The sequence below is a fragment of the Trachypithecus francoisi genome, unplaced genomic scaffold (assembly GCF_009764315.1).
Source record: "Trachypithecus francoisi isolate TF-2019V2 unplaced genomic scaffold, Tfra_2.0 Lachesis_group18, whole genome shotgun sequence".
In the NCBI taxonomy this organism is placed as follows: domain Eukaryota; kingdom Metazoa; phylum Chordata; class Mammalia; order Primates; family Cercopithecidae; genus Trachypithecus; species Trachypithecus francoisi.
In genome coordinates, this window is record NW_022681463.1 from 65903396 (window position 1) to 66047574 (window position 144179).

General features: G+C 43.1%; 1 protein-coding gene and 1 pseudogene across 1 annotated transcript; one reads left to right on the top strand and one right to left on the bottom strand.

Annotated features, from left to right (window-relative positions):
* Positions 1-889: 889 nt before the first annotated feature.
* Positions 890-63519, bottom strand: FAM124A (family with sequence similarity 124 member A). Its single transcript, XM_033177658.1, has 4 exons — positions 63254-63519; positions 54440-54471; positions 33271-34004; positions 890-4705 (listed from the first exon to the last, which is right to left on the bottom strand). The coding sequence occupies exons 1-4, from the start codon at positions 63319-63321 to the stop codon at positions 3902-3904; spliced, it is 1638 nt and encodes a 545-aa protein (XP_033033549.1). The 5' UTR covers positions 63322-63519; the 3' UTR covers positions 890-3901.
* A 62323-nt stretch (positions 63520-125842) lies between these two features.
* LOC117063367 lies at positions 125843-127051 on the top strand (annotated as a pseudogene).
* The last annotated feature ends 17128 nt before the right edge of the window (positions 127052-144179 follow it).

Below are 144179 nucleotides of genomic sequence, written 5' to 3' on the forward strand. Positions count from 1 at the left end.
GTTAGAGTTTAGGTGTTTGAGACCAGCCTGGGCAACACAGTGAGACTCTGTCTCTACAAAAAATAAAAAATGAGTGGGACATAGTTGTGCATCTGTAGTCCCAGCTACTCAGAAGGCTGAGGTGGGAGGATCACTTGAGCCTGGGAGGTTGAGGCTGCAGTGAGCCATGATTGTGCCACCGCACTAAGCCTGGGAGATAGTGATATCCTGTCTTAAAAAAAAAAAAAAAGGAAAAGAAAATAGGGAGATGGGAAGATACCTGCATTTCTCCTGATTTATTTGTGGCCAGGAGCTCATTCCAAGTAAACATGTGGTCTCACCTGGGAACGCACTGGGTGGTGCAGTCTAATACACTCTGCTGTGACTGTCCGCCTGCCCTCAGACCCAGGGGCTCAAGGAGCAGCCAGTACTAAAACCCATTTATTCAAGCACACGTCAACCCTCCCATGTCACAAAAGTCTCTGCAGTGGCTTCACCCACTGCTTCCACCAGTTCCTCTTATGCTCCTTTTAACTAGTTGATGTGACCCAAGGTGGATTTCTGTAGGACTTGCCAGGTCAGTTGGGGACAGACAGACAGATTTGCTCTTTAAAGCAGACACTAGGTGGTGGTTAGTGTAGGCCAAAGTGGGACTCTGAGCAGTTATTTAGGGGTGAGGGGATCTTACTTGGAAAAGAGGCAAATGAGGGATGGGATATAACTCAACCAGAGCACTTACCAACATGCCCCCTTCCCTGGCAATGCTGGAGGAAGTGCATGGCCAAGGAAACAAGAGACAGGGTTCTGTTAAGTGACAAAAAACCAGGGCTACAATCCAGACTTCTTATACTACAGAGCCTAATACATACAGAGAGGGGTAATTTAGGAGACAACCTCAGTATCTTTCAATTTGAACACATTTATTGAGCACCTATAATGTGCCAGCATCTTTTACAAGGATAATACTTCAAACGAGTCAGGATCCTCCAGAGAGTATTGGGAGCCCTTCTGGATGAGGAAGATGCTACTGGAATGGCCAGAAATGGAAGGGAAGGCTTTGGTAAATGTGTTCCTGTGATTCCCTCTCCGTGGAGGGACTGCCATTTCCATGCAGTCTGCAGTAGGTGTCCTCTCCCTGCTCACCTGATGCTGCGGGAACATTTTGCATTTCTTGCTTTCAAATGCTGTCTATGATGTCCTTTGGGGTCACTCAGTTTGGTAGATTGGACTGTGATGAGGGCAGGTCATTGGGAAAGGGTGGGGCCAGAGTTGCACTCTAAGGCAGTCCTAGGTGAGCATGTGGGCATACCGAAATAAGGACACTGATTAGGGAGAAGGAGCTAGCCCTCAGCCGTTAGCCCTTTTTTTTTCTTTTTTTTCTTTTTTTTTTTTTTTGCCTCACTGACTTTTGCTACTGATGAACTTGCTTCCCTGTTCATTGGAGGCAGTATCATCACCTCTGAATTATTTTTCTCCTTCTCCCTAATGTTGTTTGCAGGTTGCTTTTCATCATCAGCTATTGACTGAATCACATTTCTGGGCAGGAGGTGGAGTGCTGGTGGCTTTCCAGGAATCAGCTCTGCAGAAAGAAGCTCCTTCCTGTTCTGAGCCCTGTGGTTCTGTAGTCATTGGTCTGACCTGAGTAGCCCATTTTCTTGGCATGACACACCACAGCAGCAGTGGGCGGGAGACTTAGAATTTTTGTTGTTGACTGGAGCTGGGAATGTTGAATCAACCTCAGGCAACAGACTGGCTCAAGGGATAATAAGCTATGACCCTTGGGCCAAATCTGGCTCACCAGCTGTTCTTATAAATAAAGGTTTATTGGCTGGGAACAGTGGCTCATGCCTGTAATTCCAGTACTTTGGGAGGCCAAGGTGGGCGGATCACGAAGTCAGGAGTTTGAGACCAGCCTGGTCAACATGGTGAAACTCCATCTCTACTAAAAATACAAAAAATTAGCAGGGCATGGTGGTGTGCACCTGTACTCGCAGCTACTTGGGAGGCTGAGGCAGGAGAAATGCTTGAACTCAGTAGGCAGAGGTTGCAGTGAGCTGAGATTGTGCCATTGCACTCCAGCATGGGCAACAGAGCAAGACCCCGTCTCAAAATAAATAAATAAATAATAAAACTTTATTGGAACTCAGTCACTCCCATTCACTAACATATTACCCATGGCTGCTTTCAAACTACAGTGGCAGAGTTGAGTAGCTGCAACAGAGACCATATGACTGGCAAAGCCTAAAATACTTATTACCTAGCCCTTTTCAGAAAAAGTTTGCTTACCCCTTGTCCTGAATTAGTAGACTATATATTTTTAAAAATTTGAATTAAAGCACAATATTACAATTCTGAGTGTTGGAGAATCCAGAATGCTTGGGGCAAGACCTAAGGCTCTCATTACAAGGATGGCAAAGACTTGAAGCTTCAGCTGAAGGCTGATGGTTGGTAACTGCTGCCTGGAGGGTTGTGTTGGAAAGGACTCTGAGGCTGTGTCTGGGCTGGCGTGGGCATTTCCAGAGAGATGAACACTGTGCCATTATTAATTCAAGGAGCACCAGCCTGGGAATTGAGCTAGGCAAACCCATGCTCTTCTTCCTCAAAGGTAAAATAATATCCAGGGACAGCTTGGCACTGCCCCCGATGCCAGCCTTTGGCGTTGCTGAGGTTGGAGCTGTAAACAAACATACCCTTACTGGGGTGAGAGGGAGGCGAGATTCAAATGCCATCCACGCTGTGACAGTAGCAGATAACAGGCAGGAAAAGCCAAGGTCGTTGGGCTCCAGCTCCAGTGTTAATTAAAGCTCCCATGCAGTCATGTGAGGCTGGCAGTGCACTGGTGTTTGTTCAGGAGAGCGTTTCATGGACAGTTTCCCGTTTGGGGGAGAACAGTATTATGAATCTGTGCAATCAAAATGCTGGCTAAAATGTTCCGAATCACTGAAAAATGAGAAACATAGGATGTGTGACCCAGCATGGTCACTGCAGAAAGCAGTAGACGGTGCGGCTCCTGTCATTTGAATATAGCCCTTAGACTGTGGTTTTTGAAAGTTGAAGAATCTTAAGCCTACCTGCCCATGATGTCTAATGGCCTGTAATTCTGCAATCCCAACAAATGCTCTTCCTCAGTGATCCAAATAAATTCAGGTAGTGGAGTGGTCTTCTGAAGCCCCTCGCCCATTCCAGTGAAATGTGCTGTTGAAAAGGTGTATGCAAATCTACTTTCTGGAACTCACATATCTTAAATGCACCAAGAGTCTGTTACTCATGCTAAATCTTTATAAAACACATTAGCAACTTTTGTATAAATCCAGAGTTTTAGGCGCTGCACGGCTTCAAGGTGAGGAATTACCTGTAGTCAGATATATGTTTACTTCTCAAGCTGACTTTTTCCACTATAAGCAGTGCTTAAACATCCCTAGGGCCACTGTTCTCTGGTAAAGCAAATATATATGGAGAATCCAGTAAGGTGTGCGTTACATTATTAGGCAGTAATCCCTCATACAAGTCACTTAGTATCTCTCCCACATTCAATGTTTTGGCCTTAATTGATTTTCCTTCATACCATGGAAAAATTGCCAAATTGGTTCTGGCTGACTAGGTTTTCTTTTCATTTCAAATAATGATATAAGCCATTTAAATTGTATAAACCCTCTAAACCATATCTCAAATGCTGAATATTCAAAAAATATATTTTATGACAAGTTTGTTGAGAATTTATTTGCATAAAAATGCCAGTATTTTTCTGCTGTGTCCCTAGAGATATACCACCCCCCAGATAAAAGTGGGTGGTAGGCAAATGTGCTACAGCTCCTGGGAAATGGATCATGAAGAATGCGGTGTGCTCAGCGGCCAGAGGGGCAGTGTGGCCTGAGTCTGTGTGTCTGAGTTTGTGTGTTTGGAGAGCAAGAGCAGAGGGCATTCAGATGTAGAATTCCTCCATGTCATTATCCCCGGGACCAGCCAACCCTGGGGGTGGTGGCACGTCTCCGTCAGTCTGCTTGACTTTGGGGGTATTGCATGGTAGCTGTGGGGAGTCTGTGAGGGTGGGAGTGCTGGGAGCTGGGGGAGCAGCACCAGCTGTCGCTGAGGAGCTGGAAGACCTTTTGGTGAAGAAAGGGAGGGAAGCCCAGGAGGTCTCTGTGGTCACCCTGCTGACAGCGGGCAGTGGTCCCTCCCTGGAATCCTTGTGAGCCACCCAGTGGCTGCTGCATCTTTCGGAGGGGAGGGGTGTCTCCACTGTGCTGCAGAACCTACTGGGTGCAGAATATGCAGAGACCACAGACAGGTCCGAGGAGGAGAGCCGCAGGCCTGTGTCCACATCTGTCTCCTGGGCCCCCTCTAGGTCATCGATGGAGAGGAGGTAGCCATGTCTCCACTCTGATGCCCTGTGCCCTGGGGCACCTGTGTTTGAAAACCACTGTGGTTCAGCTGAGGAGGCCAGGGAGGGGCCTCCCGTGGGCAAACAAAACAAGGACTTGCTTCTCTGGAAAGACCAGGGAGGGTTGGGGGTGCTGTTGGCTCGTCCAGCAAATTCCTGCTGGTGCCCAGGAGGCAGGCCTGTCCGGATGGGCCCCGGGTGAGGACTGTTGAGCGGGGATTGCTGGCTGCTGCCAGGTGTATGGCTTGGTACAGCAGTGCTCGGCAAAGGAGTGGAATGACGTTTCTTCTCGGAGGAATGATGCACTCTGCCAGGTTTAGGAAACTTCTTATGCACCCTCTGTGCCTGTGGGGGGAAGGCAGATCACATTAGTGCAGGATGGGAATTGTTAAATCCATCAGGAAACACAGTTACCAGTCATTGGAAGCTCCTGGCAATGTCATGGCAATAAAGCATTACCAGCATTACCAGCTCTGCAATCTCTAGAGCAAAGACAGAGGTAGCAGAGCTTTGAGGAGCACCAGACAGACTTTTCAGTCTAAGGAACCATCTCCGAGGCTAGGAGGAGATTCAGCTCCTTATCACAATACAGAATACTTTTTAAAGCACACATGCCCATTGCGCTCAACAATTTGGCAAAAAGAACACGGGCCTGGCTGAGCAGGATAACAGAGATAAGAATGATCACAAAATGCAAAAAGAATGCTTGCAGGGTTTGTTTCCTTCCAACCAAAGAATCACAATGTGCCCACCTGATTGAGAGACACTGTTTGGAAATGTTCCTGACGAGAGGACAGAAGTGATCAGGATGGGCTATGCACAGACCATTTCAGACCAGATCCACATGGGATGTGATTCTAGCACATGCATGATAGCCAGGACACAATCTTAGGGTGGGGTGGTCCATGGTTCCAGACAGTAAATCCTCCATGAGTGAGGGGCTATTGGGGTTAGCATTTATCTACTTGTTGCTGTAACTACTGATTTCTCTATATACGACGCCTTTCAGGAACCGTGTACACGAAAGGGAGCTGCCACCTGCTGACTGATCCTGCAGATCCTGCAGGGGTTGGATGAGAAGCTTTGCCCTGTCATATCCTAGCCTGTCCTTCTGGTCCAGCAGCCCTACCCAGCCCTCACTGCAGCTCACCAGTAACCCGTTTCTGTTGCGCAGAACCGGAGACCTCTCTTCCAATGCGCGTTTGCACCAGGGTCTACTTCTCTCAGATTCTCTCTCTGGTCTGTGTCCAGGCCTACAGGCCAGAACCCAAGGCCAGCCTTACTATCCATCCAAGGTTTCAATTAAATAATGGGTTTCAGGACAGTCGGTCTGGCTTGACTTAGTATATATTAATAGTATCTGATTTACAAATCCCTGAAATAAGAAAAGAGTTCTAACTGGGGTTTACTACAAGGGCTCTCTCCTGGCATCCAGCAGGAATGAAGAGTTACCCCTTTGGGATGGAGTAAGGAGCAGCCCCAAAAGGCCTGAGAGGTGTCACAGCTGGGTGGCAGATGGGGAAACAAACCAATTTTCTTAATCATTTGAATTGGCTGAATAAAAGAGAAAATAAGTCATGAGGCTAGGGAAAGAAGTCCTTGGGTACAGAGATTGTTTCCGGGGTAGGGGGAACAATGTTGAGTAATTCAAACGTCTATCTTATTTTTTCCAAAAGCCAATTCCGTTGGGTGCCCTGATATCATTTTCTTTCTTGGTAAGTATGCATCACCTTGTAACTTCTGTCTTCAAAGTCTTATTTGAGAACATGCACTTGGTGAAAAATTTTGCAGTCTGAATCTGCCTGAAAAAGGAAGCCTTTGTGGTTATTGCTTTATGAGGAGCAAAAGGTCAAGGTTCCCATGCAAGGAATGCCAGGGGATGTCTAAATCTTCCCACTGTCAGGGAATAGGGGACTGTTCAATTTGGCTTAAAATCAGGCACAACTGATGGAGGATGAACATTGTGTAGTTTTGCAGAGATTTTCATGACTGTGCTTGTTTAACAGAAATCTATCTGTACTCTCTTATTTTTACCACATGATGAAGGTAGGAATCCAGACAAACCTTACATTCTGCTGCTTTGAAGAGAGATGGTACCCGGTCTTTTTCACTGGAGGGTGCCCACGTGCACAGTGGAGCTGCCTGCTGGGTGGGCGGAATTTGAGGCTGGCACGGCACTGTGAATAACGGCAGGAATCCTGGGCGGCAGCAGGAGGCAGGTGGCTGAGGAGCCTCCACATCCCTCCTGAGGCCTGGAGCTAATGTGCATGCAGGGTTTGCTGGGCAGATCTGGTAGTATTCCCTGGCTCTGTCCAGTGGCAGAGGGGTCAGTTTCTAAAAGTGGGGTCTTGTTGGATTTAAAGAGAACTTGCACCTGTGAAGGTTGGCGCTCCTTTAAGTGCGGTTCCCCTGGTGGTGGTTCCATCTCTGGCCTCTCTTGTGTGCTTGTCTGCTGACCAGAAACACTAGAGGCTGAAAGGGAGTTACTTTAGATGTTTCCAGAGACTCCTCCTCAGTGGACCTTTTTAGAGTGAAACAGGAACCTGAATCCTCCTCACATGGAAGCCTCCCCCTACCTTTCAGCTCTTAGGGGCTGCCCTCCTGAACTGCTCCAAGCCACAGCAGCGATGTACTGGTTCCTTTCTTTCTCTTCGAAGCAGTACAGGCTAGCTGCCTCCCTGGAATCCAGAAGCTCCCTTCTTTCTATTTAAGGAACTTTAAGGAACAGAACAGCGTCACATAAATTAATGTGCTGAAGGCAACCAGCCCGGGAAATTTACTTATGTCCCTAAAGTCACCAAAAGATTGGAATTCAGAAACTGATCCAAAAGTTTTTCGTGCACCTTTGAGTGCAGTTTGCAGTTGGGGAAGCAAAGGGGTCTGCAGTGGACCACTGAGCCAAAGCATCCTTTTCAAGGATCTGGGTGTCAAGAGGCTCATTCCCTGGCACATGGATAGAATCCTTTCTCTCTCCCTCTCTCTCTTTTTTTTTTTTGAGACGAAGTCTCGCTCTGTCACCCAGGCTGGAGTGCAGTGGCGCAATCTCAGCTCACTGCAACCTCTGCCTCTTGGGTTCAAGTGATTCTCCTGCCTCAGCCTCCTGAGTAGCTGGGACTACAGGTGCCCGCCAGCATGCTCGTCTAAGTTTTTGTGTTTTTGCGGTTTTTTTTTTTTTTTTTTTTTTTTTTGAGACGGAGTCTTGCTCTGTCGCCCAGGCTGGAGTGCAGTGGCCAGATCTCAGCTCACTGCAAGCTCCGCCTCCCGGGTTCACGCTATTCTCCTGCCTCAGCCTCTGGAGTAGCTGGGACTACAGGCGCCTGCCACCTCGCCCGGCTAGTTTTTTTTGTATTTTTTAGTAGAGACAGGGTTTCGCTGTGTTAGCCAGGATGGTCTCGATTTCCTGACCTCGTGATCCGCCCATCTCGGCCTCCCAAAGTGCTGGGATTACAGGCTTGAGCCACCGCGTCCGGCCAGTTTTTGTGTTTTTAGTAGAAACCGGGTTTCACCGTGTTAGCCAGGATGGTCTCGATCTCCTGATCTCATGATCTGCCTGCCTCGGCCTCCCAAAGTGCTGGGATTACAGGTGTGAGCCACCATGCCTGGCCAATTCTTTCTCTTTAATTGTTTACGTTTTTAGATTTAGTACAAGTGCAGATTTCTAATGTGCAAATACTGCATAGTGATGAGGTCTGGGCTTTTAGTGTACCCATTACCCAAATAGTGAACAGCGCACACAATAGGTAATTTTCAGCCCTCACCCCTGCTCACCCTCCCACCCTCCCACCTTGTGGAGGCTCCAGTATCTCTTATTCTACTCTGTATGTCCATGTGTACCCATTGTTTAGGTCTCACTTCTAAATGAGAACATGTGGTATTTGACTTTCTGTTTCTGAGTTATTTCACTTAAGATAATGACCTCTGTTCTAACTATATGGCTGTAAAAGATGTGATTTCATTCCTTTTTATAGTTAAGGAGTATTCCATGCTATATATACCACTTTTTTTTTTTTCCAGTCATCCACTGATGGATACTTAGGTTGATTCCATATCTTTCCTACTGTGGATAGTGCTGTGATAAACATATGAGTGCAGTTATCTTTTTGATAAGAATCTTTTCTTCTTAAATCACTAGTAAAGGTGATTCTGCCCCTCCCCCAGGAACCCTGGCAGAGTCTCATGATTTGTTCACGGTCAGGGACTTTACCCTCAGCCTCGCACCTCCTCTCTCCCAGTAAGATCATTTTCTCTTGTTTTTTCCCTTGGCAGAAACATGAGCAGTGTGACAATGTCTGCTGTGTAATGAGCCCACGATGGTCATTTTAACACAGGGACTAACACAAATTTGGGGCTGTCTCAAGAAAATTGGGCAATGGGTTCACATTGAGAAATCAGAGTCTTGCTCTAAAGAAAAACACCGTGTTTTGCTTTTCCTTTCCTTCTCCTTTGGGTGGTTTTCATATACTCACTAAGGATGCTGGCCATGGGCAAAGCCTGTGTTGTCTTTTTGGAATGGTCAGTACAGGAAGATGATTTGGATGAAAAGGGCAAAGTTCACTCTAAGAATGGACAAAGCCTGCACATGTTTTGTAAAATCAGTGATGTTTTAGGCAGAAAGTTTGAAAGTTGTCAAAGAGATGCTGAGCTAGACAGGATGGCGGTTGAGCAAACGCTTGCTGGACTGTCATCTGTCTACCTTCCTTTTCCTGTCACCATTATGGAAATAGAAGGCTTTCTGGAAAATCATCAGTTATAGCAACATACCAACTCCATTCTCTGCATAGAATGGCAGGTAGTATAATTTAGGGTAAAGTGAAAGTACGTATTCCCTGAAATCAGTAAAATGGCAGCAAAGTGATACTTAGCACCCCCAAAGGCTTCCTGCAAAGAGTTACTTAGCCTCCCTAACTTCACCCCGCACACCTCTTGAGTGATCTTTCTGAAAGCCAAACCTGAACAAGCCCCTTGGCAAAACCCACTCCTTGGCAAATTCTACAAGACCCAGCCTACCCCTTCAGCCTTATGTCTTTCTAGAATCCTAACCTATGTGCTCCAGCAGTTTACAACTACCATGCTACCAAACACCTCATGCTCTATATCTCCACGACTTTACATGGTGCTCCCAGTGTCTGTGCACTTAGAGAACACCTGCCATCTTCAGAGACAAAATTCAAGGTGCTGCTGTGAAGCCTCATTTGGCCACTTGCCCTCATTTGGTGAATAACATGCATTCATTTCTCTTTTGGCATATTCCTAGCAGTGGAAATACTGGGCCACAGAGCATGTTTGCAGCTTTAGTAGATACTGTTAGTTTTCCAAATTGGTTGCATCGATATAGAATTCTACCAGGAATGTATAAGTATTAAGTTGCTCCACATCCTCACCAGCATTTGGCATTGTAATTCTTTTTAATTTTAGCCATTCTGATGGGTAATGGCATTTCATCATGTTGTTAATTTGCATTTCCCTGATGAGTGATGATATTGAGCATCTTATGAGATGTTTATGGGCTATTTAGGCATTCTGTTTTGAGACATGCCTGCTCTTTATGCATATTCTGGATTTAACACCTTTCTTAGACATATGCATTGCAAAAAAATATCAGCCAGTTTATGGCTTACCTTTTTGTTCTCTTATTGGTGTCTTTTCATGAACAGAAGTTCTTTTTAAAGTCATTTATCTTTTTTCCTTTAAGGCTGGTACTTATTGTGCTCTGGTTTATTTCTTTATTTCTTTAGAGATAGGGCCTCCTTCTATTACCGAGGCTGGAGTGCAATGGCACAATCATAGCTTACTGCAGCCTCAAACTCCTGGGCTCATGTGATCCTCCTGCCGCAGCTGCCTGAGTAGCTAGAGCTAAAGGCATGTGATACTATGCTCAGCCAAATTTTTTTTTTTTTTTTTTTTTCTGGTAGATACAGAGTCTGGCTATGTTTCCCAGACTGGTGTTGAATTCCTGGCCTCAGGTGATCCTCCTGCCTTGGCCTCCCAAAGCACTGGGATTTCAGGCATGAGCCAACATGCCTGGCCCCTTGCTCTATTTTAAAAACTTTTTGCTACTGCATCCAGTAGCCATTGTGAACCAGGATTCCTGAGTACTGTGGATGACCACAAGTAGGAGAGAAAATAAGCCACTCTTGATTAAGCCACAATTCTTTAGGTCCCTGTCATTCTCAGTTGAACCTGAGCTTACAAATTACCTCAACAAATAAAAGACATTGATATATCTAGAGGAACTGGGTTAATTGTTATATCTTCACTTAGTTCTGTGAGGCTTTTAGAAACTGGGTTGCTTGATGTCTGACCCTGCAATTATGTATTTAAACAAATGTTCAGTTTTGTACATAGCAAGCACTCAATATATTCTTGAATGAATAAATACAAAAACACATGGGAGATATAAATACCTATCTTCTAAAATAACTTAAGGTAATTTCAAGGTACTTATACATGTGTAAGCATATACCTATATATCATAAGTCATAAATACCAATAAATATTATTTGATTTTAACAGAAAAAAGTTATGAGGACTCTGATATTTTCGGGAAAAGCAGTAGCCACATCTAATGATAAAGAGCAACTTTTCAAATTAAAAAATCTGAGTAGTTGCCTCAGGAACCAGCTTTGTTTAATACTGGTTGAGTATACCTAATCCAAAATCCGAAATCCAAAATGCTTCAAAATCTGAAGACTTTTGAGTGCTGACATGATGCTCAAAGGAATGCTCACGGAAGCATTTTGGATTTTGGATTTCCAATGCTCAAGTGATAAGTATAATGTAAATACTCCAAAATCCAAAAAAATCTGAAATCTTAATCACTTCTGATCCCAAGCATTTCAGAGAAGGGACACTCAACCTGTGTCAGCAGCGACTCTTGGGAAAATGTGGCAAAGATCACAGGAGATACTATAGATACTAGTAATAAACAGAAAAGGGCGGGGCACCTAGAAGTTCTAGGAAACAATCTGGATATTGATCTGATGTATATTAAAAAGCTATTCACTTAAGGAGGAACAACAGAGAAAATCAAAGTTACAGCTGAGGACCCGGAGCTGGTATCAACAAATCTAATGATAGAATCTGTAAAACTTGAAAGAATATCATGCCTGGGTGCAAGCTTTCTCTTTGTATAAGTTCTGCATCTTTCCCCAAATAATTTATTTTTGGTGTAATTTGTGAATTACCCTGCCCATTGGCTGTAAAACACAGGAGTAGACAGAACTGATTTTTATATTAACAAAGGATCAGCAGAGTTTCTTTAAGTATCATTGATTTTAAGAAATTTCAAGAGAGAAATATCCTGTGATATAGTTCAATGACCAGGAGGAGTTGACAGAAATGATTAACAATAACTTAGGTTAAAAATCCCATTCTTACTTTATTTGAACAACAAGAGATAGAGTATTTTGTTTTTGAATTATCCAGATAATTTGTTCAATTCTCCAATTTAATTTTCTATTGCACTAAGGGTATAATGCTAGCTTGTGGGACTGAAGTTTAGCTAATTACTGCATTCTAGCCCAAAAGATTCAAGTTAAAAAAAAAAAAAAATTATGCCAACACAGTGTTACATGCCTGTAGTCCTAGCTATTCAGGAGGCTGAGGTGGAAGGATCGCTTAAGTTCAGGAGTTTGAGACCAGCCTGGGCAACACAGCAAGCCCCTGTCTCATTAAAAGAAAAATTACATGCATACATATCTATTTGGGAGCCTGCCTGGAATCTTGGAGATTCAGTTTAATCCCAGTTTTCTCTAGCTCAGCACAATTGACATTTTTGGCTAGATAGCTCCTTGTTGGGAGAGCTGTCCTGTGAGGATGTTTAACGGCATCCCTGACCTCTATCCACTAGATACCAATAGCACCCTCGCTACCTCCCAGTTGTGACAATCAAAACTGCCTCGGGATACTGCCAAATGTCCCCTGGTAGAGGAGAGATGCCAAGTGCCCCCAGGTGAGAGTTGCTGCTAAGCTTTTGTATTATGAAAATATAATGCCCTTGCATAAACCTGGGGGTCTAAGTTCTGCGGGAATGCCTCCCTATCATTTTTTGAATTAAATTTTTATTTTTATAAACTGATATGTAAACAGAGTTTTAAAAACAAAGTATACATTCGTTCTACAAAGCTTATAATGGGGGAAAAAAAGAGGTTTACCCTTATCCAGGTCTTATTTCTTAGAGCAGTGCTGTCTATAGAACTCTGTGCAATGATGTAAATGTTCAATATCTGTGCTGTCTGATTTGGCAGCCACTAGCCTGCCAGTTCTCCCCAGAGGGGACTCCCTCAGCCTCCTGCCTGGGCAGCTGTTAGGAACCTGGCAATCCCAGAAGTGCAATACAGAATTGCACTTCTTCCTCCTGGGCCCAGTATGGCACCCCCACCCTTGACTGTGCTTGGTGTCCTGTGGTCTAGGTCCCTGGTCCATCTTTCCAGAGTGTAAGCTTTGACCTTAAGGGGAAGAGGTAGCTGATCTGGGTGTTCAACTGGTGTGTGTGTGTGTGTGTGTGTCTGTGTGTGTGTATAAAGCTTTATTTACAAAAATAGGTGCTGGGCCAGATTTGGCCTGTGGTCTTTAATTTGTTGACTCCTGTCAATTGCTTTCTGTACAAACTTCTAAACCAATTTTCCCACTCTTTCATCTAGGCACAGACACTGTCTATTTCCCATTTAGCCCGGTCATCTCCTTCCTGCTGCTTTCTTAGGGCCCAGGCCTGCAGCATCAAGTTTTGGCCATTCAGTGGCTCTGAATGATAAAGACAAGAGACAATCAGGGCAGGAGGGAAATGTGGTTTGGGGACTCTTGATTTGGTAGGGAGCAGAGGGGAGGTGTGCCCCCAAAGCCAACCTACTGACCTCATGTGCCCCCAACTTCCTTGTAAGAAGGTAGGGGGAAAAGGATATTCTGGTTTTGCTGAACTGGGCCACCCAGCCTGCTTTGAAGAGGGAAGTGGCTGGTCTCACAGCTGGAGCTTCTCTGAACTTTAAGTGTGAGATACTTACCACTGTTTTTGCTTTTTGGCCTGGACTCCAATCACTAATTCAGAGAAAAGTGAGCCCCCGCTACTTGACATAATAAAAATGGATTACGAAAACTCAAAAGCAGTGCTACTGCAAGGCTGAGCTAGCTGACCATGTCAGAAAAGGATCCACGCCTAAACTGTGGTAACACCAGTGAGTCAGGTCTCCTCAACACTCTCAAAACCTTCCACTGGACTTGGTGAGGTTATATTACTGCCCAGACTGCAGGTGGGCATCACAGTCCCCACCTAACCATCCTCCACTCTGGCCACCCACACCATCATTAGAATCAGTGAATACACGTATTTGCCAGGAAAGATACTGGCAGCATCCTCAAGACTGAGATTGTCATGAAATCATGCCAAGAGGAACAGAAATGAGAGCAGAATTTATTGTATTATGTGGGTCAGTACTTTGCAATCCTGGTTGCACATAAGAATCACCCAGGAAGCTTTAAACAACAACAACAACAACAACAACAACAACAAGAACAACAAAAAACGCTCCAGAGCAACAGAAACAGAATCTCGGGGGTGGGTCCCAGGCATCAGTTGAAAGGCTCCCCAGGTGATTTGAATGAATGTGCAGCCAGACAAGGGCCAACTTTCTGATTTTCCCTTCTGCCTAGCTGACTTTACTTCTCTTGTTCTGGGGCCCTTATCTACTTTTATGGCTACTGAAATTATTTCATTCTGAATGACCTCACATTTTCATGACTATATACTCTTCCAAACTTAAAAATGCCCTTTGTTACTCTCTGTGAACTAAACTCTTGCAGCCTCCCAAATCCAAAAATCTGTGATTGTGGAAAGCTGTAAAAATGGAGACCTAGAAAAACCGTGCCCTGTCTAATGTGCAGTGAGAAAGCTAGTGGGAGAAGCGGCCCAGCACACAGGAGCGTTCTGTCCCCTTCTGTCTTACCCCTACTATCTTAATTCCTTTAGCATTCACATTTCCCCCTCTTTGTATGCAATTATCTTGGCTAAAGTAGGCTGAACTTGTCCTTTCAATTAACCTCTGTCTGGAAAATGATATGGATAATGGAAATTCCAGAGAATGAATTTCCACTGCCACATTTCCCTCTCAATAAATTTTTATTTTGTTCTTATCTGCAGATCTGTTTAAATAACAAAACTTGCTTTTTAGCCTTGAATCCTCATCAGTTCCACCCATCTCTATGGCTTACATAAGTTTGCTTTTGCAGTATTATCTGTTAGCTCACTTAAAACAGAGAACTATTGGATATATTTGTAATGCTTATGCCAAAAACACAGGCTGCCTACATCAGAAGAGATCAACTAACCACCCACAGGACAAAGACTCAGGCTGAACAAAGGGCCCATCCAGCCTTCCTCAGAATACATGGACGTCATGGCCATTGTAGATTTTAAAGAGTAACTATAGATCTAATCTTTTCCATAAATCTGCCTAAGGGGGGAAAATGTTGATTGCTGAAATTAGCCTTGTACTAACAATGCCTCTTCTCAGCAAATAGAATTTAGGACACCTCAAAGTTTTGTGGGTTAGTAAGATTCATGCCAAGAATAAGTCAAAAACTCACTGTGACTATTCTATTATCTGCAAAGCAGCAGTCCTTAGGTGCTCTCCTGGCCAGAATTCTGTGTGGGCTTTCTTGAGTGGTAAAAAGCAAGTAAGAACATTATAGATTTTAAAAAATTCCTATCTTTGAAGTGCATAGTATTTAAGACACAAATGCAGAAACAAAAGGACCTAAAGACAGGACAACTTGACAGATGTTCAAAGAATATGTCAAGTAACTAAGCATCTTCTCCAGAGACAAGATGGGAAGAAAGTACATTGTAAGTAATGAGTTATCTAAAGTTTGCATTTTCAGATATGGCAGCAACCTTGCATGTAGTCAGTGGGCTATTGCCTGAAGAAGTACCAGCCTCTTAACCTGCTGGGGACCCTTAAGGCTAGAGGATGATCTGGGTCTGGGGTCTCTGATTCAGGCTGGGCCCACCCTGGAGTTGCAAAGGGCCTTCAAAGAGACAGGCCAGAACCCCACGTCCACAGGATCTGGAAGAACCCAGAGTAAACAGGACGTCTCCAGGAGCACTGTGGGTGAGAAGTGGCCCCCAGAACTGTCTCACTGATTCTAAACTCACCCAGGACAGTATTTGGGTCCTGGGATCCTGGCTGTACCTGAAGTAGTCCTGGCTGGGATTAAACTAACCCTCCACAAGATACCTAGGGTGGGTGTTTATATAATCAGATAAAATTCTGGAATATCAAGGTAGGTTTTCTGATCTGCTTTTGGGTACAGAAAAAAAAGTCAAAACAATACTTTTAAAAATTAACATTCAATTAATTAAAGTTACCAATTTCAAACTCAATTTTCCCTTAAATTGATTGAGTTCAACTCACAAATCTTATTCTATTAATAAGTCTAGCAAATGTTAACAATTAACAATTATTTTTAAAAGGGCTATGTAGCTTAATTTCCTTTAACATCTTAAACTTCATTTATACATTTAATGTTTTGATTTTCTTTTTAAGTAGTTCAGTGGTCTCATTAATAAATAAAATCTTTAAAGTACTTAAGTGACTCTTGTAAATCTAACCAATTCAACATACAGACATGGTGACAATTAGATCCTCTTAGCTGTTCCAATGTTACAAATTTACTAAAGCTTTGCTCTCATATCCCTTAACTTAAAAGTACAAATCTAAATCAATTCTCAACTACATTTTAAATTGGTATCACAAGGTTGACCTCTTGTCTTAATAGGTCAAATTCTCTGAAACACAACAAATTCTTAAAATACCAAACATGACCAAATTGTTTCTCAGCTACCACAAACTATGTTAATATAATGTATTTTTACTGTATTATTTCTATTCTAAAGTTTTCTGGGATTAAGTGTCCATTAAGGAGGTAATTATATCATTTCCAACAGTTTGGTGTTGCTTTTCTAGCTGACTGAGGTTGCACACAGACAGCAATTCTGGCCAGGGGGTGTCCCAACAAGGAGGGACACACAGCAGCCTCTTTTGCGGTTTCTGTAACAGGGATTCAGAACTGAACAGGGCTGCGCACATGGCCCATCTCTCTGCACTTTACTCAGATTGTGGCTAACTTCCATCATGGCTTCATTGGCTCTGCATGTCTTTGTTTCTCCTAAGATACTTACATCTTTCTCAGTTGGATTCTGCATCTCTCTTGAGGCTTTGCTGCCTCTGTAGCCCTCTGATAACTTGATGTTCCTGAGTTAATGGAGGAGAGGAGCTAGTTGAACCTGGAAGCCCCAGCTGTTTAAAATGTCCCACTTGAGTGTGATACTAAAGGAGCAACCCCAAACCAGCCAGGGCAACTGAAGAGAGAGGCAGGTTTAGGTAAGAAAGCTGCTAAAGGTGCTCGTAACTTGGCGATCAACACCATTAGACTTAAGCGGATCTTGGAAAGCAATTTCCTTTATTGACATTCTGGGCCCTACAACATGGTGTCGACCATGCACAGGCCTCCTCCTGAGGTCCCAGTTGCACCTGTTTATGCTACAGGACCCTGATCCTGCCACCGAGGTGACTGAGCCGGGGTAACTTACCACTAACAACACTGCAAGTTTATAGCAACTGTAAACTATGACCTAATGAAAAGCAACTAAAAGACTGAGCTGAGCCAACTGGATTCCCCCTCTTCTTAATAGTGTGGGTTGGGTTTTGACTTTCACCCATTTCCTCTAGTGAAAAGGAGATAAAAGACCTTTTTATTTATTTTTATTTTTTATTTTAAAAAATATGACATTAAGAGAAGGTTATAAAATTATTTCTTCACTCAATAATGACCAAGTTCTGGAAACTTCCTCCTTGGTCCTGTTATTTCTTCAGCCGTTCTCATTGCTCCTTTCCATTGCCCTTTCAAAGGAAAGATGTCAGAACTGAATTTGTCCCCTAAGACTGTTTTATTCTTTTGTTTGTCAAGGACAGAAACCCAACTCACACTATTAAGAAAAGAGATTTAATGAACTGGGGAGACGTCCACAACTGCAGGAATGCAGCTGGACGACAGGATAAGTGGAGCTAAGGGTTCAGATGCAACAAGTCCTGTTCTTTCTCTTCTTTGGCCTTCTCTCTGCAGGTCAGTACCCTTCCTCTCACTCAAGGCAGGATGGCTTTCTCTCCCTGATGGAAAACACAGCTGCTGACCATTCCCCAAACTTTACATGGAAAAGCCAACTTTCTTTCCCAATTCCAATCCCCAATGCCTCGTGACATCTGGTGCACAGATAGTCTTGACACACTGACTACGGCTAGGGAGGCGGGACTGGGTTATTCTGACATGGCACTTCTGTGTGAATAGGGTAGGAGGCTCTCAGTAAAAGAGTACTGAAAAGGAACACTTCAGTTGGCCACAATCTGGAGCTGACCGGTGCTGAATATTAGGAGAGGGGCAGCTGAACCCTTACACTCAGATCGTTGCTTAGGTGGTTCAGGAGTAGCTGTTTCTCTTAAAACAGCTAGATTACATTTCTCATTTACATTGTTTGAAATGAATCAGAAAAGGAGAACGCTTTTAGAAAAAAATCTTATTTACATGAAAACTAAGTGACAAGAAATCTATAAAACCAAATTCCTTGGAAATTTATAGGAAATGAGCAGACAGCCATAGCCTAAAGATTTAGGTCTGACTTCAACCCAGCAGTTCTAGGCATTTTCTTTGCTTCTCAATTTCAGGAAGTTATTCTTCTCTTTTGAGGTCCAGAAAAATCTATTTGCAATTTCCTACAAGTATTTCAGATAAACAATTAGATACTAGGATCAAACTAAAATGACACACATTTAAAACATTTCAAAATCCTATATATTTTGTATAATATATATTATGTAAACACAAGGGAATATATTTGAAAACAAATGTGGTCATTTCTTCCACAGGAGGTTTATCTACATGCTTCCAGAAGTTTTTGGTTTGGATTACTAGTGGATCTTAGCATGTGTGAGGACAATAATGGCTTAATTCAAGTAACTAAAAATCCTTATGCTTTGGAGGTTTAGTGAACAGTGATTTGAGAAACAGAATCAGCCTCCTATTACAAGTTTTAAAAAGCAGGTTGAACCCATTTCCCCCATCAACTTTCCTTATACACTACATAATTTTTATTACAGCTATTGTTTATTATCTGCCTGCCCCTGCTAGAATATAATTTCACTAGGGCAGGGACTTCTGTCTGTGTTGTTTACTGATGATTCTGAGCTCACAGGGCCTGGCACAGAGCAGGCACTCTATAAACTGGCTGAATGGACAACTGGTTAAATTTAGGCATGACATAAATTCCTCCTGACGTAAAGATTACAGGTCTGTGTTGATGCCAATAACTGCCACAAGGATTAACTATAGTAGCAGATGCTGTGGCAGGACTTTTCTTTTTCCCGAGAGTCACTATGAGGGCAGCGGTGCATGGTAGAAGCCCATGGGCTCTGTGTGAGCAGAGGCCAAGGAACGTGGCTATGCAGGAAGCAGGCCCCCCTTCTCAAGTAGGTGGCCTTGTCTTTCAGGATGATAGTACTCAAGCTTTCCTGCCCTTGCCACTTCCATTCTGACTTACAGACATTTTTACAATTGCTATAAACTTGCAGTGTTGTTACTGGTAAGTCATCAGTCTCCATGGCTCATAATGGGCCCCATCACCTTCTAAAATCTAGTTGTCAAGTTCTGCCATAAACAAACACCTGCAGATGCATCCTCAGAGCATTACTGAGTCCCTGCTAACTGAACCGGCTTTGGGGTTGGACAGGTAGATTCCTGGTCACTAATGCACATTAAAAGTACAATTTTATTTTACAAAGGTGGTTTCAAAGAAAAAAACAAAAAAGGAAAAGAGTACAACTTAGATACCTACTTTAGGAGGACAGAGACGCTGTGTTTGTCTTATGTTTTACCTAGCAGATGACAGTTTTATATATTCTAAATAAAAATCTGGCAATGTTTATTCAGTGGCCTCCACTGGTGAAAGGCCCCCAAAACTATCCCCTAAAAATGGCTGAATATACGTGCACTTTTCTCCAATGTTTATCATAAAACTTTCAAACATCCAAAAGTGTTAAAGAACAACACCCCTATACTCACCACTTAGATGAAGTTGTCTTATTTTAAAAATCTACATATGCACATATATTATCTATATATGTAAACATATATGTATGAGTATATATGTAATATAATCTGTATAGTTTTTTGGTGAGCCACTTGAAAGTAATTTGTGGCATCTTCTAGAATAATTTATATAAATCCCACAAATGTGACTGAGATGGGCACATATTCCCATCGACCAATCAAGCATCTTGAATTCCTATCTCAGTCAGGAAGGTGATATATTTTGTGGTCTGAAAAGAGGCCCTTGCTGTTGGGAAGGCCCTGGGCAGCCATCAAATTCAGCTAATGGTGGAGCCACCTCTGTGTATTTCAATCCTTAGTGTTTTATGGGCTCTGATGATGGTGGTGGCGGTGGTGGTGATAATGGTAATAACAGCAGCTAATTCTTAATAGTCCTTACCGTGTGCCAGGATTTACCATGCTAAATTCTTTCCCTATATTTTGTTCATTTCATCCCATAACCATGTGGCCTTGACTGTGTTGACTTAGGCACATAAGAACCACCCAGAAGTCCCTTTCCTACCACATTGTATAGGGTTGGGTGTGAGGTGGAAATGCAGAAGTGGCCATTTCTTCATGCTCTGAAGGTTAGAGTAGGGCTGTCCCCAGTCAGCTGGCTCAGTGCTCCCAGGCCTGCAGCTCCCCAGCTCTCACTAGATCTCCATTTTCAGCTTCACCTGGCCCTGGGCAGGTGTGTTTTAGGACCATGGCAAAGGGTACCAGCTGCTCCTCAGGTCACCATGTCACAGAATTTGAGGTGGTGAGAGACAGATGTGGGTTCCAGCACATCCCAGATCTCCCTGACTTCCCCCCAGACTTCTTTCCCATCTGGTGGCCAAGCCAACCTGGGAAGATCTGAGCCCCAACACCAGGAGTCTCCTTCTCCACCAGCTCCCCTGACTGTGTGCCATCCTTAGGCTAGATCACTCGTAAGCCTCTGAGTGAGCCCTGACTGGTACAGTCATCTTATGAGGTGCTTACTCATAATACCCCCATTTTACAGATAAAGAAATAGAGGCACAGAGAAGAAAAGTAACTTGCCCAGGGTTGTAGAGCTAGCATTTGGAAGAGATAGGATACAAACGCAAACCCTGGCTTAGAGACCAGTCTTCGGATCATTGTTTTACTAATGCACAAAACAGGAAAAATGATTCTTAGTATCAAGGCTTGAAGATGATACATACACAATGTCTGAACCATGACAGGTGCAAATATACGCTTAATAAATGTGATGGACATCTCAGTTACTCTGATTTGGTTATATGAGTGTATCAGATGGCCACAAGTACTGTGAAAATATGTACAGCTATTATGAATCCATAAAATGCATAAACCAAAATTTCAAATAAATAAATGGAAGCCACTGCTGTGGAAGATAAACAGTGTATGCAATTTTTGTTTTTCGTTTTTAAGAGACAGGGTCATGCTATGTTGTCCAGGCTGGAGTACAGTGGCTATTCACAGACGTGATCATAGAGCACTGCAGCCTGGAACGCTGGGGTGCGAGTGATCTTCCTGCCTCAGCCTCCCAAGTTACTGGGACTACAGGCATATGCCACTACATCTGGCAGGTGTATGCAACTTTGAAGCTGTCTTAAGTTTCAGTTAAGAGATACCTCAAAGCACAGGCCACTGAGGAAGGACTGATGCAGAGGGGCTGACATACAGGCAGGGCTTGAGTTTCTGAGGATGTAGAAGGTGAAAGGTCAGGTTTTGAGGAATCCTATAGGATAATGGAAACATGGACAACTGGCAGGGAGAGGGGGTGCCTTGGGGGTCAACCCAAGTGGCTGCTTTCATCCAGTGACTATAAGGTTTTATTTAAAGCCAATTCTTATTTATTTCCTTTTCCAAAGTTGGACAAATAGCAATTGTGGGCATTAAAACCATTCCAGAGCGAGCAAGACAGCACCACTGGCCTAGAGTACTAATGGGTATAGCTACTAAAGGCATCAGTCACCCTTGACTTTGTTCTTGGCCACCTGAAAAACATTTATGCGCCTTCAAAAAGTCATAATGGAAGGCCATTTACTGTTATTTTGAATGATTCTCCTAAAAGGACCTAATGAGATTCAGCACCCAGAAAAGTTTGTTTTCAGATCTGGATTTTCATTTTAATCAACTAATGAAAATTTCATTGTTCTTTCTGATTTGGCTTCCAGGAAGCTGAGCACTTAATCCTCAGTTCCTTTCTCTGCGCTTGCTATATTTGCTTTCTAATCTCGTAGGACAACTATCCTGCTATGTGTATATTTACTGACATTTTGTAAGATGGCAGTATATAATTTATAAATACCAAATACAGACACTAAGAAGTACTGAAGAAATAAAAACTCAAACTAAACAGGATTATAGGAGATTCCCAAGAAGCACACTGAAGGGCCACCATTGACTGGCTTCCTTCTCAAAGGGGATTGGAGGGCTTTGTGTGCCTAGGCGGGGTGCTGTGCTTGTTTCAGCCAGGTTTCCCACCTACTTACAAAGCCCTGAGTCTGAAGCTCATGTAGCTTCACTCGGCCAAGTGAGGGTCCCCCTGAGAGGCATGTGGGGCTCATCTCTTGTTGATCCCATCACTCTCCAGCCAGGGCTGTGCAATGCTCTTGTCCCTGGAAGGGTGAGGATCAGGGGAGAAGAGGCATCTTCAGGGATGTGGTGAGGTCCAGGGGAACAGAAAGGTTGGCAAAGGGACCAACGACCATTCAGGCCCTTTTTCCATCCCATGCTGGGGAATGCACAGAGAGCAGGCTCTCTGCCTGGCCAAGAGTAACCCAGTCTCTTGGGGCAGGGCTGGCATTATGGCAGGCAGGCCAGCGTGGGCTTTTCAGGAGCAGATGGACGGAGCCCCTGTGGGCTGGGCCTGGAGGTCTTCACTCCTTACCACCTCCCTTTGGGGCCAGCGTGTCTCCTTCCCACCCTTGGTCCGAACACCACAGGAGATGTCAGAGTGAGAGGCCCCCTAGTGGGAAAGGCTGTGGCTCCCCACCAAGGACTCGCAGCCTTCCAACTACACTGACCCAGCAGGGGCTACAGTGGGCCCAGGAGCCCTCTGCCTGACCCTGTGGCTTGGATGGGTGCTTGCAGACGTCTGAGGCCAGTTGATGCTGGTCACGTGACACTAACTTTTTAAAGCTTACTGAGAGCCTGCTGTGGGCAGGTGCTGAGCTAGTTGCCTGGGTAAATAGTAACTGGATTCTCACACATGTCCGCTTCCAGACCACCTTGGGAAGAAAGTGACTTCTTTGAGATAACAAAAATCCAAACTAGTAGAACCTAGATTCTTTGGTAGCAAAGCAGGGATTCCCTTCACATAAAGTCCCAGGGCCCAGGGGCTCAATCTCTCAGCATGAAGCCAAGAACCAGGAGGAAAGTTCCTTAAAGTGAACGTAATGTTTGACCTTCCGTTTGAATGGGAAAGAGGTTGGCAGCAGAAAAGAGACAACTAACCCAAAGGTCTGAAACCCATTTAGGAAAAGGTTCTTCTCCTACATTTTGGGGGATAAGTGAGGAAGAAAAAGAAAAAAAAAATTAAAGAATTTAAAGAAAAATATTGACATGTAGCTCACATGACAAAAATGATGTGGATGAAAATGTACCAAAATGCTCTGTGATGGTGGTTGTATTATCATGAGTGATTTTTAAAAATACTGTGCAACTTCCAAAACTTTTTTTGGGTAATTTGGTTTTATTACTTTCTAATAAAATTATAATTAAAAGTATGAAAACATCAAAAGAAGGATAAATAGAAGCTAACAAAAAAATAACTACTAACATGGGGGAAAATTCAGTGGAGATTAAAGTAGGTTTTTGATCTGGTGTTTGAAGAACAGGCCAACCTGACGAAGCTGGCAGGTCACAGGACAGATAGGATTTGGTCTCTGCTTTGTGAGATCTAGAGCCTGGACTTCTAACTGCTGCCTCCCAGCAGGCATTGGCCATGCCTTCCTGTTTTCCTGGCCCAGGAGGGTGTCCCTCCAAAGCCACACCCCACTTCCCTGTGCCATGGCTCTCATGAGCCATGCCACAGAACAATCGGAACCAGCTGTGAACTTGGGGCACAGGGACCCTCTGGTTCATCTTTGTCCCCCTGCAGTACTGTACTTGGCTGAAAGGAGCTGTTCAAAGAGTTTGCTGACCTGAGCAGCTCCTGGAAGTGCTGGACTGGCCATTTTTTGTGTGGTTTACTCACAGGCACAGAGCAGTTGGCTTGCAGTCTTGTGTCCCCGGAGAGGGGCCCTGCCTGCTGGGCACCACTTGCTACATGAAGAAGCAGCAGCACTTTCTCCAGATCTCCTATCAAACCTCCCTTAGGAAACGGAACCCTGAACACATCAAACTAAATAAGCTAAGTGAGAAAGGAAGGCCAAAAGGGAAAGCTGTTCCAAACTGAGGGTAGAAAACATTGCTTCAGACTCCTCATTTCCTTCCTCCACCTCAAAGATCTGCCTGTAATCATAGTTTGCTTTTTTCCTACAAGAAAATTACTCTTCCTCTCAGGGCTGAAAAGGCAATGATGTCACTTATACCTGCCGCAGGAATATCAAACCCAGACAGTGCTCTGAGAAATGATTTTCTGGGGTGACTTCCAAGCACTCTGGGTAGCCGACACAGATAAAATGGCCCTGTGCAGGCAATGCAGTTGGCTGAAATAGCGATTTCCTTCAAAGTCTCGGCCTAGGGGCAAGCCCATGGTGGGCATATTAGTATCACTTCCCAGGTCCGGGGACCCTCTGCGCTAGCCCGGTGCCCCATAGACTGCTGTTCGCAGATGTCTTCCTGCCCCCACATGTGGATCTCCTGCCCCTCAGGTCACTGCACCCCTGCCCAGAAAATACCAGAGCCCAGGCGGGAGTAATAAGGCAAGCTAATGCTTACTGAGTAGCTGCTGTGTATCAGACATCAGGTGCTAATGGGATAAAATCAGTTTGAGGAAGGTTTGTTCACTCTCCAGACACCTCTTGAGACTTGTATTCTTGATGGTCTTACTGAGCCTGTTATTAATGAAAACTACAAATATTTCAAAAAGTGGCCGTGTCTTAGGTGGCGGTAATCAAACCTGAAGCAGCAGCTGGGCTATCCTGCCCTAGAGTACGCTGTGCCTGGCAAATGTCTAGGAGGGCGCTACTGGCCAGTTTCTGGAGCCGGTCAGAGAGGCAGAACTTCAGCCTCAGCCCACATCTGCTGGACCAGACCTTCTGCAGGTGGAGTCCAAAAGTCTGTCTGACAAGCCTTCCAGGCTTTTATGCCTTCTAAAGTTGGAGATGATGCCAGCACTGGAAATGCCAGGTCTCTACTGGGTCCATGAGTCAGCTGTGCCTCCATCCACTCCAGTCCTACCACTTACCATCTGTAGTACTGGGAAGCAGGCAGTTTCCTGACCTAAGTATCAGTGTGTGCATCTGCAAAATGGAGATAAGGCTGGTAGAAATGCTGAGGGTTAAGTAAGATATTAGATCACACTTAGCTCAAAGTGTGGAACCTATTAAGCGTGCAATTAACATCAGTTATCATATTATTATTTCTAGGGTAAAGGCTTTCCTGCATGAGCTCATTCCCAGGCAAGACCAGTTGGGGAGAGTCTGTCACCACTTCTGGCAGCAAGAAGCAGAGGTGTCATGCCAGGAGGGGGGACCATGGCAGTGTGTGTCTCTGGCCTTCCCAGGGACACTGGCTGAGCCCTCCCCTGGGAGAAGGGGGGCTCTCTCATAGCCACATGGCTGGCCTGGGGATGGAGGACTCCATCAGCACAGCCACCATTTTTTGTGTGTGGAAGGGAAGCTGGCCCACAGGCCTCAGGCTTGGCATGAGGGGCAGGGACAGGGCCCAGGATGGCTACCTCATAGCCTGCTTTACTCTCTGTCCCTGCTTTCAGTGGCTGGAGGTTCCTGCTCACAGCCAGCCAGCAGACACCATGGCCCCAGGAGCCCTCCTCCCAGACACTTCCTTACACAGCTTCCTCCTGTGTCCTATTGCGGGGTCCTCCTCACTCTGCACACACCCAGGAACTGCCTCTGAACCGCCCCCTCTGCTGAGGCTCTCCACTGCTCCCTCAGCCTCCTGCACACACCCCCACCAGTCCAAGGTCGCCATCTCCACCACCTTTCCTTCTTTTATTCATTCCACAAACACTGGGTGTCTAACACATGCCAGACACTGTTAGAGGCGCTAGGGTGACAGCAGTGGGCAAACAAGACCAAGTCCCTGCCCTCAAGCTGCTTGTCCCTGGTGGGGAGGTGACCAAGCCTGTGATGTGGGCAGTTGCCATGCACTGGCAGCTGACAGGGCTACGGGGAGGAACACAGCGAGGTGAGGGGGACGGGCTGGGGCACCTGTGCCTGAGAATGAGAGAGGGGCAACTGCGTTTCACAGCGGGAAGACCGACCATTCTTCCCACAGATCTCAGTGAGCCTCCAGGGAGGGGAGACCTGCGGGGGTGAAGCAGCCAGTGTGTGTTTATCTGGGGAGGGGATCAGGAGATGGGCGCAGGAGAGGTAAGCATGGGAGGTAACCTGCGTTCTGAAGGACCCCAAGTGACACAGGGTCACAGGGAGATGAAAGGAGAGGCAGGAAGTCAGCGGGAGGCAAAGGCAGGAGGCCCTGGGAAGGACTGGGCTTTACTCTGTGGATGCACAGCCGCTGGAGGGGGCTGAGTCACATGATCTGATTTGCATTGTAAAAGGATCCCTCGGCCTTCCAGTGGAGAAGTGCTGTGGGAGCCCAGGGCAGAAACAAGAGGAAATGCTAGTGGCATTTAGAGGTGGTGGCAGCAGAAGTGGAGGAAGTGGCTGGGTTCTGCAAGCGTCCTGAAGTAGAGCAAGTGGTCTCCTGAGAAAGGACTCAGGGATGACTCCGCTGGTTTGGGCGTTGGAACTGGAGCATGGTTTGTCTGTTCCTGAGTTAGTTTCTTACCAGACGTCTCTGGCCCAGGGAATATGTAGCTCGGAACCCTGACGGCTGCCCCGGCCCCGTCCTGCCCAGGCCATTGTGCCTTCTGCTCCCTGGGGCTCCCCAGTCTCCCCGGAACAACATCTGCCCCAGCTCGGCTCAGGCATAGGTTCTTCTGAGTAGCCTCTCATAGCATCTTGCTACCCTGGCCGCACGAACCCATCTACTCTTTATGTGGTAACAGCTGCCATTCCCGGGTCATGGGTGCTGACCGAGGGCACACCAGAAGCATTCTTCCCGCAGGTCTCAGTGACCCTGCTAGGGAAGAATTACCATCCTGCGCTTTCAGATTTGGAAACGAAGGTTCCCAACACAGTGGAACATGCCCCTAGCTGCTCCACAGGAGTACAGGAGTTGAGATTCTGAAGCCTATGCCATGTGCTGCCCTAGATGAGTTTTGAAGCCACAGCACTGGAATGCTTTGCTAGCTTTCTTGGTTTGCATGTCTGCTATCTCCATTGCTCTGAAAGGTGAAGCCTGGCGTAAGGGGCTGCCCAATAACCCAGACATTAGAGTCTAAAGAGGGTTTGGGGACCCATGAGAGATCCCAGATGGCCCTCACTCCTCTATCCCCAACTCACACTCATTCATTTTTTGATAATGTAATAACTGAGACAGATAAGATACAAATATACAAGATAGTTGTTATGGGTTGAACTGTGTCCCCTCAAAATTCATATATTGAAGTCCCATCTCCTAGTAACCTCAGAATATGACCTTATTTGGAAATAATGAGTTGTTGGAGATGGAATGAGCTTAATTTGGATGATATTATGCTGGAGAAAGGTGAGCTCCTAATCCAATAGAACTGGTGTCCTTACATAAAGGGAGAATTTGGAGATGACACACACAGAGGGAATGCCATGTGAACGTGAAAACAGAGGCCAAGCTGGTGCTTCCACACACCAAGGAAGGCCAAGAAGGCCAGTGCAACAGCAGGCTGGGGAGAGGCATGGAACAGATTCTTTCTCATAGCCTTTGGAGGAACCAACCATGCTGATGCCTTGGTTTTGGACTTCTAGCCTCCAGAACTCTGAAACAATACATTTATGTTGTTTAAACCACCCAGTTTGTGGTACTATGTTAAAACCAAGAGAGTAACTTAGAAAAGTGATTAAGTGTGTGAGAAGAAAAACCAAACAGAGTGCTGAGGGTTGGGGAAAGGGAACTACTCCAGGTGAGGAAGGCAGAGAAGGCCCCTCTGAAACTTGGACAACGGGAAGGAAATCATGGAGGAGATCATTCCAGGGAGAGAGAATGGCAGGTTTAAAGGTCCTGAGGCAGAAATGAGTTTGTTGCATCTGAGGAACAGAAAACAGGCCAATGTAGAAGAAGGAGCGTGAGCAAGAAGGAAGGGAAATGAGAGATAAATAAAGCCAGAGAGGTAAGCGGCGACCAGCTGTTGGAAAGCCATAGGCCTTGGTGAAGATCTAAAGGGATTGCAAGGGCCATGGGAAGCCCTTGGAAACTCTGAATCTTGAAAGAGACATGATGCGATGCATCTTTTATGACGACGCACATAAGCACATGCACACAAATGGTCTAGATCTGGAGTGTGCAGGATGAAGACAAAACAAGGCCCATCTCAGGGTCAGCTCCACTTTTTCCATCCACTGTCACTTTCTGCACCTCCTAGTGCAGAAAACCATGTGCTTCACCTCACAAAGAGCAGGCTCTTCTCTGCTTCCCTGAAAAACAAGTTTCTGCCTTGTGCAGTCTTGCTGGGAATGTAAAATGACACAGCTGCTATGGAAAACAGTGTCGTGGTTCCTTTCCTCAAAAAATTACACACAATTACCGTACAATCCAGCAATTCTACTTCTGGGTATACACACAAAAGAACTGAAAGCAGGGTGTTGAAGAGGTATTTATACACCCACATTCATAGCAGTGTTATTCACAATAGCCAAAAGATGGAGGCAACTCAGGTGTCCATCCTGAATGGACATGCAAAATCTATCATATTCCTGCAGTGGCATATTATTCAGCTTTAAAGGGAAGGGAGTTCTGACACATTCTACAACATGGATGAACCTTAAGGACATTATGCCAAGTGAAATAAGCCAATAACAGAAAGACAAATACTATACAATCCCACTTACATGAGGTACTTACAGCAGTCAAACTCACAGAAACAGATAGCAGAATGGAGGTTGCCAGAGCCTCGGGGAGGAGGGATGGGAAGTGGTCAGCGGGTACAGACTTTCAGTTTGGCAGGATGAAAAAGTTATAGAGATGGATGGTGGTGATGGTTGCGCAAGAATGTGAATGTATAAAGCCACTGAACTGTATGCTTAAACTGGCCAAAATGGTAAATTTTATGTGTATTTTACCACAATTAACAATTAAAAAATAATTCTCTAGAGCCCACATCAGTCCCTCATCACATCCTCAGTGGCATCTGTCTCTCTGTCCTCACAAAACCAGTGTCCCCAGTATTCCAGGAATGATGGCCCAGTCAATCTCCTTGTTGCATGAAGAAGATAAGCAATACCAGCTGGTGTGGATGAGATCTGAAAAGCTCTCTGGTGACGACAGTCCCAGGCCTCTGCCTGGCAACTTATTTCAACTGGTAATAATTCTCTATGTCAGGTTTTCCTGCCTTTTAAGCCTTATTAAAAACCTTTAGTTGAAGCTCTTTTCTCTTTCTACCTTCTAAGGACCCAAGGGATAGTGGTGAGCATCTTTTACAGAAGAACTTTTCCATAGACTTGGAGACCATTGTTAAATTATCTTGTCACTCTGAAGACATGGAACTACCTGCTCTCACCATTTTCCAGCCTAAAAGTACAGCCACAATCTCATTGTGGAATGGAGCTTTGGGTCCTCGGACTGTGCTTCTGTCTGTGTATTTTAGGGGAACCCAAGTCACTTCTTAAGGAGAACTCTGGCCCTGCTCACAGCACTCCCATAGCAGGCCTCCAAAAGAGGCAGGCGGCCTTCCATTCAGGCCTGTGTTCCTACCAGGCTGCTTGGAGCTCCCGGAGAAAGGAACAGTGCACAACCCCGCATGGCCGAGTTGCAGGACGCATGAGCCTGTCCTTTACCCATCACATAGAGAACAGGCTCCAGGAACCTGGCTGGGAATAAAAAAGGCAAACTCACTGACACTAGCTACTGGAAGCCTGGCTGAGAGAAACAAATGGTGGGAGAGTATCTGAAGGTGCATTCTTCCCTCTGAGATTAAGCAAAGCCACCAGGAGGTGTGAGTGGGGGCTACTCTGTTTGCCCAGCCTCCCCCTGTACAGCAGCTTTTCTGAACTACATCTGGCTGGGCATACCTGGCCTCACTGCAGGCATCAGGTAAGAAAGCCTTGTGAGTCCCCTGCTGTGTTATTCGAGAAGTGTGGCTGAGCACAGGCTGTTGACACCACTGAGCATGTGAGATGCTGGGGGATCTCTGCTTCCAGGACTCTGAATTGGGACTACTTGTGCATCTAAAGCATGGTTGATTTTTTCCTTCGTGAACTCTGAATCATATCATTGATGATTTTTCATTTTGCTTTTGCTGCTACAAGAACTCAAAGTCAACTTTGGGGCTTATTTCTGGAAGAGTGCTGGCGGATAGAACTTTCTGCGATAAGGAAAATTTTGCAACAGTGCTATCCAGTACAGTAGCCACTAGCCACGTGTCTAGTGCCAATGAGGAATGAAATTTTAATTTTAATTTTAATGGTGACATTAACTATGTAGTAGTGGCTATCATTGAACAGTATAGCTCTAGAAAGTATATAGGAAATGACATGCATTTTGGATGTCACACTTGGTTTATCTAATTTTTCTATCAATATTTGCCTTCTACTTGAAATCCCTTTGTATATAATTGTTATCACTAATCTTTCATGGTATATATCTTTGCCAGCCATCTTAAACATAGTTTTTTAAATGTGAGATCCACTTACAAATATTATAAAAAGGATAACATAGCCATATGCCCAAGTTTTTTGGACTAGAAATTTCTTCTCCCTCCCCCTTTCATGTAATATAGAGTAATTAAGATGTTCATTTAAGTGGAGGGAGTCCCAGGGTGGGGGAGGAAGAATCTTTTCTTTGGTTTCTGTCTCTGTTCTTTTTTTTCATCTGTGCTGCTTATACAAATGTTAAATTTGTGAAAATTAACAAACGTGAAATTTGTGAGCTGTATATTTACAATGCAAACTTTTTGGTATATACATAATAATATTCTTCAATGGAAAGTAAACAAAAACATATAAGGAGAACCTACTATGTTCAAAGTGGAATGTCAGTTTAGTTCTATGGGGGATCCGGAAAGATTCATAAAGCAGTCCTTGACTCCACAAAGCCATAGTTTAGTATCATCAGGCATCAGTGCAAATTTCTACAAAATTCTTCCAGGGGGCACCAGGAAGAACTGGGAGCATGTTTGCTGACAGTGAAGTGAAAATAACCAATGGGAAGACTCTTTCATGCCCCCTCTGCTTTTTCCAGAGGAATCTTCAGCCATACCTGATGCTAGTAACTCCCCATCTACCTCCCTGCCCTTCCCCTATGAATCAGGCAATACCAAGAATGAGGGGAAGATACGTTTCAGGAGGAGGACAGCTTTCTTTGCATTTTATCTGATCTCAGTAAAAAAATTTCCAAATTCTTACAAGGGGCTGAGTTGATCCCAGAAAAAAAAAAAAAAAATCTCAACTTTTCTTCTCTGGAGGAATTAAAATGGGAGGAGGAAGTCCCTGAAATATGGAACGTTAAGTCAGTGGTGTAGGATGAGGAAATAAATGCAATCTTTCTGAACAAAAAACTATATTTTAAGAAAGCAACTAAAAACTACCCAATCGAGATTTTCTTCAATACATAGCTCCATTCAACTAAACAAAAAAATTTATCTTAAACATTACAGTTCAAAATGGCATTCAGGGAAGATACATTGCTAAAGAGAATGTGGATAGAAAGGTTCACTCTCAACTGTTCCTCCCGCCAAGACGTAACTACCTTAATTTTGCTGAAGACTGAAATATAAATTTTTACTTTGGAAAGTAACTGACAGAGATGGGCAGGTGTGGATCTCATGCTAGCTATCTGCACTGATGCAGATGAACAGGAACCTGCTTGACATTACCAAGAATCTTGGGGGAGGAGGTTATGCGTCCTTTCTGGCCACATTAATTTAATTCCTCAACATATTACTATTTGAACAAGGGCCTGCATTCCGGAGTCACAAGATACAAATCTTTTTTCTATTCTTTCATACTCTGCTGCTCTAACTTCAAAAGCCTGCACCTATATGGATTTTATAGCCATTTAAATGTGTGGATCTTCTTTGAAATATTCTTTCCATGCTTCCTTTGAGTAGAGTCCAGGCCAAGCTTTCATACTGCATTCTCTTATTTATCTTATTAGAAGGATCAGGAGAAAAAAGTTCTCTAATTACTGCCAAAAGGAAGAAGTCACTTCAGAAACAGTCACGTTCTTTTTGGTCTTTTAGTACAAACAATATCCTTTGCATTTCATTAACTTTTACTCGGTGCAACTGCATTATATTTTGCATAAAGATTTGGCATTCTTCACACACAGAAGACAATTTTTCTCACATTTCAAAAGGGATTATAGAGTAGATGCTAGCATATTGAATAATAAAACATTACTTAGTTCCTTAACTGCATAGTTCAAAAGGAAGACTGAAAATTATCTAGTTCCTATAAATAGTAAGAATCTCAAGGTGACCTTTCTGATGAGAAATGAGGCCTGGCTGTAGTCTGAACCAGTTGTCTGACATGTGCCAAATTCTGACTTCATTTCATGATATGTGGATTATAGTTCTGGTGCCTAAAGCCAAAACCAACAAAAACGATGAAACTTTACCTGAGATTCAAGTAACCACAATCCCTGCCTCTTAAGGCAACGTCCCCCAATTCACTATCAACTTTCCCTTTTCGGGTAGCCAAGCGTGAAAATTGAGACGTCAGAGGTGGAGGCTTTTCAGAAAAATAAAGCCCTATACTCCTGGAACTAATTTGCTTGTTAAATCAAGAAAGCCTGGGTCTGGAAAGCATTTATCAGGTAGGACCAGATGTAGGATGTTCTGTAATATACACGCTGAATTTTGAATTGAGTATAACTAATTATCTCTAATGAGTCAACCACTGGAAGGATGAGAGGAGAAAGGGGGCTGGTAATGAAGCTAAAGAGTTCACCGCGGAAGGACTAGGGCAGCCTACTTAAAATGAATTCGCTCATCCCTTCCAAGCTTAGTGAAACCAGAAGCTCCCAAGGCATCGCTTCCTCCTTAAAATGTTTAACGGGACATCCTTTTCCAAGTGATCACAGGATTTCAACAACCTGCTGCCCAGCAGTAGAAGGTGCAATAGTAGAAGATGGAGGAGGCACCCGAAGGAAGAGAACAGCTATCTCCTCTATGAACATCAATATATATTTTTAAATTTCCAGATAGATGGGCTTTCCTGAAGTTTCTTTGTGGGAGGGAAGAATCCAGTGGTAAAAACTTCTGAGTACATGGGCATAGATTCAGGAATCTTTAATGGCAAACTCCGCAGCTAATAAGCTCATTTGAAATCCCCAGGAGTCATGGGTGTTTAGTGGATGCCCAACAGGGGAGGACAGAAGGGGAATCTGGAAGAATTGGGAACACGTTTGCTGACAGTGAAATGAAAAGAACCAACGGGAAGAGTCTTTCATGCCCCCTCTTTTGTTGGGATCCAGTATGGCCACTTTGACTTCGACTAGGAGCTGGGCAGAGGGTCACTGATCTCTCCTTCCTTGACCATTGCTCTGTGACTGGTACTATAGGGTTTGAGGCAGAGCTAACTGTTTCTCGGGTCCCCTAAACAGACAGACAGATGTCCCCCCAGTACCTGTAGGAGGATCTTGTTCCCATCGTGGTCCTCCGTCTGCCAGCGCCCCTCGCTGATGGGGCTGCAAGGGTTGGGCAGGAGGGGCACGAGCTCGCCGATGTCCCTCACTCGGAACTCCAGCACGGACGAGTCAGTGGGCACCGGGCTCTGGTCACAGGGCAGTCTTTTCAGGGAGAACTGGATGTCCACATCCAGATTGGAGAAAATAGGGAAGATGCAGAAGTCCGCTTTCTTCTGGCTAGGGCTCCTCCGGAGAATCAGCTCGTAGAACCTGAGGCTGTCGGCGTAGTTGTCGTGGCGACAGTAGACAGTGAAGCGCACGATTTCCTTGCCGTAGTGCACTGGCCGGATGGCCCACAGCGGCGTCCCAGGGGCCAGCGTGAAGAAGTCCTGGCTGCAGGGCAGGTAGGGCAGGAACCGGCCGTGCACTCGCTCCGTATGGTGGTGGCGCCAGGGCGGCTGCTGCAGTGTGCGGTGCAGCTGCAGGATCTGCTCTTCGCCGTACTCCTCCTGCAGGAACAGCACCACCGCCAGCGCCGGCTGAGCGCCCTTGGGGGGCTTCCGCCGCCGCCTGCATGCCCGCCTCTCGGACACCCGGAACAGCGGGAGGTCCGGGTGGATCCATGCCAGGACCTTGTCGATGGCCTCCTGCAGGGGCTGGGACTCCCCTGGGTCTGCGATTATATGGATGCTGACCAGGAAAGGGTCCTGCGCCTCTTCAACGGAAAGCTCACCTGGGGGCACGCAAAAAATGAATGGATGAATGAATACAATTATGATTATTTCATTAAAGTGTCCAGTGATGACGTGTACAGGCTTGGCAGGAAGAGAAGTCAAATTCTAACTGAACTGACTCCATAACCTATGATGTTCTGATCCCAAGTTTACCTACAAAAACTACTATGTCAGCACCCTAGCAGCCAAAGAGGAAAGGGCTGTTGCTACGTGAATAGTTTCCAAGCTGGACAGGGTGAGGAGAACGTTGGTCCTGTATTTCATCAGGTTGATCGGTATAGGGAACATTTGACTTTATATTTATGTATCAGACAAATGGAAAGTTAAGTCTGGTGACTTGGAAGGAACAACAGGCCCATTAGAAAAGATGCCATAGCATCTTGTGGACACCATTTAGTATTTCCTGAAATAACTGCAGGCCTTGCCCCATACATGTTCCCTACACAAACGCACTCCTCTGGTTTGCTTATTTCATTTGTTTATTTTGTTAACACACACACGGGCTCCTTCCTACCTGCCTCACAGGGAGTGAGGCACAAGGCAAACGATGGAGGACAAGAGAGACCTGTGCTTGACCCCTAGGGCTTACTCTATAGACACGTCATGCCCTGGCTGGTGATGAGTCCTGCCCACAGTGTCCCCTATTGTGCACAGTGTCATGTTGCTGCTGGAAACACAGGGAAGGATGACCCTTGGAGCCAAGCGCGGTGTTTGCTTGCTGTTGGAGCTTCCTGGGGCGGAGGTTAGGGCGGAAGGAAAGCAGGGTGAGACCATGATTGCCCATGAAAGGATACCTTTTGTGCCCCTTGCTGGGCCACATCCACCCAGAAGCCCACACATCTTGAATGGGTTGGTTACCCTGTGATCTCTGGCAAAACACCCGAAAGTATTGAATTCCAAGCATGAAGTTGACTGTTTAACTTGGCAACACTTTCCCATGGGGTGACAGTTTTTTTGGCCAGACTTGGCATATTTCTAAATCATATAACTATACCTGATAAAAGGCTTGTTCTTTTAAAAGATGGTTCTATTTGCATTTATATAAGTTTTAGGTCTCATTTAAGGGAATTGAGACATCTTTAGGCCAATTGTGATTTAGGGGGCTAGATTCACCCAGAATCTAGATCTGCCTTTACAACACACATGCCTCACAGTATCCACTAGGGGTATCAGGCATAGAGTGATCATGTAGTCAATTGTGTTCTACCAATGTGGTGTGCTTTTCAGAATCATAACCTTGATCAAGTCACAGGATGAAAATTTTTTTGTGGTAGGTAGACATTCCAAGTGGGCTTACAAGTTCATTTCACCATGTGCAGCTGCAATAACATGGTTTTAATTTAATCGGATCAAAACCTGTCTGAATTTTCATCCCGACTCTATTAAGTGTCTCACTTGAAAACAGTCCAGCTTGTGGTCTTCTCTCTCATTCATGCATTCATTTGCACATCTGTTAAGCAATCAGTTTGTACCAGGCACTGGGGACACAAAGAAGCTGGCACTAATTATCCATGCCCAAGCACTATCGGAGTACATTTACACATATTCTGGCATGATATGCTCCCTGAGAATTGTGCAGTGCACAACATGCACAACCATAGGCAGCAGCCCTCTGAAGACCCATAAGCCCATAAGATGAGAACTTTGTGATTAAGTTGGGAAACACAAACATCAAAAATTAAATTTAAATCTGATAATTAAAATTAATTTTAATTAAAAATTAAATTAAATCTGATGAATTAAAATTAAATCTGATATATGCCTAAAAGGAATACAATGGAATAGTAACTTGGGGTGGGGGCTAGATTCTAAAGTCACTGTGAAGAAAAGGTTATCTATAGACATCATTAACACTGAAAGTCTCCCAAATTTCCAATAAAGCACTAACTTGTAACAAGACAAGATGGCCAGACAGACGTTTCTTTAGTTGAACACCACATAAAATAACCATTTTGCTGCAGGGTCATGTATAAGAGAATAGTCTGTTTCTTTAAACACTAAACCCTTACTCATCAAACCCTGCCCTTCACTCTACAAGAGGCTTTTGGCAACCTGAGAGGCTTCTGGAACTTAAGGATGACTAAGGTAAGAGCAGAGTCAAGTTTCAGCTCTCCACAATCATGGAGTAGAATGGCAAGTGGAATCCTTTCAATTGTCTTCCCTCTCTTTCCTTCCTGCTGGCTGAGCATGTATTCCCAAATTTGTATGAGTTAAATATGAGCATAAAGCAATTCCAACTTACTACACATGACAAAGGAAGGAGGGCTCTACAGAAGGCTTCCTGGAAGAGGTACCATATGAACTGGGTCTTGAAGGATAAAGGCAGAGAGCACATCCTCTTGCTCATGATGTCTTCAGATGCTGAGGCGATTCGGAAGTGTTTATGAAGGTATAGAACTGTGCAAAAAACAAGCACATTTGGAAGGGGGCCATGGGTAATTCTGAGACATGGCAACAGATGCAGCTGGAAAAATGGATTAGAATCAAGCTGTATGGGGCCTCAGCTCAATTCAGTAGTTGATAAGGGGCAAAGGAAGGTTTAATGAAGGGGTGTTGGGATCAAATTGGGGGAAAGTTGGCTATAGGCAAAATAAGGAGTTAGAAGACTCGTGAAGAGTCCAGACAAGAGATGACAAGGACTTGGCAGTGTAGGAGATTACACTAGTGGCCTCAGTTCCTTATCCTACTGTGTATCCTTACTTTCTGCCATGTGACTGCGTAGTTCCTCCCACTAAATGGGTGGCGTATTTCCCCACCCTTTGATTTAGGATGAGACTATATGCCTAGCTTTGGCCAGGAGAAAAAGACAGCAGTGGCATGTGTTTTGGCTTGCCTCCCTGTGCTCCCAACATTTCCATGAGAAGAACATGCTTGGGTAAGCCCACCGGTCCTGGTAAGGGGATGAGACACATGGAACAGACGCACTCTAGCTGAGCCCGCCCTAGATCAGCCAACCTTCACACCCAAAGACACAGGGCAAGAGCCACTCAGGTGAACATGGTCTAGATCAGCTGACCCAAGACAAATGGGAAATAATAATGACTGTTGTTTCAAGCCACTGAGACTGGAGGTGGCTGTTACCCAGCAGTACTTACAGATCCAGGGCAGACAGTCAAGTGGGTGAATAGAAGAGGCATGGATTCACAGGCTATAAGGATGCAAATGGCAGGCCAGGGAGTCCACAGGCCTGGTGCGTGGGGTGTAGGAAAAGTTGGAGAGGAGAATACCTTAATGTTTCCAGCTTGAACAAGTGATCTGATGTGGTTTAGCTGAAATAGGAAATAGAGGAAGAAGGGCAGATTTGTGGGAAAAGACAGAAAGTTGCACCTTGGCCACTTGGCTTGAGACATCCAAATGACTTCGAGGAGAGATGTCCTTTGGCAACTGGAATTTTGTGTTGTGTAGATGAAGGGCTGAATTTAAGGATGGGCCAGTTACTTTCAGATCATATTCTCATTTTTATGCAGTTATCTGATAAGTGTGTGCCCCCATGTAGACTTGAATCATGAAAATTCATCATGATGGCTAGGAAAACAATCAGAATTCAGAGATGATTCTGGCCCTTTTCTCTGCTTGCCCTTTCTGCCTGCCTGGTTTATTTCCATTTGGTTGAACATTCATGACGCTATCGGCAGAAGTACAGTTGACGCAAAAGTAGTAATGCTGCAATGAAATTTCCTGCCAGTCACTAACTCCAGTAAAATTAGGAGAAAACACCACTTCATCTAAATGGATTTCACTTTTCTCTGGGGCCTTGAACTCCCACAGTGGAGACATGCGACTTTGCTAAACATCAGTGAATGCTCCATGTAGATGGAAAAGGACAGAAAGACTTTGAACAATCTGGGGATCAAGAATTTTACCTGAAAAAAGTACAGATGATTTCAATGACAGGGGGAAAACACCATGCAAAGTAAAGGAACATCTGGGAAAAGAAGCTGCCAGGGCCACCACGCAGTCCCTTCAAGGTCCTGATCCCACCCCCAGGTGTGCATGTGGCCAGGTACACAGGGTGACATGTTAGCTAACATGGGTGCTGTCTCCATGTTCTACATGTATGAACTCGTTTAATCCTTACAACTACTATAGAAAGGGGAGGTGCTATGATTGTCCCCATTTTAGAGAACAGGAAATTGAGGCACAGGAGGTGGAGTAGTCTGCCAAGGTCACACAGAGTATGAGCACTAACTCCAGCTTCCGAGTTCCGTGTGCACCATCAGCCCAGGCTCTGCAGAGAAGTGTGCTCGCCTCTCCACTGTATCCATTTCATAGCAGAGTGGCCAGCTGCCATTCTCCATCCATGTGTGGCCACAGTGGCTCCCGTCTGGCCCCTCTGCACAGCTCTCCCACCTCATTCTCATTGGCTTCAATCCCCGCCAGCAGCCAACAGCTCCATTTCTTGGACACCCACTTACGTTTCTTTCCTCTGGCCCCAGGACTTGGAGGAAGAGTAAGCTAGAAACTGCCCTCCCTGTTGGCACATGCCCAGGTCTTCACATCTCAGCAGTGCCCTCAAGGGCAACCCAAACAGGCCAGCACCACAGGTGGGTGCACAAGTGAAAGGAATGCACAACAGTGACCCAAGAAAGCCTAAAGCATGGCGTGAGCGGCTTGGGTGTGGAGAGGCCCAGGAGAAGGTGGCTTCTGAAACTCCCCAGTGGAGTTGTCAGGGCGCTCAGCCCTGTGCCATCTCTATCAGTTACACAAAGGTTTCCCTGAGAGCAGTAACAAAGACCACGCTGAAGTCTGCATGGATGAGTGAATGTTTACAGCTCCGCAGTAGGGCGAAATGCCCGGCCTCAGAGCAGGGGGGTGAGCTGAAAGGCATGCCACCAAGTACCAGCTCGCCTGGCAGTTTGGGACGCAGCCAAGAGCAGGCGAGCCAGGATGATGAAGACCCAACCCCCAGAGGCCCCTCTGCACTGCATGAACCAGGGACATGTAAGTGGCTAAGACTCTGCCCCAGAGGAGCTAAGGAGAATGAGCAGCGGCATTAGCATGCTCCGGCCATCACTAGCATGTACCCGCTGCACGTGACCTGAAAACACACAGCAAAGAACACAGAACGCAGCTTCAAGCTGTCATCAAGTGTTAGAGTTACACACCCCCCAGAGAAATGTGCCTCTGTGGAGCTGGATAGGAAACCAAGTATTTGAGGGGAAGGACAGAAAATGTGAATAATTAATTGCCACGAAAAGTCTCTATGCCTCCCTGGAGAAGCACAGACGACATGACTGTGGGATGGGCTCTGACTTTATCATATCTATTACACGTCTTCTCAAAGGACCTAGCAAGCACCTGTTGAATTAGGGTAAAACACAGACCAGAACCAAACAGAGCAGTGGCACAGACTGCCCCAAGGCTGGTGAGAGGATGGGAGCTGCTAGCACACCATTAACAAGGCTTTCAAATTAGTTTGTGTTTTCCTAAGGAGAAGGGAGATTCTTTTTCATTTGATTATAGACAATCAGGCTTTCCTTCGATAACATAAAATGAAAACAGTGTTAAAGAAAGCAGTGCACAAGCTCAGGCCTTCTATGATGCAGAAAGTGTACTATTAGCCTGGGCATTTGTTATATATATATTTTCCAACATTTTACCTCTCCTGTGTATCCTGTTTTTGGCCATTTAAATTTAACGGAAAATTAATTTAGACAATAGCAACCATTTATTATGCTCTTATTATTTGCCAGACATTGTCCTACAAGCTTTATGTATACTATCTAATTTAATCTTTAAAGCAACACTATGATAGATGAACCACTAACCAACCCGCTCAAGACCATTTGGCTTGGATCTGTGCTCCTCACCAGTACGTTCTCTCACCTCTCAAGGGCACAATCCTTGTGATACGGGAGATGGAAAGAAATTATTTAGGCATATAGTGAGTGTAAAAGAGCCCTTGGCAGAATTTTGCTTTTAACAAAAAAGCAGCCCCCAAATCATTTCTTTTCTAACAAAGAGCAGCCTGAAAATTCGAGCTGTAGACATAGATAAGCAAGCTGGAAGCTTGCACGGATGAATGCCAGCAGCTGCGCCAATAGAAAAGGGCTACCTGAAGGCCAGGTATGTTCAACATGGAGGCTCCGACTTCCCTGTTCTTTGTCCCCCATGCATACAGTAAAGGAATAGGCAATATGGCGCCTGCCAGGTAGAGAACCCATCTGCATAATAAAAGATTACAGTGGGGGACGGCCAGATTTTCAAAAGCTGTGCAAATGGCACACCTAGTCCTACCTAGTTTTTTGCATCTTATGCAAATAGCACACCTGCTCCGACCAATCTTTTGTGCCCTATGTAAATCAGACACCACCTCCTCAAGCTCATCTATACAACCCTGTGCATTTTGTGGCAGACCAGAAACCCACTTGGGAGCCCTCTCTTGGCAGGAGATAGCCTTTCTCTTTCTTTTGCTTATTAAAGCTCTGCTCTTAATCTCAGTCCTTGTGTGTCCACATCCTTGATTTCCTTGGCGGGAGACAACACATCTCAGGTATTATTCCAGACGAATGACGCCACTTCACTTGGAATCATCGTGTTGGTTTTTCTGCCCCAAAGTGGCTGGGGCTCTGAAATCATGGCTTAGCTCCTTCACCCACCTTAGGTGGGAGAGCCTGCTGTGAATGGGCTGGCCATTTCGCCTGGGTGGGCATTCTCAGCTGGAGTCTTCGGAAGAAGAGGGCAGGAGAGTCAAGTCCTGCCTTTTGACAGACTTCCAGGTGCTGGACCTACCTCAATGCTGCCTGTGCCAGGGCCCCTCACAACCACTCTCTGCAGTCCTGGGCCTGCACTGCCTCTTGCTGCCTGATGCCTGCCAGACTAGCCCTCCTCCCAGAACTGGCCAACTGGTGTGTCCCCAGAGCACCCCCTCCCTAGCAGTGGGCATGTCTAGTTGAAGGTATCTCTCATTCCAAAGGAAATTCCTGGACAAGTCTCAGGATATGACAAGCTCAGGTACCCCTTTCTAGAATTTTTGGGCAACGATTAATATGATTGTCACTTTACACACAATTTGTCACTCACAATTTGCAATTTAGTTGTATCATCTATTTAATCAAAGAATGTTTACTGAGCACCCATCATGTGCCAGGCACTAGAGGACACAGTGGTGAATAAAACAGTCTCTGCCTTCAGAGAGCTTATAATCTAGTGAAGGAGACAGACAATAAACAAACATGTAAGATGAAGCCGGGTAGTAAGTCCTACAGACACTTCACTGAACACACACATGCTCAATGTGGTTTCCAAGGCAGCGGCTGTAACCGTTTACCATTGACTGAATAAACTGCCGTGCACCATTCCAGTGCCAAAATTACTGCCAACTCCCCAGTGCCCAGTAATCCCCCACGAAGCCAACAGACTGTGAACGAGGGCACCTCCAGCTGTTGCAGGCTGTTTGGTTTAGGAATCTGGCCCTGGAGCCTGGCTTGAGACCTGTATAAGGTTGAATAAACACCTTATTTGCATTTCTAAAGCCCCCATCAATGGCACTGAGTGGCTGGGGAGCTGGGATACTGGTCTGCCAACCAGACCCATGTGATCCAGTGGCAGAAAACTCAGGTGAGATGGTGCATCACACACACAACAAAGACACATCCGGGGCACCGGCTGACACCGTGAATAAAGACCAGATCTGGGCTGGGCGCCGTGGCTCATGCCTGTAATCCCAGCATTTTGGGAGGTCAAGGCAGGTGGATCACCTGAGGTCAGGAGTTCAAGACCAGCCTGGTCAACATGATGAAACCTCGTCTCTAATAAAAATACAAAAAAATTAGCCACGCATGATGGCAGGCACCTGTAATCCCAGACACTCAGGAGGCTGTGGCAGGAGAATCGCTTGAACCCCAGAGGTAGAGGTTGCAGTGAGCCGAGATCACGCCATTGCACTCCAGCCTGGGCAACAAGGGCAAAACTCCATCTCAAAAACAACAACAACAACAACAAAAACAGATCTGAAACCAGGAGGGAAAAAGGCTCTGGGTGACGACGAACACAAAACTGGCAGAGGGCTGGCCTCCCCACATTGAGGCATTCCCCAGAACGCCAGAAACAAATGCCTTCAGAAATGGGCCTCCAAATTCCTTCCTGGGAGACGCTATTCATCCGGAATGTAATGAATAACCTGCCTTCATCTCTTTTTTTCATAGTTTCAGAAGCCAGTTCTTTGAAACTCTGAACTGATTAAAAATACGTAAGCAACTCCTTTACTCCACCAATATTTACGACAAAATCTCAGACTTTGTTAATTCTTAGTAATTTTATAATTTTGACAAGGCCTGTTGGCCTGCAATTTTGGGCTGTGAAAGTGACAAGGCTGATCACAGTGCTGGAAATAATGACCTGTGGTGGCAGTGAAGTGACATATAGGATTTTTAACATGGAGATCCAAACTGCATTTATAATACGGATCATAAGGTTCTTCCTCAGCCTGATTTCACAGAAGTGTCCTGTAATTGAAGAACTGAACCTAGGCTGAAATGATTAAGCTAAAGCTTATATTTTCATTTGGCAGAGGAGTACAATAAAGGATCTTTCTGGTCTATAGGCCCTCTCACACTTTTATAAGAGGGGTGGCTTTGCTATAACAGTTATTCGACTGCCCTCTCATTTTTTTTTATGATTTGCTGCAGAAACAATGTCAGTGATGTGTATGTTTAATTCATATTCCTGAGCTCATTCTAAAACCAGGACACTATTAAGAAAAAAATATATAGAAAGTAAGGCAGATACTTTAGACACGCTGCTGTTTTTTTTTTTTTCCCCCCCGCTCAGAAATGGGACATCCATCTTACTTTAAATGTATTTCTAAGCTTCATTCAGGTCCATCATTCTGAAACATACTCTTCTGATGGGAAAAGGAGGGGGAGCAAAAGCCAGACACTAACCAGAGGAATGACAGACACTTTAAATTTTGACACAGCTTGACAGAGATTCTGGGAGAAGACCAGGAGATCGATATGTAATTAGTCTGAGGAGGTGTAACTGCAGCTAGAAACACTTAAACATATCTAGCACACGTGTGTAAGTCCTTGGGCCTGCAAGAACTTTGAAAGTTTATGAGAAGGTAATGCAGGCCTGATACACAGCAATGTACCATGCGTAATGATGTAGTAAGACTCCTCTTGCATAAAAATTTGACAGTTCAAAATGCCTGAAGAGACTATATAGCATTCTACACAGAGTCCTTTCTTCTACTCAGTAATTTTAATTCTCTGTAAACCACATTATGTGCTTGTCATTTTCATTTGTAGCAAAGTCATCCTGAGAAAATCAGGATCTCAATAAATATTGGAGATCTGGAGATGACAGAGCAGGGCTTAGAAACAAGAGGAACAGAATTAATATTCATCTTGTATTAGGAAATGAAAGAAATCTACCAAAAAGAACAAAACAAAAAAGACAAAAGAGAAAGTTAGCCTAAGCCTATCTCAAGGATTTGTTCACCAGGAAACTCCAGGCCTCTCAGTCTTACACTAGAGCTCATGGGAGAAATCCTTACAATTATATTAGTTAAGATTTATTTTAAAAAGGGATTTATTCTGGCAGGATGTTGAGAAATCAGATGGACAATGATTAGCTGTTGCAACTCTTCTAAGAAAAGCCACTGTATATGTGCTTATAAAACACGTCCTGAACGCAGTAGACGCAGCAGTGACGAAATCCAGCATTGGCTTTGCTCATGATCAAATGAGCAATGTAGGAAGTGGATGGAGACTGGCGACTCTTTTTTTTTTTTTTTTTTCCTAAAATTCAGTGCAATAGTGAAATATTTTGAAAATTTTAACATAACACTGACAAGTCTCCAGTCCTTGTTTCTAAGTCTCCTTAGAAAATGTGTACATTGGGCCCATTTGGAGAACAAACTTACTGGACATGATGAGAAAATTAAGGATGGGTAAGACAGTCAGTCCAGCCCCCTCATTTTACAACTGAGGTCAGGCCACTTGTCAATGGTGGGTCTAGAAAGAGAACAAACATCTCCCAACTCCCAGTTCAGGGCTTTCTCCTTTATACCTCAGCTGCACCTAGTCCTGAAGTGCCTGCTCTCATTGACGGCCCCAAGGACTCCAAGTAAGAGGAGCCATAGCTTGTCCTTGCCTTTGGGCCGCTTACAATCTAATTGAGAAGCCAAGACCTTCCCATGTGACAAACAAAACAAAAATACAAGATACATTCTAAATGATGTGGAGAATGAAATGCAGAAATAATAACCAAGTTTCCCTCTCCCACAGTTTTCTTAATGGCCTTGGGGCCCTCCAGCTACAGAGTCCTGGCTGTTCACTGCTTCAGGGAGGATGGTAGCAGATAAACTTAGTAATTGAATTTCTGAAAATTTTGTTTTAACTCATAGCAGAGGAAATGGTCTTGAAGGGCAAGTCTCTCTATTGCAAGAGCTGGGCTTTTGGAGACAGAAAAGGCTTTCTCAGCCAGAAAAGGCTAAAAACCTCGAGCAGAGGGTTCACACTGTGAACCGGAAGGCAGAAGAACACGTGGGACTGCAAGGGCAGCTTTTCCAGCTCAGATGCCAAGTCTGGGCTTCTGGTGGGAGGAAGACAACTGGAAGGAATCTGACAAAAATCTGTATGCCAGAAGGGTTCTGAGAAAGGATCACGGATAGAACCTCCCCTGGGCTGAGCCCTGCAGGCATTGGGATCCCTGAGAAGAGCAGGACTGTGTCTTCACTTATTAGGGGGTGAGGGCAGCAGCTCAAGATGAAGTTTAGCTCAATTATAGAGAAATAAAGCAGTACTGCTTTTATATCTGAGTTGGTGACTGAAAATTCATACTCTTTATAATAGGAGCTTCTTATAGGAGTTCTCAATGAAGAGCAGAAAGTGTTATAATCTAACAGATGGCGAGCCCTTCATCACACTGTCTAATAGAGAGACCTCCAATTTCCCAGTTCAGGCTATCTGTGGCCCTACATGTTTGAGCCTCACTCTCCTTGAGTCTGGGATAATGAAATATTAAATATGAACTTGTAGAGAAAGCCCAGTTATCTCCATAATTGACAAAGGAAAGACTCCTTGTAACTATTCTTGTTACGAAAAGGAAAATCATTCTTCTAAGCACAAGTTGAACTGCTCAGTTTCGCTTCCTTTGTGGCCAATAATAACGTCAGAAGATGTCAGGGTCAGGTCAAAATAAAAAGGGGAGTGAGAGCATGTGGAACATTCCTTCCCTTCCCGAATCAGGTGATGTACAAAATAGAAGTTTCACAAACGTGGAAGAAGGAGAGAAGGTTTAGAAAGAAGGAAGAATGATGAGATCATCTTGTAACCTTGAAAAGATACGACTTGACTTTTTACATCATATTTTTCAGCTACTTCCAACTTGTTATTCTATGGAGGGGTTAAAGGCAGCAGTATGGATGTTGAATAAAGATAGAAACTCGGCCGGGCGCGGTGGCTCAAGCCTGTAATCCCAGCACTTTGGGAGGCCGAGACGGGCGGATCACGAGGTCAGGAGATCGAGACCATCCTGGCTAACACTGTGAAACCCCGTCTCTACTAAAAATACAAAAAAAAAAACTAGCCGGGCGAGGTGGCGGCGCCTGTAGTCCCAGCTACTCGGGAGGCTGAGGCAGGAGAATGGCGGGAACCCGGGAGGCGGAGCTTGCAGTGAGCTGAGATCCGGCCACTGCACTCCAGTCCGGGTGACAGAGCGAGACTCCGTCTCAAAAAAAAAAAAAAAAAAAAGATAGAAACTCTACTGGAGTGGAAAATATTTTCCATAAAGACAATTTTTATGACACTGTCATCCATGTCTGTGGGAGAGTGAAATGGCACCTTTGCTAGAATACCCTAGCAACAGGGATCAAGAGCTTTAAAGAGAACACGTTTTACCCCAGTAATTCTGATTGTAGGAGTGTCTTCTAATAAGGAAGGATATGCACAAAGACCTCTTACAAAGATGTTTTTTGGCAATGCTGTTTATAGTAGTGAAAAAGCAAATACAACCTATAGGACCAACAATAGGGCACTGGTGAATAAAGTACAGTGCAAAAATATAAGGGAATACTGTACAAATATTCAAACTATTATAGAAATGCGTTTCCTGGCATATAAAGATGTTTGCACTATAGTTAGAAAATTAGACTATAAAACAAAATATACAATGCCATTTTTTAGTAAATTATTACCCCAAATTTTATATATCTACAGAAATATATGGATGCTCAGAAAAAAATCCTATAAAGGCAGACACCAAATTATGTATAATGGTTGTTTCTGGATGGTAGGATTCTGGGTCTTCTTCTTTTTGCTAATCTGTATTCTCTGATTTTTCTGCAATGACTGTGTATTATTTGGGTAGCAAAAAATTATTTTGAAATTAAGAAAAGCACCAGGCACATCAAGGTAAGGAGTAGTGGCAGTTATTAACTTTTGTTTCCTCTCTTGGGGGAAATCCTGACAATTCTGGTAGACCAGATATCCCTAAAGTACCACTTCCGCTTTTCAGGGAGGTAAAAAACGTGGTAATGAGAAGTCTGCCTCCATTTTTCTTTCATATCCTGGATGGAAACCAACACCCTCTTTGGAGGTGAAGTCACACAACTAAAACTTACCTTTGAATCCAGAAGACTACACCATATTTTTTTGGAAATGGATACCAGCATAGCAAAGCATCAAAGGAGTTATCTGTGTCATGTATTGTCCTTACCCTGTGATTTCCTGATGCATATCTTTTGTCATTGCTTTTTTCTTATCAACTGTCAGATAGTTAACACTGCCTAGCTTTTCAGGTCCCCATTCAGAGGACTCTGAATATACAGGCCCCACACCATGAAATAACAATCTAATGGACTCACACGTTCAGCTTCAGTAGTTCCTTCATCTCAGAAGTTTCATTTGCCACTTTCATGGTCCAACAGGTAAGGCTGCTACCTGAAACCCCAAACACACACCTCTACCCTCTTCATAAGGGATATACCCTGTGTTTTAGAATAAACCACTCTCAGTGGGTAAACATGATCTTTTCTTTTCAATTATCAAAAACGCAAATATCAAGTGAAAAATTTTTTCATCCAGATATTAGGTGGATCCTAGAGCCTATAGGTTTTAAAAATTAGAACCTGAAAGTAAGAGATTCAGATAAGCCATGTGTATCAGGGATGATTTAAGAGCGAGCTTGCATAACGAAGAGATGGGCTAGCTCGGTGTTCCTCAAACTTTCAGTACATACAACTTACTGGCCTTGGGAGGCCTGGGATTCTGCACTTCTAACAAGCTCCTGGTGATCCCTGGACCACACTCTAAGCAGCAAGTTTTCCAATTTGGTGATTCTATATGCTCTACCAGGCCATTAATACCTTCCCCTGGGCAGCTGACAAAATGCGAAGCAAGCAGTATGCCCTGACCCACAACAGCTGGCATTCTGTGGCTCTGAGGCTATGGCTGAGCCACCACCTGAGTGGCTGCAAAACCCAGACCTGCCATAAATGACACACCCAGGCCTGTGGCCTATTAGTGTCACCTACCAGCTACATGCTAAATGGCCCCAGCCCTAGGAGGAGGGCCCAGGAACCTGACAAGTATCCCAAAGCCCCTCCACAGAACACTTCAATGCCTGGGGTTGTGGGAAGAGCCACCAGCAGCAGGGCCCTCTCTCCACAGTTAGGGAAAGCTGGAGTGAGGCCCCTGGCTTCTGGGGCAGGGAAAAGAAACCTTAAGGGTGCTCTCCCATACACCTACAGAGACAGTAGCTATAAGTATACCGGATGCCCCATTCCTGGAATGCAATAGACACTACTGAGTAAAAGCTTTAATTCTGCAGTCACTTTGAAGGAAAAGCCACAAAAGAAGACAGACTGGATAAGGAAATCAGATTGATCTGTCCAGATGTACAGCATTTCAGTGGTTCCTCACTTGTTTCTACAGCCATGACCACACACCAAGATGGAACACGTTATCACTGACACCATCGACCAACACTCAGCCCCTCATGGAGAACCCGATCCAGGGCTGCAGACTCATTCCAGCTGTGCCACAGCTCACCCTGAATCTCCTTTGAGAACAGTTGTGTGAATAAACATGACTGTTGTGCCAGGACATGGTCTTAAATGTAATAAAAATGGAAATAGTTCTTATTTGGGGTTCGTTGGCTGGAAGTTGCACACTCAAGTGCTTCCAGCTCTGTGGATGGTAGAGTAGAAATTCAAAACCCTATGATTTTCCCCACTTGGAAATAAGTACACCATCTCCCCAGTGCTTTCAGTTGTTTTATGTCAACTGCTGGGTTTATTACAGTATATCAAGCAATCATTAGTATTACTAATAAGCCCTTTGGAAGCTAAGGAAGTAAAAAACTAATGAAAATGGGGCAGACCTGAACAGAGACACTCAAGGTATACAACTAACTCTAAGCGACTACATTCTAATTTAGAGAATATTGGTGACTTTTCTTTATGACACTTTTACTGCAGTAGGGTGTGAAGCTGGGGATGGAAGAGGTGGATGCTTGAGTCTTTTCACAAACCTGTGAACACTGCCAGCTTCATGCTAATCACAAAATAAAGCAAGTTCAATAGCTAAAACTGTTCTTTATGAGAATTAAACAGATTTGAGTTTTGCTTAGATCTTATGGAATAAGACTCTGAAAGAATGTTTTGAGAATTATAGGGAAAGTATTTTACACAGAAGAAAAAATGAAGACTAACATTTACAAATGGATAAAAGTTAAATTGGCTACTAGCATCTCTTCTGACACATTGATCTTCCTTTTCTGGAGATGTGATAAAAAACTGGCTCTAAAATGAGCCAAATCTGTCAATAAGTTATCATCTTCTCTAATGAAAACAGAAAGAAAATAATAAATACTTCATTATCCCAAGTCTGAATTTAGCTCTTGGATATGGAGATACAGATCATATGTATTCACGTATTCCCCATTGGTGAGGAGTTCTACGGTATGCAATCATATCTTTTCCATGTGTTGCTTTCAAAGCTCCTACATTGGCTTATCACAAATGTAATTGCTTAATCATGTCACAATGAGCTCATCTTTCCCTCCAAAATGCTGAGGGGTTGCAAAAATGTGGCCAAGGCCAAAATCAAAACATTTATTGCATCAGTATCCTGAACCTGTAAGAAAATGTTGAAATGACTGAGAAACTAGAGGGAGAAGGCAGCATTTATGTGGAAAGAGACAGCTGTGAGAAAAGACAGTCTCAGGAAGGGATGCGATGTCTTCCCAGACAGGGCAGCGAAGCAGAACCGACAAGCCCTGGTGGTGATTCTAGACCAGCTACAGTGGCTTGTAATTAACCAAGACACCCGGACTTGCCTAGCTGAAAAACACGTGTGATCCACCTGACCCCTTTTCCCTCAATAAGAGTGTATCCAGGGGTCCCGAGCAGCAGCTACGCCTAGTTGAGGCTGCTTTGAGGGCAGTTCAGACACGGCAACCCCAGGAAAGCAGCAGGGAGGATGTCAGCTGGGAGAGAGGCTATCTGAGTTACTGGAGGGACACAGCAGGAAGCTGGAAAAAGAAGGTAGGGCCAAAATGGAAGTGGGCAGGAATCTGAGGCCCCAGTAGGTTGAAAAGCAGTTTCAGTGCCTCACAGCCACCCATGATGTGTGCCTTTTTGCACAGCTTGGTACATGTTCCCAGGCTCAGATCAGCAGAGCACACTGTTCATGGCCTTTTCTCCCTGACTTCCACAGCCACAGAGAATTCCTCAGGGAACTGTCAAGGGGCTAGGAGAAGCCCTCTATCACTTCACCCAGTCTTTTACCATTTGTGCTTTCTGCTGTCTACAAGGCATTCCTGCCATCGCTGGCACTTCCTAAAGGTGCCAGATAAAGAGTTCATGACTATCCTGAGTTTTGAGGAGGAACAGTTTTAGAGGTAAAATGAGGTGATAAAACATAGAAGGTTCCTTCAGAACAGCCTCAAATAGGACTGGTTAGTTCTTTGACTATTTCCTATCGGCTTATTCTGGGGCTAGATATCCTCAAAAAATGTCATAGTTTCCTAAAAATATAATTTTTAAGTTCCTAATACCTTCTAAGAGTAATTCTCTAAGTATGATTATAATCTTAATTTGAATGGAAATATTCAATCACACATGATACAGATGTCATTAGCATTACGTGGCAGAGTTGATTTTTTTTCCTGGCATAATTATTGTTTTTCTTTTCTCTCATTTATAAATAATTTCCCCCCTTTTATTTAAACCGCATGAGAATGTAAATTGTACATAGTGGCTTGATGATCTCACCAGGTTTCTGGAAAAACAGGATTCTGGAAGTAAAAATTAATCTTCCATAGCAAGTATTATGAGTTATTGAGATCTCCTGAGTGCCAACAGTGTGTTTAGCCTTTCGGAAAACATTGAAAAAAATAAAATAAAAATCCTGCCTTCCTTGTCAACCTTTCAAGGTAAATGACACAGTTGCAACTGGAAAAAATTCACCCAGACAAAACCAAACTATCCATTAAAGAAGCCCCTCGGCCACGCCCCCCAGATCTGGCCAGGAATAGAGGACAAGCCGGCGAAGTGCAGTTCCATGATCTGTGAGGTGGAGGAAAAGAGGGCGGTGCCCAGCAGTCCCCATGCCTGCCCCTACCCTAGACCTGTGCAGTTCTGTGAGGGGAGGGAGACAGCAGCAGCTGCCTTTCACCACAGTCTCTCTCCTGTGACCAACCTACAGGCAGCTCACAGTTCACAGAAGCTCGGGTTGATTCTGGCCGTCCCTTGTTTTAGGATTTACACTACAGGCCACAAGACAGGATGCCCAGGCCTCCAGATTTGTATTCTGGGCCAAAAAGAGAGCGAAGAGAAAAGGTGTAAGTGCCTCAGTACTTCCCTGCTTCTTTCTTTCCTCCTCCTTCCTTCCATCTCTTTGTAGAGGAGTTTCTTGGAAATTCCTATTTCAGCTTCCTAGAGCTTCTGGAAGGGCCCTTAAAGGCTTTCCAGCCCAACCATCTTATTTACAGAGGAGGAAACGAAGGCCCAGAGAGGGCGAATGACCCAAGAGCCTGTGGCTAATTGATGGTGGAACTGGGACTAGAACTCAGGACACCTAACCACGCCACTACTCTAAGACCTTACACTTAGTGATAACTTTTCTTTTTCTCCCATGCGGCAGCTGGCATGAGGAAGCAGCCCCCTGCATTTTGAGGAAAAAGACAACAACTAAATAAAACGGTGCTCTCTGGAGGGAGGTCTCGTTACAATCCCTAGTAATGAAAACTCAGCTGTGGACAAACAGGCAACAAGGTGGATGCTCCTGCTAGCTCACCCCAAGGAAGCATTTCTGCGCCTGTGAACTCAGGAACAAACGGGTAAAAAAGCATCACGTGAATGTTGAGTAAGAACCACTTGCAGACGTAGAAAAATCCACTTTGTAATAGTGAATGATTAGAATTAACTCTCAATTCCCAACAGGAATCAGGAATCATTCAAAAGTCACTGAGTCGAGAGAGGCTGACAGCAGTGGCAGAATGACAATGAGATGCAGGAGCTGCTCCCAGGATGTCCAACTGGGACTGGGACAATGCAGCTGTAGGGCAGGGGCAGCCTGGGACCCTTCTGGACACAGACAGTGCCACCCCAAGTCTGGACTGTGACTGGGAGAGGCCCTGCAACTAAATCACTCAGGATAAATAACAAAGTCACTACCCTTTTCTCCACTCAGACCCCTGTGATTATGCAGTTTGTGGGGAAACACTATTTTAAAAATCTACTTAGAAAATATTTTTTTCTTTTCTTTTTTTTTTTTTTTTTTTGAGACAGAGTCTTGCTCTGTGGCCGGGGCTGGAGTGCAGTGGCTCAGATCTCAGCTCACTGCAAGCTCCGCCTCCCGGGTTCACGCCATTCTCCTGCCTCCACCTCCCGAGTAGCTGGGACGACAGGCGCCCGCCACCTCGCCCGGCTAGTTTTTTGTATTTTTTAGTAGAGACGGGGTTTCACCGTGTTAGCCAGGATGGTCTCGATCTCCTGACCTCGTGATCCGCCCGTCTCGACCTCCCAAAGTGCTGGGATTACAGGCTTGAGCCACCGCGCCCGGCCGAAAATATTTTTTTCTTATTGTAGCATTGTCAAATTGATACTTTAAAGGATTTAAGACTTTAGGTTTTAAAATTGTTTCCAAATCTTTTCAGAGAGTCAACTATGTTACTCTTCACTGACTGCTCCAGGGGCCTTCTCCTGAAAGTGGGTGGGGCCAGGGTTTATGCTCTGGCTGGGAGGAGAGGCAGGCCAGGCACCTTGCTGGTGCTGAGGCAGGAACAGTCAACCCTTCCCGCTTCCCCCCACCCGCCCCGCCCTGGTATCCACTCTCTCTTTCTTCCTTATTAATGGAACCATAGCATGTGACAACGTAACCAAAGAAAACATAACATTTTTCAGACTCCCTTGTAACTAGGGATAAACATGTGACCAAGATCTGGCCAATAGAGATAAAAATTACTGGGTAGAGTCTCTGAGAAAATTCCTTAAAAAGTGGGGATGGCTCAGCTGGCAGGTACCTTCTGCCCTTCCCCTTTCCTTTTTCCTGTCCAGAACAAAGATGTGATGGCTGGGGTGGAGGCAGCCATGTTATAACATGACAAGCCTGAGGAAGGAAGCCAAAAGCTGAGAACCATGTAGTCAGATGACGGAAGGAGCTTCTGCACCAGACCTGCACTGCCTCCTTGGACTTTTTTTTTTCCTTTCTTTTTCTTAAGGGTTAGAGGAAAACTAATCCCTACTTGTTTAACCATCATTTCCCACCATTATTTGTAGTCAAATACATTTCCTAACTGAAACACGTATACACACTTACTCACCAAGAGGCCCCAACACTGAAGAGTGAGGCAGGAACCACTAAACATTTAAAGTAGAAAAGAAGAGCAATAGCAGGGTATTGATCCCAGCTGCACTAATAGAAATTCCAACTCAGAGACTGCAATTAAAATAATGGAGAGGAAAACATCTCAAACCAAATTACCAGTTTTGATAACTACAGAGGTGTTGTGTTGTGACCCAGAGGACTGATTTGTGAGCTACAAATTGAGCTAAGGCTTAACACAAGTATTTTAGAAAAATCATTCTGAAAACAAATGTAGCCTCTGGGCAAAACTGAGTGGAATGAAAATGGTGGCACAGAGAGAGAGGGTTCAACTGAGCTTTCTCTGGTTTTACAAATGCAGGAGCTTTGGGGAATGAGTGCAAATCTCTGAAGCATTATTCTCATTATTACTAATGGTTCTTAATAACTAAGGGGCAACATTCAGTCTCCAATTGGCTGAACTGACCAGAAATTGCTCATTGCAGTTATAGTAATAATGAAATATAATTTGACACTAAATTACAAATCCAGATATAAAACTATCTGCTCAGTCGGTTATTGCAAAGGAAAACTAAGCCAGAACATCAATAAATAGAATAATCCAATTAAGTGTCTCTCCATTTGGGAACTATTTAGAATTGAGAGTTTAACAGGCTAGTGAGATAGGGCAAAACAATTTAGTATTTACTGATTTAAACAATCAGGGCTTTTATTATAAGACAATTACTTTTGTTAATTTAAAATAAGTATTCAATCAATCTGAATGGCTTTGGTCATTTATGTAGTAATCTTAATCACTCTCAATTCTTTCTAGTTATGAGGCATAATTTCTCACAGCACATTTACCTGTACTTTAATATTAAATATAAGCACATTTTAAATAACTAGAGTGTCTTTGTAAACATATTCCTGATCATTTTTTGCCACATACAATAACCACCTATAAGCCAGGAATTACAAATACAGGATGATGGATTGATAAAAATGTCTGTATTCCTTTTAGCCACATTTAAGTGGAAAAGTGATAGCTAAATTCCCTAATTATAACCTACATCGGTTACACACACTGATATATATGTATATCGATGTACATATGTATTGGCATGTATAACTAATGTAGGTTATAATTAGGGAATTTAGCTATCACTTTTCCACTTTAGCTATAACTGTTCCAACTGTTAACACACTTTGCAGGATTTTGCCAGAGATAGATGTTCCCTCCATTGGAGAGGGAAGGATATTTCCCTGCAGATGCAGACATGCAAGGGAAGAGATTTTGCAAGAGATGAGCTGGAGCAACCACAGGGATCCAGGAATTGTGCTCTGAGCTTTCTGTTTGCCTGAGGGTAGCAGGTATCTGATAGATGTTTGTTCAATGAAAGTGCTACCTCAGATTCTTCAGAGATGATGCTCCTAGAAGCATCCACAAGCAGCTGATAAAGCCCAGGTTACATCCTCAAGGCTGAATTTCTGTATGATCAGATTCTCCAGGAAAAGCCTACGCTTCCAGAGTTACAGCATCCTGTACCACATTCTTTGGCAAGGATGCCTTTGGTTATTCATACCTACTATAAAACCATGTACACACATGGCATCTATGGTACTGACCTCTCTGGGGACCGTTAGACAATGCTGAAGGATGTTTAAACGATACTTACTGCTGGTGGAGGACAGGTGGCTGTAGTCGGACCTGAAACACAAGACCTCAGTGTTAGTCGAATTCTTTATCCAAATGATTTATTCAAGCCAGAATTTTAAACAGTCAGTGGTAAGTAGCATTTAACTGGTAAAGAAATGTCACCAATTAAAAACTGTAGTGCTAAGGCTCATTTTATGCAAAACAAAGTTATGTCTGAATTTGAAAGCAAAACTTTAAAGGAACTTTAGAATTTTGGGGGCCCTCATATGAGTTCTGCCAATTCCTCTGATGGGGTTTGGAAGAAGCCATTTAAAGGTTTAGCAAAAATTTTGAATGGTTATTTTTCTGGGGAGAAGTCCCAAAGTTTTCAACAGACTCATCACTCGCAGATTCCCTCAAAAGGTTACTGCAAATGAGCACCCTTCAAATGTTCGCACCACACCATGGGGAAATGTTCTTAGTTGACTTAAGCAGAGGATCCCAGTGCGAGGAGAGAGGGAACCTCAGCTTTGAAGGTTTCCGCATTCAAGGTGGGGCTGACCACCAGGACACAAAGGCACAATGATATTTCCACTGATTTCAGTTCCATCTGAGAAGAAAGCCTGCTGGATATTACAGTAACAGGATGTGAGCTGTGATAGGGAAAGGGAAAAGGCAGGCTAAGGTTGGAGTGAAATCGCCCTTTCAGTTTCTACGCTGAGGAATCAGCTGCTGGCATTCAGCCTCTGTAACAGTGAGGCTCTAGCCAAGGATCTGCTTAATCTCTAGTAAGTTTCTGCCCTACTTCTGTAGCTGTTAAGACTTTCCTCTCTGGCAACAAATTTGATATGGAAACTATTTATTTTTTTCCTCTAGTGTCCCAAAGTCATTCTCAGTAGGAAATTAATCACTTTAGCACGTAGGGATTTATTCTGCCATGGAAGTTATGGGATGTAGTTATGCAAATAAACTGCTTAATTATGTTTAATTTTATAGATACACATTTCTTTTATCTCCTTAGTCTCCTGTTGCCTTTCTTAAATCATCCAATTTTCACTCCATTGAACTTCTTGCCACATTTAAAAAAGCACATGCAAAACTTTTTTTAAAAATCGTAAGCAGCATGCCCCTTACTGGTTAAAATAACCTACATCACTCAAAATGCTGCATTGATTTATTGGTTGAGGAACAAAATGGAAGAAAACAACATGTGGTTTTCACTTTTGCAAATGAAATACTTTAGTAGTCATGGAATCAATGAATTTTAAAACTGGAAAGAATAACAACTACCAACATTTGCATATCCCTTTATGTATTATAAACTGCATTCATATATATAGAGAGAGATAGATATAATTCAACTTTTTATTTTATTGACTAGGAAATTAAAGTGATACTATCTGTACAGAGACCAGGAGGTGAGCAACGATTAGTGACTGAAGTGAGTGTGCAGGGTAGGTGGAAAGGAAGGAGTCCAAAGGCAGAACGGATTGACTGGCTAGCACATGGTGACATACTGGCTAAGGGAGAAAACAGAGAGGGGAGGGTCAAGGATTAGCAATGTTCTGAAGCCCAGGATTTGTAACCCAGTACTGGTGCATTAAATTCTTTCTGGAACCATTCAGGACATAAACTTTTGAACAATACTTGGAAATGTAATTATATATAAACTGAGTGACTGCTCAGCAAACATCCACTGTGGTAGATAAAACAGGAAAGCAACTCGATTACAATAAAATCATCTTGAGATGGACAGACTTTAAAGAAATGTCATGACTATTCAAATACAACACACATTAAGAATGCGCGATATTTCTATTTCTTTTATTCTTTAAAATGTGTATTTTCAGCTAGGATTTTCCAAATTCTCTTGAAGCAGATGGGATTCACATATGCATACATTTTAAAGATCTGCATACAGATGGATATGTATGTAGAATGAAATTTACACTTGAAACATAGTTCAAGAATCTTAAAGTGCAATAGTATTTTAGTGTCTTAGGACAGTGCTGGCATAACTGATGCCCCTCTATGAGTCCCTCCATGTTTCTAGACTAAGGGCACCACCAGGTTGGGCCCGCCAAATGGTCAGCCTTCTGACAATCACACTGATCCTGCTCCAGTTCCCTCCACATACAGCAGCCAATCTTTGCAAAGGATAAATCTGATCATGTCTCTCTCTGGATGAAATTCAAGCTCGCTAGTGTAAAACACAAACCCCTCTCTCTGTGATGGATGGCCTGGCTCTGCAATCCAACTTTCACCCCGGTCCACTGTCACAACAGAAACACACAGAGAGCACCTACAGCCTCCCACTGCTCTCCAGCCTCTGATCCTCAGTATATCAATTTGTACACAGTTGCCATAATGACGGAGACACAATTTTGAATTGCTCTTTTCACTTGATACCATCATAACATGCTGCTACACATTTCCTGTAATTATCATTTTAAATTGAGTAATATACTATAATTTATTCAACTCTTTTGTTGGCTACATGATCGTTCCTGGTTGTTCACCTTTACAAAACACACAGCAATGAGGTATTTATGAATATAGCTTTATATTTATTTTCTTTTCCTTAGCAACATTATCATGGGCAGAAATATAGACTGAGTTGAGGTATAAATACTTTTATAGCTCTTAAAATATATTCCAAATAACCTCAAAAGCTTATTTACTAGAAATACTGCCAGGAAAGACAAACTACAAAGCTTGAAACAATTTTGCACAAAATAAATAGGTTCAAACCATTTCAGAGGATAACCAGGTATTTGATTAGGGTTCTCTGGATGAGTCTGTACTCCCCTAGTTCTTTTTAGGCATGAAGGAACAGCAGTAGGGTACCTGCCTTGAGATTTCTGTTTATTGGTCTCACATCAGAAGAATTTAGTTAGCTGGCTATGCATAAGACATTCAACCCTGCCAGAATGAAGCATGAAAGGTGAATTTAGAATGAAAAATTTATACACGATATAGAGCAGACTAATACAAGAATTATGTATATTCACACACCTGACAAATATAGACACATTTCCAAATGTTATTTAGTATTTGTGCCAATAATGAACAGAAAGTTAGATGCAGTCCCTTGACTATATTAATTACATTATTACATGTAGGGATTATATAGAGGTTCTGTACTTAAAACAGTTTACCCTATCAGACAGCAGCCTAGCTACCAAATGATATACTACATACATACAGAATACCTTCCTAAATTATTTTCCAGGAAAATCATGGCATAAGAATTGATCTTGGCATTCCTGTAAAATTGATCTTGATGTTTCTGTAAAGCATCAGTTCAATGCATCATGGACCTCATCTGTTAACCCTCATTGCACTGAATTAAATTTAGTGTTAACTAGCTCTACCTTGAATACAAAGATAACAAAGTACTAACAAATGATCTGGTCTTCTATACAGCATTTCCCCTTTCATCTTTTTAAAAGACCTGTCCCATTTAAAAATTCACCCCACCTATTCTTTTCCACCCATCTATTTAAAGTCTAGACTCCTGATTTTTTGTTACATCTTAAGTCACAGCGAAGTATCAATTGGAGGACCTCCAAAGAAACAGGGCATGGTATGGCCCTACCTGTTCAGAAGCTCAGCGACAGCTGAGATGGAAGTGGAAGTTCATTAATGCCAGACCAAACTATTGAATGAAAATAATCCATCACATGCAAAAGAGTGGCTTACATGCCAAATCTTGAAGGCATCACTAATGAAACAGTCATTATAAAGCATTGGCTTTTATTTGGGTTTACAAGGAACTGGCTGTCCTTCTATTTAAGGGATTCTGTTTCTTAAGATAGTTTACCACCATCAGCAGCCAACTTGCCAATTTTTGCTATAACGAAAAGTACATAAGAGCACAAGGCTTCTTTCAAGTGGATTTGGAAAATGGGAGTTTCAAAATGACATCAATTGCTATAGAAGAATACTAGTTTGCTTTTAGTCTTGGCTTGTATTAAGTAGGTGAGAGAGCAACAGCCGCATTTCAAGCAAAAGGAAATGTCTGAGCAGAAAACAAGAATTAATTACAGATCAAACAGCTCCTGGAGAGGCAACTTCACTAGGTGGGAAGCACACTGGAGATCCAGACTTCAATTCATGTCTCTAACGAGCCATGTGCCCTCTGAGTCTCCATTTCCTCATCTGTAAAATATAATTATTAGAATACTGAGGCATGCCCTGTAGTCTCTCAGATGTTCTGAATGATCAAATTACTTAAGGTATTTAAAAGCAACAGAGGATCTATTGTGATGAGTTTGAAAAACATATGGACTTGAGTTCACCATTTTTATTATATAAAACTCTAAGTTTATAATTTGGAGTGTTCTTCATAACAATAATATAGTGTGATGAGAAATAATCATGTCCTAAAGGTTCTAGACACTGAACAGGCACTGTTCTAGGGGCTTTAAATATATACGCTCATTTAATCCTCACACCAACCCTAGGAGGTAGGTACTACTGCCATCATCCCCATTGTACAGAAAAGGAAACTGAGATCAGAGAGAGGTTAAGTCACTGGATCAAGGTTTCACAGTCCCTAAGTAGAGGAGCCAGAATTTGAAAGAGCAGGCTGGCTCTTGTGACTAACTTTCAAAGTGGCCAACACAGCCACTGGCAGTGGGATGCATGAAGTTTCTCAGAACTGTTTCTTCCATCATGCCGCTGAAAGGACGGATAATCAGCTTAAGCAATACCCTGATAGCTCTTGTTTCTGTGTTTTGTTCACACCCCCTTACCCCAAATTTTGATGATCCTAACTATCCACTCTCTCTCTCTGCCTGACCCTAGGTAGTTGAGCATTGCTGCGAGAAAATAAATAACTAGGGGAACTCGTACCTCTATAAATACGTAATTGCAAATTTCAACTGGGCACCCGCTCAACATTGCCCCAAACAACTATTCAAATCTCCTTTCTCCTCAGATGGTGGAGGGCTGTATTTACACCAAAGAGAAACCCCATCTTGCCTGCCCTTTTAATTGCAGGAGGGGATATCCTGTCTCCTACCTAAAGCCATCCATTCCCTTGTGGTCTAAAGTCCATCTGCCTCCACTTTTTCAGAATGCTGACACTACAGGACCAGAAGCAGTGGCTCACATCTATAATCTTAGTGCTTTGGGAGGCCAAGGTGGAAGGATTGCTTGAGGCCAGGAGTTTAAGACAGTTTCTGAGCAACATAGCAGGACCTTGTGTTTATAAAAATTAAAAAAAAAAAAAAATTAGCTGGGCATGGTGTCAGTGGTGCAGGCCTGTAATCCCAGCTACTCAGGAGGCAGAGGCGGGAGGATCACTTGAGCCTTGGAGTTTGAGGTTGCAGTGAGCCATGATTCCACCAATGCACGCCAGCCTGGTGATAGAGACATCCTGTTAAAAAAAAAAAAAAAAAAAGGCAAGCAAACAAGCAAGCCAACATTACAGATGATAATCTTTTCTCCTCCTTCTCCTTTCCCTTTCTATAGAATCCTTTCTATCACACTGATTGCTCAATTAGTGCCTATGTTTAGGAAATCTTTCTTCACCCCAGTCTCCCTTTTAGATACTGCCTCTTTTTGCTTCTCCTTTTTCCAGACAAAGGAATTCACCTGCCTCCTCTTCTTCACCTTCTACTGCCTTCTAGAGCCACTCTAATCTGGCTCCTATCTCCACTGCCCCACTGTGAAATACCACTCTTCCTTCACTTCATCATCTCCATTTAAAAAAGACGTTTAGCTTTCCTCATCTTCATCAATTTCTCAGTAGCAGAGTTGATCTCTCCTTCCTTTCTCAAAAACTCAAACCTCCCTTGGCTTCAATGATTCATATTCTTCCTTCTTTGACCTCATGTCTACTCTTTCTCAGCCTCCTTTATCAGCTCATTCTCATTGACCGGTCATTTAAATGTAGTTTCTCAAGGCTGGTCTTAAACAGCAGCTGCTGCACAGAGTTGTTGAAGGATTCGAGGAGTCCATGAAATACATAAAGGCTTAGAACAGTAGGTGGCACATACTAAATGCTAAGAAAGTGCTTGCTGTTACCTTCAGTTGATTTCGTCTCTCCCAGGGCTTCCATTGCCATTTTTAGGTAAATAGTTCCCAAATGCAATGTCATCATGCGGACCTCCCTACTGAGTTCCAGACAGATATACCCAACTGCTGATTCATCATCTTTACTTGGATGTCTCGCAACACCTCAGACACAGTGTGTTGAAAATGAAATGTCTCAGACCTTGCCCAAACTTGATTTGGAAGAGATCACCAGCTACTTTGAGAATGTGATAAAAAAAAATAAGTTTCTTCTCATACAAATTCACAAAGCACATCATTTGCATACAACTTGAAGCAATTCATGGACCCCAAATTAAGGATCACTGCCTTAGCTGATGTGTCACTTGAGCTAAGTCCTGAAAGAAGAGTAGAGTTTCACCTGGCAGACAGGCATGTCAGGTGGGAATGGCAGAGCTGGCAAAGAGGGCAGCTTGACAAAGGCAAGGAAACAGAAAAACCTGTCAGATGTGGCTAGATACAAGGTGCAAAGAAGGACCTGCTGAGAAACAAGGCCAAGTCGGGAAGAAGGGACTCCATGACAGGAGTCAGGGCATATATGCCACGTTAAATTCCTTGCATTTGTAGATAACAGAGCCATAAAAGTTTGAAAAGGAGAGACATGATCAGATTTGCATTTTAAAAATACTAATGATAGCAAACACTTATTGTTTTCTATGTGCTTTCTACACAATCTCTGTGAAAACTAGATAGGGTAAGGGGTGGGGGCAAGCTCCAGAAAAGTAGGGAAACGATGAACAGCTTTTTGATAACTGAAATTCAAGGGCTCTATGAATATATGGAAAACACAAAACTAATCAGCATACATTGAAACGCATGCTATTTTACCTTTAGCTTAAGGATGCTAGTGATACAGTAAGAATTTCTTTTTTTTTTGAGATGGAGTTTCGCTCTTGTTGCCTAAGCTGGAGTGCAATGGTGTGATCTCGGCTCATGGCAACCTCTGCCTCCTGGGTTCAAGCGATTCTCCTGCCTCAGCCTCCGGAATAGCTGGAATTACAGGCATATGCCACCACGCCCGACTAATTCTGTATTTTTTTTTAGTAGAGACGAGAGTTCTCCATGTTGGCCAGGCTGGTCTCAAACTCCCAACCTCAGGTGATCTGCCCACATCAGCCTTCCAATGTGCTGGGATTACAGGCGTGAGCCATGGTGCCCGGCCAAGAATTCTTTAAACAATTCTGTCCTGTTACAACTACACATTTTAGTGACAGAGGCTGAGAACAGAAGCTCTGGTGTCAGCAGGAGTGGCGAGCCCCTCCCAGGAGGCCTGGCAGCTGTCATGCTGATGTCCAGATCCTGGGGCGATATCACCCCCTGGGTCAGGACTTCCTCTCCCTTCTCTAAGACAGAGCCCTTGAAAAAAACATCAGTTTTAGGTGAGCTCTGCAAATTGAAAATGAATAGACTAGTGAGCGCTTTATTTAAGGCAACTACAAATAAGCTGGTTAATTTTGCTTTGTTTCTTCTATTCATGGTCCAGCTAACTAGTGGCAGAAAAAAAAGCCAATAATCTTCAATTAAAGTTGATACATGCCACTTATACAAAGAGTGGGAAGAAGCAAGAGAGTTTAGCATTTAGCATCAGGTTACTCCACCAGATTATAATTGGGTGCTGTAGAGAGCTATGAATGAGTTTGGATAACAGAGAAAGCCCATTGCTGGGTGAATGCCCTAGGGAGTAAAGTCCCACATTTGGGCTGGGAGTGGTGGGGCAGGAGGGGCTGTGTGAGGAGCTTTGCCGGGGTTGGGTTAGAACTCTGGGTCGATTGTGGGCCTAGATTCTCTACCTGCCCTCACCGGTTGCCAAATCCTGAGATTAGTCTAAAACCTCTCCGACCTTTCAGGAATGAGGCTTTCTGCAGTCTGGGCGCTCCCGCCCTCCCCCAGGATTACTCCAGATAGGAAAAGACATCCTTTCCTCCTGGGTCAGTACCCGTGGCCTGGATGTGGTGCTGACTCTGCACAGGAAAGTCCTTTAGATATAGGGGCTGCCGGGAAGCCTTTATAATGACATTCATCTCCTAAAAGGCATTTTGTCTTTTGTTCCGCTCAGGAAAACAGTGTTTGGAGACTAACTAATTAGTCTCCAAAGGTTTGAGCTCATTGTTTGAGTCCGCTGAAGCGAAGAGAATATTAAAAAAAAAAAAAAAAAAAAAAAAGGCAGGGCTAGATCCTAATCTTAACACCATCTCCATCCCGCCGGTACAACAGGCCAACGGTTCCGGCTGGGACAGGTGCACTTAGAGGTGACGAAGTTCGGCGGGACTGGAGGAGTCGAGAAAGGGGACTCGGCAGCACAGATTAAAGTCCCACGACGAAGCCATATAACGAGAAATGCCATCCTCCTAGCCGACTTCGGAAAGACTTTAGGTGTGGGTGTCCCACCCTGCTTTTCCTCCTCTGCCCATCTCCAGGGCCGGACTCCAGGGTGCTCCGGAGCTACAGGAGGAAAGTCCCCGAGGAAGGAGGAAACAAGTGCAAGAGCATCTCCTGTCTCTAGCGATGCTGACAAGGGGTCTTTGCATCCGCCTGGCGCTCGGCATCGCCTCACCGGATGGGTGGGCTTGTACTGAACCTTGAGCCCTTCCACTTTCCTTCCCCCGGGTGGGGCCCGCCCTGCCGGGGGCAGCCAGGGATCGCGCGGCCCGCCCGGGAGGCAGCGGGGGATCCGGCAGGAGAAGCCCCGCGCCCCTGTCCCATTGCGGGGATCAGGAGGGTCCCCAGCCGGGGAGAAGCCGCCGCGCAACTCGGAGAGCGCCCCCCGCCCGCGGTCCGGCCCGGCGCGGCTCACCCTCCGGTCTCGGCGCCCGAGTCCACACAGTCGTCCTCCTCGCCGCCGCCGCCCGCCTTCGAGTCCATGATGCGCGTCCCGGCCACGCTCGGCTCGCGGGCGCCGTCGTGACCCGGGACGCGCTCCTTCTCGGCCGCTCCTTCCAGTCCGAGGTGGCCGGGCTCCCTGCGAGCTTCTGGCGGCCCTGGAGCCGGCAAACAACTCGAGCGCCAGCCGCGAACCCCGCGCCGCGCCCTCTCCCGGCCGCGCCCGGCGGGGCACCCGCAGCCGCGCCCGCCCCGCCCCTCGCCGTCCGGCGGGACTCGCGTGTGCGCGCGGCGGTGCGAGGGGAGTGCGCGCGAGCGAGTGCGTGTGCGCGTGGGGGGCGTGTGCGCGTGGGTGGCCGAGGCGTGTGAGGTCCCGTGCGTCTGTGGATGCGATGTGATGTGGGTGCGGTGTGCACTCCTGGTTGCACGCGACTGTGGCTGTGCAACAGCGATGAGCGCGTGTGCCCATGTGTGGTGCGTGACCGCGTATGTGTTGTGGGGGCGGGGTGAGTGTGCACAGAAGAGCCGCCCCTCTCTCCCAGGCCCACAGTCCGGGAATCCCGAGCCCCGGGGCTTGCCACGAGGTTCCCCAGCTGCTGATCCGGGAGGAGCACTGAGAAAACCAGCCTCAGCGCATCGTGAAAGCTGAGAACGATTTGTTTCCCTTTTGGGAACAATTCGAATACCTGGGTGTTTTCTTATAGTTTCTGAAGAATTGCTGACGCCAAATTCATTATCACCTTTCTCAGTACACGTCTGAGTGGCATCCCACCCCCCAACTTGCCAGTTTACGATAATGCATTCTTTTGCTACTTAAAAAAAAAAAAGCCTTTAAAAATAATTTAAAGAGCATTGAATGAACCTGCAATTCACGGATTGTTGCAGCAAGGGGATAACCTCAGGGTGAGTTAATGATCACTATTGGAGGGGCTCACCTCCTATTAGGAGGATGAAGAGGGAGGCAAGTTGGCAGGGCGGTCGGAAGGAGAAATCTGAACAACTTGAATTTAGTTCTGACAGTCCTATCCAAACCATTGGGAGGAATTGCCCTTACTGAGCCTAAAATTCCTTGCACCCCAAGCAGCAACGGACATATTGGTGCTCATTAGCTGAAAGAAAGGAGCGTGCCAGTTCTTCAAGGGAGATTCCCCTGCCCATGCACTGATCTCTAAAAGAAAATTCTCAAGTGGGGTGAGAAACATTGTGAATGATGCATTGCACAATGTCATTAATGATCATTTTTAATGTACTGATTCATTCAATAACTAAATGCCAAACAGGAGGGTGAAGTCTGCATATACAAATGAGAGAAAATAGCAACAGGTATGATCCTTGCCTTCATGGTACTTACAATCCAGAGGAGAGACAGTTAAACAAATTCTGTGTGTATGTGTGTGTATATATATATATTATTATTATATATGTGTAATAAAATGGAGATAAATCACTATGAAGGAAAAGAATAGTGTGCCCAAGAAAGAGAGAATATAATTCAAATTGTGAGAGAACAGGGAAAGCTCTCTCAGGGAGGGATACCTGAGCCCTCTTCTGCCTCAGGGCCTTTGCACTTTCTGTTCCTTCTTTTTGAGATATTTTCTCCCAGATTTTCTGCAAGACTCCCCCCACATTTCCTTCTTTTCTGGGTTCACATGGCCCCTCATAACGGAGGCCTCATTGACTAATCCAACATCACAGTATCCCCTTACCCAACTCTATTTCTTAGCACTCTACTAGGAGCTGGCAGATGATAGATTTATTTACTGGCCACCTGCTCTTTCCTCCTCACCCATACCCCTAATGTCAGCTCCATGAGAGCAGGGACACAGTGTTTTTTGTTCTTGGTGTGTCCCCAACACCTGGAACAGCCCCTGGAGCAATGCACATGTGTCCAGTGAATGACAGGGAAGCAGCCCAGTGCAGGTTGTGAGGTGAGGAGGTGCTCCAGGAAGAGAGACCTCCAAGTGTGAGGCAGGCTGTAGCACTGAGCGTTTAGTTAGAGGGGAAGTGATGGCAAGTTGGGTGACTGGAGCTATGAGAAATTGCAAAGACGGTAGGTAGCAAGACATTTGACCTAAGTGTGACACCTCCGGGAAGTCACCAGTAGATCATTACAGTGTATTTGGAAAATAGAAAAAGACTGTCAATGAATCCAAACTGAAAGGAGTGATACAAGTGGCCAAGTAGGTAAGTATAATGAACATTCTGCCATTTTTTTTCTTGCAGCCACGAGGGAACCCACCTTGTTTACTCTGTGTGGGAACAATTCAAACTGTACCTCATTTGATCCTCAGGGAAGTGCTGTGAAATAGGCTTACTTTTCTATTTTACTGTCAAGGAAACTAAACCCCACAGAGTTCGAGTGCCTTGTCCCAGGACACCCTATCAGTGAGCAGGGAAGCCAGGTAGTCCACTTAAGATGGCTGGAGCCCATGCCACTTACCTAGAAGGCTGATGAGTGGGCCAGTTGTATCTTCAGGAAGATGGTACTAGGAAAAAGGCCAGGGAAGAAAGGGTGAAATCAGCATGACTTTTAGAAGATGGGCTTTGGAAAATGAGATGCTATTTAAATGATTTCTGCCTTTCTTAAATATCTAGAGAAAGGGCACGCCAGACCAAAACCTCGAGCCACATCTCAAAATGATGCATTGATTCAGGTTCCCCTTGTCCACAGGGGATATAGTGTTATCATTCATCATTGGCATAGCAGTCTAATGGCAACTCAGTGATGCATTTATTATATGGAAGATAAGCTTGAACAGTATCACTGTATTCCAGTGATGCATGGCTTTCTGCTTCAGTTCCCAGGTTTTAATAGTCTCACTTCATTTTTTGCTTGTTTGTTTTGAGACAGGGTCTTGCTCTGTTGACCAGGCTAGAGTGCAGTGGCACAATCACAGCTCACTATAGCCTCCACCTCCCTGATTCAGGTGATCCTCCCAGCCTCCTGAGTATCTGGACTACAGGCATACCACCATGCCCAACTGATTTTTAACTTTTTTGTAGAGAAAAATATGTTGCCCAGGCTGGTCTCGAACTCTTGGCCTCAAGTGATCCCCCTGCCTTGGCCTCTCAAAGTGCTGGAATTATAGGCATGAGCCATTGCACCTGGCCCATTTTTTTTTGCGGGGGGGAGGGTGGGTATAAGAGTTGTTGGCAGGTAACCAGCACAAGAACCTTGAAGTGAACACTGCAGGGTATGTAGCCCCTAAAATTACATGGTTCCCACATTCCACAGTCCAGCTTTTTAATGTCAGTCTCTCTAATTGTGAGGGTACAATGCTCTCGTCCTTCACCCCTTTAAGATGGGTTCAGAAAAGTGTCACTGGTCTGCTTAGGGTATCTTGAATGCTGCCCTAAAGATATTCCTATCAGAGCCTGAGAACAGTGTTGGGGGAATACTGAGGTATGGCAGGAAGTGTAACAGGCCAGGAAACATGAAACCTGACTTCTGGATTGGAATCCGTCATGTACTAGTTGTTTAAACTCTCGATAGAGAAAAAGGGTAGCCCATCAACTGTTTCTAAAGTTCCTACTGCATGTCAGGCATTGTGATAAGGATTTACATACATGATTTATTTAATTCTCACAAAAACCTTGTGAGGTTTCCTTTGTCCTTAAAATGGGGTTGTTGATATAAATCTCACAGGAGATTCAAAGCCCCTTAGAAACTATGAAGTATATGAATAAAATATATTGCTGATGTTTTAACCACTTTTTCTCAGAAAGGTCTGAACATCAATCTTATGTTGTATTTCACCTATAAAGCATGTTTTAGTCTCTGTTTATATTATTGCATGTGTTGGTGTGTTAGAAAACAAGGCAGTTCATTCATTTATTATTGAACACTCAGTATATACTAGGCAGTGGCTGGTGCTGAGAATACATTGAGAAATAGGCCAGAGCTATTTTCTGGCCTAATGGAACTTTTTGGGTCAAGAGAGGGCAGTTTATCATGTCCCATGGCCAATGGGCATGGCTGGCCTTCCCACCAGGCACCTGAGAGGTATGTAGTGCCAACAGCCATTAGAATAGGACTGGAATGCCAAAGCCCTGTCTTGGAGGAAAAAACTGAAGCTAATCGGATGGTAAATAGAGTCCATCAACTATTCTGATGAAAGAGATGGATTCGTGATTAAGAGGGCCAAGAGTAATTGGGAGGGGGCCAAAAAAAGAGGAGCTAAGTAGCTTTAAGATAAGAACTTTAAAGCAAGAAACTGAAAACAGATAAAAAGAAAAATCTCCAGAACATAGGATTTGCCCAGATGTGGGTTTCGATTTAGAGGGAAGCTAGGCCACTTTCATTGTATCTGCACCATTTGCTATTAGGCGAGCTTGATCTAGCCCCTTAAGTAAAATATTTGTTTGGGTTATACAGTAGCAAACAGAACCAGAAAATATATTGGTCTGGGAACTTTTGTTCATTCACTTTAATTAATTAATTTTTGAAAACACATTTCCCTAGAAACAAAAATTACAGGTTAAGGAATGACATTAAAATTTAAAAAAAGAAATCTCTTTCTTCCAAGTCTCCAGAAGAGTCTGTCTAATGTGAAAAATAAATATTATGATCATGAGAAGAAAATTTATAAACTATTGATAAATCTACTTAGACAAAGGAAGCCACTAGCCCTACATGCAAGCATAAGGGGACCAGATGGCAAAGGGATAAATGAAACGAAAGATAAACTGTTCTGTTGGGAAATAATCTCATTAAAATATAAATGACTCCGCTTTGATAAGGGAGAGCACAGATAGTGGTCCTGCCTTGGAGGCTTCCCAAGAATTCTCAGCCTGCAGTTTATACCCGGACAGGATCTGGAGTCCAAGCCAGACATCAGACCACCCATCCACTGTGACTCCCAACAACTGGTGGGTGGGTGGGCGTAAAATGAGATGGGAATGTGAAAGGTTGGCTTCTGGAAACGTGCTGTGGAAATTTAAGAATCAAAGGGAACCCTAGACTCAGGGCATTGCCCTCCAGTTCCCCGTAAGGATAGACATGCCTCCTGGGAACTGTGGCTAAGTCACTCATTTATGGTCCTACTAATAACCTAGGCTTGGAAAACTTTGGCCTTCCATCCGCTTTCATCCTGACACTTTCCTTCAGGGACTCAGTCCTTCCCAGCTCCAAGGACCTGTCAGTCGGCTTGGGTTGCCATTACAAAGTACCACAGACAGCATGGCTTCAACAATAGAAGTTGATTTCCTCACAGTTCTGGAGGCTGGAAGTGGAAGATCATGGTGTCAGTGGGATGGGTTTCTTTGGAGGCCTCTCCTTGGCTGGCAGATGGCCACCTTCTCACTGTATCTTTCTTCTATCTGTGTGCATCCTTGGGTCTCTTTGTGTGTCCAAATTCCCTCTTCTTGTAAAGAAAACAATCAGATTAGATGAAGGCCAACTCTAATGGCCTCTTTGTAACTGAAGCTCTTTCTTTCCTTCTTTCTTTTCTTCTTTCCTTCCTTCTTTCCTTCCTTTTCTTTCTTTCTTTCTTTCTTTCTTTCTTTCTTTCTCTCTCTCTCTCTCTCTTCTTTCTTTCTTTTTTCTTTCTTTCCTTCTTTCCTTCCTCCCTTCCTCCCTTCCTCCCTTCCTCCATTCCTTCCCTCCCTCCCTCCCTCCCTCCCTTCCTTCCTTTCTTTCTTTCCTTCTTTCCTTCTTTCTTTCTTCTCGGAGTCTCACTCTGTCACCAGGGTGGAGTGCAGTGGCGCAATCTCGGCTCACTGCAACCTCCACCTTCCAGGTTCAAGTAATTCTCCTGCGTCAGCCTCCCGAGTAGCCGGGACTACAGGTGCACACCACCACACCCAGATAATTTTTGTATTTTTAGTAGAGATGGAGTTTCACCATGTTGGCCAGGATGGTCATGATCTCTTGACCTTGTGATCTGCCCACCTTGGTCTCCCAAAGTGCTGGGATTACAGGCATGAGCCACCACGACCGGCCCTGAATCACTTCTTTAAAGATCCTGTCTCCAAATACAGTCACATTCTGAGGTACTGGGGATTAGGATATTACCACATGAATTTTGGGGGACACAATTTGACTCATAACACTGCCTTTGAAGCCGTATCATGTGGGAGGCAGGATCTTATCATGGATAAGACTGAGTTTCTCTCCAGCCGCAGTGCACAAGCCCAAGTCTTCCCTCTCCCTCTATCACCTGCTAGTCTTGTGAACTGGGGCAAGTTACTTAACCTTGCCTGGACTCAGCTGTTTGTATCACAGGCTACTAAGGTCTCTATGAGGACTGAGATGTTGTCACACAGAGAGTGCTGAGATAACGCCTGGCACATAGGAAGTATTTGGTATTATCATTTTACTTTGCAGTCAGCTTCCATATCTAAAGCTTTCTTCATGACCTCTTTCTGGTTCTGCATCTGATTGTCCCAGTGCTCTTGTCCCTGTCCACAGGAATGCCATGCATTCGTGCACTCACTCTTCCAAATTATACTAACCCGACTATCCTGTTGGATCTGGTCCAAATAAGATAGAGATCCTGCCCTTGGACCCTGACAATCATTAGGGGGAGATCCAAGCAAGTAAATCTCAATACAATGTAATTAATGCTATGACAGTGGCATATGCAATTCAGTTCAGAAAGCTGTGCAATGGTGAAATGCCATCTCTACTAAAAAAAAAAAAAAAATTAGGCTGGGCACGGTGGCATGCCTGTAATCCCAGCACTTTGGGAGGCCGAGATGGGCAGATCACGAGGTCAGGAGATCAAGACCATCCTGGCTAACACGGTGAAACCTCGTCTCTGCTAAAAATACAAAAAATTAGCTGGCCTGGTAGTAGGTGCCTGTAGTCCCAGCTACTCAGAAGGTTGAGGCAGGAGAATGGCGTGAACTGGGGAGGCGGAGCTTGCAGTGAGCCGAGATCACGCCACTGCACTCCAGCCTCGGCGACAGAGCGAGACTCCATCTCAGAAAAAAAAAAAAAAAAAAAATAGCTGGATGTGGTGGCAGTCACCTGTAATTCCAGCTACTTGGGGGGCTGAGGCAAGAGAATTGTTTGAACCTGGAGGCGGAGGTTTCAGTGAGCTGAGATTGCACCACTGCACTCCAGCCTGGGCAACAGAGGGAGAACCTGTCTCAAAAAAAAAAAAAAAAAAAAAAAGGAAAGAAAGCTGTACAAGATGCTGTTAGAGCCCATGGAAGGGAGAAAATGACACATCCTCAAGAGAATGGGAAGGGAGGGGGTCAGGGAAAAGAGGAAAAGGGGAGGAAGTGATAAGCACAGGTTTCAGAGAATAGATCATGTAAGTTGAGTTTTAAAGAGTAGAATTCAGCAAAGAGATGAAGAGGGGAAGGGCAGAAACCATTCCTCCAGCCCCAGTTCTCGTGGCTGCTGGTGTTGTAATTACAGACATCCTGGCACCTCCCCCTGGCCCAGGGAGGACCTTGGCATTTGGCTCAGAATCATCCTGTCTACCTAAATTTTTATCTTCGTTTTGTACCTGCTCTAACCCTGCCATTTGAAACTCCAAGATACAAATTTATGACCACTTGTTCTAGTCCTTCCTACTCTCATTTCTATCTTCCTACCTATTCCTTAGCCTCATAAAAACTCCTACTTAGGTATCTCAATTGAGCTACCCTAAAAGTCTTTGGACATACCTACTGCTTTGAGTTGTTGGCCTACAGCACAGCTTTAAGAACTTTCATTGTGACTGGACACAGTGGCTCACACCTATAATCCCAGCACTATGGTAAACTGAGGAGGGAGGATCACTTGATCCCAGGAGTTCAAAACCAGCCTGGGCAGCATTTCAAGACCCTGTCTCTACAAAAATTTTAAAACATTGGCTGGGCATAGTGGTGCATGCCTGTAGTCTCAGCTACTCAGGAGGCTGAGGTGGGAGGATTGCTTGAGCCCAGGAGTTGGAGACTGCAGTGAGCTAGAATCACACCATTGCACTCCAGACTGGGCAGCAGAATATAACCCTGTCTCAAAAAAAAAAAAAAAAGAAAAGAAAAGAAAAGAAAAACTACTTTCATTGCTACCATCTCACAGAATAGCAAATACAGGCATACACCTTGGTTCCTCTTTCAGCCCCATTTCTCTCTGCCTTCCTTGTGATGGACCCTGTCTTCCTGGCTCATCAATTACTCTGTATCAGGGACCGCATTAGGCACTGGGGACACAGATAAAAAAAAGGCACAATCCTTGCCCCTAGCAGCTGCCAGCTATATTCCAGGGGTGAAAAGTAGCTAGACAGTTTGAAAACAATGTGGTAACTTTTCTCAAATTCCAAGTTAGGCTGAGGGAATCCTCTTTACCCCCCATAATAGGTCCCTGGACCTTTTATCATAACTTTTATCACAACATCCGTTGGTGCACTTGGCTCACTTGCTTGCTTTTTGGCAGTACCGTGCCTGTGGGTCCAGAGCCCTTTTTCTGAGTTGTAGCTTCATAAGTATCATGGGTCACTGAATGAAGAAAGAGGTTGCCTCACTGGGTGGGCTTGAGCAAAGTCTCAGACACAGACAACCACTCTGGGGGTCGACCAGTAGGCAACTGCCTGACTAGCTTGGCTGTCCTCAGGGTGGCAACACGAAGCACAACTGACAGTTTCTTTGGGGTTCCCTGGTGCTAGCAATGATGCTGCTTGCTCCTGCAGTTAGTTGTGTGGTTGTTGTTTTTAATACAGTCTGAGAACCTGACCTGGTCATCCCTTTTACAATGACTACTTTACAAATAGTCAATCCACCTAGATCCTCTCTACCCCTCTCAGAAATGTTACACTATTGCTTGCTCCTTCTCTCTGTAGCATCTTCAGTCTTCTATGTGGTCTCTCCCATTAGCATTACATACACTTAACTTTTTCATGTTATAAAAGAAAAAAAAATTAACTCCACATCCCCTTTCAGCAGGTGCTACTCCTTCACACAGTAGATTTTCTGAAACCATTGTCCATAGTTGTTATCTCCGTTTCCCTTCCATTACAGGTAGGTTGCAGTGTTCTTAGACACGTTGATCCCTCCTTCCTTCTTGATATGGTCTCTTGTCCTGTTTCCTAAGGTACAACGGCACCTGGTTTTCATCCTGCCCCTCTGGTCCTGTCTGCTTTGCCTCCCATGCCACCTCGTCTACTCAGTCTTTATGGACTGCAGTCCCCAAAGCTTGTTCTTCAGCTCTCTGCTTTTATTAGCACTTTCTCCCTGGGCCCATAATTTCATCTGACGTGCATATGACTCCAAATGTGAATCTTTAGCTCCAGCATCTCCTCTGTGCCTCAGCCCTGTTGATTCCACTATGTCCTTGACATCTTTCCTTGCATGTCTTGAGGGTGCTTCCAATTACAGTTATGTAAAACTAAACTCATAATTACCACCCATAGTCCCTCACCCACACAGTCACCCCTGCCATGATTCCCTGTTCCTTATCTCAGTGTGTGGTACCATCATCTCTCTACTATACAAGCCTTTTTCTAGCTGTCATCCTTGAAAATTCCCTCTGCCTTAACTACTTCTCAGTTCACCACTGAGCCTATTCATTTCTGCTTGCTAGAAGTGCCCTGAAATTTTTTCCTCGTCTTCAATTCCACTGCTACCATCTTAATTCCATTCTTCCTTTCTCTCTAGCCTAGCTTATCACATTAGTCTTTCAAATGGCTTCCCACATCCATTCCTGCCCCGTTATATCCAATTGCCATACTGCAGCCAGAGTGTTCTTCCTGGAGGACAGATCTGGCCATATTGTCCCCTCCGTAACTGAAAGACTGCAATAGCTTCCTGTTGCACTTAGGATGGAGACAAGCCTTCCATGTGTCATCATAGTCTTCCCCCTACTTTATTTGCATTCTCTGAACTCCAAGTACACCGGCTTTCTTTAGTTCCTCACAGGACAGGCTTCCTCTCCAGGCACAGAGTCTTTGCATATGCCGGGTATTCTACCTGGAATACTTTTCTTGGCCCATCTTCATCTGGTTAACTCCTATTTAGTCATTAGATGACCTTTCAGTCATTATTTCCTTCCTGACTAGATTGGCACCCCTCTTTTATGCATTCAGAGGACCTTAACAAAATCATTTTGTATTTCTTCATGTGATTCTTTGATGATTTCCTCTTTCCCACCTCTAAATTATAAGCTCCATGAAGACCAGACTATCCTGCTTATCACTGTACCTTCACCGTCTAACATAGTGCCTGCCATGTGGTAAGTGTTATTACAAGAAACGCTTCAGTGCCTAGCACTGAACGCCCAGCCTACCACACAGTAGGCATTCTGCAAATGTTGCCAAAAAGTGACTGAGCACACAGGCTGGGAATGTTCCGATGCCTCTTCTAATCCCATAGAGGAAACTAGAGGAATTCCCAAAGATGTTCACTCTCTTTCTAAAAAAGACTTCGAATTTTATTAAAGTGTTCGTCATGGGCAAAGCAGAATATGTGGGAGAGCTGACACAGTTCACATAACTAGGTTTCCTCCCACTGGGAGATTTACTTACTGGAAGAGGCATGAAAACAGAGTACACTGAGTGACAATGGTTAATTCCCACAACCCCTCAAGAAGCAACCCAAGTGAATGGTGGGTGACCTCTGGACGTTTCCAAGCTGAGTAATCTAATCTGAAAAACATTATACTATGAACTGGCTGTGCTTTGATGCTTTTGCTTCTTCATAATGTTTTCCAAAATTAAAAGTATTCTATGTGAATCATCTCTAGGAACAGTAGGTCATTTTCTTCCCAGTCTATCTTTGACTGGCAATCCCCAACTGTGATAGCTGTGGATGCTGTGCTACCTCAGGGTACTCACAGGGTAGAGGTTGCTAAGCACCAGGAATTGTTTGTTGCAGGTTGTTGAATCTTTGCCTTTGGAGGATAAAGGGGCTATCTTTTAAATAGGAGGGTCCTTGGTTCCTTGGAGTTAGGTTAAACATCCACCTGCTGAGGGGAGGAGATTGAGTCCATGAGTTCCCCAGGTCTCCCTCTGCCTTATGATTCCATGATTCTATTAATGTTTGACAGAAGGGCAAGTCTAAATGTGCAATTCCATATAACCCCTGAGTTTTCTCCTGGGGGTGAAGTTGAATAGAAAATGGAATATAGCATAGTGATGGGAATCTGGCTGTGTGCTTTGGAATAGTAACTAGCTGCAGGGTTTCGTCACCTTGGAAACAAGCAAAGCCCTATATGGGGATCTCAGAGGGCTTATGCTACTGAATCAAAATTTATCTGGATTTGGCTTCATGGTGGGAGGGAATGCATGTAATATTTTATCTGTGAATCTGAGAATACTGACAAATGGTGTTCTAAGTGAGTTAAGAAGCCAGTAGTGCATAAACCAAAGAGATCAAGGTAGAGCCACTGGATTTTAGTGAGATAGGTGGGAATGTGGGGTCAGCTAGCTGTGGGAAGTTTTGGGTTGTTTTATACATGGTGCTGAATATCAGGATGATTCATGGGGAGAAAAAAGACTGCCGAACATCTGCCCGTTTGGTTTACAAGATGCCAAACACTGAGATATTTGAAAACATTCAAATGTCTGGCATTGCAATGACAACTTTCTGGATGAACAATTATATATTTTCTAAAATTCTTTAATTTGGTGCTACATAAATAATTTTTGAAAAGTTGTTTTATTAAACGGAACTGGGATTTACATTGCATATGCAGAGGGTTTTTTTTTAAATAAACATTTTCTGACACTATTATAGGATTTTTCCTAAGAGAAAGATTGTAGAAACTTCAATTTGATGTCTCAGCCACAGCCCACACAGGTGGCCATGCCCGCTCCCTGGAGCACTTCCTCTCCTTGGCATCCATGCCATCACTCTTGCTGGTTTATCTCCCACCTCTCTGGACACTGCTTCTCTGATTCCTTTGCTAGGTCCTAGAGATCAATCTGGCTTCTAGTACTGGAGCTTTGGAATCTCTATTCCAGTCCATTGTACCCTGCTTTGTCTTCTCATTCTCCACTCATTTCCTTGGAGATCCTGTGCATTCTCATGAGTATAAGCACTATTAATATGCAGATGAATTCTAAGTTTATGTCTTTGGCCCATTTCCCCCAGCTGAGCTTCAACCCTAAGTCTAATCCTCTACATAGCATTTTTACTTGGATGGCTCAGAGATATACCAGATTCAGCATGTCCAAAACAGTGACTATGGTTTTCCTCCCCAAACCTGCTGCTTTTCCTCCATGTTTCTGAGTAAATGACCCATCTGATATCAGGGAGCCATCTTTGATACCTCCATCTCTTCGACCTTTTTTTTTTTTTTCTATTTGAGATGGAGTCTCGCTCCGTCACCCATGGTGGAGTGCAGTGGCACCATCTCGGCTCACTGCAACCTCCATCTCCCAGGTTCAAGCGATTCTCCTGCCTCAGTCTCCCCAGTAACTGGGATTACAGATGCCCACCACCACACCTGGCTAATTTTTGTATTTTTAGTAGAGACAGGGTTTCATTGTGTTGGCCAAGCTGGTCTTGAACTTCTTACCTCAGGTGATCTGCCTGTCTCGGCCTCCCAAAGTGCTGGGATTACAGGTGTGAGCTACCACACCCTGCCTCTGCCACCTTTCATATCCACCCATCACAGATACACCTCATAAATGTCTCTTGAATTGTCCAGTTCTTTTCATCTCCTGTGTCACCTCCTCAGTCCAGGTCAATGTCATTGTAGACATAGATAACTTGCAGTATCCTACTTGGCCATCCTGTATCCACTCCTGCCCTCCGACAATCTATTTTCTATGCCAGGTAGAGAACTCTTACAGAAATGCAAACTAGATCTTGTTTCTACTCTGCTTAAGGCCTTTCTTTCTTTGGTCTCCTGACACCTCTAGAAGTAGCAGGAAGAATGGGCTTGCAGGGCAATACTACAAATTATGTCTTAGAAATGTTGAGCTTCAGGTAGACATTAAGTTAAAGTCCATTGGGCATTTGCAGATAGAGGTTATCACAGGATATATAAATGCAGTAGTTGTAGTAACTAAGAACCAACTAGAGATGTTGTAAAGGCAAGCTAGGAGGTCCCCAACTCATAACCTCATATTGGCAATCATACCTGGGTGTGGTCACAGTATTACAGAGACTTTAGAGAATAGGACACTCTTGCTTTCTAGAGCTTCCAGAATTAACCAGTCTTTTAGGGTCTGTTCATAACAGACAAAACTCACAAAAGATTGATGTACAATTAACATGTCAATTTATTAATTCATAGTAAGAAATACAACTACCAAAGACAAACAGTGGCTCAATACATTTGCTGCCTAAAGACAAACTATTGTAAGACGAATTATAATCAGAAGGCTTCTTGGTGAGCATAGACTCCAAGCTAGGGAAGTGAGAAAAATTATTCTTATTGAACTGTGGGTCCAGCATATTTATGTACATGTTCTAGCCCCTGTCAAGACTGTGTCTTAAAGTTGTTTGTGCTTAGCAAAATTTGAGATTGAGACAAAAACTGTAAAGCATCCCATCTCTACTAAAAATACAAAAATTAGCTGGGTGTGGTGGTGGGCGCCTGTAATCCCGGCTACTTTGGAGGCTGAAGCAGGAGAATTGCTTGAACCTGGGAGGTGGAGGTTGCAGTGAGCTGAGATTGTGCCATTGCACTCCAGTGTGGGCGACAGAGTCAGACTCCATCTCAAACAACAAAAAACAGAACAAAAACAAAAACCAACACACACACAAAAACAAAACTGTAAAGCAGTTTTTACAAATATATGATACATTTCTTTTCTACAATGGTTTTTGTCCCTTATAAAAACAGAACAAAACAGCAAACAATTAACAAAAGAAAAACACAAGGGTATGAAAATGTTTAGCATTTAGAAATACTAGTTTTGTGGCATTCCTCCTGTCCTCATTTTGGTTCAAAATATATCATAAGTCAAAGGATAACTTTGCACTCTCAACAGGAACCAGCTGGAAGAATGTTTTAATTTATTAAACTTTTTGCCTTGAGGCTGATAGAGCAGTTTAGCAAATAGTCATTTGATTCCTCTTTTCTGCTTAGGTCTTAGGAAAAAATCACTAAAGAAGGATAAGCACCATGCTTCTTATATAATTGCCTTGGGGGAAAAGAATCAGTGAGACACAAGCTCTGCTCTGATGAGCAGAAGTTGGGAGAAGCGCAATAAAAGTTCTAAGCTCACAACTGCTGAGTTTTGTGGTATTCCTCCTGTCCTCATTAGCATAATATTGAGAATTTGACTCTGAGCCAGGCACTATTCCTCACCCTTTATATATATTAACTCTTTGCATTCTCCAAGCCCTGTGAGTTAGATGGTATATTTACCCAATTTGCAGATAAGAAAATGGAGGCACAATGAGGCAAGTAACTTGCTAAAGCATAGTCAAGAAAGTGGCTGACCTGGGATTTCAACCCAGGTGATTTGATTCCTGAGTTCACCGTCTCAAGAACATGATCTCTTCCTTTAGCTCTCCCTGGAAATGACCCAAGTCAATGGTCAATAGTCCCAGAGGAGATAATAACACAATGTCTGTGGTAAGCCACAGTCGCTTGAGGAGACATATGTCTGCACCCATGGAAGGGTGCAGAGGACCTGGGTTGGGGATTGGGCTGGGACATTGGTGCTTTTTCTGTTTTTATCTTCCTTACTCACATAATCCCCCCAAATGCCTCCCTTTCTTAAGTGCCCTGGCTCCAGACTGCTTACTTCAGGCAAAATACGGGGGAAACAAGCTCTCAGGTCAGTCCACAGGGACTCCCTCTCCTCTGATCTGTGCAATAGACACTTGGACAGAGTTGCACTGTCTTGTGGCTCTTTCCCTAGCTACCTGCTGACCACAATCTTCCATTCAAATCTTTCTTCTAAAAGATCAAAATATAATTGCTCAGATTTCAGCTTTCTTAATTAAAAATTCCACTCTAATTGTGCCTCTCGACGATGAAGCTACCAGCAAGCTAGCTTGACTGGCTTTGGGCTAACACGAATTGCATATTTTGTATTTATGCACACTCTCTTTGCTTCCTTCTATATATGATTCATATTATCTACCATGTCATTGTGTTTCTGTTGAGCACTCAGCAGGTGACATTATTTATAAGCTACAATGGTGATGGATGGTATGGGGTAAAGGTGGAAATGGTCTCGCTTCTCCTTGTGGGTCAGCACAGACAGGGTGTTATAAGCATGCAAGTGGGAGCCGGTGCCAGAGGGAGAGAGAGAAAAAAAGTCAAAACAGACCTTGGGTACATCACCATTTAAGAAGTCAGTGAGAGTCAGAAAGGCTTGCTGGAAAAGTAAAACAAGATGTCATCACAATGACTGGGAAAGCTGTGGCTCCTAGTTTGAGATGCTGAGAATTGGGTGACAGAGAGGTTTATTGATTCCAGTCAAAGTGGTTGCAGATTCAAATCAGATCTGAGGATTAGTCAGTGTGAACCTGAATCCAGGTATACAGGCTGAAAGGCAACTTCACTGGGCAGAAGTGCACGGGGCGTCCCTATTGGGATAATGTCTACAGAAGGAAGCTCACGTCTTCTTGCTCAGGGTAATTGGCAAAATTGCCCCAAATAACTAGTTAATAAGCAACTTTGATTCTTAGAGGAATCACCCTGGCTTTCTTGGAGAGTCACCTCTGTTTTCTTGGGCTAGTAGCTGTAGCCTGTTGGCTGCAGTTAGAGCAGTAATCCCCATTTGCTTGAGATAGTAAAATGGTTTACTTGGTTAATGTCTTTAACCCTAGGAATAAAACAAATGATGAAGTACACCAAATATACTGTATTAATGTCTCATTGTAAGTTCACAAGTGATCTGTATGTATTTGAAATGTAAAGTTTAAAAGAATTCAGCTTACTGTTTGATCAAGCATATCCCACCTCAGGGCCTTTGCACTTGGTACTCTTCTGCCCGAAATTTCTTCCACTGGATAGCCTTGTGCCTTGCTTTATGAAATTCTTTAAGTCTTTACTCAATTATCAACTTACCAAGGAAACTTTCCCTGATCAGCTTTTAAAAATTACACCTCACCCTTCCCCGCTCTGCTTTATTTTCTTCATCGCACTAGCCACCATCTGATATGCTATGTATTTTAATGATTTGCTCCCACTGTGCACCAGGTGCTGTACTAGATGCTGGAGATACAGTGATAAATGAAACAGACAATGTGTTTGCAGACAAATGCCTCTGTGAGCTGCTTGAGGTAGCAGCAAATTTCCAAGGGTGTGTCCATGTAACCAAAGATGAAAACTGAGGGGTCTCAGACACAATAGAAATGAAGAGGAAAAATTGTCTAAAAGGATTTTATCTCAGTCCGCTTCCTTTTGCTATAACCGAGTACTTGAGACTGGGAATTTTACAAAGAAAATAACTGACATCTTTTAGTTCTGGGGGCTGGGACATCCAAGATTTAGGGGCTGTATCTGGTGAGGGCCTTTTTGCTGGTGGGGACGCTCTGCAGGGTGTTGAGGTGGCGTAGGTCATCACGTGGTGAGGGGGCTCATGAGAGTTGGCCAAACTGGCTTTTATAACAGGCCCACTCTTGTGATAACTAACCCACTCCCTTAATAATCCATTAATTCATGAGTGGATTAGCTCATTCATGAGGACAGAACCTTTAAGACTCAAACAGCTCCCAAATGTTCCAACTCTCAATACTACTGCATTGGGAACCAAATTTTCAGCCAACGCATGAACTTTTGGGGAATACATTCAAACCATAGAATATTTCAAGTATCTTAACAAAAATTACTCTATTAAATACTAAGTCATTATTGAGTTAGGGATGTGATTTTCTTAAGCTTAAAAATATGTGCAAATGGTAAAAATTTCAAACAGTATAAAGCCTAATACAGTGAAAAACAAGGTATTTTCTACCCAAAATGTCTTGTCTCATTTACCTAATTCTCTCCAAGTTTTTTCTGCTTCCTTCCAGACATTTTCCATGCATATACTCACATATATGAATGTATTATCTTTCACCAACTTGCAATATTACAAACAGACTATGCTTTGACTTTATTTTTTCACTTACTATATTTTAGAGATGTTCCTATATGAATACATACACATCTACCTCCTTTCTGAAAAAGTTTTTCCTTTTATATTTTATTGCATAGAGTATCATGTTTTAAACTAGTAAGTTACTATGAATTCAAACAATGCCTTGATCAACATCCTTATAATACCTCTTTGTTAACTTGTCCATGTGTAAATACATTTGTAAGATAAATTGTTAATGGAAATGCTTAAAATAGTTTAAAGTATTTCTTCCTCAAACTGTAGTGTGAATAAATGGAAAACTCGGTTTTCACTCCTAGTATTCCCACTGTGTTAGACTAACGCAGGGCTTGATACTTCATCTCTTGCTGCCCAATTTCCTATTCTAATAATGAAGATATTTAATAGCTATGCAAATAATACACTGGAGATGTAATTTATTAAAGTGGCAGCGGAAAGTACCACTTATGCACTGGGAGATTGACTTAATAATTCAATTCCTTAAGCCTTTATTAAAGGCTCAACTCATGGGCCTGATTCTTTCTTTCTTTTTTCTTTTCTTTTCTTTTTTTTTTTTTTGAGATGGAGTTTCGCTTTTGTTTCCCAGGCTGGAGTGCAATGGCACGATCTCCACTCACTGCAACCTCCACCTCCTGGGTTCAAGCAATTCTCCTGCCTCAGCCTCCTGAGTAGCTGGGACTACAGGTGCCTGCCACCATGCCCGGCTAATTCTTTTGTATTTTTAGTAGAGACTGGGTTTCACCATGTTGGCCAGGCTGGTTTCAAACTCCTGACCTCAGGTGATCCTCCCATCTCAGCCTCCCAAGGTGCTGGGATTACAGGTGTGAGCTACCGTGCCCTGCCGGCCTGATTCATTTTTTTGTGCACATCTCAGTCCCATATGTGGTCCTCAGCTACAACAGAGAGGAGTATGGAAGTTGCCTGCTATGCCTCACCATCTAAAACTGCAGTTGTGCTGAGCCTGCTGGCCAAGCCTTTGGTAGCCTAGCTGTGGCCAGCAGGAGAGCTTTTCATGGATGCATACTACGTGAAGAGAGGAAAATTCCTCGTTTCTAGGGAATCATGGGGCCGTTTGGCCCATTCCAGAACATTCGAGCTTGCTCTACCTCTGCCTATCACTGTATGTCAAGGATGCTGCAGGGATGGGACAGCCCATGTGGAAGCACTTACAGAGAACACTAGAACACGGGAAGCCAACCTACAAGTCTTAGGCTCATGAGCAGCTCTTGGAACACCACAGACCAACCTTAAAGCAGCCTTAGTGGAAAAACTGGCAACAAAGCCAATATTTTTTCTTTTCGTTTTGTTTCGCAATAAGGCAGAAATTCAATAATAGATGAAGAAGTGAAGCTGCAATTTCCAGTGGTATGCTGGTAAACCAATTCACTGGGAAAAAAATAAAGCCCTGAATGCCAGTTTTCGAGGTGTAAATATTCCCACCATGACCAGCTGGGGAGAGTTGCACACAACTGGCTCTCACATGCCAGTCTGGGCTATCTCTAGTGCACCACTGCACGTTACTTTTATACAGATCTGAAAGAACTGTTCATCTCTCCAAACACAGTCCCTGCTTGCAAATTTTCAATGCTGTCCACTTGATATTGGGAGGTTAGACATTTTTCTATAACTAATAACAAAGTATATTGGTATTTACTGCTGCAACAAACCCCAAAACAAAATGGCCCCCCCAAACTGTCTTATGCTCATGGATTTTGTGGGTCAGGAATTTGGACAGTGGACGTCTAAGGATGGCTTATTTCTGCTCCATGTTAGAGGCTCCAACCAGGACACTCAAAGGCTGGGGTTACTTGCTAACTGGGGGACTGGGATCATCTAGAAGGTTTCCTCACTCACATATCTGGTATTGATATTGGCTTTCATCTGTAATCACAGCTGAGGCTATTGTCCAGAACACCTAAACATGGCCTCTGCGTGTAGCAGCTTGGACATTCTCCTGGGGTGGTAGCTAGGTTTCAAGAGAAAGCATCCCTAGAGGACCAGGTGGAGGCTGTATTGCCCTTTATGATGTAGCCTTGTTTCTTGTTTGTTTGTTTCTTTGTTCAAGGGAAATTGAAAGACACAGTATCATTTCTGCTAAAGTTATAAACTTGCCTAGATTCCATATATGAATATAGACCCTACCAATCAACAGGAGGAATGTCAAAGTCATATTTTAAAGAAGATTATGTGGGCTGGGAGGCATGTTTGTGGCCATCTTAGGAAAATATAATGTCCCAGAATTGGCATTTAGGGAACTCTTCAGAGAAGTAGATTGGGAATTGTCTGTCATCCACCTCTTCCTCAAACTTTTTGTGTTAGTCTGTTTTGCATTGCTATAAAGAAATACCTGAGGCTGGGTAATTTGTAAAGAAAAGAGGTGTATTTTGCTCATGGTTTTGCAGGCTGTACAAGAAGCATGGCACATGGTGAGAGAGGGAGCTAAAGAGAGAGGGGGAGGCAGGTTTTTTTTTTTTTTTTTCTGAGACGGAGTCTTGCTCATGTCACCCAGGCTAGAGTGCAATGGCACGATCTTGGCTCACTGCAACCTCTACCTCCCAGGTTCAAGCAATTCTCCTGCCTCAGCCTCCTGAGTAGCTGGGATTACAGGCACCTGCCACCATGCCCTGCTAATTTTTGTATTTTTAGTAGAGACAAGGTTTCGCCATATTGGCCAGGCTGGTCTCGAACTCCTGACCTCATGATCCACCCACCTTGGCCTACCAATGTCCTGGGATTACAGGCGTGAGCCACCACGCCTGGCCTGGAGGCTCTTTTTTTTTTTAACAACCAGCTCTTACTGTAAGTAGTAGAGTGAGAAGTCACTCATTACTGCAGCAAAAAAGGCACTAAGTCATTCATGAGGTATCCACCCCCATGACCCAAATGCCTCCTACTAGGCCCTGTCTCCAACACTGAGGATCAATTTTCCACATGAGGTTTGGACGGGACAAGTATCCAAACTATATCACCTCTCTTGAAGCTTTGATACTTCCGAGAGATACCTAAGCGCTCTGTTTTAGGCTGTATACCTAGATCACCAGAAAACAGCATGAGGAGGTCTCTGTTAGCTTAAGAAATCAGAAGAACCATATTCATTTAGTTATTCAACAAAAATGTATCAGGGACCTACAATGCATCTGGCAGTATGCTAGGTACTTGGGAAAACAGACATAGTTCAGCACTCTTGGAACCTGTTCGACAAGTAATCAAAAAAGTCACAAATAAACAAAGCATTGATAGCTTGAACAAATGTTAAAAAGAAAACAAATAGGATATGTGATGGAGAATGATTGGCAGGGTGCTTATGTTAGATAAGGAAAACTCAGAGATAAAGCCTTTCTGAAAAAAGGCTTTTTTAAGAAAAGCCTTTTGTCATTTAAGATGACAAAAGAAGAAACAGGAAAAGCCACAAGCTGAGTGTCTCAGGAACAGGAGACAGCAAGTCTGAAGCCCCAACGCAGAAAAGTGTAATGCATCTTCTAGGGGCATAGTGAGAAAGGGGGAACAAAATATGACAAAGAGGGTTGGGCTAGAGACCAAATTGTGGAGCCGTAAGCAAAATATGGCATTTAACATTGCAGGGAAGGAAAAGATGACCCAGAGGAAGGGTGTAGATAGATGAGGCAGAAATGAGAAGACCCAGCACATGGAGGAACAGCCCTACTTTGAAGTCTGGCCAAACAGGCTTCAAAGAGGAGGCTGGGAAGGAGGGCAGTGATGGAAGAGGAAACAGAGTACAGCCAGACAAATGCCAAGAGAAGAGACTGCTTCTAGAATGTAGGAGCAGCCATCCGTTGAATTCAGCTAGTGGGCTGTGGAAGGTGGTACAGGCACGAGCCTATGGGATTGAGAGCACGAGGGTTTTCATTGACGTTATTCAGAGTCATTTCACCAGAGTGGAAAAACCGAAAGCTCCATTGGAGTGGGAGAGGAAGAGCTGGAGGCAACATTCCTGGTCAAATCTCTTGAACATTTTTGCTGGAAGCAAATAAAGAGAAATGGAACGTTAACATTTTCTAAAGCGAGTTCTTCAGAATGTGAGCTATATTAGGTATTAAATTGGTTTAATGCAAATGAAGTTTTGAGAAACCTTGGGTTTAAAAAAGTCTTTCCTACCTATCTTTATGCACCTTGATAAACTAATACTCATTGTGAATTTTGCTCCTTATTTTCATTTAAAATTTTCAAATTGTGTCTCGCAGTACCAATGGAACAAACTTTAGGAAGCACTGAGCTCATCTATATTTTTTGTCCTCAAGTTTTAAAAGGGAAGATACAAGAAAATCTTTCTAAATGTGCAGTTCTGTATTCTTTGCAAAACTGTAGTGAGCACATTGTTAGTTGGGTGATTCAGTGCGCCTGATATCAAGAACTCTTGTGACACATTTCCCCTACAAATTAATACCAGGAAAAATAAATTGCTTCTCAGAATGAACTGGGACATTTAAAAATATTGATCAATGAATCAAGAATGAATCACAACTTTCTAGAACTAAAAATGACCTTAAATGTCATCTGGTGAATCCCACCATTTTTACAGAGGAGAGAAACAGGCCCAGCGATGTTAAAGCAGCTGCATATGCCCTGGATTCTTTAGCAGCAAGCTCCTTCTTCCCAGTCAGTCCTTGGGTCTCCGTCCTGTAGGGAAACCATAGAGGACATTTGTTTCACCACACTGAACTTCCAGGAGTCTTGGTAGTAGATCTTGTCCTCAACAACAGTAATCAATTTTTCCTACTTGCCTGATAACCTTTACTACAGTCTCTTAAAATTATTGTTTTTCTGGTTGTTTTTAATGAGTATGCTTTACCTCTTTACTTGGGTTTTAGTTAAGAGCTCCAGATATTTTCAGAAGGCATAATCATAAATTATATTAATTTTAAACAAATAAGTGCATAGAGGAATTTACAAATTAGTCCTGCATGTTTGGAGGTTGGAAAGTATCTTCCTTATAAATCATGTTAAACACAGTAGTTAGTTTCTACCACAAGATCCCTTAACCCATAATAGAACTGGAGTTCATTTGTACCTCTCTCTTAGGTTGGCCCTCTGGGGGTGGGAGGGTAAACCTTTGCTCCTGCCTGTTACAGGTGGGGCTTCTGGTGGAGGCAGAGGTGAGAGCCAAGAACCTCTGTCTGAGTCACACAGACAGAAAGTCAGAGAGAAGGATAGAGAGGAAGAGACAGAGAGACAGTCAGAGAGAGAAAGAGAAAGTCAAAGAGAGAAGGAGAGAGAGAGGTAAAAGTAGTAAAGAAAAAACAATGTACCCTATTTCTTTAAAATCCAGGGTAAATTTAAAACCTATAATTGGTAATTGAAGATCTTCTCCGTGTGACCCTGTAACACTCCAATATCACCTTGTTGTCAGTGTAAACAAGGGCACAGCCAGCACTGAGGCCACTGACAACCCATCGACTTCCTATCAAAAATCCTTAACCCAACAGGTTTCCTAACAGGGGATCTAAATCTTAATTAATTACCATACAAAGGTCCAACCAGACCTAGGAGGAACTCCCTTCAGGACAGGACCATAGATGGCTCCTCCTGGGTGATTAAGGGAAAAAGACAAAATGGGTATTCAGTAAATGATAAGGAAACTCTTGCAGAAGCAGAGTTAGGAAAATTGCCTAATAATTTGTCTGCTCAAACTTGCTAGCTGTTTGCACTCAGCTAAACCGTAAAGTACTTACAGAATCAGGAAGGAGCTATCTCTATCAATTCTAAGTTAATATGGACTGAATGAGGTCTTATTAATAGCAAAGAATAATTGAAATCCCAAACTTACAAGGTTTTCAACAAAAGTAAAATTTGCTAAAAGTTAACAGTGTAACATGTATTATCCTAACTTCTAATCTTACGGAAATCAGATCCTATCAGTGCCCCTCAAAGCTCAAGTCCAGTCAGCTCAGGACCATACAACTAATACCTCTTCTTATAGGGTTAGGAATGGCCACTGCTACAGGAACTGGAATAGCAGGTTTATCTACTTCATTATCCTACTACCACACACTGTCAAATAATTTCTCAGACAGTTTGCAAGAAATAAAATCTATCCTTACTCTACAGTCCCAAATAGACTCTTTTGGCAGCAGTGACTCTCCAAAACCTCTGAGGCCTAGACCTCCTCACTGCTGAAAAAGCAAGACTTTGCACCTTCTTAGGGGAAGAGTGTTGTTTTTACACTAACCAGTCAGGGATAGTACAAAATGCTACCCGACGTTTATGGGAAAAGGTTTCTGAAATCTGACAATGCCTTTCAAACTCTTATACCAACCTCTGGAGCTGGATGACATGGCTTTTCCCCTTTCTAGGTCCCGTGACAGCCATCTTGCTATTACTCACCTTTGGGATCTGAATTTTTAAGCTCCTTGTCAAATTTGTTTCCTCCAGGATCAAGGCCATCAAGCTACAGATGGTCTTACAAATGGACCCCCAAATGAGCTCAACTCTCAACTTCTACCGAGGACCCTTCGATCAACCCTCTGGTCCTCTGCCTGGCCTAGAGAGTTCCTCTCTGAAGGACACTACCACTGCAGGGCCTCTTCTTCACCCCTATCCAGCAGGAAGTAGCTAGAGTGGTCATCGCCCAATTCCAAAGAGCAGTTAGGGTGTACTGTTTAGAGGGGGGATTGAGAGGTGAAGCCAGCTGGACTTCCTGGGTCGAGTGGGGACTTGGAGAACTTTTCTGTCTTAGAAGAGGATTGTAAAATGCACCAATCAGCCTCTGTAAAAACGCACCAATCAGCACTCTGTAGCTAGCTAGAGGTTTGTAAAATGCACCAATCAGCGCTCTGTAGCTAGCTAGAGGTTTGTAAAATGCACCAATCAGAGCTTTGTAAAATGGACCAATCAGCAGGACATGGACGGGGACAAATGTGAGAACAAAAGCTGGCCACCCTAGCCAGCAGCCGCAACCCGCTCGGATTCCCTTCCATGCTGTGGAAGCTTTGTTCTTTCGCTCTTCACAATAAATCTTGCTGTTCCTCACTTTTTGGGTCCATGCCACCTTTAAGAGCTGTAACACTCACTGCAAAGGTCAGCAGCTTCATTCTTGAAGTCAGTGAGACCATGAACCCACTGGAAGGAACCAACTCCAGACACAACAGTGCACTGGGTAAGTAACATTCCTATGCTCCTGCTGACTCTTCCTTCACTTGTTGCTTCTTTCATCACGTGGGAGTAAATTGGCTTTTGCAGGCTACCTGAGCCTTGTCTGCTCCATCTCACACTGTCTACCATGTTTTCTGTCTGAAACATTCCTTTGTCTCAAGAACTTAGGGTTTGGGCATTTGTTCTGTTTGTTTTCTTCTCCTACACTCTCTCAGTCTGCCACTAACTAGCTCCACATGCCTGAAGGCCTCAGAGAACAAGAGTAGAGGTGGGCATAGGTCTCTACTTGAGAGAGAGAGAAAAAATATTCTTCCCTTCAACCAATGGTCACCAGGGCCCAGGCAAGTAGGGGAAGGATGGTGCCCAAAATCTTTTGCTCCTGTGAACCCCCCAAGAAATCTGCCCCTACTGCTCATGTGGGAGAATCGGCTGTTTGGATGTTGGGGGGAAACAAAGAAACTTTGTATTGAGGTATCATGATATTCTGAATCTTTAGCTCTTACAATACCACAGATATTATATTATTGTATATAATGCCACAGATATTATTTTAAAGATGATGGCGAAACTGAAGTTCAGAGAAGTTAAATAATATACACAAGATGAGACTTTTTAAAAAGACTTTGAACTTTGACCTTTTTTTTTTTTTTGAGATGGATTTTCGCTCTTGTTGCCCAGGTTGGAGTGCAATGGTGCAATCTTGGCTCACCACAACCTCTGCCTCCTGAGTTCAAGTGATTCTCCTGCCTCAGCCTCCACAGTACCTGGGATTACAGTCATGTGCCACCATGCCTGGCTAATTTTTGTGTATATATATATATATATATATTTTAGTAGAGACGGGGTTTCTCCATGTTAGTCAGGCTGGTCTCAAACTCCCAACCTCAGGTGATCTGCCCACCTCAGCCTCCCAAAGTGCTGGGATTACAGGCGTAAGTCACCACACCCAACACAATCCATTTGTGTCATGAAATAGAATGTACATTCAGAAAAGCGTAAACAGAAATGTAGCAACTCGTGGTCTAAGTGTGAGTATTTACCAGGTCAAAGCACAAGCATTCACCTCCTCAGAAAGTCTACCATGTTCCCCAAGGGTAACCACCCTCCTAACTTTTAGAATAATCACTTTCTTGCTTTTAATTTTATTTTTTTTACACCTACGCGTAAAGTTTGCTGTTGTCCATTTTTTTGAGCTTTAAGAAAATGACGTCATATAGTATGTATTTTATGTTTGACTTCTTGTGTTCAATGTTATGTTTGTGCAATATAAAATTGCATGAATAGATCAAAATTATTTTGAACAGGTGCATATTGAGGATTTGGGGGTTGTCCCCATTTTTTAGCTGCTTCTAATAGTGCTACTCTGAACATTCTTTTACATATCTATTGGTATATACATTACTCTTGGACACATAATATTTGGATATGTGCGTGTGTGTGTATGTGTATATATGTATGCATGTATATTTGTATCAGGATATATACCTTTCTGGCTGTGATATGCGTATTTTCAACTTTAGTAGCTAACCTGAAACTGTTTTTGAAAGTGGCTGTCCAGGCTACATTCCCACTAGCAATGTATGAAAGATCCTGTTGTTTCACATCTTTGCCAACAGTTGTTATCGTCAGTCTTTTACATTTTATATGTTCTGGTGCTTATATAGTAATATTTTGGTGTGTGTTTTGTTTTTTTTTTGAGATGGTGTCTCGCTCTGTCACCCAGGCTGGAGTGCAGTGGCACGATCTTGGCTCACTGCAAGTTCCACCACCCGGGTTCACACCATTCTCCTGTCTCAGCCTCCCTAGCAGCTGGGACTACAAGCGCACACTGCCATGCCCGGCTACATTTTTGTATTTTTAGTAGAGATGGGGTTTCACTGTGTTAGCCAGGATGGTCTTGATATCCTGACCTTGTGATCCGCCCATCTTGGCTTCCCAAAGTGCTGGGATTACAGGTGTGGGCCACTGCGCCAGGCCTTTGGTGTTGTTTTAATTTGCATTAATTTGCCTTAATTAATTTGTGAGGGATCTAGGTTACCTGCGCCTTATGAGAATCTAATGCCTGATTTGCATTTACCTGATTTTTTTTTTTTTTTTTTTTTTTTGAGACGGAGTCTCGCTCTGTCGCCCAGGCTGGAGTGCAGTGGTCGGATCTCAGCTCACTGCAAGCTCCGCCTCCCGGGTTTACACCATTCTCCTGCCTCAGCCTCCCGAGTAGCTGGGACTACAGGCGCCCGCCACCTCGCCCGGCTAGTTTTTTGTATTTTTTAGTAGAGACGGGGTGTCACCGTGTTAGTCAGGATGGTCTCGATCTCCTGACCTTGTGATCCGCCCGTCTCAGCCTCCCAAAGTGCTGGGATTACAGGCTTGAGCCACCGTGCCCAGCCTACCTGATTATTAATAAGGTTGTGCACCTTTACATATATATATTTATTTAATATTTGCATTTCCCATATTGTGAAGTACCTGTTTAAATCATTTGCCCTTCTTCTATTGGGTTGTTTTTTCTCACTGCTTTGTGGAAGTCCTTTAGCCTGTAAATAAGCCCTATGTCAATTATTTTTATTGTAAATTTCTTCTGTTCTATAACTTCCTTTTTCATTCTCTTCATGGTGTCTTCTATGAACTGAAGCTTGTAATTTCAATGTACTCCAATTTACCCATTTTTTTCCTTGACATGTCCGAGATCATGGAAAAATTATCTAGTATTATCTACTAGAGTTCTATAGTTTAATTTTCATATTTAGATATACAATTGACTTTTGTATATGTGAAGTGGGGACAGTTTAATTTTTTTCCATATGGATATCCAACTATTTGTGAATGATTTACTAAAAAGGTCTTTTCTCTCAATTTTTAGACTGTTATTGTACCAATAATTGTGATTGAGCAAGAGCGTATTTCTTTAACTTGAAAAAAAAATTTCATAGTCACTGAAACACATTTATCTAAAGTTAGGCATTATCTAAAATTTGGAGAATGTAAAGCAAATCTCAGTATTTCTTTCTCTTTTTTTTGTGAGCAATAAAGCTTTTTAATCACCTAGGTGCAGGCGGGCTGAGTCTGAAAAGAGAGTCAGTGAAGGGGAGATAAGGGTGGGGCTGTTTTATAGGATTTGGATAGGTAAAGGAAAATTACAGTCAAAGGGGGTTGTTCTCTGGTGGGCAGGAGTAGGGGTCACAAGGTGCTCAGTGGGGGAGTTTTTGAGCCAGGATGAGCCAGGAAAAGGACTTTCACAAGGTAATGTCATCACTTAAGGCATGGACTGGCCATTTTCACTTCTTTTGTGGTGGAAGGTCATCAGTTAAGGCGGGGCAGGGCATTTTCACTTCTTTTGTGATTCTTCAGTTACTTCAGGCCATCTGGGCGTATACCTGCAAGTCACAGGGGATGTGATGGCTTGGTTTGGGCTCAGAGGTCTGACATTCCTGCCTTCTTATATTAATAAGAAAAATAAAACAAAATAGTTGTGAAGTGCTGGGGCGGTAAACATTTTTGGGGGGTGGCATGGAGAGAGAATGGGCGATGTTTCTCAGGGCTGCTTCAAGCGGGATTAGGGGTGGTATGGGAATCTAGAGTGGGAGAGATTAAGCTGAAGGGAGATCTTGTGGTAAGGGGTGATATTGTGGGGTTCTTAGAAGAAACATTTGTCGTATAGAATGATTGGTGATGGCCTGGATATGGTTTTCGATGAATTGAGAAACTAAATGGAAGATACAAGGTCCAAATAAAAGAAGGAGAAAAAACAGGTATTAAAGGACTAAGAATTGGGAGGACCCAGGACATCTAATTAGAGAGTGCCCAAGGAGGTTCAGCATAGCCCTGCCAGCAAAGATTATTTATTTACTTTAAGAGGGAATTTAGAGTGGCGGTTTGGGATAGCACCAGGAGTTATCAGCTGTGATGGCTTGGAGAAACAGTGTAAACTGGCAGTGTAAACCCGAGCAGGGCATTTATGAGTAGTTGAGAAGGTGAATAGGAGTATGACTAGACAGAAGATAGGAGGGATGACAAGTTTTTTGGGGTGCAGTCCAAGTTGGTCTGGTGTCTGGAATGAGACTGGGACCTAATAAAAAGGAGTGCCCACGCAGGAGCTCAAATGGGCTGTACCCTGTAGCATTCCGAGGACAGGCCTGAATTCTGAGAAGGGAAAGTGGTAGAAGTATTGTCCAGTCCTTTTTAAGTTGGTGACTGAGCTTGGTGAGGTGTGTTTTTAAAAGACCATTAGTCCGTTCTACCTTTCCTGAAGATTGAGGACGGTAAAGGATATAAAGGTTTCACTGAATACCAAGAGCCTGAGAAACTGCTTGGGTGATTTGACTAGTAAAGGCTGGTCCGTTATCAGACTGTATAGAGGTGGGAAGGCCAAACCGAGGAATTATGTCTGACAGCAGGGAAGAAAAGACCATGGTGGCCTTCTCAGACCTGGTGGGAAACGCCTCTGCTTATCCAGTGAAAGTGTCTACCCAGACCAAGAGGTATTTTAGTTTCCTGACTGGAGGCATGTGAGTAAAGTCAATTTGCCTATCCTGGGTGGGGGCAAAAACCTCGAGTTTGATGTGTAGGAAAAGGAGGGGGCCTGAGAAATTCCTGAGGAATAGTAGAATAGCAGATGGAATACTGAGAAGTGATCTTGAGGATAGATTTCCATGATGGAAATGAAATGAGAGGTTCTAAGAGGTGGGCTAGCGGCCTGTAACCTAGATGGAAGAGGTTATGAAATGATGACAGAATAGAATGGGCCTGTGAGGCTAGAGGGAGATATTTTCCTTGGTCTAAGAACCATTTGCCTTGTGTGGGAAGAGATTGACAGGTGAAAGTTTTAGCGGGGGAGTAGGTGGGAGTGGCTGATGTGAAGGAGGAAAACTGCCATGAGGGATAGAAGTTGAGGGATAGAAGCTGGAACACTAGCTGCTTTTTTCGCTAACTTCAGCATAAGCATTGTCCTGAGCGATGGGATCTGATGCCTTTTCATGGCTGCTTTCTTAGCTACCTTATTAGCATAAGTGTTGTCTTGAGTGATGGTTGGGGGAAGAATATAGATTTTGGAAGTTATGAGAACTGTAGAGAGTTGAGCATAATTTGTGATTTTCAGGGCCTCTAACAGTATTAAAGCAGTGGCAGCTGCTGTGCGCAGACATGAGGGCTAGGCTAAAACAGTAAGGTCAAGTTGTTTGGACAGAAAGGCTACAGGATGCAGTCCTGGCTCTTGTGTAAGAATTCTGACCGCACTAACCATGCCGAGGAAGGAAAGGAGTTGTTGTTTTGTAGAAAGGATTGGAGTTTGGGAGATTAGCCAGACATGATCAGCAGGGAGAGCACGTGTGTTTTTATGAGAATTATGCTGAGATAGGTAACAGATGAGGAAGAAATTTGGGCTTGATTGAAATAATGGGGGCTGTCTGTGAAGCCTTGCGGCAGTAGAGACCAGGTAATTTGCTGAGCCTGATGGGTGTCAGGGTCAGTCTAAGTGAAAGCGAAGAGAGGCTGGGATGAAGGGTCTAAAGGAATAGTAAAGAAAGTATGTTTGAGATCCAGAACAGAATAACGGGTTGTGGAGGGAGGTATTGAGGATAGGAGAGGATATGGGTTTGGCACCACAGGGTGGATAGGCAAACAATTTGGTTGATAAGGTGCAGATATTGAACTAACCTGTAAGCCTTGTCTGGTTTTTGGACAGGTAAAATGGGGGAATTTTAAGGGGAGTTTACAGGCTTTAAAAGGCCATGCTGTAGCAGGCGAGTGATGACAGGCTTTAATCCTTTTAAAGTGTGCTGTGGGATGGGATATTGGCATTGATCGGGGTAAGGGCGATTAGGTTTTAATGGGATGGTAGGGAGTAGAGATGTCCCATACTTGCGGGTTAAGGTGGCGGAATATGAAAAGAAGATGCAAAGGAGGCTTTGAACTGGGGAAAAGGTGGCAATGAGGTGCGGCTGTAGCCTAGGAATAGTCAGGGAAGCAGATAATTTATTTAAAATGTCTTGACCTAATAAGGGAGCTGGGCAGGTGGGGATAATTAAAAAGGAGCGTATAAAAGAATGTCGTCCAAATTGGCACCAGAGTTGGGGAGTTTTAAGAGGTTTAGAAGCCTGGCTGTCAAGACCTACGACAGTTATGGCGGCAAGGGGAAACAGGCCCTTGAAAAGAAGGTAATGTGGAGTGGGTAGCCTCTGTATTGATTAAGAAGGGTACGGACTTACCCTCCACTGTAAGAGTTACCCAAAGCGTCTGTGATGGCCTGGGAAGCTTCTGAGGCAATGGGACAGCGTCAATCTTCAGCCGCTAAGCCATGAAAGTCTGGGAAGGAGTCAGAGAGCCTTGGACCAGAGCTCCAGGGGCTCTGGGAGTGGGCGAATTGGACAGTCCAGTTTCCAGTGGAGTCCCGCACAGATGGGACATGGCTTAGGAGGAATCCCAGGCTGCAGGCATTCCTTGGCCCAGTGGCCAGACTTCTGGCACTTGTAGCAAGCTCCTGGGGGAGGAGGTTCTGGAGGAAGCCCTGGCAGCTGTGGTTCAGGCATTTGGAAGTTCTTGTGTGCTGGAGATATGACTGGGGTTTGTCTCACAGTGGAGGCAAGGAATTGCAACTTAGAAATAAGTTGCTACTTGGCTGCCTCTACTCTATTATTGTACACCTTGAAGGCAAGGTTCATTAAGTCCTGTTGTGGGGTTTGTGGGCCAGAATTTAATTGTTGGAGTTTTTATTAAATATCGGGAGCAGATTGGGTATAAAATACCATGCATATTGAGAATAAGACGGCCTTCTGACCTTTCAGGGTCTACGGCTGTAAAGTATCTCAGGGTGGCTGCTAAACGGGCCATGAACTGGGCTGGGTTTTTTATATTTGATGAAAAAGCCTAAATGCTAACTGATTTGGGAGAGGTCGGATAAAGAAAACGAAGCATTAACCTTGACTATGCCTTTAGCTCTAGCCACTTTCGTAAGAGGAAATTGCTGGGCAGGTGGGGGAGGGCTAGTGGAGGAACGAAACTGTAAGCCAGACCGGGTGTGAGCAGGGGAGGTGATAAAGGATTACAGGGTGGGGGAGCAGAGGCTGAGAAAAAGTTGGGACCTAGCTCGGCCTGGTGAGGAGGGGAAAGGTCAGATGGGTCTGTAGAAAAGGAAGATTAGAAAGACTCAGTGACGCTTGGGGTTGGAACAGAGGGGACAGGCGGGAGGGAAAGAAGGAAGATTTGGGACGAGTTGCATTGGGAACAGAGACTACGGAGGGATCGATGTGTAAAAGAATGCCTGGACGTCAGGCACCTCGGACCATTTGCCCATTTTACGACAAGAATTATTTAGATCTTGTAGGATGGAAAAATTGAAAGTGCCGTTTTCTGGCTATTTGGAACTACTGTCGAGTTTGTATTGGGGTCAAGTGCCATTGTAGAAGAAAACAAGGCATTTAGGTTTTCAGTGTGAGTTGAAGAAATTTTAAGTTCTTGAGGAGAAAGAGGCTGAGGGATAGTGAAAGAGGGAGGTTGATGAGAGTAAAAACAGGCCGCTCACCCGATTTAAAATTGGTGAGATGTTTGCGAGATGTTCCTTGGGCTGGTGGGTCTGAGGACCTGAGGTCGTAGGTGGATCTTTCTCATGGAGCAAAGAGCAGGAGGACAGGGGATTGATCTCCCAAGGGAGGTCCCCCGATCCAAGTCACAGCACCAAAATGTCATGCGCGTCCGTATGAAGAGACCACTAAACAGGCTTTGTGTGAGCGATTAAAGCTTTTTAATCACCTGGGTGCAGGTGGGCTGAGTCTGAAAAGAGAGTCAGCAAATCTCAGTATTTCTATGATTCATTCTTTTGTAAGGAGATGGAGCAAATCTTTGAATTACATGGTAGCTATTCTAAAAAAAACAAAAGATAGTTTATAATATAGCCATCAAGAGCTGTCAGATATGAATATAAGTTATAGTTATTTAAAGGCAAGAAATAGTCACAGGTACTATTTTGAAGGGGTACAGCAATAAGACACGGTTATTAAAAACTTTGAGCTTTTTTGATAAATAAGGGACTTTTGCTAAAGTGAGTTACAATGGTGATGCCCAAAGAAAATATACTCAAAGATTTCTTGTTTTCTGACCTATTGAGAAGTTTACTTTAGAAAATTAAATATAATTTTAATACATCTTTATATATCCATGTCTCCAAATACGCACATATACAAATGTAAATTAAATTTAAAGCTTTCAACTTTGGCTTAACCAGAGTTAACTTTATCAGCATATTAAATAAAAACTGTAATATACATTACAATTTTTTGTAATGTATTTTTTGTAAGTATTTGTAATGTACATTACAATTATTTGTAATGTACATTACAAATAATTGTAATGTAATTACAATGGTGCATTCCACTGTCTAATGTCCAATCAACCTTTTGTTCTTGGAATAAACCATATACATGTAATATACATGTTACATACATATGTATGTGTTTATTGATTAATTGCCTCTCAGCTCTGCTTTATGATACTGTAGCTGGACCCTGTACACTTTTCTAATTTGCCAGATGATAGGATGCTAGGCTTTGTCAGTGGGGGACACTGGTAGGACATTGTACAAGCCAGGGGCTTCTCTTCTTATTTCCAGTGCTTTCTTTTCTTCTTGCTCCTGTGGTGCCCACTGGCATGCGGGACACCCAGGTGTTTTCACATCCTAGCAAGTTTCAGCAGCATCCCTGAGGGCAACTTTCCAGTGACTTTAGCAACATCCACACAAGGGCTCCCCAGTAAGTTCCACCGGTGCACCAGCAGCTTCCTGGGTAGTCTCAGAGGCAGCTTTATTATTAAGTCTCTCTCCTCTCACTGTACTCATGAATTTTTATTTATTACTTTTAATTACTATCATTATTCTCTTCAATGTTTAAATTCTCTCAAGTTTCAGCCAATGGAAGCCTCTTCAAGCTGCCTCCTATGTCCATTTGACTTGCTCCCATTAGTCTTTAAGTGCTTCATTGCTTTCCCACACAGCAAGATGTCCAAATGCAATTGATTTTTGCACATTGGCCTTGTTTTCATCAACAAGATCACTTATGTTAAGCTCACTTACTAATTCTGATAATTTGTCTGTAGAGTATTTGGGACTTTCTATACATACAAGTCATAGCATTCTCAAATAATGATAGTTTTCATTCTTTGCATCTAATCTGTATAATTTATAATCTCCCCACGCATTTTTTTTTTTTTTTTTTTTTGCTTTTCTCTACTTGCTGAAACCTCCAGCAAAATACAGTAAAGAAGTGATACTGGCAGACATCCTCATGCTGTTCTTTGTTTCACAGCATAAGCTTCCAGCACTTCAGTGTTTCAGGTATGATGTTTATAGATACTTTTCATCAGATAAGGGAGATTCTCTTCTACTCCTAGTTCACCAAGAGTTTTTGTAATAACAGATGTTGAATTTTATCAAAACCTTTTTCTGGCTCTCTTGAGATAATCATACAGTTTTTCTCCCTTATGCTATTTATGCGGTGCATTCCATTGTCTAATGTCGAATCATCCTTTCGCTTTTGGAATAAACCATATTTGAGAATTCGTAATGGAAAGCAGTTCCCAGTCTCTGTAGAAAAGTCTATGGCTGTACAACTTTCCAGAGGGATCTGTGTTTTTGTTCAGTACATCAAATCCAACAATTCCTGGGTTCCTAGGGTTTGGATATTTCTGCATTGCAGCTGTTGTAACAGTGCCCCATGGGTGGTCAGAGATATGCTCTGAAGTCCAGATCTTCATGGTGCTGGTGGCATGCAGGTAGTGACAGGGGACATGGGGCAAAGAAGTGACACCTGCTCCCTCCCACCCCTACTGGCTACCTATATACTATTTAATCATTTTTTTCTTCATGCTGCATTCTGTATAATTTCTTCTGATTTATCCTTCAGTTTACTAATTGTCTTCAATCACATAGAATCTGCTGTTTAACCCATCCATGTTGTTTTAAATTTTATTGTGCTTTTATTTCTATGAAATTCTGTTTTAAAATCTGCTTTGTCACTTTTTATCTTTTTCTGTTTCTGCAGAGATCCACAAGTTTTATCTTTTATGGATTCACACATAGTAAGCGTGATTATTTTATATACTGATAATTCCTATGTAAGCCTTGTGAATCTATTTCTGTTATCTGTTGCTTCTGCTGGTTCTTTCTCATGGAGTCTAGCTTCCTACCTGCCTAGTTATCTTTGACTGGATATTAGATGTTGTGTTTGAAAAAAAAAATCACAGGGGTAATTTGAAGCCTATAATTAAGGAAAACTTCATTCAGATAGGATTTCTAATTGTTTCTGCCAGGCATGGAGATGCTACCAGTTTGGGATGACCTTAAAATAAATTCAAGGCTTGGGATTCACTAGATCAGGGGTCCCCAAGCCCCAGGCCACAAACCTACCTAGCTAGGCCTGTGACCTATTAGGAACTGGGCCACACAGCAGAAGAAGAGCGGCGGGCAAGGGAGCTTCCTCGGTTTTTACAGCCACTCCCCATCACTCACATTACCACCTGAGTTCCACCTCCTGTCAGATCAGGGAAGCATTAGATTCTCATAGGAGTGCAAACCCCATTGTGAACTGCACATATGAGGGATCTAGGTTACGTGCTCCTTGTGAGAATCTGTCAGTGTCTGATGATCTCACTGTCTCCCATCACTCCCAGATGGGACTGTCTAGTTGCAGGAAAACAAGCTCAGGGCTTCCATTAGTTTTACATTATGGCAAGTTGTCCTTACTTATTCCATTATATATTACAATGTGATAATAATAGAAATAAAGTGCAAAATAAATGTAATGCACTTGAATCATCCTGAAACCATCCCCCTACTCCAGTCTGTGGAAAAATTGTCTTCCATGAAGCCAGTCCCTAGTGCCAAGAAGGTTGGGGATCACTACACTGGATGACCCAGGAATAAGGTTTAGGTGTAATTCTGTGTGAGATCATCTATTCCTGAACTAGCCTCACCTTCTAGGCCCTTTAAGGTCCCAATCCTTTAAGTTCTCAAACTAGAAATAGTTTTTTTATTGTATCCCTATAATGTTTAGGTCCTCAAGAAAACTGTTTTGGGATGTACACGTCCTCAAAGACAGATATTTTCTCCCTCTTGGATTATAATTTTTTCTTCATTTTTGTATTTCATTATCATTTTGTCAGCTCTCACGTTTTTAAAACTATTTTATCCAGAGATTTTAGTTGCCAAGGTTGGTTTGTCTTGAATAATTTAGCTCATTGTTACTGGAATTAAGGAGTGCTCTTAGATATATTTTGAAGGCAAACCTGAGACTTTCTGATGGACTGGAAGGAGCATGGGAAAGAAAGGAGTCAGGAAGACTGTAAGACTTTTGACCTGTGCAACTAAGAGTGAGGGGAGCAGACAGGGAAGCAGGCTATGGGAAGGATCAGGAATTTACTTTGGGGTACGTTAAGAGGCCTATTGTAGGTTGATTTAAAAGTAATGGCAAAAACCACAGTTACTTTTGCACCAAACTAATACCTATGCCAGTTAAGAAGTTGAGTAGGTAGCTGGGTATATAAGCTTGGAGTTCAGGGAAGAGGTTAAATTTAGAGGTTAAAACCCAAGGATGATTGCTGAAGACCTGTTCTTGAAGTGGCAGTCATTGTTTGAAATGTATTAAGGTCACTTTTGCAAATTTAGATGGACAAGACTATACTAGTGACAAGGGTTTTAAAAACTGAGGAAACAATGCAAGATTTTCTGAGGATATCTGAGTATAGCATTTTTGGTAATTGTTTCTTATTTATTGCAAATTATGTTTGATAACTAGAAAACAGAACTCTAAATAAGAGACAGGGACATTTCCCAATTCTGTGCCCACTGGCCACTCAATTTTATTTCTATACATCAATTTCTGAATATAAAGGCATGCATTTTCTAATCTGACAGTCAGAAGAAAGGAGTTGGTTACTCAAGCAGAATGCCCAGTCTCTGCTAAGAGGCCCTTTGGAAATAAAATGTATTCTTCCAGTGGTGAGTTGGATGTGGTCCTGAATGAAGGTGAGAGAGGAAAGTCGCTGACCTTTCATTTTCCATGGCATTGTTGACTTGATTTTTGAGTCTATTTTTGTAATAATTCAATAGGGCAGAGGAATCATTTTTTTTTCATCACTTTTGTGTTTGTTTAAAATCCAGCATTCCATTCTACCTCCCTTTCACTCTATATCTTTATTTATCTTATCTTTTTGTCTACACAGATGCTATGTCCAAATAACAGATGAATACGAGTTATCAAATAAAAAGCTCTTTTTAATGTGAGCCCTTCAGAAAGAAGGTTTATGGTCAATGCTGATTCTTACTATAGCCAAAATACATTTAGTGCTTACTTTGGGCAGGCTGTGTGCTAAGCAGTGTGCATACAATCTTTCATATAACCCTTATCATGACCCTTGGAGGCAGATGCTTTTATTATTCCCATTTTACAAAAGAGGGACAGAGGAACTAAGTAACTTGTTCTTGGAGGCAGATGCTTTTATTCCCATTTTACAAAAGAGGGACAGAGGAACTAAGTAACTTGTTAACAACTGGTAAGAGGCAGCCAGACTTCAGAGCCTTTGCATCTAGCCTCTATACTATTAGGCCTGATAGATGGATACCATCTTCTAATGAGTTAATATAATTTTCATACATGGAGGAGCAGTGATGCAAAAATATAGGTCAACATGAAGCATAGAGGGTGCTCATGCACTTCGATTTCAAGTGGATTTATTTGCAAACTCTTTTTTTTGAGCTCCTCCTCTGTTGCTTCATGTTCTTTGCTGTTTGGTCTCATCTTCTACCAATGTTTTGTTTTGTTTTGTTGTTTTTTTGTTTGTTTTTTGCATTCCTGGAATCTTGCTGCATATCAGGCACTAATTTTGGTTTTGGTAGGTTCTCTGGCTTTTTTGGGGTAGGAGCTGGATTACCCTGCATGAGGGATGGGAGAAATGAGTGAAATGTTGAGTAGGGGTGGAGGGGCTATCAGAGAGTGGAGTCTGTGGGCTAAGTGCCAGATGTGTGGAGAGAAGCACCTTCATAACACTGTCCTATGTGTGGAGTAACTTTTCTCTATGATTCCACAAGTCTTCAGTAATGACTTCAGAAATGATGGCATTCTTAGGTCATTTCATGTCCTGTGGAAACTGCTGAAAGGCTGAGTTCATGTTCTGGTTGATTCAGCCTGAATTAGGGTCAACAGGCATGAATGTGGGAATATGAGTGTCACAGGTAAAATGTTTTTGATAGAACAGTGGGAAATTGGTGTTCAGGGTGTTGGAGGTTGGTAATTCCCCATGATGACCTGGCCTTGGGGCTGATCATGGGAGAGGTGACTGAAAGGGAGGGGCAGTGCAAGTTTTAGGAATTGAGAAATTGAAGAAACTAGGCAGAATTCATTCCTAACAACCCTCATGCTCTGATTATCAGTGCTTACTCATTACTACTGTCACTAGAACAAGTCAACCATTGCTTTTGAGTTGCTATTTACCGCATCTGTGTGTTAAATCAAGTTTAGCCTAAAGCTGACTCCTTACCTACTTTAAATTCAGCCTAGAGGTTTTTCTGTACAATCGTGAACTATAACAAGTGGAGATGTAAACAGACGGTAGCCTACACTTGTGGCTGTCACCAAGTTTTGCCCAATCAAATGTAGCCAACTGTTTGAACCATGTTCAAATAAGGCAAATGTTAACCTGTAACCAATCCACTGTTTCTTTACCTTACTTCCGTTTTCTGCGCGTCACTTCCCCTTTTCTCTCCTTAGATCTTGCACCACTGTGGCTGCCCTGGAGTCTCCAAGCCTACTCTGGCTTGGGAGGCTGCCCGAGTTGTGCATCTTTCATTGCTTGATGAAACTCCTTTAAATTTAATTCGGCTGAAGTTTTTCTTTTATCCTGTGTAATGACAAAATATCCAGTTGGAAAAGGGAAAAAATGACGATCCTCAAGAAGGTGGTTCGGGCAACACCAAGCCTTCAGCAGTGGGAAGATCAACATCAAGGTGATTGATGAACTTCCCTTTTTTATTCAGATGTTTTGAAGTCAGGTAGGAACTGACAGAAAGTGGAGATTGGTGGGCAATTTTCTAGAAATGAAATCTAGAAGTTGGACTAGATCATGGCGTCCAACTTGAGAGCCTCTGGAAAATAGGCCTCCATGTAATCTAAAAGGAAAGCTGGCCCATACAGAAATGAAAGGCTGGCAAGAGCCTGGGAAGTCTTTTAAAGGGATGATTTTTATATTGAGGTAGCAGGAAGGGAATGGCGATGTCACAGCTAAGATCAAACAGCTTTTGAAGTAAAACCTACAGGTGAAATATGGAAGGGGAGATGGTGTTCAGGAGGCTCCAGTGGCCTATGGGGAACAGGAATGGAATGAGACATAAAGAGGAGTTTTTAAAAGTTTGAAGTCTTATTTTTATCCTGTGGTCTAAGACAGGATTTAAAATCTGGTTGGAATAAGGTACAGATGAAGAACAAATCAAACTTGTCTACAATGTAATGTTCTTAATTAAGGAGAAGTCAGAATTTTGTATAATAGGAATGGAGGGAAAGGGGACCAGTTCTGTTGACCACGATCTGCAGATAAGGACGTCTCAGACACTAATGTGCATAGAGTCACCCGGGGAACTTGTTGAATGAGGATTTTGATTCAGTATGTCTGGGATGGAGTCAGAGAGTCTGCATTTCTCATTATCTCCCAGGTGACATCAATGCTGCTTTGGGTGGCAAGGCTCTAGAGCAGGGATTTCCACAACTGAATTCACAAGAAAGCCCCTTAGGTAACTCCGATATGCAGCAGGATTTTGGAACTGGAGCTATTGAAAACCTCGTTGAAGATTAATTAATGCAAGAACCAGAGGAATCAGGATAGTATTGAAGCTTCTTCAAGCAAAACGTTTTATTTCCAGCAGCATGTGGAAAAACATAGATGTCTGTATAAAATATCTAAAACAGGCCGGGCACGGTGGCTCAAGCCTGTAATCCCAGCACTTTGGGAGGCCGAGACGGGCGGATCACGAGGTCAGGAGATCGAGACCATCCTGGCTAACATGGTGAAACCCCGTCTCTACTAAAAATACAAAAAAAAACTAGCCGGGCGAGGTGGCGGGCGCCTGTAGTCCCAGCTACTCGGGAGGCTGAGGCAGGAGAATGGCGTGAACCCGGGAGGCGGAGCTTGCAGTGAGCCGAGGTCACGCCACTGCACTCCAGCCTGGGCGACAGAGCGAGACTCTGCCTCAAAAAAAAAAAAAAAAAAAAAAAAAAAAAAAAATATCTAAAACAGCCATCAGAAATTTGGGATGTAATGTTTTTAAAAATCATAGAGTGCCTGTTTAAAAGATGTTGAAGTCCTGGAGTAACTAGAAAGGATAGGTGAAATGAGTAAATCTGTAGACACAGTGACACTTTTGTCCCTTCTTGAATCATACTTTAAATTATTTGAGTAATAAATGTGGCCAGTGACTTCCAGATATTTAAGGAGCTACAATCAGAGTGTGTATGTGTGTGTGTGTGTGTGTGTGTGTGTTAGAGAAGCCCTACTTTCACTGGGAATCCAGGGCCCAGAAAGGCTGACATTTCTTGTAATATATTTGGCTGGTGAAAATATGACAGCGTTCAGGCACCTACCCACTTTCAGTTTCACCAGACTCTCCCTCTCATTGTTGTAGACTCCCTTACTCTTCAGGACTCAACAGATTTCATCTCTGCTGCATCCAATTTGCTCCCTTTAGTAGAGTGTAATTAGATGCAAATACAAATCACAGCTATTGTCAGAATTCAAATGGGTTCTAATGAGAATTAATATTTTCCATTTGTCAAAGTACTGATTCAGAGCACATAATGAGGCAAAAATTCAAAATTAGGCAGAAGCCAGTTATTTCTCAAGCAGAAAGAACTATATTTTATTCATCTTACAGAGATTAGAATTTTGCAATCCAGATATCAGAGCTTTATGCTATAAATGATTTCTAATTCCTCAACCAAATCTTACTCTCCATAATAACAATTGAACATACGAATATGTGGCCGAGTTAATTGAACGCTACTGTCTGCACTTTAAAGTTTTATTGTCAGATCTTGTTTCATTAACACAATTATCCAAGAAAGCATTATATTAAACAAACGTACAACTGTGATATACTCTACATATTAATCTGAATTCTTTTGGTTGCAAGTAACAAACTGAACTCACAATGATTTAAAGGAAAAGAGAAAGAAACTTACTGATTTATGTAACTACAAAATTAAGGTATACTTAAGGTACATTTGGACCTAAAGAATTAATTTTTCAATCTCTTTATTCTGCTTTTCACTGTTGGTCCATTTAATTGCTATAGCAGATAGCTTTTTCTAATCAAGGAAAGAGTTTCAAAGTAACTTAAACTTGTTGACTTTAGGACTCAAAATCCCAGAAGAAGAAAAAACCCACACAGAAAATTCCTTGGGAAGACTGTGCCTCAGTTAGGATTACAGGGCCATCTCGGTAAACCATCATTATGGGCATAGGGCTGGAGCCCTGTCATTGGCCTATCTTGGGTCACATACCTATCTCTGGGACTAATGTGTGGTCAGCATCATCCTCACATTGACCACTTTGAATGAAAGTAGAATGTTTCCCAGAAAAAAGGGTGATATGCAGACTGATGGTGTATTTCCACTCCATTATGGCCTAGTTCGAATGGTAGGTAAGATAGATGCAACTTATGGAAATGCTGCCAAGGACAAGAAGAGAAGTATCTGGAACGGGTTCAGGGAAATTTAATGGAAAAGGCACAGAAGCAATAAAGGTGTCTTAAATTAACATGTCCATGTATGTGTGTATAGTAAGGTTTATATCTGTTGATAGTGGACTTCAAACCTTCAAACAGAACTTTGTACTTTCGAAAGCAATTCACTACATTTTCTCACTCAGAAATTTTTTAAAAAAATTTTTATTTATTTATTTATTTTTGAGATGCAATCTTGCTGTGTCGCCCAGGCTGGAGTGCAGTGGCATGATCTTGGCTCACTTCATCCTCTGCCTCAGGGATTCAAGAGAATCTCCTGCCTCAGCTTCCCAAGTAACTGGGATTACAGGTGCACACCTCCATGCCTGGCTAAATTTTGTGTTTTTAGTAGAGACAGGGTTTCACCATGTTGGCCAGGCTGGTTTCGAACTCCTGACCTCAAGTGATCCACCCACCTCAGCTCCCAAAGTGCTGGGATTACAGGTATGAGCCACCATGCCCAGCTAGAAAATTCTTTATGACACAAAATTTGTCTCCGTTTCTTCCACCAACTGAACTTGGGACCACTGAGAACAACTATTATGCCTTTCTCAACAGGCTTTCTTCAGATGTTTGAAGTTAATGGTCACATCTTTCAGTCTAGTCTTTGCAGAATAAATATTTTTCATTGCCTCATTGTTCCTTGTATAATATGGTTTGAGACCCTTCCCACCCTCATCTGTCTCTGAGCACCCTTGCCTGTCAGAGTCCTTGTGAAGGTATATAGCCTACAACCATTCAGAGTGGAGACAGCAATGATTATTCTGTTGTTTCAGATTTTATATTTTTATTAAGGTGCCAAGACCATGTTAGTGCCTGGGAAATTTCTTATCTAAATACTAATACACCTTAACTTAACTATAAAAGAAAACTTCCAAGTTCTTTTCGTGAAAACTTTACCTCTTCTTTACGCCTACTTGTTCAGTTGGTTTTGGCCTCAAATTTTTAATGTAAAAAAATTTTTCAGTTTTACATTTTTTATAAAGTCACCATGTCTGTCTTAATAGCACAATAAAGAAGCAGTGAAAAATAGTGAATACTCACATAAACTTTAAAAAACTTTTATATTTAAAAGTAAACCAGATGCAAAAGAAGCTACAAAACAAATGTTTGCTTAATGACTTATAAGGCAAGCAATCAGGTCAAGAAATAGAATTTCGCCAGTCACTCCAGAAGCCCCTCCATAAGGTCTACCCCAGTCTTAATCTCTGCCTCCCCAGTAGTACACAACTATGTTTATATAGTAAAATAAGCTAACCTGGCAATCATTTGTGATATTTAAATATTTTTATTATCTAAATGTACACCAATAGATACTATAATCTTGTCCATTTAAAAAATTACAGCTGTTAAGTCTCTTAATCTCTAGTTTTCCCTCCATCCCTTTCTCTTAAAATTTATCTGTTGCATTTGACCCGAAAGTTATCTACAGTGTGGATTTTTAAATTACATAATCATAGTGTGAGTCAACATCTTCCTCCATCCTGTGTATTTCCCGCAGATTGGTAGTTGGATCCAAAGTCTTGATCAGATTCATGCTTAATCCTTTCTTCAAGGCTGTAGGCCGTGGTGTGTTCTGTGGTGAAGAGGCACATGATGTCTGGTCATTTCTTTCTGTGGTTGCAGCTGTTGATGCTTAATGCCTTGATTCATTACTTCCCTGGGATTTGGAAGTAGTGAAATTGTAATTCTGTTATTTCTTGCAGTTTATTTAATGTAAAATTCTTTATAAGGAGACATTTCACACATCTGCAATTTGGTTATGGAGTGGTCTAGTTCATACAGAAAGACAGGATGATACTTTTTTCTTTCCGTTTAATTACTAGCTTTCAAGATGAATTGTTTTTCTGTCATTCTCTGAAGGTGAACAACAATTTGGTCTAAAAAATATTATACACTCATTGATTTAATGGGTCTATGATTGCAATTATCCATTTGAAGCTTACTTTTTCCTTCTTTGGCTAGTGGGAGCCTCTTCAAATCAGTTTCTGAGTATTTTTGACATGGCTCTAGTAGTCTTTGATAGCCTCCTTGCTATCTGGCATAACAAAGTGTTCTAGCTCCATCTTGTTCATTTTCTGCCTCAGACTTGGAATCAGTCACTTCCTCAAAGATATTCAAGCGTCTTTGGGTAGAAAGGGTATTCTAAGACCATAATCTGGGTGTTTCTAGGCTCTTAGTAGGCAGAGTTAATACATACCTCCGACAACTGGATGCTATGTAATCTTGTGAATTGATATCGATACTTTTAATTAAAATTCAGAGACGTAAGGTTTTTTCTTAATCTGCTATATTACTTCTGTATCTTGTTTTTCCATATTGAGAATCTAAGAATCCTGGTTCTCAAGGACTTGAGGAATAATCAAATTAGAAAATTTCATAAGTATTTATTTTCTTTTTTCCTTGTTGCATACATAGTCTAAGAATATCCACAGTAATACTGTTCTACCACTGCTAGTTAAAATTGTTTTTGCAGATGATGCTCCCTATCATCCTCTACTCTTTGCAATTATGTAAAATCTATGCTGCCTGAACATGTAGACATTGTATGTTGTTCACTTTCCTTTTTATCCTAAATATAATTTAGCTCTACAATGTGTATTTAATATTCGCCAGTCCTTATTTTGATGTTTCTCAATCAAACTTGAAGTTCATTCTTTAGTATATTCTTCAGTAAGGGCTCATGCAAATAGTATTTCCTAAGTTGTTGCCATGTCAAATAGTTTATTGCCCTTATATCTGAAAGTCAGTTTAGCTGGTTATATAATAATTGGTTCAGTTTTCCTTGAGTATCTAAAATCTGTTATTCTACTTTCTCTGGCACATGTATTGCTGTTAAAAATTCTGGAATTCTGATGGCAATTTACTTACCATCAGAAATGTACTGGTTTTATCCAGATGACTGCAGGGTTTTTTCTTTCTCTTTAAAGTCTACTAATTTTAGTGAAACATGAGTTGCTGTTGGTCACTGTGGGTCATTATTCTCAAGTACATGGTGTGCTTCTTCAGTGTGTAGTTTCAAACGTTTCTTTGAATTTTAAGAAAGTTTTCATGAATTATATTTTTTAGTACTTATTGTGTTTTCTTATTTTGGGTTTCTTCTGGGATTCCTATTACCTGTAAAATGGATCCTTTGCGTATTTTTAATATTTGTTATGGTTTTTAAATTATTTTTATCTCTAAATTTATTTTCAATTTAAAAAATGTATTATTGTTGTCCTTCCATTTCTCTTACACCATCACTCTTGTGATGCTCTGTGATGCTTCTAGTTTAGTCTTCATTTCTGGAATGATTTTTCTCATTTTTTCCCCCCCTGAGTTCTATTACCTCATTTCTGACGTGAAGGGTGTACTTATTGACTCTTACAGCTAGAAATATATTGCACCAAGATGTCATTTTGAGAAGACAGTTGGAAATAAAATGGATTATCTCAAAGGAAAAAAATATTGAAAAGGACTTACTTAAAACAGGTAAGAGCGTATTACAATAACTGATTCAGGTCCCCGTGTCACTCACCCATCTCATCTTCCCCTATATTTCTCCACTGAAGTAGGAGCTCAGGAGGTAGATAAACCAAGGCTATGTATCCTTTCACATCTGACTAATTTTCTGTAAAATTTTAACCCTACTGATCTAGGGCAGTTCCTTCCTATTCTGGAAAAAAATTGAAGGAGGAATTTATACATAGGCTGTTTGTTAACACTCCAGTCCCAACATCTGCACTGAGCATAAAGAGACAGAGTAGAATTCTGAAATAGTTTGAGTTCACTCTTATTATACCAGTCCATTTATTTTTTAAAAAAATCTTTTATTTTGGAATTCTGCCTCTCCTGACTGTGGGTAAACAAGATGTTCTAAAACAGAAATGATTATGCGTTAGAGGTAGTTATGGAGAGGCTCTTTATTGTTCAAAATTATTAAAAGAAAGGATATCTCTTTTCTGAATTACTCTGTAAAAGTACAAAGGGAGGATTATGACTAGAAGAAATAAGACAAGAAGCAGAGTAAGATACATAATAAGGCAAACACTTTCGTACTGAAATATTTACTTCAAAACATTGACTATGTGGATATTTATAAGTTGTTTATTTTCTATACAGTTTCTGTGCACTTATGACAGTCTCTAATTGCTTGATTTCAGTTATTATGCTTGTCAAAGCTGTATACTGGCCAGGCGCGGTGGCTCAAGCCTGTAATCCCAGCACTTTGGGAGGCCGAGACAGAGGGATCACGAGGTCAGGAGATCGAGACCATCCTGGCTAACACGGTGAAACCCCGTCTCTACTAAAAAATACAAAAAACTAGCCGGGCGAGGTGGCGGGCGCCTGTAGTCCCAGCTACTCTGGAGGCTGAGGCAGGAGAAGGGCGTGAACCCGGGAGGCGGAGCTTGCGGTGAGCCGAGATCGCGCCACTGTACTCCAGCCTGGGTGACAGAGCGAGACTCCATCTCAAAAAAAAAAAAAAAAAAAAAAGCCATACACTAGTTTTCTGCAAAAATCACTTGTGATATTTTTAGTTTCTAGAGAGAATATAGCCCAAAGTTGAATAGTCCAAAGCAAAAAGGTATAAATTGGAAGATGTTGTTATGTGGGATCAATCCATACAAAATTACATCAGATTATATCAAATAGAAATACCTCAAATTTTACTTTGGCCACCTCTAGGGAAATTAAGGAATAAACAAAATCAAACATACAATACATTTTCACTGAACTCCATGTGTAAACTATTATACTAGATACAATGGGATAAACAACAATATGTGGGATGACTAATTTGCAAGTCAAAATGAAGACAGATCATTGAAGAGAAACTCTTTGTATTAAAGTTTATACCAGTTTTCAAACTCTGTATGCAATTTACTGATTATAGAAATAAAGAATTGGAGATATTGATTATGAGATAAGGGTGATTTCCATGTCACCAAGAATGTACTAATCTAAAATGAGATCGAAGAGAAAGTAATTATGCATTTTTGAAATGTTTGTCATTTGTTTATGAATTCAATGAGCATTTATTAACCTCAATATGCTCAGAAGAGCATATTAAATCTGAAGATATATTTGTAGAAGTCTTGGGCATGTATACACTAAGTGAAGATATGATATTGTCAGAGTTTGTGGAGCAAGAAGAGACAAGAAGCAAGCTTCAAGGAACATCAACATTTGAAGACTAAACAGTGTAAAAGCTGAAAAAGGAGACTGGAAGCCTTGGCCAGAGAGGAAGAAGGGAACAGCAGAGCTCTTCCTCTGAGTGTCAAATTCTGTTGAGAGTTCAGTCAAGATGAGGTTAAAAAAATGCCCATTGGATTTAGTGATAAGGACCTCACTGATGAATTTGGTGGAAGCATTTTTTTGTTTTGTTTTGAGACTGAGTCTCGCTCTGTCGCCCGGGCTGGAGTGCAGCGCAGTGGCCGGATCTCAGCTCACTGCAAGCTCCGCCTCCCGGGTTTACGCCATTCTCCTGCCTCAGCCTCCCCAGTAGCTGAGACTACAGGTGCCCGCCACCTCGCCTGGCTAGTTTTTTGTATTTTCTAGTAGAGACGGGGTTTCACCATGTTAGCCAGGATGGTCTCGATCTCCTGATCTCGTGATGGTGGAAGCGTTTTTTAATGAACATCTCTTGTGGGGAGACTTAGGCATCTGTATTTCACAACATTTCACAGATGGTATGAACGTCACTCATCTAGCCCTCTCATATGATACTTCCTTTGGAAATTTACCCAGCTCTCTGATTCACTGTTTCTTGGACCACTCCCTTGTGAATGCCACCACAAATAATACCCCATATTTGGGGTCCATTTAAGTTTCCTGGATATTACATCTAAATTGGCATCCCAAGGTTCTGCTTGTCAGGGAGAGGAACAAGATGCAAGAAGTTAAAGACATCTTAGGATCCAGCTAGGTTGACTAATTAGATGGTGAGGCCATTAACCAAGATTTGAAAATAAAGAAGGGTGACCTAACAAGAGAAAAGAGAAAGACTATAGTCCTAGAAGAGTTTAGGAAAAGGTGAATTACAGAGTAACTATTTTCTAATATGTTTTCTGGGTAGGGGATGCCATAGCAAATAGACAAACCTAATCTGTGGACTGGATTCATCCTTGTAATGGAGAAGGATGATGTATTGAAGTCACCAATGCTTAGCAAGTTTGACATACCTTCATATACTACCTCCTTTTGCTCTGATTCTCTATTTTACCAAGCAATATTCTACTTAATTTATTTAAATGATGAAATATGAAATGCTTATGAAATTATAAAACTATGAATAATTTAAGTAAATTCATCAGGACTTACCTTATTTTTAAAGATTGGCAATTTGGAGAAAAATGATATTATACTGTTGTTTTAATTTGCACTTTGTTTTGCTTGCTAAAGAGTTTGCAAATTAGTCTCACATTTACTAGTCATTTCCGTTGCTTTTATTACAAATTCTGTGTTCATGCCTTATGCTCATTTTTCTATCTAGACTTTAGTGTCATTCATACTTACGTATTTCAGAGCATTTATATATTAAAAATTAATCCTTTGCCATATTAACGCCAGTATTTTTGTTGCTTAATATTTAACTTACATTAAACTTACTATTTTATATCAAGTTTTTGAAATTTTAGTATAAATGAGTCTATTGTTTTTCTCTTTTCGTTTTAGGACTTTAAGCTTAGAAAAACAGTTTCCTCTTCACAAATAAGATACATATTTGCCTATTATTTCTTCTTATGTTTGCATTTTAAGATTTATCTCAATTCATTTGCAGCTTTAATATGTGTTGTAAAGTGATGACCACTATTTTTTTCAGTCACTGAGTTTGCAGATCATTTACAGAATATATCTTTTACTCGTGTGGTTGTGGAATGAAATGGAATAGAATGCCACTAGGAGAGCAAACGCAAATGAATAGAGAAATCTGCAACAAAAGCCCCATGAGAAGGTAGTCATATGAACCCCCACATAGAAGTGTATGAGAAGGTATTCACATGAACACTCAAATACAAGTGAACTAGGCATAGTAACCAAATCTGCTTAATATCAGCACTTACCTACAGATGAGAAAGAAGGGAAAGCAGAGGAATTTCTGACAGATCAAGGGTGAAAAGCCTCGAAATTGCTAATGGGTTTTCATAGGAAAGTGCAGCTGGCTGGTCTGAGAACAGAACTTCGGGAGCACTTTGCAACCTCCAATTTATGGTTGAGTGTTAGAGTGGATTGGATCCCACGGACTGTCAAAACTAAGAAAGTACAGCCCCCTTTTAGGACAAAACATGCACTGAGGAGAAACAGCTGGACATAGAATCCAAATTGAGCAGGATGCAGACAATAAGTGCAAAAGAAAGAACATATCCTAGATTTTGTTTTCAAGGAAGACAAAGCTGAAATAAGGGATTATGGGCAGATGGTTTATTTGGGATGGGATCCAAAGAGTAGGAGAGTGGTGCTAGTGAAGTAAACGAGGAAAATCTAAAGAAGGGTGCTTAACTATTGGCCACCCCCATGGGAAACCTGGTCCCAATGCCACCAGAGCTTACTGAGGAATTTATTGTGATTTTCTTTGTGGCCTATGATATGATCAATTTTCAAGCGTGTTTCAAGACACTTTTCAGAGATATCTGGAGTGATAATTCGTTTCTCAACAATCAGTTATTGTAAGTTATTGTACAATTAGTTATTGTAAGCATCTTTAGCAACTGGTATCACTGGATTATTTGATCAGAATTATTTTTTGTCATGAAGCTTAGTTGAGAATGCTGGAAACTAGTTCCAGATTATTAATAGATTTGTTTGGGCTGGTGGGAGTGGAGTGGGGAGGGCTAAGGTCAGGATGCTGAAGTTAAGAGATCGCTAGATACTACATTCAGTCTCTGACAAAGCAAGCACAGGATTAATGATTCAAGCAAAATAATTTAAAAGATGGATATATATAATATAGATAGATAAATTCAGTGTATTGTACATCAAATTAAAAATAACAAAAGTTTCTAGTATTGGTCTTTTAAATGTATTTTAGTGGATATTTCATATGGAAATTTGAAGAGTGAAACAGATAATGACAATATGAAATCACAATAGCCTAATAAAGTGCTGATTATTCATTATGCTGCCAGTCAAGGATGTCAGTGCTAAGGAGGATTTGCCCTGGCTACACAATTATGTATAAATGATGATTATTCTGGTTTACAGATTCACCATGCGTGAGTACAAATGTTGTGAACTAATTATCACATTCACAATCACCCCTGGGGCATTGATCCTTGAACCCTGGATACCTGTTAGGGAGGTTCCCACCCTTATGATTACCACAGAGATGGTCATGCCCAGAGAGCCATCTGCTTGTTTTCTGTCTCTTTCTCACGTGAGTGCTCTGTTGGGGAAACTCCAACACTTAAGGTTCTTGAGACATGATAAAAAATATCATGTAAAACTTTATTGGCTAACAGACAGAGATAGTGCAGTCATAAAATTCTGTTTTCATGCAAAGGTACATGCTTTGCATATAATTTTCAATTTTTTTCAGTGCAGTCTCTTGCCATTTATACTCAACTTCTGTTGAATATAGAGTAGGCTTTTTCATGAGTATTCAAAGAATTTAACTGAGTATAGTCCTTTCCAACCTTATTCATGAAAGGTGTCTTAGAATCTCTCATATTTCAAGTGAGTTGAAGCCAGTTGGCTGGTGTGTTTTTTTGTGTAACTCCTTCCCCATTCAATTTAGGTCTTGAGCATTCAAATGCAGTCAGCTCTTCTTTGTTTAGTAAGATTTCCAGAGGAATTGATTGAAGGACTACCTTTGGGCAAGAAGATGAGTTCAGTGGGAAGGACTCAGATAGATGGGTTTGGCACAATCTTCTTTTGGAGCAGGATTTAGGGTTTTACACAACAATCTAAATAGTACTTGGGACTTAACACGAAGATTGTAAATAGAAATGTAGAGAGCCTGCATCGTGTGGCAGGAATGTCATTGCTGAGTAACAATAATGATCTTTATTGGTTCCCTTAAAACATATAGCACTGAGTCATTCAGGGCTTTCAGCCCCGTAAGCCTTGATAACCCTGGGTTTGTAGTTCCCTGGACCACTCTTCCACCTGTGAAGAGGAAATCTTAATCATGTCTGATAGCTTTCCTAATCACTCTGAAGACTGGGTAACAGACATTTTTCAAGGAGGCCACAAAGGTCCTTAATGAATTTTAAAATCAAGAAATGAAAACCTTCACTTGTTCTCCTACCTGCCATTCAGCTGCACCATGGGCAAAACAGACACGTGGCCTCCAAGTTGCCTCTTAAACGTACTTGGTAGATAATGCTGCTAAGAGGGGACATTCTGAGCCAGTGTTAGGGAAGGTGCCCAATAATAGTACATTCAGCCCTCCCTGTCCATGGGTTCTGCATCTGCAAATTCAGTCAACCATGTGTCAAAAATATTCGGGGAAAAAATAATAAAATATGCAATAATCTAAAAAGCAAATAAAAACAATATAATAGAACAATTATTTACATAGCATTTACATTGTTTTAGGTTTTATAAGTAATCTAGAGATGATTTAAAGTAAACAGGAGGATGTGTGTAGGTTACATGTAAATACTATGCCACTTTAAGCAGGGACTTATGCATTTGCACATTTCGTATCCGAGGGGGTCCTGGAACCAATCCCCTCATTAATACCAAGTGACAACTGTAGTAGCAACATCAAGGGTGATAACAGCTACCATTTATTAAACATATACCACGTGCTAAGTGTTACAAAAATTGCCTTTAATCCTTCCAACAAGAAATATATTAGTTTTCACTAATACTTTACAGAGAGAAACAAACTCAGGAGGTTAAATAAATTTTCACAAATCAGAGTACTGACGTGGATACTAAGCCAGGTTTGTCTGGAATGAAAGCTCAAGTTCCTAATCCCTTCTGATTAGGGATAAATACTAAGGGATATATACTTTTGATTAGGGACATAGCCTTCTGGTAGGATATACTAGCCTCTATCCATTGAATTAGTATCAGGTGCCAGATATTATACATGTATTTCTTTGCTAATTTGGCAAAGTAATATTACCACCATCACCGTTCATAGATGGTGAAACAAAGGGTCAAAAAGGATTTATAATTTGTTCAAGGTCACATAGATGGTGATTTGGAAAATTTGGATTCAACATCAGGACTGTGTACTCCAAGACCCATCCTTTCTCACTGAGGTACAGTGACTTCCCATGGGCACTCCTGGGTATTAAGAGAAGTGTGTTCACTGAAGGGAGAGTTTTCCTGGTCTTCCAGATGAACCTGGAACTTAATGTCAATTTTATTTTTCCATGAAAATTCATATAAAAGAAAAAAAATACAGCACATCTCTTGGAAATGAAATACTTCAAGTTTAATGTCTCTCTTGCTAATGCAGAATTTATCAGCCAAGACAGCTGGCTGGCCTGGTGAGGCACTGGAGTGCAAGGAATTTTGAAAGCCTAGCATTATTGAAGGCATGGGAAGTCAATCTAGGAGCTGAATTTCACAACGTGTAAAGGGAACATTAGGAGGAGTGATGGAAAAGTCACCTTCAAAAACAACATATAGCTCTGTGGTTTCAGGATGTTGGCGTGTGTCCTATATTCTATTTAATAATGACCCCGTAGGATAGTCCTTGGGTTGATCGCTGCACTGCTTGTCCAGGTGTGGGCACTTCGTCAATCAACTGCTGTGTGGGAAACCTGACTACCTCCCTAGAGGTACCCATTTCTACCTAGGAATAACGAGTGGACATTCTAATTACACTGTGAAGAGGTGATTAACTCAGGACAAAGAGAAGGTACAATAGACCCCTGAGAGCAGAGGCAACTTTGTGAGAGGAGGACATTTTCCTAAACATATTGCCTCTTTTTCAATAAGCACTGAAAGAACTCTGAACCTTGTGGCTGCCTTTTCATTACTTGCTGTTCAGCAAGGGGCAAGCAGGGGACTGGAGACCACTGCTACTCAGCTTGTCACTTGGCAGTTAAATAATAAGCCAAGTGAGTGTCATTTGTGGGAGTTCTAGGATTTCCACAGTCCAAAGGGGCAGACTCTGCTCAAAGTTCAGGATAAGAGCAGAAGAGAGATGTGGCCTAGTGATGGGTGTCATTGTGAGGCTGGGAGCTCTTGATTCAATAAGCTTTTCAGTTTTCTTTTTCTTTTCTCTTATTTTTCTTTTGAGACGGAGTTTTGCTCTTGTTGCCCAGGCTGGAGTGCAATGGCGTGATCTCGGCTCACTGCAACCTCTGCCTCCCAGGTTCAAACAATTCTCCTGCCTAAGCCTCCTGAGTAGCTGGGATTACAGGCATGTGCCACCAAGCCTGGCTAATTTTGCAGTGGGAAAGGACCCAGATAGATGGGTTTGGCACAATCTTTTTGTATTTCTGTAAAAATCTTTTGTATCTTGTGTTTTGTAAAAATCTTGTATTTTTAGTAGAGACGGGGTTTCTCCATGTTAGGCTGGTCTTGAACTCCTGACCTCAGGTGATGCTTCCACCTCGGCCTCCCAAAGTGCTGGGATTACAGGCGTGAGCCACCACACCTGGCTATTTTTATTTTTTCAATGAGCTTTTTAGATATTACTTTGTAGCAGGGGCATCTGAGTTGGGAAAAAGACTCCAAGACTTCTCCACCAAGTAGAACAAACAATGGGATTTCAGGCCCAGGTCATGGAGGCTTGAGACATTCAGTTTAGTTCCAGAGAGTTTGGAGAATGCAGCAGACATGTGACTACAGCATGTATAGAGGTAGACACTGGATTGGAAATGTCAGTCTTTGAAATCTAGTGCAGGGGACAAAGATGGGTTAGAGATCTGTAGAAAGGGTATGTGAGTGTTTATGTGTGTGTGTGATGGGAGCTGCAGTCTGAAATAATGGCACATGGACTTGGCTATTCAGGACAGTTGGGAATGTGGAGAGTGTGAGGGTTTTCACTGTCTGCATCCTGGAGGACAGGTCACTTCCTCTTGCTCATTGAGTCATAGTTGGTTGTTTGTTACACATTGTCATTTCACTTCTTCAGGGTTTATTTCATTGCTTGGTATCTATGTTTGTACTAATTGGAGTATCTGTCTGTTAATTAAAAACAAACAAACAATCAAACATGTAATGCCATAGATTCATATGGGAAAACTGAGACTGACCAAAATTTGATGGAGCAAGTAGATGGTAGAACTCAGACTAAAACTCGTGGCTCCTGACTTCATGTTTTGTGACCTTTTCTGTGTCCAAGAGTATATCTGCTCACCAGCATCTAAATGTAAACCAAACAGAACTGTCTATTATTATAACTTCCCCCTCTAGTCTTCAAGTTATATTGAACTAGTTTTTCTATAAGACAGACATAAAGCAGCAGGCACAGCCACTTTCCCTGAAATTAAAGGAATTAGTTGCTGTGAAATGCAAACAAAATTCAGAGCAGGTTGGACCAACCATGGACACTTGCCAGGCTTCTACTATATGTAAGGTACTCTAATATGGTTCCAAATATTCTGGGACAGTTCTTTGAGTTATATAATTCTTTCACAGTTTTACCCTTCTCTGGTATCTATTGAGCTGACTTTTTCCCATATGCTTATTGGTCTTTTATATTTATTTGTTTGTGAATTTGTTCATCATTGCTTTTACTTCTTTTCCTGTAGTATGAGGTCTGAGTTACTGTTAGCTGAGTAGTTGTTAATGCTTAGAAAAATTAAAGACTTTACTTGTGCTACTAAGTGGCTGAGCTGGCACCTGGCCTTGATTCTCTTTGATTTCAAAGCCACTATTTTCACATCCATATTTTCAGGACATTCCTTAGAAAGGGACATTTACCCAAAAGGTTAAAAATTAAATGAATGTAGCATGTGTTTCTCTAACACACATTACTTCATCAGTGCATCTCAGAAACATAATATGTACCCTAATAGTCCCTTGGATATTGCTAAGGTTTTTTATTTTCAAAATCTCTTGACTTTATGTATTTATTTGAATGCAAAATTATTAGCTTTTGAAGGTGTTCTGTAACTAATAAGGGTTTCCCACCAAAATGTGTTATTCTTGTGTTTACCTAAATTCCTTTGAGAGAATACTTGTTTCTAAAGAGGGATAAGGGGAGAAAATCTTCTGAAAAAAGAGATTTTGGTTAGGCTATAGCCTTGGTCATGGTGGCAGAAATCTGAAATTAAACAAAATAGAGATTTCTTTCTCTTTCATGTCATAGTTGGTGTATTAGTTTGTTCTCACATTGCTATAAAGAAATACTTGAAACTGGGTAATTTATAAAGAAAAGAGGTTTAATTAGCTAACAGTTCCACAGGTTGTACAGGAAGTGTGGTTGGGAGGCCTCAGGAAACTTACAATCATGGCAGAAGGCAAAGAGGAAGGAGACACATTTTACATGGCTAGAGCAAGAGGAACAGAGAAGAGGAGAGGTGTTACATACTTTTTAACAACCACCTCTCATGAGAACTCATCACCATCATGAGAACAGCAAGGGGGATATCTGCCCCCCTGATCCAATAACCTCCCACCAGACCTCTCCTCCAACACTGGGGATTACAGTTCAACATGAAATTTGGACAGGGACACAAATTGAAACCATATTAATTGGTGTGTAAGCAGCCCAGGATTTGTAGGAAGGCTTCATGGCATTGGTTATGAGGACCCAAATTTAAACCATATAATTCCACCCCAACCCCTCCCAAATATCATGTCCTTCTCACATTACAAAGTACAATCATCTCTTCTCAACAGTCCCCTAAGTTTTAACTCATTTCAGCATTCACTCAAAAGTCCACAGTTCAAAGTCTCATCTGAAAGAAGGCAAGTCCCTTCTGCCTATGAGTCTGTAAAATAAAAAAACAAGTCAGTTACTGGAAAGATACAATAGGGGTAAAGGCATTGGCTAAACACTCCCATTCCAAAAGGGAGAAATCAGCCAAAACAAAGAGGCTACAGGCCCCGTGCAAGTTCAAAACCCAGCAGGGTAGCCATTGAATCTTAAAGCTCCAAAATAATCTCCTTTGACTCCATGTCTCACATCCAGGTTACACTGATGCAATGGGTGGGCTCTCAAGGCCTTGGGAAGCTCCACCCCTACAGTTCTGCAGGGTACAGCTCCCTTAACTGCTTTCACTGGCTGGCATTGAGTGCCTGTGGCTTTTCCAGAAGCACAGTGCAAGCTGTCAGTAGATATACAATTCTGGGGTCTGGAAGACAGTGGCCCTCTTCTCACAGTTCCACTAGGCAGTGCCCCAGTGGGAATTCTGTGTGGGGGACTCCAAGCCTGCATTTTCCGTTCACTTTGCCCTAGTAGAGGTTCTCCATGAGGACTCCACCCTTGCAACAGTCTTCCTGGACATTCAAGGATTTCCATACATCCTCTGAAATCTAGGCGGAGGCTTCCAAGCTTCAACTCTCACACTCTGTGTACTTGCAGGCTTAACACCACATGGAAACTGCCAAGGCTTATGGCTGGCACCCTCTGCCTGAGCAGCACCTTGGCCCCTTTTAGCCATGGCTGAAGCTGGAGCAGCCAGGATTCAGGGCACCACGTCCTCAGGCTGCATGGAGTAGCTAGACCCTGGTCCTGGCCCACAAAACCATTCTTTCCTCCTGGGCCTCCAGGCCTGTGGTGGGAGGGGCTGCTGCAAAGGACCTCTGAAATGCCTTTGAGGCATTTTCCCTATTATCTTGGCTATCAATATTTGGCTACTCTTTACATATGCAAATTTCTGCAGCTGGCTTGAATTCCTCCCCAGAAAATGGGTTTTTCTTTTCTACCACATAGCTGGGCTACAAATTTTCCAAACTTTTACACTCTGCTTCCAGTTTCGGATCATCTGTTTGCTCATGCATAACAAAAGTGACTTTGGCTCTGGTTCTCAATAAATTCCTCATCTCTATCTGAGACCTCCTCAGCCTGAACTTCATTGTCTATATCACTATCAGTATTTTGGGCACAACAATTTAACAAGTCTCTAGGAAGTTCCAAACTTTCCCTCATCTTTCTGTCTTCTTCTGAACCCTCTAAACTGTTCTAATCTCTGCCTGTTAAACCAGGTTCCAATGTTGCTTCCACATTTGCAAATATCTTATAGCAATGCCCCACTCCTAAGTACCAATTTTCTATATTAGTCTGTTCTCGCTTGGCTGTAAAGAACCACCTGAAACTGGGTTATTTATAAAGCAAAGAGGTTTAATTGGCTCACAGTTCCATAGGCTGTACAGGAAGCATGGCTGGGGAGGCCTCAGGAAACTTACAATTATGGTGGAAGGCAAAGAGGAAAGAGGCTCATCTTAGATGGCAAGAGAAGTAGGAAGAGAGAGAGCAGGGAGGTGTCACACTTTTCAACAATTAGATCTCATGAGAACTCACCATCATGAGAACAGCAAGGGGAAAGTCTGCCCCCATGGTCCAATCACCTCCCACCTGACCCCACCTCCAATACTGGGGATCACCATTTGACGTGGGATTTGGGTGGGGACGCAAATTCAAACCATGTTAGTTAGTGTGTAAGCAGCCCAGGATTGGTAGGATGGCTTCATGGCATTGGTGATGGGGACCCATTCTGCATTATTGCTTCCTCTCTGTAGGGAGTTGCCCTTATCCACGTAGTCTGAAATAACTCATCATTTTTGCCTAAGATGCCGGTGGACAGGGGAAGAAAGCCCTTTCTTTTTAATGGAGCAGCTTAGAAGAAGCTCACCACTTCCAACTACTTTCCACTTGTCAGAACTTTGCTGCATGGCAACACCATGTTGCAAAGGAGGCTGGAAAATATAGCCTTTATTTGGAGAAACTGTTCAGCTGAAATTGAGAGAGAAGGGGCAACAGTCACTAGGGGATAGCTAGCAATCTCTGACACATAAGACTTTACGAGACAGTGAGAAATTGCACCTCCGATTTATGCAACTGACAATCTAAACTACGTTTAATTCTTGGCTTTGCTTCTTGCAAACTGGGCTTTCCTTTGGCGCATTTTCTTGTCTATGAAAAAGACCATAAATGGGGAGTAATGCTTATAAGGTGTCTGTTGGATCATCTGGTACTTAGTAGGTGGTCAACAATGAAGTGTCCCTTTTTTCTTCCCCATATTTCATAGAAAATATGAAACTCTGGAGAGTCTATCAGGAAGACTGTGCTGGATAGCCACTGAGGGTTTAGAGCCCAGATTTGCTCATGGGAATTTCATCTTCTGGCTGGACATACACACTGAGAGGCAGCAGCTGGATAGCTTAAGATAAATGATTTTGAAAAATTCTCTGAGCATACAGAGCTCACAGAGATTAAAGGTAAAAGCCACAAGGCAGCAGGATGTACAGTACAACCAACGCCTGGCAATCAAGTTAGACACATGTGTTATCTTCCATCCTACCTGGGTGGAATCAGAAACTGTTAGAGTTGATTAGCTGAGGCCCAATCAGGCATTTATGCCGATAGAAAAGAGACACCCACCCAGAAGATTAAAAATAAATAAATGGAGCCCTGAGACTTTTTAAATCATGAAAGTGGAGTTAAAGGCTATTTGTCACTTTCCTGTCATTTTGTATCACAAAGAGACTTGCAGTCTCTGTGAGCAAGGGTATTTCTCCCTCCTGTGCACCCAGCACTCCCCCTGCCACCATCAGGGGTCCTGTGCCATTGCTGGAAGGTAAGGTCCAGGTTTTCATGGCTAACTCCTTAGGCTCTGTTTTCAGGAGGGATTTGGGGGATCCTCGAGTCGTGAGCTTTGTACCTATTGTTGTTAGACAAATAGCTAAACAGGGCTTTTCAGCTTTAGAAGGTGCTTGTGTGTGCTTTCTTCTAGAAATCCCCCTGTCTTCTGACTTGCCCAAGACACGCAATGCCAGGGTCACTCTCCCTTCCTCTTCCCCTCCCAGACAGGTTTATATAAAAGCATGTGTATGTGTAAGAGACAGAGAGTGTTTGAGTGTGTGTGTATTGTGTATGTGTTTATGCTTCCTTTGGAGTTCAAATGCAGCGAACTACTGATGGGTTTCCTGGAGAGAATTACTCAATATTTGAGTTTTTTAATCTTAGTCCTTGACAGATATTGGGCCATCAAATGTTTCATATTTGTTGGGTTTTTTTTTTTTTTTTTTTTGAGATGGAGTCTCACTCTGTCACCCAAGCTGGAGTACAGTGGCACAATCTTGGCAACCTCAGCCTCCCAGGTTCAAGTGATTCTCTTGTCTCAGCCTCCTGAGTAGCTGGGACTACAGGTGTGCACCACCACACCTAGCTAATTTTTATATTTTTAGTAGAGACAGGGTTTCACTATGTTGGCCAGGCTGGTCTCGAACTCCTGACCTCAGGCGATGCACCCACCTTGGCCTCCCAAAGTGCTTAGATTACAGGCATGAACCACTGCACCAGCCTAGATGTTTCATATTTGAATATGGAATTGAGACTTGCCGTGGAAATCATGTTTATTCTACAGAAAGCTTAAAGTCATCTCTGATTTTTCAGAACAACCTTTAGATTGTAAATTTGTTGGTATGCTATTTCAAAGTCAAAAATGTACTGGAAAGAACGGTGTTTTATTCAGATTCCAGGTCCTCTACTTCCTGGCTTTTTGAACTTGGAAAAAATTATGTGACTTCTCTGTGTTGCAGTTCCTTATTTGAACCTTACCACCAGAAAGTAAGTTCATTAAAGCAGATTCATTTTTCCCTTTGGATAACTGATGTTGCATAAGTTAAAGCAGTACTTAGTCCATAGTAGGTATTAAATAAATAGCTGTCAAATGAATCAATTAAATGGGAATAATAATTCTGTCTCATGGGATGTCTATGAAGATTAAGGAAGACAATATATGCAAAGCGTCTGGCCCTGAGCCTGGCTCTTGGTACTTGTTTAATGGTGGCTGTCATTATTATTTGGGAGTCTCTACATTTGCATAGTGCTATGCTGATTAAAATATACCTTAAATATAGTTTTATATCTCATTTTCCAGAAACTATGATTACTTATTATCATTGGGAAGAGATCAGCAGAATCGCCCCTCATTTTCTATCTGTAATCACTGTACGTGGAAACATTGCATTAGCATCCCACCAAAATTGCTCTTGTCAAGGTGATCAATACTCCCATGTTGCTAAGCCAATGGCATATTCTCAGTGGGTCCTCATGTCACATGAACTATCTATACCATCAACACTGCTGGTCATCCCTCTGGAGATGCTTTCTTCACCTGGGGTCCGCATATTCTTACATTGTCTCTTACATTCTTGGTTGCTTCCTCTTGTTCTCCTTTACTTGCTCCTGCTCTTCTTCCCAAACTCTTAAGTTGACTGCCCAGGTCCTAGTCCTTGGGTTTATATTTTGTCTTCTTCCTGTATTAGGGCCCCAGTAGGAAATACCTGGGTAATTTGAGGAGAGTATGATAATGGGACATTTTATAGATGTGAGTACAATTTAGACACACTAACAATAGATAATGCACAGTATCTGGAGCTAGAAACAGTGGAGAATCTGAAGGGGCTAGAAGAGGAGTGGCTACGGGAACTGAAAAAGGGTAATAGAAAGTGTGAGCTGGCTGGTGGGAGCTATAGCCTTTGATGCAGGGACAGAGTCAGCATAAGGGAGTTCAGCCAGGAGTGTCTGGGTCTTTGATCTCTTGCTCATGCTCCTATTGGCTGAACCCGAATAGAAGGCAGACATCTGACTGACAAAGTCCAAATGAGCCAGGATAAAGAAGGATAGGAGGATGGAACATGGCAACAGGGAGGCAAAGGGAGGATAGTCAGCACACCCCGTAGTGATCTTACCCAGTTCCAAGGCTTTCAGCACCATCATATGCTAAAGATTGTGGACTCATCTCTCTGCCTATGAACATCTCAACTTGGATCCCTAATGGATATCCCCAAGTCAGCATATGTAGAGCCAAACTCTTACCTGGACCCTCTTCAAACCCTCTTCAACACCCACATCTTTCCTCATCTCAGCCCGTATCAAATCCATTCTTTCAATTGCTCAGGCTAATGTCATCCTCAATCCATCTTTTTCCTTCACATCCCATAGCATGAAATTTTGCTTCACTGTCTCCACTTTCAATGTACATCTAGGCTCTAAATAATTTCATGGTTTTCAAAATTTGTTATTCAGGTTTTTATTTATTTACATATTTTTAGAGACAGGGTCTCGCATTGTCACCCAGGCTGGAGTGCAGTGGTGCAATCAGAGCTTATTACAGTCTTGAACTCCTGGGTTCAAGGAATCCTCCTACTTCGGCCTCCTGAATAGCTAGGACTATAGGCATGTGCCACCACTCCTGGCTAATTTTTAATTTTTTTTTTTTTTGTAGAGATGGGGTCTCACTATGTTGCCTAGGCTGGTCTTGAACTCCTGGCATCCAGTGATCCTCCCACATCAACTCCCCAAAGTACTGTGGTTGCAGGCATGAGCCACCGTGCCTGACTGTTATTTATGTTTTCAATGGAGCATTATTCAGTAAATTGACTTTGAACATGCCTACTTGTGCAGAGCTTTAGGCTAGGGGCAGATGAGGCAATGGTGAACAAGCCATGCAAGGGTTCTCCCTTAGTGGAGCTTACAGTCCAGTGGGGAAGCATGTCATGATCACATGTCTAAGATACTTTCTAGCCACACTTCATATCAGTAGACATGACTTCAATTTTGAAGTTTTGGAACGTAATCCATTGAGTTGAGCGCTAGCCACATGCTGCCTGTGTGGCGATTTGGTGGATGAGTATATTACACAGGGCAGTTTAGAGAAAGGCCAGAATCATTATTGGCTTACAACTCTTTGCTCCTGTTTTTATTTCAACTCTTTTCTGCCCTCAACACTTTGGAGACATCCTATATCCCATGACTCATCTTTCCTGCCATTTTTTATTGCTATTCTGAATTCCCTCATTCTCCTGTTCTTATCACTCTATTCCACTAAAAACTTGTGGTGTTTCATTTTAGTTTTACCCTCACTGCTTAGTAGCCATCCTTCTATGTGTCCTCAGTGGGACTTTGTATGGCAGACACATCTGACAGCAATAACTCAAGCATACCCTAAGAATAATCCTATGGTCTAAGAAGAATGTGTGTTCAGAGTTTGGAGCTAAGGAACCCAGGAGTGGCCAGCCTGAAGATTCATTCCTTATCTCTGAAGGGAAGGACATCTGAATCCCTGGCCCATTCCTTGGAATGCGGGTCATACAGGGGATTGAGGCCCTTTGTTTTGGGTTAAAAGGAGGGTGCTGGCCGGGCGCGGTGGCTCAAGCCTGTAATCCCAGCACTCTGGGAGGCCGAGACGGGCAGATCACGAGGTCAGGAGATCGAGACCATCCTGGCTAACACTGTGAAACCCCGTCTCTACTAAAAAATACAAAAAACTAGCCAGGCGAGGTGGCGGGCGCCTGTAGTCCCAGCTACTCGGGAGGCTGAGGCAGGAGAATGGCATGAACCCGGGAGGCGGAGCTTGCAGTGAACTGAGATCCGGCCACTGCACTCCAGCCCAGGTGACAGAGTGAGACTCCGTCTCAAAAAAAAAAAAAAAAAAAAAAAAAGGAGGGTGCTAGGTGTGGGTTGGTAGGTGGAGTTTGCTCAGTGAAAATACTGTATAAACTGCATGCTTTTTACAAACAATAGTGGTTTTTCTGTCCACTCGCTGCTCCTGGACTGCCCTGTATGTCCTCAATACACCCAGGGTCTCCTTTGTTGGCCCTGGGTCTCTTCTTTGGCCTCTGGGACATCATGCCATCCCTGCTGGAGTCAGTAGGGGTCTGGCACAACAGACCTCACCTTCTGACTCTGATGGAATATCGTGTAACAGCCTAATGCTTCTTCTGAGAGAAACTAGAAAAGCTGGAGAAATTAAAATACAAAATTAAAGGCATATGTGAATGATGGAGGCAGCCTATGTTTGAAGGGTAAGATCATAGAGGGCAGAAACGTTCTCTGAGGTTAGACCAGGTTCTGCATGCTGCTTACCTTGGGGGCATTTGCTGACCCTTGAGCAAGGGTGAAGTCAGCTGAGCTTTTCTCAACCTCAAGGGGTTTGGGAGACAGAAATTGGAGTTTGGGGCTGGTAAGGACTTACAGCCAGTATTTGAGGGGTGAAGATTTCAGAGAGAAAGGACGTGTGAAGGAGTGGCCTTGCTTAATATCAGTTTTCCCTCAACATGTGTTACTTAAGCTGTTCATGGAGGAGAGCCACAAAGCCAAGTGCAAAGCAGCTGCAGTGGAGCAGAGTTTCTGGTAGACTCACGGTGCTAGAGAAGCAAAATATTAAAGTGTGGGATCTATCCAAGAGGAGAGGCCCTGGGAAGCACTCCAGGCATTAAGTCAGAATGTCTGCAGTGCTGTGCTTCAGGAGAAGGTGTGAACCAGGAATGGATCAAGGTATTCAAAGATTGCATTGAGCCTCAGCTTGCTCACAGCCTGATTGCATTTAGGTGATCTCCCTCTTTGCCAGGTTCCAGAGGACAGAGCGAATCCTCTTTTGAACCAATAATGAACAAAGGTATTCAAAAGGGAGAGGGATATCACCCAGAACCTCTGTAACTTTTCAAAGATGATGACCAGCATCCAACAAAAATTACCAGGGATACTAATAAACAAGACCAAGGGAAAAATAAAATAGACAAACTAAAAACGAACTAAAAACTCTCACAGGTTTCTCTAATGTTGGAGTTATTGATATAGACTTCAAATTAAGTGACTGATATTCAAAAAAGCATATGACAAGATGGAGAATGTCAAAAGTATATGACAAGATGGAGAATTTGAGTAAATTCCAGTTCTAGGAGTCAGTGCTGAGCTGTGGACATGGATCTGTTCCACAGGGTGGGGTTTGTTAAAGTTGTCAAGTATAAGGCCTACTTTAAGAGATACCAAGTGACATTTAGAAGACAGTGAGAGGGTAAAACTGATTATTATGCTTGGAAACACTTGGTAGTACAGGATAAAAATAAGTCTAACACACACAAATACAGAATAATTGTTGGTGTGATAAATAGAGATACCATTTATCAAATGGCTTATGCCCATATAGAATGGGACATGGTAGTCTGTGCAGCTTATGCACACGAACTGCCAAAATACGGTGTAAAGGTTGGCCTGACAAATGATGCTGCAACATGTTGTACTGGCCTGCTGCTGGCATGCAGTCTTCTCAGTAGGTTTGGCATGGACAAGATCTATGAAGGCCAAGTGGAGATAACCAGAGATAAATACAATGTGGGAAGCATTGATGGTCAGTCAGCCAGCTGCCTTTACCTGCTATTTGGGTGCAGGTCTTGCCAGAACCACCACTGGCAACAAAGTTTTGGGGGCACTGCAAGCTCTGTTGATGGAGGCTTGTCTATCCCTTACAGTGCCTAACGATTCCTGGTTATGGTTCTGGAAGCAAGGAGCTTAAAGCCGAAGTGCATCAGAAGCACATCACGGGTCAGAGTGTTGCAGATTCTGCAACGTGCATTACCTAATGGAAGATACTTACAAGGCAAGAACCTTTATTATAGTTTCCATGGGAGGGAATGGATGAGGCAAGGTAAGCAAGCTTAGGATCAGCTAGTTAGAATAATTTCAGCAGGCCCTGGGATGTAGGGGCTGTCCTGAATTGTCTGGCACCTGGTCCTGGGATGATTAGGCAAGGGAATATTGGCCTTGAGTGTAAGAGCCTGATAGAGGAGGTGGGAGAGGAGTGGGCTCTGGATTGGTTGGTTTGTGTATGAAAGGTCACTCATAGTACCATCTCTGGGAATTGACTAGCCCTAGGAAGCCAGTTTCTCCAGGTTGGGTAAGGCCCTCATAGGTCAAAACATTAGCCTAAAAAGACATACATGCTTGATATAAGCAACAGCTGAGGCTCATACATCCATGCATTTCTGCTTCTATCACTTGAGCAGCACACTTAGTAGGATTTAGTTGTGTTTGGACCAAAACCTGTTAATGACAGTTATATTTAACAATAAAACTATGATTTAGGGAAATATTATATGAACTAGTGACCAAAAGTTGTTATTTCTTTGAAAACTAAATAGGAAAGTCTTGATGAGAAAAACCACTTTTAAATATATGTGGGTTAGGCACAATTGGAAAAAAAAAAAAAAGAAAAAAATCCTGAAGATTCTGCAAGAGTGTGGAATTCTCTTATTAATTCTGCTTACAAATATCTCTTGAGTTTTCTTTTTGGACAATGCGACAATTAGCAGTTTTTTTTTTTTTTTTTTCTTGTTTCCAATCTTTGTAGGTTTTCTTTCTTTTTCTTATTATGCTGGCAGGATGTCCAATACAATGTTGGCTAGAGGTGCTGGTCACAGGTTTCCTTGCCCTGTTTCTTATTTCAGAGAGAATACTTTCAGCGATTGCCATTAGAAATAGCATTTGCTGTAGGATTTTAATAGATAATTTTAAAAGTCAGATTAAGGAATTTCCTTTCTATTTCTAGTTTGCTAAGAGTTTTTAATCATTTATAGGTGTTCCCACTTATTTTATACCTGCCACTTTGAGGGATGCTCTTCTAGTACCACTGAGAAATTGCCTACTTTCTAGTGCCTCATAGCCGAATTCACAATTCCTCATTTGTTTTCAACGAGGGAGGCTTGCTTCGTGGCTCATCTTTTGTGTACCGTAAAGTACGTCAATATGCAGAAGCAAATCAAATTTATTTATTTATTTATTTATTTATTTATTTATTTATTTTTGAGACAGAGTTTTGCTCTTGTAGCCCAAGCTGGAGTGCAATGGCATGATCTTGGCTCACTGCAACCTCCACCTCCCGGGGTCAGGCGATTCTCCTGCCTCAGCCTCCCAAGTGGCTGGTGTGCACCACCATGCATGGCTAATTATTTGTATTTTTAGTAGAAATGGGGTTTCACCATGTTAGCCAGGTCTTGAACTCCTGACCTCAGGTGATCCACCTGCCTCGGCCTCCTAAAGTGCTGGGGATTACAGGTGTGAGCCACCATGCCCGTCCCACAAATCACATTTTTAAACATTGGCATTGTGTCACCCCACACTGTGTGACCCTTAATGTCAATACTGTCTGATATGGTTTGGCTGTGTCCCCACCCAAATCTCAACTTGAATTGTATCTCACATAAGTCCCACGTGTTGTGGGAGGGACCCAGAGGGAGATAATTGAATAATGGGAGCCAGTCTTTCCCATGCTATTCTCATGATAGTGAATAAGTTTACGAGATCTGATGGGTTTATCAGGGGTCTCTGCTTTTGCTTCTTCTCTCATTCTCTCTTGCTGCTGCCACATAGGAAGTACCTTTCACCCTCCACAATGATTGTGAGACCTTGCCCAGCCATGTGGAACTGTAAGTCCAATTAAACCTCTTTTTGTTCCCAGTTTCAGGTATGTCTATAAAGACAGCAGTGTGAAAATGAACTAATACGCTGTCTTACATACGAGTTGCCAGAAATGAGACATTTCATGTTGTATAAAATGCATAAAAATGCAAAATATACATTGCATATTTGGAGTCAACTGACTTACGGAGCTTTATGGCGAGTGAGACTCCATGTCCTTAGGATCTTTTTCTCTTTTATTGCATATGAGAATTTTACTTGCATCACCAATTTCAATAGCCCTGAGATCTCAGCACAACAGTGAAATAACAATGACAGTGGCAACAGCTCAAAGAGAGAGATTTTTTTTCCCGGAAGTCAATAAAAATTAACTTTAATCTATATATTTTCTATAATCTATATTTTCCTAAAAGGGAAAAACCCGTTTCTCCCCATGGCTAGGGGAAGCATAAGAGCTCAGTGACTCAAGGAAAGGTTTCAGACTTCTCTCAATCAGCCTTTTTACTTTCTTGTCATTCTATCCCCCACACCGTTCCCTAGTCCTCATCCTGACATCTGTTTTTTTAATCACTGTCATTGAAAACAAGTGTGGTGCTGTCTGAACTCCACAAAGAACAACCTCCGGGGAAGAAAATATAAATCATAGGTGTGTAAATCATTAGCCCTGAGAGTTGGCATACTGTTGACATGCTTAAGAGTCTGCATTTTCATTTAGTGGGGAAGATCAGCTTTGATGCACATGATTGGTGGTGGTGGTGGGGAACATATGAAACACAGTGACTCAGAACTGGCAAAAGTCTGTGTGTGGGGAGAGGGAGATTGGTGGATTCATTCTGGCATCTAATCAGCCCCTGAGAACTGTGAGGAAATTGAAAGGGGCCAGCTTATCAGCATACTGACATGCAATGAAAGTCCCTTACATACTTCGCAATCCCTACGCAGAAGGAGCGGAGAAGGAAAACCACTGTCACTGGAAACAATTATTTGGCAGAACATTCTCTTTAACGAGCAGATTCATTCATTTTCTGGGAAACATACTAGCGTTTTGTCTCCATCACACTAAAAGAACTGGCTGGTGCAATCAATTCCACAGAACACCCATCAATTCAGTTAAACAACCAGTGGGGTGGAAAACCCCCAGAAATCAATAGTAGTTGTTTCACTGAATTGATGGGTGACTGTGAGTCGTTCAGATCCATTGGTTGACTTGTGTGTTCAGTTGCTGCCTTGTCTGTGGTGTTGTGTGGGAACTTCAGGCCAGAGACAGACCCTGCTGGAAGGCCTACAAAGTGCAAGGTGACAGATAGAGAGGTGCAGGCTCCCTATGGCCAGTGGGTGTCACTTCTGCTGGGAAGATCCTTGCTGCAAGGTGCAGCTGTCATTGCTACTGGCAGCTCACCTCTAGTGAGTGTGATGGTGAGTAGTTTTAACAAGCCACCACTGGCTGAGTGCCTTTGATGAGAGAGGTGCTTTTAAAATATTATTACTTATGTTTTTAACAAACCAGCAAAGTAGAAATTATCCCTCCCTGCTCTTTTCTTGCTTGAGGATCGAAAAGAATCAGGGAGAGGCAGAGCCAGGAACCTACCTCTGTTCATTACCAAAGCCAGAGTTGTTTTCAGGATGTCACCTACCCCTCATCCATGCATAGCATAGTGGCTGAGAACTGTAGGTTCTGACAAAGATGGTTCAAATCCTGGCATCTCTACTTATTGTGGGATGTTTGGCCATTTACTTAACTGTTTTCAGTTTCAATTTTCCCATCTGCAAAATGGGAATGATATCTAGTCATTGAAGGAATGAATACAAGAATGTACACTAAGTCCACTGTATAAGGCCTGGGAATAATGTGGCAAAGCCTGTTTTTTTGTTGTTGGTTGTTTGTTTTTTAAAAATGTTATTCTTGGTACTGTCACTAAGGGTGGTGACTTGAGCTTTTCCTAAACTCACTTTAAGGCTGCATGCCTTCCTCTTTCCTTGCTCTTGCCACTTACAAATCCTCTGAGAGATTTTAAATCTTTTGTGAGAGCCAGAACACAGATGACAATATTTAATTGTCAAGTTATGAATTTTAATGAATATTTATTACTTCACAATACATGAGGCTTCTATTGACCCTGCTTTATTTATCTAACATTAAAAAAACACCAGTTGGTTGCCTCTTCATGCTGGCATGCTCTACTCCTGTACAAGTGTGTGCAGGGGTGCAGTAAGGAACAAAGAGGGTTTCGGCAATGGTTCGCTGGCCACAAATAGCTCACTCACCTGCATGGCAGAAGAAGGCAAGAAGTGCCCACGAAAACACTGGCAGTACAAATCCAGCCATATCTACAAAGTTCACAAACAGGCAAAACAAACCTAAGGCAATAGAAGTCAGCCCATTGGCCAACTCTTTGGTGTGGGGATTTTATTTTATTTTATTTTAATCTTATCTTATCTTTTGAGATGGAGTCTTGCTCTGTCTCCCAGGCTGGAGTGCCATGGTGCAATCCCGGCTCACTGCAACCTCCGCCTCCCGAGTTCAGGTGATTCTTCTGCCTCAGCTGCCAGAGTAGCTGGGATTACAGGCACACACCACTGCACTCAGCTAATTTTGTATTTTTAGTAGGGATGGGGTTTCACCATGTTGACCAGGCTGGTCTCAAACTCCTGACCTCAAGCGATGCACCCGCCTTGGCCTCCCAAAGTGCTGGGATTACAGGCAAGAGCTGCTATGCCTGGCTGGTGTGGGAATTGATGGGGAAAGGGCAGAAGGAGCCTCTGAGGTGCTGGACGTGTTCTAGGCCTGGATCTGGACTTCTGCACACATAACACTGGAGCCGTGCATTTACGATTTGTGCCCTTTATGTGTGCTCTACTTCAATTAAGGAGAACTGAAATTTTAAATAACCATAGAAAAAGCATCACTAGTGCTATTGCTCAGCAGGATGTGAAGATACGTAATATGAGAAGCTGTACTCAGCCACCTATGGCACTGGCTAACAATTGCAGGCATTATTGCCTTGCAACAGAGTGGACTGGCCTGAATGAGAGCTGGCCTAGGCAGACAGTTAAAGTGTGGAAAATGGGGACACTCCCCGTCACCAGATGCCCATGAGAGCTGAACAATATTCAGATTCCTTATCCCTCCTTAACAATAGTAACTACCCTGATCAAGTACCTATTCAGTTCTAAGTGCTTTGTAGATACAGATTTTTTCCACTAGTCTTTACAATAATCTTATATGGTGGGTGTCTTTTGTTCCATTTTATCACTGAATCAATAGTTTAAAGAGAACTTCTAACAAGTAAGGGGTGAAGCAAGACTTTAACCTTGGTCTGTCTGGCCTTTTGATCAGTACCATAGGCTCTGAAGACAGATTGCCTGGGTTTGAGTTCTAGCGCTGCATTTCCTTTCTGTGTAAACGTGGGTAAGTTCCTTGACCTCTCTGTGCCTTAATTTTCTTACCTTCAGGAAAGGGGATAGTGGCAGCTATGTATCACAGAGTTATTTGAGTTAATCTGTGTAAAACACTTAGAACATGGTATGCACTTGGCACATAGTAAGAGCTAAACGTGTGTTAGCGATTACTCTGTTGAATGACACAGCCTTTCAAAGTGGAAGGGCCAAATCCCATTATTTTCTGGGATATAAAGTAGAAATATAGGCATAGCCAAACTGTTTCCTCCCTACCTCCCTCCTATGGGTTAACATAGCCCCAAATCTTAGGCACATGGCAGGCCCATGGGACTGCTTTCCTTATTCCCCAAGAGAACCCCTGGGTCACAGGCCATGGGTGAGGTCAAGGTCCCCTGTCACTCCAGCTCTCTCCTGCTACCCGTGTCCTCAAGGTGGCCTAAGAGAAAATGTTGTTCCAGGCTTGTTAGCAGTTCCTACCTACACTGATGCTGGGCACAGGGGAGCCTGGAAGCTGTTGAAATGAGGACTTTTCCAGGTTGTGCCATCAGGTTTTCTGCCTGGATCTCCAACCCCATTCCCACCTGGATTCTGGGAATTGCCCCATCCCTGACCCACGTGGTGACAGTGGTCCTTGTGTGAACAGGACCCCCACCTCTGAAGTCACCTATGATGGACCTGACCAGAATCTCTTCCCCAGAAGTCAAGACTTGGAAGTAAGAAATGGTAACATCAGACGAGATGGTCTTTGAATGGAAGAGATATAAATAGAAGAATGTGGTAGCCATTTTCCACCTTGTCTACTTGGAAATACACTGAGAAAGGAAGTGTGCAGTGAGTGTGAGAGGTAGAGGCTCAGATAAGAGTGGGTACTAGGAGCAGAGACTGAGAGAGGCGGGTCACTCTGAGGCCTGAGACACTGTGGGATCACCCAGCATCCTCATCTGCAAATTACTCCTCCTGCTTAAGCTGGCTGTAGTGGGTTTCCACCACTCATACTTGAAGATTTCACACAAATACACCTGGACTGAATAATTCAAGGAACAGAATTCATTGCATGAAGCAATTTTCTTGGAAGCCTTTATCGAATCCTCTAAACTGAGTTAGGAGCTCCTCTCAAACACAGCTGCTTCCCTTTCCCCATGGAATTAGCTGTATCTTAGCCCTAGTCATACTCTTCCTAAAAATATGCCTGTATTAAAAAAATTATCTTTAAAACCCACAAGGAGTTTCCAAAATGTAGATTTTTTAGTTGCAATCTTTAAATGTTTAGGTCTCATTCATGTAGCTCCTGCATTATTTATTTATTTTAATAACAACATAATAGGCTTTAATATTTAGTTTATTCATTTTACTTGAACTCCTTTTTAAACAGCATCATCCAGGAAATAGTTAAGAATTGAGGGTTTGAGGTATTAGATATATACTTCCAAACATATGTTAAACTGAATATGTACCTATCAAAAAGAAAATATAAAACGTACCACCTAAGATCATCTCACGTACCACTTTGGAAACTCCTGCCTTACCCTACCAGCCCCTTAAAAGCAGGACAGTGACTCATGCACAGCTTGCTTTTTACTCTTGGGCTCAGGGCCCAACATTTCCCCTTTATAGAACTTTTCACAAGAAACCTTTGAATGTGCAATTAGTTTGCTTGTCTGACTTGCCCGGAAGACCCTTCCATGCATTGTTTACTGCTTTATCCTCAGTGTCTTTAACTAGGTCTGGCACCTACCTGATGTTTAATACATATGCATTGGAAGAAATAATGCATGCATTGATAAATGAAAACCAGTTCCAGAATGTTCTACAGCCATGAATGTCAATCAATACATGCTGCTCCTGACTGGTGGGGACACTTGAGGGTGAGCACTCTTGCTTAGTCTCTTACTTTTTCACTTGCTCCACTCTGGTGGTGACACTATCAGGTCATGCATGGAAAGTCTTTAGTCCTTAGTTCCATTGGCTGAAGGAGAACAGTCCTCAGATACTGTGATTCATACATACCCTGACTGGGCATGTGCAGAGCCAGCTGTATAATTTAAACAGCCCAGTTCAAAATGAAAATGTGTTCAAAAAGTAGGAGTCCCTATGACTCAGCAATTCCACTTCCAAACATACCCAACAGAATCGAAAGCAGGGACTCAAAGAGATAGTTGCATACCATGTTCATGGCTGCATTACTTACAATAGCCAAAAGGTAGAACTTAAATGTCCATCTACAGATGAATGGATAAACAAAATGTGATATAGACACACAATGGAATATTATTCAGCTTAAAAAAGGAAGGGAATTCTGACACATGCTACAGCACAGAAGAACCCCAAGGACATGATGCTAAGTGAAATAAGCCAGTCACAAAAAGACAAAAACTATGATTCATTTGTATGACGTACCTGGAGTTGTCAAATTCATACAGATAGGAAGTAGAATGGTGGTTGTCAGGGGCTGGGGGTAGGGGAAAATGGGGAATAATGGGTATCACGTTTTAGTTTTGCAAGAAGAAAACAGTTTTGAAAATGGGTTGGGTCAGGCATGGTGGCTCACTCCTGTAATCTCAGCGTTCTGGGAGGCCGAGGTGGCAGATTGCTTGAGCCCAGGAGTTTGAGACCAGCCTGGGCAACATGGCAAAATCCTGTCTCTACTAAACATGCAAGACTTAGCTAGGAGTGCACCGGTAGTCCCAGCTATTTGGGAGGCTGAGGTGGGAGAATCACTTGAGCCCAGGAGACGGAGGTTGCAGTGAGCTGAGAGACTGCACCACTGCACTCCAGCCGAGGTGACAGAGCGAGACCCTGTCTCAAAAAAGAAAAAAGAAAAAAGAAAAAAAAAACAGAAAGAAAGAAAATGAGTTGATGACAAACGTGGATGTATTTAACACAACTGAGCAGTACACTTAAAATGGTTAAGAGAGTCATTTTATGTTACGTAATTTTTACTGCAATTTAGGAGAAAAGCTTTCTTCTCTCTCATGGTCTCTCTCTCTGTCTCTGTCTCTCTTTCTCTCTGTCATGTTTTTTTATTTGGTATTGAATGTCACACTCCCTTGGGCACAAGCATAGGTGTTGGGTGAGTGCAGACACTTATAGGTGCCCAGGACCTCATCCTGATGCCCTGGGCATGCAGGGGGTGCATGCCTGGCTCCCACACTGTTAGGGGGGCAGGAAAAGGGGGCAGTGGTCGCTCGGCAGGACCCTATGGAGGGAGCAGGAAAAGGGGGGAGTGGTCACTCGGCAGGACAGGGAAGGGGATGTTGAAGAACCCTTGCTAGGGAGGCGGCAGATGCAACGGTGGGAGCTGAGGCTCCAAGTCTTTGGCACATAACTTGACTTACAAAACATTAATTCAAAGATAAAATCATTAAGAGTTTTAAGGCTGGGCGCGGTGGCTCAAGCCTGTAATCCCAGCACTTTGGGAGGCCGAGACGGGCGGATCACGAGGTCAGGAGATTGAGACCATCCTGGCTAACACGGTGAAACCCCGTCTCTACTAAAAAATACAAAAAAACTAGCCGGGCGAGGAGGCAGGCGCCTGTAGTCCCAGCTACTCGGGAGGCTGAGGCAGGAGAATGGTGTGAGTCCGGGAGGTGGAGCTTGCAGTGAGCTGAGATCGCACCACTGCATTCCAGCCTGGGCGACAGAGTGAGACTCCATCTCAAAAAAAAAAAAACGAGTTTTAAGATTGCCATTGCAGAGCACTAAACCTCAATCCCTTCTGAGTGTGGGGCTGGACAAGTGCACTGTGTACAGCCTCCAAGAAGCCGGCCTTGGTTGTGCTGCAGAAATATAACAAAACATCAACCCTGCAGCAAGTGTCCCCAGGGTGCCCACGGACAGGACGCAGCTCTGAGTGTGTGGGATCCACAGCCAGCAGAGATGTGGCTCAAGCACAGCAAACAGGCTGGAGGGATAGAGTCACTAAGCCAGTGAGCCATAAAGGGCTATCTGTGGATTTCCCAGGACTAGGGCTTAGGTTTGCCAGAGCCACCCTGACCTCTTTTTATTGATGGTAGAAGTAAATTGAGGCTCAGTGATTTGAAGATTTAGCTGTTAGAGTAAATTATTTTGGGATTGAGGTCATCAAGCAAGAGAAAAGTTTTGCACCATCAGAATGCTAGAACTGAAGTTGTGTTTTCTAAAAAAGAAATGGGTTAGGCTGAGGCAGGAGGATCATTTCAGGCCAGAAGTTTGAGACTAGCCTGGGCAACAGAGCAAGACCCCCATCTCTAAAAGATAAACATTAGCCAGGTGTGGTTGCATGCACCTGTAGTTCCAGCTATTCAGAGAAACTGAGGTGAGAGGATCATTAGAGCCCAGGAGGTCAGGGCTGCAGAGCCAGGTTCATGCCACTGCACTTCAGCCTGGGCAACAGAGTGAGACCCTATCTCTTAAAACATAAATAGAAGAGCTGGGTGATGTCTGTAACCAAGTGTTTATGAAATAAAACCTGCCAAATGTTTCTGCAGGAGATGTACCGCCTGATGGTGTATGCGATGTCTATGTAGATGCTGAGAAATGACACAGAGCTGGAATGCACCATTCTGAGCATGGCCACATAGCAGTAGGAATGTTCTGAGGGACCTCCATGCTATCAGGGTTATATACGTAAGCAATTTCTGGAACCCTGTTTCTTTCTTTCCACACTGTGGTGAGGATGAGAATATTGTTATTTGGGGCAGTGATTCTTCAACTGTCATGCACCTGTGAAGAATGAAGGATCTCACTTGGTAGGGTTGGGCTGGGCCTGAGATTCTGCATTTCTAACAAGCTCCCATGTGACTTCTGGACCACACTTTGAGGATCAAGGGTCTAGACCAGCCCGGACAATAAAAAGTTGCTTCCTCCTTCAACATTCATGTCTAAATAAAAGGCCCTGGGACCATGTAAGTCCAGAACAGTACAGACCCCTTCTATCAGGCTTCTAGGTTAAGCTGAAATGTCTCCCCTGCTCTAGGAAGCCTTCCTTGGCTCCCCCAGGCAGAGGGGAGCACCATCAGCTCAGTGCTCCCTCAGGGCTTGGTACATGCATGTTTAGTGCATAGCATGTTACTTTACCTGCATGTGCAGAATTTTCTCTCCCTACTGGACTATGTGTCCATGGAATGCCGGGTATATTTGCATCCCTGTTGGCAGGGTCAGTGCCTGGTCGTAGAAAGTGCTTGTATTAGTTTTCTATTACTGCTGAAACAAATCATCACCAACTTAGTGGCTTAAAGCAACACGAAGTTCTCTAGGTTAGGTGTCCAACACAGGTCTCCCTGGGCTGAAAATCAAGGTGTCCACAGGGTTCAGTTTCTTCTAGACACTCTAGGAAAGAATCTGTGTTTTGTTTTGTTTTGTTTTCCTTTTCCAGCTTTTGGGGGCTACCTGCATTTCTTGGCTTCTGGCCCCTTCCTCTGTCTTGCAAGTCAGCAATGGTGTGCTGAGTCTTTCTCACATTTCATTTTTCTGCCCTCTCCTGCCACCCTCTTCCATTTTTAAGAAAGATAATCTGGAAAATCCCCCCATCTTAACCTGACTAGCAGCCTTAATTCCCTTTACCATGTACTGTAACATATTCACAGGTTGCAGGGATTCATGTGTAGACGTCTTTAGGGGCTGTTATTCCGTCTACTACAATGTTTGACTAGTGTCTGCAGAATGAATTTCTGCCTATGATTGGCCCTATGTACACAGCTCAGGCTGCGGGGGGGTTCTGAAGAGCTGAAGATTCTACAGCTCTGTATTTGCTGTGGCCAATTTTGTCACATTTCCGGTATTTTTCATTTAGCTGTGATTATTTCTGACTTCTGGCATCTCAGAATACATCGGTAGCCTCTTGATTCTAGTCATCCATACACAGGCAAGATCTGCATAGAACCAAGGAATTCAGTTTACCCCAGCAAGCGCTAATGCGGCTCTGGTTTTAGTTTCCATTCTGGGATGGAACAACATAGCCCCAGTTTTTGAGGGTCTCTCTGCGAGTGTCTTTCTGGTGGCACAAGCAGTGACCCCCTAGGCAAATTGATGGACTCATCTGGATTAGTCCACTGTTATTTTTTAGGATGGCTAAAGCCGCTTTCTGGAAAGAAAGAGGTTCTGCTATATAGCCAGTCTTCTTGGAAAATGTTTGTAGAACCGCTGAAAGTATATATAATTTACGCAGAATTTATGCCAAATTTGGGCTGAATATATGTGTTTTGGTTGCGAGCAGGACAGAGGAGTGTGTTAACAGAAGCAACTTTCTTAAAGCCTCCCTTCCCATGTGATTGAAGTTCTAATTTTACTTCCTAAGGGACTACATTGAACCTGTTCCCAGTATATAATGAGAATAAAGCCCCATATCGATTCCCCCAACTGCCCCAGGAGGATACGCTAGTGGCTGTAAATCTGAGTGAAAATTGTGACATACAATGACCAAGTGCTCAAAGATGCTTGTTTTCACAGTGACCAAGTGACCAAGGGCTGCCTGTTAAAATATATCCACAATCCTGGAGAAATGTGGGGGTCCCACAAACAGGACACCACAGTAAATGAAAATGTCAGCAGTAAAAGCTGATCATGTGTTTTTGTCTACACAATTTTGTCCACGATTCTTTTTTTTTTTTTTTTTTTTTTTTTTTTGAGGCGGAGTCTCGCTCTGCCGCGCAGGCTGGAGTGCAGTGGCCGGATCTCAGCTCACTGCAAGCTCCGCCTCCCGGGTTCACGCCATTCTCCTGCCTCAGCCTCCCAAGTAGCTGGGACTACAGGCGCCCGCCATCTCGCCCGGCTAGTTTTTTTTTTTGTATTTTTTAGTAGAGACGGGGTTTCACCATGTAAGCCAGGATGGTCTCGATCTGCTGACCTCGTGATCCACCCGTCTCGGCCTCCCAAAGTGCTGGGATTACAGGCTTGAGCCACCGCGCCCGGCCTGTCCACGATTCTTGAGCAATTCTGTTATGGCACTTCAAAAGGGAAGCTTCTTTAAAACTGGTTTTGTATCTACAGAAAATTCTAACTTCAAAATACAACAGTCTGAGTTTATTCATCAAAGATTTCATTTATCCATGCGAAGTTCTAAGATGATGTAAATAATGTGTATCTTCTACTGTTTTCTGGGAAGAGTGCTATTTCTTGGGCGAAGATATAGGCTCTTGAAGACAGGGTTAGTGTTAGTATCTTTTTGTTCTTGCTATATCTAGCACCATCTCAACTCTGCCTAAAAATGTCAGAGAAAGCCTTCCGACAGAGGAAGGGACAAGAGAGGTGCTCTATGGGTGTTTATTATTGATGACGAAGAGAAATATTCATGCTAAATGACTTCAAAGGATATAACTGTTTCCCGAACTGAGCAAAATGAGTTTGCATTGGAAAAACATAATTGCCTTTGGCTCATAGTGACTTCACTTCGCCACCCTTGTGCTACTTGTCTTGTGTGTCTGGGGGCTGGAGTGGATCAATGAGAACCAGGCTACCATTGATCAAGCAGAATGGTGATAATGACCAGACCAAAGGATATTTTTTTCAGCTTGAATGTCCAGGGTCAATGCTTCTGGCTGTCTCAAAGGAAAGAAGCAGTTAGAGCATTGTTCAAAATGGCTCTTTAGAGAAATCATTTTCTAGCTCACTCCATTTGCATCTGTATTTCAGATGTGCTAGGTTTCCTGTGCAAACATTTTCACTTATTACCCTTTATCACCTTTGCTAATTAAGGAAGATATAGAAACCAGATTTTTAGGGATTTTTTTTTTTTTTTTTCAATTTCAGCCTTTGGCCACTTCCTATAAAAGATTTCCCTCTGCTTTGAATAAAATTTCTGAGCAGCCTTCAGAGCCAAATTAAATGATTTGGAATTGTCTCTAACTAGCTGATCTTTAGCTGCAGAGATCAAGCACCCCATCTAGTGGGAAAATATGAAGCTGCCACCGCAGTGACGGACTGAAATTAGCAGCGTGGTTGAAATTCCTGCCCAGCCCTTCTTGTGGAGCACAAGAAGGCCTCTGCAGAAGCCTCACTCAGAATCTCGAAACTATCGGCCTTTCTAACTGTATGGGGCGGGAGGTGGGCAGTCAGAAAGATGCTTTGTGAGGGGAAGGAAAACAGCCACCATTCCCCTCTGCAGAGTAAAGGGAAGCCTGGCCCCAGGAAGGAGCAGCTGCCTGCAGAGGGAGCCTGAGCCGTGGAGTCCTGGAAACCTGCGAGGTGGGCAGCCAGGGCGTGGAGGCGGCAGTGAGCCCAAACGCTCAATACTGGCCCAGCTGGAGCCTGGTGGCGGAGGGTACTCTCACAGAACCCTGGCTCCTGAGGCCAGCGGGGCATTTGGGCCCTCAGCCAGTTAGGAGGTTTGTTCTGCCTTTTCCTAAGGCATGGCGCTGCCCAGTGGGAGTGAGTTCCTGTCCATAAGCCAGAAGCCCCGCCATGTGGTGGAGGGAAAGCATGTCTTTCGTTCTTATCCCCAGGTGTCATTGGAACCCCCAGGGGGGCCTCATGAAATTGCAGGAGCTGTGCTCTTCCTTCGTGAGCCTCCTGGCTCTGCAGGGGGCTGCCAGCTTTTCCCTTACAGCTCTCCACTGAAATGTCACCTCCCTGTGGGACTTCCTGCCACCACCATTGTTCTCTGCATGGCACCCTGTGGGCGTCCTTCATGATGCCTATCACACCGTTTAAGATGTTTTCCTGTGCGTCGCTCTCCTCCCCTGCTGAGGGCAGGGGCCATGCGTGTGTGCCGTGTTGCTGACGTAGTCTTTCCTGCTGCAGTGCCTGGCACGGGGCAGGCGCTCCCTTGTCTCTGTAAAGAAATGAAGAGGCTTGACTGAGCCCAAGGACTGGGAGGCAGGCTGCTGGCAAGGCCTGGGGAGACCTCTCCCTGGCTGGCCCTTGTTGCTTTTCCTTCCTCTCCACTAGAAGTGATCGTAGGGGTCCAATTTGCCATGGATTTTTAAGGAAATCCCGTGGGTCAAAGTGCTATGCAGATGCAAAGTGTCATCCAATGCTGTTTCATTTCCATTTGCTTGGTTCCATTTACTGTAAGTGCTTCTGCTCTCCCGGATCCCTTTATTAGGGAAGAAGAGGCATGAGTTGGCGGAGGGTCCGCCAGCACCCCGAGCCCAGGGACCCTGAGATTTTCTGTCATATACAGAGTGGCAAACGTCAGAGATAGGAGGCCCTTGCAGATCCCCTAATCTGGGGCTTCCCAAGCCTGTCCGTATGTAAGAATCAACTGAGCTGTTTTTTTAGCCACAGAGCCAGGCCTCCCTGCTGGAGGTTCTGATTTAATTGGTCTGTGAGGAGGCTCAGGCATGGGTATTTTTAAATAGCTCTCAGGTGATTGATTCTAATGTGCAACTAGGGTTGAAGACCTGGACCAAATCCACCCCTTGGTTTTTTGTTGTTGTTGTTTTTTGTTTGTTTGTTTGTTTTTTGAGACAGAGTCCTGCTCTGTCTCCCAGGCTGGACTGCAATGGTGTGATCTCAGCTCACTGCAACCTCTGCCTCCCGGGTTCAAGCAATTCTCCTGTCTCAGCCTCCCGAGTGGCTGGCATTACAGGGCCCGCCATCATGCTCGGCTAATTTTTGTATTTTTGTAGAGATGGGGTTTCACTATGCTGGCCAGGCTGGTCTCGAACTCCTGACCTCAGGTGATCCACCCACCTTGGCCTCACAAAGTCCTGGGATTACAGGCATGAACCACCACTCCTGGCCTCACCCCTTGCATTTAAAATGAGTCCACAGAGCCCTGGAGGATCACAGCAGCCACTGTCCCATGGTCAGCAGAGCCATGACTGGGACCCAGGCCCCTGCCCCTTCTCTCACAGGCATGGAGGGAGCCAGGCCACAGACACTGCAGAGGGATTTGTCCTATCGCAGGACTGACTCTCACAGAGACTGTTCTCCTGTGTAAGAGATAAGAAAGGGGGTCCCCACCACACCTAGTCCAAGGTCTGAGAGCAGTGTGTAGATGCTCTGCAGATGCAGAACAGGAAATGGTGCAGCATCCACACCCGAGCAGAGTACCTGGGAGGGGGACACATGGTCAGTACCTGGGACTTCCCTGGGATGCCGCCCCTCCCCTGGCCTGCCCCCACCTTTTGCAGCTGCAGCTGTTTTACTGCTTTCAGCAAGAGTGGGCGATTCTAAGGTTGATAGAAGCCTAGGGAAGTACTGTGAGCTTTGACACAGGCCAGGGGATCAAAGTGGGCCACTGCAGGCTGAGGAACCTGGTCTGGTGATGGGTGCAGGCCAGATAGACACTGAGATACAGAAACCCAGAGCTCTGGGCCATGTGAAAGGAAAATAAATCTCAGGTTCCCCAAATCACTAAGCTAAAAGGAAAAGTCAAGCTGGGAACTGCTTCGGGCAAACCTGCCTCCCATTCTATTCAAAGTTATCCCTCTGCTCACTGAGATAAATGTGTATTTGATCGCCTCCTTTGGAACAACTAATCAGAAACTGAAAAGAATGCAACCATCTGTCTCTTAACTACCGAAGACCTGGAAGCCCCTTCCCTGTGAGTCCTTTGCTTCAAGTGGTCCTGCCTTTCCAGATCAAACCAATGTTCATCTTACATATATTGGTGGATGTCTCATGTCTCCCTAAATTGTATAAAACCAAGCTGTGCTCAGACCACCTTGGGCACATGTCATCAGGACTTCCTGAGGCTGTGTCATGGGCGTGCGTCCTTAACTTTGGCAAAATAAACTTCTTAAACTGATTGACAACTGTCTCGGATATTCGAGGTTCATAGCAAGAAGAGATTTTATTTGCATTTCAGGGGACACAATAGGCTTGTTTTGTTCCATATGGAACGTGACTGACAGATGAAGACAGGGGTAAGAAATCCGTCAACACAAAAATGAGTTTCCTGTGTTATCTCTGATTGAGACAGGGATCTCAGATGTCCATTTATTAGAGGCTTTGAGTATCAAAGCTGTGGGTGTTCCAAAATAGATTAACAAATTAGGGTGCCTTTTATATATTTACATTATCTTTTATTTGTCTTCTCTGAACCCCGAAAAGTTGAGACAGGTCTCAGTTAATTTAGAAAGTTTATTTTGCCAAGGTTGAGGACACGCTTGTGACACAGCCTCAGGAAGTCCTGAGACATGTGCCCAAGGTGGTCAGGGCACAGCTTGGTTTTATATATTGAAGGAGACATGAGACATCAATCAATATATGTTAGAAGTACATTGGTTCGGTCTGGAAAGGTGGGACAACTTGAAGCAAAGGCAGGAAGACTGGAAGCGGAGAAGGAGCTTCCAGCTCACCGATAGGTGATACACAAATGGTTATATTCTTTTGAGTTTCTGATTAGTCTTTTCAAAGGAGGCAATCAGATATGCACCTGTCTCAGTGAGCAGAGGAGTGACTTTGAATAGAATGGGAGGCAGGTTTGCCCTAAGCAGTTCCCAGCTTGAGTTTTCCTTAGTGATTTTGGGGGCCCAAGATATTTTCCTTTCACGTTTTCCCACTTTTCTTTTTAAAAATCTTTTGGAGAAAGCATTTTACAAGAAAATGAATCTCTGGTCTCAGGTTTCATCTGATCTCTCATGGCTAGCATGGTTTACTTCTAGATGGGTAGGTCTGGAAAGCTCATTTTTAGCAGGTTATGAAGTCTCATGTCCTGTGAAGAGAAAATAGGAAGAGAGAAAGGGAGAAAAAACAAAAACAAAAGAATAATCCTGGAAAAAAAAATCGATATAGACCACATTACTCTGAAGTCCATACATTAATAGGCAGGTATGAAAGTGTTTTATGTATGTAAGTAGGTTACTGTAATTTTCTGCTGAAGTTAAATTCTCTGGCTTCAGTTCACAGAACTTAAACTTCAAAAAAGCACAGCTTAGTTTTCAGTGACTCCAAATTAGGAAAAATGAAAAAGAGAAGGAAAAAAATTGAAAACATTATTTTGAAGACTCGTAGCCAAGAAAAATTAGAATTTGGTCCAAACTGTAAAAAATAATGAAAATTGGAAAAAACATTAGGCAAGACTAGAATCTAACAACAGGTGTACAATCATTTTGAAACCATTTTTTTTTCTCTGTTCAGTTTCCCATTTTACTGAAGACAAATCATGGTAGGACTGGTTTGCTTATTATGCTTGGCCTAATTATTTGTATACAGTGCAGCAAGAATAATTAGTTTTTACATAAGCTTTTAAATTGGCTTTGATGGAACTTTGTTCTGTAGGAGGAATCTCAGATAAGACTTTCCTAAAGCCAGGCCCAGCCATGGGTTGTGCCATCGAATACCCATGAGTTGGGTGAAATTTCCTCTCCTCTTGAGATTCCAAGATAAACCTGGGGCTTCTACACCTGTCGGAAAGTGACATTCTTTACTTACCACAGGTCAGAAACCCTGTATAGGGACTGTGTACACAAAATATGAGGCCAGTTTTTCTAAGGGCTTTATTGGCTCCATAAATCAAGTTTGATTCCTTAAAGGAAAGGACACCATTCCAGTCAAAGCCTTGGTAAAATAACCAGTTTCT

What these genes read in the sequence shown, in the direction of transcription:
- FAM124A (XM_033177658.1), bottom strand. Translation starts at nt 63,321, where the DNA reads ATGGACTCGAAGGCGGGCGGCGGCGGCGAGGAGGACGACTGTGTGGAC. An exon ending in CCACCTGTCCTCCACCAGCA is followed by an intron (nt 34,005 to 54,439) that starts GTAAGTATCGTT and finishes GCGTGCCCCCAG; the next exon opens with GTGAGCTTTCCGTTGAAGAG. An exon ending in GGAACAAGATCCTCCTACAG is followed by an intron (nt 4,706 to 33,270) that starts GTACTGGGGGGA and finishes TTCCCCCCACAG; the next exon opens with GCACAGAGGGTGCATAAGAA.